The sequence below is a fragment of the Hypanus sabinus genome, chromosome 18 (assembly GCF_030144855.1).
Source record: "Hypanus sabinus isolate sHypSab1 chromosome 18, sHypSab1.hap1, whole genome shotgun sequence".
Classification (NCBI taxonomy): Eukaryota; Metazoa; Chordata; class Chondrichthyes; order Myliobatiformes; family Dasyatidae; genus Hypanus; species Hypanus sabinus.
This window is the reverse complement of record NC_082723.1, coordinates 8,210,939-8,331,508: the sequence shown is the minus strand read 5'-3', so window position 1 is coordinate 8,331,508 and position 120,570 is coordinate 8,210,939. Positions and strand designations below refer to the sequence as shown.

Here is a 120,570-nt window from a genome sequence, read left to right as displayed (position 1 = left end):
TTCACTCGCTAGTCTGCTGTCAGACTTTAGAGATGAATTGCAACAACCCAGCAGTCTGAGGCCCAGTCCTTTGAAATGAGTTTAAGGTGCTTGAAGTGGTAGAGGCAGATACAATAGGGTATGTTAAGAGAAACTTAGATGGGTTCATGGAACTTAGAAGATTAGAGGACTCTGCGGTAGGGTAATTCTAGGCAGTTTCTAGAGTAGGGTACATGGTCGGCACAACATTGTGGCCTGAAGGGCCTGTAATTTGCTGCAGGTTTCTATGATTCTATGAAATTCAAGGGAATTCTCTTCTCCCACGGAGTAGTGACTATTTAGGACAGGGAGTTTGAGAGATTGGCGGCAGAGATACACTTTAAAATACTGATATGGAACAGAAATACGGGCTAGGACCAGATGGATTGAGTGGCCTCTCTAGTGTACATTGTGATTGTAGTAGAGAGTGAACGTAATATTAAACACCAGTCTAGTTTAAGGCTAACATCAGCAGAACAGATTCCTCCAAAGGTCAGTGACCAGGGTTCACTCCTGGGTGCGATGAGCAGCCGCAGGAACTGTAGGATCTGACAGTAACAGTCCCTCATGAACCTGCAGCTGCCTTCAGTCACCGTGAAGGTTAAACATTTAACACAGAGCTGATTAGAACTTCCTCCCTGATGTGAAGTTGCTGGTGTTGCCGCAGCTGGGATGATTGAGTAAAACTCTTTGCTCACTCCGGACAGAAATGTGGCCTCGATTTATTGTGAACTCACCGGGAGCATCACAAGGTGCGTTAACTGAATGAGTCTCTTCGCACAGACGGTGCAGGTGAACGGCCGCTTCCCAGTGCGAAGCTGTTGGTGTATCTGTGATGGCCGACTGAATCCCTTCCAAAATGAGAGCCAGTGAATGACGTCACACTGCTATCAACGCCAGGGCATATATCAGGTCTTTTCACGTGTTGATTTCAGCGTGCTGTGTGTGTCGGAATGCCTATATCTATTGTAAATCAAATTTGCATGTTTATCCTGTGATATTATATCCGGACGGGATCATGTATCGCCCTATCTCTAATAACGGATCGGTAGTAATGCAATTGTTTGACTCCAACTCTAAAACTGGATCAGGCTTGTATTGATTGTCATCTATAGTATCTTTCATGATCGTCTCTTAAAGCAGGATTTTGGTGAATGACACTTGCCACTTGATGGCGCTGTGTAAGCATTCAAACGGCATATTCTGCTTTCGTGCCCCTAGAGAGGCACACTTCGTCTTGAGTTTCTTACTCTTTTAATGTGCATTTCTGTTATTTCTGTGTCAACCGCCTGGTCCTGTATTGACTCAAGGAACCACACAGTTTCTGGGAAAAGGTCTTCAGCTTTGAGCCTGACGTCCGACGCTTTCCCCCTTTGCTCACATCTTGGGGATCCCATCCATGGACGATTATGCTCATCTATTGGCTAACTCTTTCTTCTATAGCTGTGTTTCCCAGCCTATTTTAGCCCTAGTGCCGCGAGTCAAGGCGAAATGTCGAGCACCCTCGTTGCTAATCCTCAATCACGTCTGTTAGGTTGGTAAGGTCAGACGAGATCGCCAAGTGTCAGACCCTTTGTGACGACGAATGCTCAAGGCCTGCAGTGCAATGCTTCCTTTATTCCAGTGCCACAACCTTTTTGGAAGTACCTGCTCTACTAACGGTTGATCAGGTCTGATGCCACAAGTTAAAGGCAGCTTATTGCCCCACCAAGAATCTCGAATGCTCCCCCGGCGAGTGTTATTTGCTCCTAAAGCCATCTTAGGACACGTAACTGCCCCCAGAGGGAATCACTATTCCATTGTGATAATTTCTTCTTCTTTTTGGGTTGAGCTTTCATTTCAGTTCAGAACAGCACACGCTCACTGCGTGTTGAATCCTGCTTTTGTTGATGCAAATACATCCTTAGAAGAGTTACTGAGTGGGACAGAGGAAATGCAGCTCCATCAACATCTTGCTCCTTCCGCTCTCCATAGTGCGCTCACCAGATCTGTCACTCCCTTTCTCCTTACCCCTCACCCTCCTCTCAATCTTCAGCACACATTCCTCTCTGCTTCTCTCCTCCATCCACTCTCACTCTCCCTTTTCTCCTTTCCACTCTTATCTTAATAATATCTCTCCCACTTCCTCACTTCCCTCTCATACTCTGCTCACCCCAACCTCCTCTCACTCTCACTTCTCTACTCCACGTTCTGTCTACAAACCATGCCCCACCTTTACAGCGACCCGGAACCTCGGCCCATGTTCACTCCATAATAGCACCTTTCAATGTGCAACGGTGACATCGGAACTTACTGGCACTTGGAGTTGTATGAAGCAGAGGAGGGAAAGAAAGAGACAGAGAGATAGAGGAAGAGGGAGAAGGAGAAGGGAAAGTGGGAGAGGGGGAGTGAGAGATAGAGAGAGTGGGGGAGAGAGAGAGAAGAGAGAACAGGCTGAGTGGTGGTATTGAAAGAGAGGGAGAGAGAAACGAGAGACAGTAGGAGTGTTAGCGAGACAGACTGAGGAGAGATGAGAGGGAAGTGGCCCAGGCAAGAAACAGGGGAGAGATATGGTGGCGGCAACCAGTGAGGGGAGAGAATGGCAGGGAGATGGATGTGGGTGAGAAATAAACAGGGAGCGAGTGAGAGGGCAGAAGGAGGCGTGGGAGAGAATGACTGAGGAGAGAGATTGGAGGGAATAGTGGAAGGAAGAGAGATGGGGAGTTAAGCTGGGATAGAAACCAGGGATTGAGCCAGGGGAGATATATGAGGGAACGGGACGGGCCCTTTGATATCTCTGTTGATCAGTGAGAGAGAAACTGACAGGGATCGAAAAGGGCATCTCATTTTAAACGGTCACACATGGAATTTTCTAAAATTCTAAATCTTCCATGTAAATTCCTTTAGGATCAATGAAGTGTCTAACTATCTAAGTGTAGGTGGGTGGGTGGGTACATTTGAGCTGGAGATACAGGGGAATGGGCACAGAAGCAGTCACAGCCATGCTGTATAAACATGATATTGTAAGACTTCTTCCTCATCTTAATTGATTTCCCTGTAGTCTGAGGATGTACCCCTGGGCCTGGGCTCCACATTATGGGAAACATCCTCTCCATATCGGCTTTACAGTATTCGGGAAACACACCTCACCCCAACTCCACACCCCGCCCATATTTCTAAACTCCAGCAGGAACAGTCAGAGACATCAAATAACATGAGCTGTAGTCTTGTTCAGCAGCTTCAGGTGCAGCACCTTGTTCAAAACCATCTGAAAATCCAAACAAACAGCACCCACCGCCTTTCGTATTTCAACAAAGAATTCTGACCGCTCTGTCTGGGAAGATTTCCCCTGAGGCCAACTTTGGCCGTACAAGGGAGGATTTAAAAGGACTGTCATGGAACAGAATCACTGGCAGGGTCCAGCTGGCCAGAGTTAACTCTTTTCTGTACACTAGGTGTGTTTTAAATTCACTTAAGTACCAGAGACAGACTTTAAAATAAACTGATTTATTTGTCTCAGATCCAGAATATTAAACTCCAGTCCCATTAAAGGTGAATGTTCAGCAGAAGAAACGCCTCCCATGCCCAGTGACCAGGGTGCAGAACTGGGTGTGGTGAGCAGCAGCAATAATTGCAGAGTTCAGCACCAACAGTCACTCTTGAAATTGCATTCAGCAACAGTGATGGACAAATATCCAGCATGCAGCTCATTGAAACTTTCTTCCCAGTCTGAACTAGGTAGTGTGTCACAAGTGTAACATGCTGTAACGTTTCACTGCTAATGTAATGGTCTCTGTAACGTTTCACTGCTGAGGTAATGGTTTCTCTGTAGCATCAATGTTTAGGTTAAGACTAGAGATAACAGGGTTTTGGAGTGCGGGGCTATCCAATGAAAGAAACGTTCTTTCTTGTGAGTCTGGAAGAGAGAATTTGTGGTCTTTCACTAGGGATAGATAATTAGACACGAACGGAGAGAGCGGGCCATTTTTCTTTGTTTACTTTACTAACCCTAAAGTCAAAGTAAGAATTCTAAAACTTAATTGTTTAATCACACATTGTGTACTGTTTGTCATTTTGGAGAACGGATTTCTAACAGGGAAAACATCACACAGCGTCCACCCAAACGAGATTTCACACGTTTGGCCGGCCTGTGGGGCTATCACCACCTATATTAAGCTGCTAGCTGAAGCGAGAGTTACATAAGCCGAGATGAGTAAGTGAATCGCTTCCAACAATCACAGCAGGTGAACAGCTACTCTCCAGTGTGAACCCAATGATGCACGTTTGATGGAGATGGCTGAGAGAAACTCTTCCCAATGTCTGAGCAGGTCATCGGCCTCTACCCAGTGTGAACCAAGAACTTGAGATGACCAAGTGAATCCCTTCCCGCAGTCTGAGCAGGTGAACGGCCTCTCGCCAGTGTGAACTCGCTTGTGCGCCATTAGGGTGGATGACTCAGTGAATCCCTTCCCACAGTCTGAGCAGGTGAACGGCCTCTCGCCAGTGTGAACTCGCTGATGTACCTTCAGTACAGATGACCGAGTGAATCCCTTCCCACAGCCTGAGCAGGTGAATGGCCTCTCTCCAGTGTGAACTCGCTGATGTACCATCAGCTGAGATGCGCAAGGGAATCCCTTCCCACAGTCTGAGCAGGTGAACGGCCTCTTGCCGGTGTGAACTTGCTGATGTACCTTAAGGTTAGATGAACAAATGACTCCCTTCCCACAGTCTGAGCAGGTGAATGGCCTCTCGCCAGTGTGAACTTGCTGATGTGTCTTCAGGTTAGATAACTGAGAGAATCCCTTCCCACAGTCTGAGCAGGTGAACGGCCACTCCCCAGTGTGAACACGCTGGTGTTTCATTAGGGATGATGCCTGAGTGAATCCTGTCGTACAGTCTGAGCATGTGAATGGCCTCTCCCCAGTGTGAACTCGCTGGTGTACCTTCAGTTGAGATGACTGAGTGAATCCCTTCCCACAGTCAGAGCAGATGAATGGCCTCTCTCTAGTGTGAACTAGCTGGTGTACCATTAGGGCAGATGACCAAGTGAATCCCTTTCCACAGTCTGAGCAAGTGAATGGCCTCTCTCCAGTGTGAACTGACTTGTGTACCAGTAGTTTAGATGACTGAGTGAATCCCTTCCCACAGTCTGAACAGGTGAACAGCCTGGCCCCAGTGTGAACTCGATGATGTACCTTCAGTTGAGATGACCAAGTGAATCCCTTCCCACAGTCTGAGCAGCTGAACAGCCTCTCCCCAGTGTGAACTTGCAGATGAACCATTAGGTCAGATAAGCAAGTGAATGCCGTCCCACAGTCTGAGCAGTTGAACGGGCACTCCCCAGTGTGAATTCACTGGTGAGCCATTATGTCAGATGACCGAGTGAATTTTTCCCTACAAATTCAGCAGATGACTAACTTCTGCCCAGTGTGAACAGACTGGTTTGTCCACAGGTGGGAAGACTGACTGGATCCCTTCTCACCCACAGAACAGGTGAATGGCCTTGTCCCAGTGTGAACTTGCTGATGTGCCTTCAGTTGAGATGTCTGACTGAATCCATTCCCACTGTCTGAGCAGGTGAATGGGCTCCCCCATGTAAAATGACGGGTGTGCCAGTCAGTCAGATGATCGAGTGAATCCCTCCCCACAATCTCAGCAGTAAGGAAGATGAAGTGAATCCCTTGCTCCACTTCTTAAATATCTGGTCAGAGACAGCAAAACCGGCGTGATCAGTTTGAGATTCCCATAGACAAATTCCTCCTCATTTTCAACCTGTAAAAAGATTTACAACATCCATCATTGGGTGTAGGACAACATTGCAGATGAGATCACTTGACTTGTCAAGGTGTGATATGTCTTCACACTGTTACAGTGAAGTTCAACCCAAGTTGGAGAGAGAAGTCATCTTCTAACTGGGCACAGAGCTGGTATCTGGAATGACCATCATATTCTCTGATGCTCCTCCTGTCTCTATGAGAATGGGGCATTTCTGCCATCTCCAATCTGTGACCTGGCTCTGTTTGACTCTCTCCATTGGTATTATTCCCCTGTTCCCACTGAGCTGCATGGGTGCTTGGCCCCACAATAACTGAAACACTCTCACGCAAATAGCCAGTACTGCATTCCATGCACCCCACTCTCTGTGTAAAAAAACTAACACCTGACATCCCCTCGGTATCTATTTCCAAGCACCAGAAAACTATGCCCCTCATGTTAGCCACTTTAGACCTGGGGGATAAATCCTCTGGGTATCCACACGATCAATGCCCCTCATCATCTTTTCACCTAAAATATGCTCTAAACATAAACTAGGGAATCATACATTGCTTTGCGGTTTTGTAAGAAGTATACAAAGTTGTTAGGGTACAGATAGGGTAAATGCAAGCAGCATTTTCCACTGAGGTTGGATGCGATGATAACCAGAGGTCATGGGTAAGTGGGGAAGCTGAAAATTTAACGGGAGTGTGTGGAAAAGCTCTTCACTCAAATAGTTGTGAGACTGTGGAATGAGATGTCAGCACGAGTGGTGAATATGAGCTCAATTTCACCATTTCAAAGAAGTTTGGATGGGAGCCTGGATGGTAGGGGTATGGAGGGTGATGGCCCCGGTGCAGGTAGTTGCATTAGACAGCTTAAATGTTTTTTTCAGTTTTGACTAGATGGGCCAAATAGCCTGTTTCTGTACTGAACTTCTCCAGGTTTCTGTGACAGAGAAGCTGGCCAAACATGTTTGGAAGGGCAAAGGTAGGACTGTCAATGGAGCAGCAATGGCTGGAGTTTCTGGGATGAATTCAGGAGCTGAGTGATTGATACATCACAATGAAGTGGAAGCATTGGAAAGGCAGGAGGACACAACTGTGGCTGAAATGAGAAGGCAAAGCCAACATAAAAAGCCGAAGAGAGGGCTAACAAAAGAACAAAAACTATTGGGAAGCTTTTGGAAACCAACAGAAGACAACTAAAAAAAAAGTCAGATGAGCTCAGTGCGTGGAATCATGATATTGTAGTCATTAATGAGTCTTGGTAGCACCCAACAGTCTGAGGCATTTAGAGGAAAAACATATCCGGGGCTTCAATATCTCTTGAAAACCAAGGTTCCCTGCACCAGTTACCTTTCAACTTTTATTTTGACAGGCACATATAAACTCTACACCCTCAAAATTTCACTTCTGAAGGCCTCCCGCTTACAAGTATTCCTTTCCCAGAAAACAGCCTGTCCCAAACCACACTTGTCAGATCCTTTCTGATACCACAAAATTGACCTTTCTCCAATTCAGAATCTCATCCCATGGTCCAGACCTCTCTTTCTCCTTATTTACTTTGAAATTCATGGCATTATGATCACCAATTTCAATCACCAGCCCTGGATTATTTCCTAAAAGCTTACTGCACACTTATACATTGGGAATTCTATGTATTGATTAAGGCAGGCATGGGCAAACTACAGCCCGGGGGCCATATGCGGCCCATTAAGCTTTTTAATCTGGCCCGCAGAACTTGATGAAATTATATTAATAAACCTTGTTAACGTTTTTTCCCCGCAATTCTGGCGTTTTCCCAAAAGATGACGCACTCTATATACATTGACCTTTGTTGAGGTGCAGCGTATTACTCCACATTTGCACTTTACTCTTTGACTTCTCTCCCCTTCTGTAAAGATGAGTGGAGCTAAGAAAAGAAAAGTGGATAGAGAATGTCGGGTGTTTAATAAGGAGTGGACAACTAAATATCTTGTTACCGAACACCGATCAACTGTTGTATGCCTGATATGCCAAGAGACTGTGGCGGTTTTTAAAGAATATAATATCAGCCGTCACTTTGCCACAGAACATGCCAACTATGCTAGCAACCAGTCAAGGAATGAACGGGAAGCTAATGCTCAGAGGTTGGCAGCTAATTTACAGGCTCAACAAAATTTTTTTTCACCGTCAAACTGCCATTCATGAGTCAAGTACCAAGGCAAGTTTTATGCTGTCATTCAAATTAGCAAAGGCCAGCAAGCCTCTGTCTGAAGGCGAGTTTTTAAAAAAATGTATGGTGGAGACAGCAGGTGTATTGTGTCCAGAGAGCAAAGACAAATTTGAAAAAATCAGTTTATCACGCAGGACAGTGACTCGCCGTGTGGAACTGATAGATGAAGATATAACCAGCGACTTAAATAAAAAGGCTGAGTCATCCACGTTATATTCATTAGCACTGGATGAAAGCAACGATGTAAAAGACACTGCTCAGCTCCTCATTTTTATCCGAGGAATTAACAATACTTTTGAAATAACGGAGGAGTTTTTGACAATGGAGTCTCTGAAAGGAAAAACACAGGGAGAGGACTTGTATGACCGGGTGTCTGCTGTCATCGAAAATATGAAGCTCCCTTGGAGTAAACTTATCAACGTCACCACAGATGGATCTCCTAATTTGACGGGGAAAAATGTCGGCCTGCTGAGGAGAATATAGAATAAAGTGAAAGATGAAAATCCTGACCAGGAAGTTATTTTCCTTCACTGCATCATCCACCAGGAATTTCTATGTAAATCGGTATTACAGCTGAATCATGTTGTGAATCCTGTCGTAAAACTTGTCAACTTTATACGTGCAAGGGGACTTCAGCACCGTCAGTTCATCACGTTCCTGGAGGAAACTGATGCGGATCACCAGAACCTACTTTATCACTCCCGTGTCCGCTGGTTAAGTTTGGGCAAAGTGTTGCAACGAGTACGGGAGCTCAAAGAGGAGATCGGTGCATTTTTGGAGTTACTGAGGAAGTCCGGCGAATTTCCTGAGCTGAGCAACAAGAGCTGGCTTTGTGACTTTGCGTTTGCTGTGGATATATTTTCACACATGAATGAACTGAACGTGAAGCTACAGGGGAAGGATCGGTTTGTGCATGACATGTACACAAACATGAAAGCCTTTAAATCCAAGCTGGCTTTTTTCTCCAGGCAAATTTTGAATAAGTTATTCACTCATTTTCCCACACTAGCCACGCGGGAAGAGGCCAGCGCAAATGTGAAAAAACACAGCGAGTCACTGGATGCGCTGCACAGAGAATTCTGCCGTCGCTTTTCTGATTTTGAAAAAATTGACAAGTCACTTCAGTTGGTGGCCTGTCCCCTGTCACAAGATCCTGAAACAGCACCAAGGAGCTACAGCTCGAACTGATCGAACTTCAGTCTGACCCCGTCTTAAAAGAGAAGTTCAACTCTCTTAAACTGAAAGACTTTTATGCTTCACTTGATAAAGAGGTGTTTCCAAACCTCCGGAGGACGGCACAGAAGATGATGGCATTGTTCAGCTCGACCTATTTGTGTGAACAGGCATTCAGCATCATGAACATCAACAAAGCCAGCCACAGATCCAAGTTAACTGACCAAACCCTCAGATCCATCCTGGGAATCGCCACAACAAAACTAAATCCAGACTTTGTTGCGCTGGCTAAAAAGGGAGACCAACAACACTGTTCCCACTGAAATTAAAAAATAAGTTTCTTCGTTGTGTTATGTAAAATATTTGAAAATATTTTTTTTCAATAAGCCTTACATATTACATGTCATTTCTGTTAAGTGATGGACATGAGTAGTGCGCAGGTGCACGTACGTTCTCAAAATAAAAAATGCGCTCCAGATCAAATAACGCGCTCTGCATACTGGCGCGCTGTTACTGTTCTGTCCTTGTGCTGGTCGTTGTTGAGTTTTGGCACAGGGGACAATTGAGTAAGAAGGAGCAGGACAAATAGACCTGCATCTCCTACCGTTTTTGAAATAAAGAGAGTCAGGAGGAGAGTGATGATGATAATATCTTGAAGGATAACAGAATTTTCAGTGCTTTAAAATAATAACTGTTACTATTCAAAAAAGCTGTATTTTATTCATTTAATTTTCAGTGTTTTAAAAGTCATTTCAATAAATAGCTAAATACCATGGGACTTCAAGGACAGATATTTTGTTGTAATGCATTTGTTCATTTTCAATTGAAATTAAAGCACATGTTTTCTACATATCCCATGATATTTTATTTTCTCTGATGAGGTGTATTACCAAAACACTCCGTCCATCTGCACCTGGTCCGACCCACCTGTCAAATTTTAGAACCCTTTGTGGCCATCAAGTCAAAAAGTTTGCCCACCCCTGGATTAAGGGCACATTTGACAAACTCTACCCCATCTAGTCCTCTTACAGTAATCGAGTCCCTGTCAATATATGGAAAGTTAAAATCACTTACTGAATCAACCTTTGTTTTTTGGCATGGTCTGCGATCTCTGTATAAATTTGTTCTTCAAATCCCTCAGACTGTTGGGTGCAACCAAGTCACAATAATGGCTACAATATCGTAATTCCCTGCCCTGAGCTCATCTGGCTTTCCTACGATGCTTCTTGCATTGTGATATACACAGCTCAGCAGATTCGTCGCACCATGCTCAACCATTTGATTGCTGACTCTATCTGAGGTCTGAACAACACCTGACTGAACACCTCAAGAAAACAAACTCTCCCTCATTGTCACAAAAACAAAGGAGCTGATTGTGGATGACAGAAGGAATGGAGACAGGAATACACCTATTGGCATCAATGGATCTGGCGTTGAGAGGGTGAACAGCTTTAAGTTCCTTGGCATAAACGTCACCAATGATCTCACATGTTCTGTGAAAAAAACTCAACAGCACCTCTTTCACCTCAGAGGGTTGTTGTTTGGGATGGGGACCCAAATCCTAAGGACTTTCTACAGGAGCCTCCTGACTGGCTGAATCACTGCCTGGTAAACGGTACTTTGCTTAATTACAAGAACCTACAGAGACGGGTGTACACAGCCCAGCACATCTCTAGATGTGAATTCCCACTGTTCAGGACATTTGCAGAAACAGGTGTGAAAAAAGGGCCCGAAGGATATCAGGAACCCAATTCACCGCAACCAGAAACTGTTCCTGATGCTACCACCCAGGAAACAGTACCACAGCAAAAAGACCAACAGGCTCTGGGACATCATCTTCCACCAGGCCATCAGACTGATTAATTGATTTCTATGTCATATTGACTGTAATGTGTGCGAACTATATTGTCTACAAACTATTTATTATAAATTTCTATAAATTACATATTGCACATTTAGACGGAGACGTAACATAAAGATTTCTACTCCTCATGTAGATGCAGAATGTATGTAATAAATTCAATTCAATTCACCCTCTCCACCATCTGTTCTGTCAGTCTGGCTCCCATTCGCCCTACAACATATTTTAACTACATCACCCCTCCCTCCACACTAGCATTAGAAAGCCTTACCATGAGGATATTCATCCCTTCTGTTCCCCTAACTAATTAATCCCCTATCACCCCTTTGACTTTCCTCTGTCAGGTAATTCCCCCCAACAGATTCTAAAGTGGTCCACCTGTTGTTGTGTGGGATGGCCACATGAGTATTCTGTGAGGGCTGTTTAACCTTATCCTTTTCCTGACTCTCATCCAGTTTCCTGTGTCCTGCACCTTGGGTGTAACTCACCTCCATTCATGTCATATCTATCACTCCCTCCGACTCCCGGCTAATCCAGAATTCATCCATTTCAAGTTCCAATTTGTCAAAGTGCAGAGCTACAAGCTGCAGCTGGATGCACATCTTGTAGGTGAGGGCATCAGGGACACTGGAGGTCTCCCCACCTTCCCACTAATGTCCCCTCTAACTTGTAATGACCAGTGGGAAAATAAATCTTGTAATGTGCATTTTTTCCGAGTGACATGTGCACAGCGAATTTTATATAGAGCGGTATTTATTTTAACAGCTAGCAAAGCATTGCCCATAAGAACTTTGATCTCCTCTGAGTTCAACCGAGTTCATCTGCACTCTCACACAACCCATGTAGCAGGCTTGTAACAGGTAATGAAGGATTTTCTCACCAGAGATTTTGCACTTTGTCCATATGTGGTTATCTTGCTAAATTACACTTTAAAATGTCCAATTTCCAAATATCACTCCACCTCTTCCCACTTGTAAATTCTACAGCAACATCTGCATCGCCACAATACACACAGGTAACACCAGTTTCCATATTGGACAGACATATTTCCCTTGCACACTCCCAAGGAATTAAGGATATATAACAAAATCATTTTGAACTTCTGTAACATCTGGCTAAAAGAATAATTGGGACTGAATAGGAATTTTTGAACTTCAGTAAACTCTGTCTTCAGCGGTTTGCTAAGACAGGCTCATTACCAGTTCTCTGTGGCTTGCAAAGAGACACACTGAGTGCTGATAACATTATACATTGTACCCTCGTTAGTTGATAACATTATACATTGTACCCTCGTTTGAGTAAAGGGAGGAGGACTCGCTAATAAGGACAGGAATGAACATCTATCTGTAATTAAGTCAGGGCCTTGCAAAGGGAATAACTGATAAGGACTGGACAGAATGTACATCTGTAATTAAGACCTTGATTTAGTGAACACTCTTATCAAAGTAATTAAGTTTTACACCAAAAGACGGTGGGGATACCAGTTCAGATAACATCTTGCAAAAGTAATATATGGAGTTTACTATGTATAAATACATGGCTGTAACCTGACTAAGTCAGTCCACTTGTCAGATGGAGGCAGTGCTTACGTGCCTTCCCTTTGACAAATGGGTCTCAAACTCCTGCAGGAGAATGCACAATAAACTGTGGTGACGATAAGAAGCTGGTCTCCCAGATTTTATTCAGATTCAACTTTAACATTTGGCATCACGAACAGGATCCCAATATAGGGAGTGCGAAGCAGACGGGCTGAGTAAGCGGCTGAACCACTCTGGGGAATGCGGAGACCGACCAGACACCCAATAGGCGTCCTTTTGTCTCTCTCTGTTAGTTCATTTCGAGGTACGGTCCCTCGCCCAAGCTGATCGCATACCTTGACGGGATCGGGAATGAATCTGTTGGAAGACTCATATAAGGTAGGCAAAATTTTACTAAGGAAGCAGATGGGCCGGGAAAATTTTAGTAGATGGTCAGGAGGTGGTACCAGGTAAATTTATCAATTTAACAGGAGGTGCCAGCCATGTAAATTTATTTGATTGTTAATTGATCAGGAGGCTTTATGCCGGGTAAAGAACATGGGTCAACTGCAGTCAAGTGATATGAGTGGGACAAGAGCAGCCCAACACAAAATGTGTGAGAGTTTTCCAGACAAGGAAAAAGATTTGTGAATGTTGAGTGCAGCGCTGAATAAGAAATTGGGGAACAAAATCTGGCCACTGGGGGGGCAACCTGGGATATTACCTCATGAAAACAAGCAGTAAATTTGGTATGGAAAAAGAACTGTGGAAAGAAGTGGAAATTACTGAAAAGGGAATGGAAGGAAAAGGCAGATGTTCAGGGGAACAATGTATTATTAACAAGTTGGAGGAATAATGCATGTGACAAAGGGAGAGAGGTATGTACCGCAGAAGGAACGCTAAAGGTTGCGAGACGCTAAAAGCGGAGCGTGAATGGGTGGATGGGTGCCGAAAACAAGAGCAGGGAAAACAAGGTAAGCAAACCAAGGCCGACCTAGATAGGAGAGCAGGGCAGGAACATCAGTCTGAAGTTCTAACTGTTAGGGAAACAATGGATCCAGGACCCATGTCTGGCATACTGACCCTGCTTGAGGACAGTGATCATGATGAGGAGTGTATAGTGTGACCCCGCAAGATTTATTCGCTCTGCTGCATGTTTCTCTCAGCTAATGAGGGGCGGAAATGGAAGGCAGAATTGAGATACCAAACCTGTCAGGAGTTACAGGCGGGAAACCGTAATGAGAATGAACAAACAGACCAGATTATTCAAGCCTTGGAAAGGGCTCTGCAGCAACCTGTAAACATCACTGAAGTTCTTGAATGCAAACCTAAGCCTGGGGACCAGACTTCTGGGAGCGATTTATGGCCTGCTAGGGCACTTTCACAGGAGACTGAGAAATATATAATGAGAAAAAAATAATGGGAATCTGTCCCCCCAGTTTAAAGTCTTACTGCTCCAATGCTTACCAACTAAGTTAGCCAACATGATTAAAACAAATAATATGGATTGGCCTGACAATGACCAAAATGGAATGAGACGAGCTTTGACATATCATTGGGACCCGACTTTCAAATCCCGATCAACCCCGAAGGGAACTAATATTAAAGGTGAATATGTTCAGTGGGAAGAAGGACACGAGAGGGCTATATCTGGGGATCAGAAATGGGAACAAAAACCTACCAAGGGACAGGTGGGGACAACAACCTGTTAAGAAATTGACAAACAAGGATGCTTCCTACCGTGAGTACTACCTCTCAAGAAGATCCCAATGTAATATTGCAAGTTGCTGGAATTCCTGTTCCATTTATGATTGATATGGAGGCAACCACAACCACTCTCGATCAGGAAATATGATCAGAAAAGGGAAAGCAGCTATCAGACAATCATTCTGCCTAGGTTCAAAGGCACATGCCCTGGGTTAAAGCCAAACAGCCCAAACATCTATTCAAAAGGTTCAAAGGAATATCTAAACCGGGGGTCGGCAACCCGCGGCTCCGGAGCCACATGTGGCTCTTTTAGGTCTGTGCTGCGGCTCCCTGTTGCTTTGGGAAATAATTGGTTGTGGCGACCCTTTTCCTGGCACATCCGAACCGACTCACAATAAGATAGCCTACGGGGGTTTGCGAGCACAGAGCTTTGGAGCCTCTGCGCCATGGGTGGGGGGGGGGCAGGTTGAGGGAGGCTTAAAAGTGAGGCTGAAGATTTCGAATAAAGTTTTTTTCCTTCGACTGCAGTTACCGACTCCGTGTCGTAATTTTAGCGCTGCGTGTAGCACACCGCTACATGGTCAGTATTTAATTAATATGTTTTTTATGTTAGTTTGTTAGTTTTTGAAATGTAAATCTAAATTTGAAGATTATGGTGATCTTGTACAATCTAAATAAGACGTTGTGGCGGGCGACCCATTTCCTGACACATCCGAACCGGCTCACAATTAGCCAGCGTTCAGGCTAAGGGAGATAGCCTACGGGGGTTTGTGAGTACGTGTCTTTTGCAGCATCCGCGCCCATGGGGGGCGGGTTGAGGGAGGCTTAAAAGCAAGGCTGTTTAGTTCGAATAAAGCTATCTTTGACTGCAGTTTACGGACTGCGTGTAGCAACCGCTACAACGTGTTTTTATCGCTGGCTGTCCAGAGGGGAGGTGCTGAAACGCTTTGTCGCGCGTCTGGAAGAAGTGAAAACTTTCCTGGGCAGCAAAGGGCTCAACTTTCCTGAGCTGGAACAGCCAGAGTGGCTGGAAAAGCTACACTTCATGGTAGACATGACAGCGCACCTGAACACGCTGAACACAGCTCTTCAACGGGGTAAGGACGTACAGCCCTGCACATGTTGGGGGATGTTTTGCATTCGAGCGCAAGTTGACGTTGCTTGCCAGAGATTTACAGAAAGGCACATTGTCTCACTTCCCCAATTTGAGAGAGTTCAAACAATGTCACGACATGATAAATTCGGAGTATTTACATTCTGCAATCATCGCAATGCAAACATCGTTTGGGAAACGCTTCTGTGAGTTCAGAGAGGAAAAAAACACATTATCCTTCCCGGTCACTCCCCTAAGCATCGATCCATCCCTACTGAATACGACTGCATTGTCAGGTGTGAGTCAACCTGAAGAAGTATGATAAATATTTTAATTGCGTATTATTTTACGTATATTCATATGTTTTCATTGTTCAGTGAAATAGTCCTTTTATTTTTCAGGTTGACAGCTGGCTGACGTTATTTTTGGTTTGCTGCTGGCGGCAAATTTAAATTTGGCGTTTTTCATAAATACAAGAAGGACTCAAATAGACGTTGAGTATTTTACTTAAAAGTAACCTTCAACCCAACGTCTTTTTTTCGGAGTTCAAAATGTTTTTGTTGCATGCAGAAATGTAATTTCGTTTTCTCTGCAGGAGTTCATCAATTTCATAAATGCAACACATTATAGTTTATTTATACATAGCATAAAGGCAAAACAAAACGTTGTATGCAGTGTTATTTCATTTTAAATGTCAAACGGGTTTTGCGGCTCCCAGTGTTTTCTTTTCTGTGGGAAACGGGTCCAAGTGGCTCTTTCAGTGGTAAAGGTTGCTGACCCCTGATCTAAACAATCCTGATGCATTCTGGAAACAAGTCCTGTGGACTGATGAAATTTAAAATAGAACTTTTTGACTGCAATGAGCAAAGCTATGTTTGGAGAAAAAAGGGTGGAGAATTTCATGAGAAGAACCCCTCTCCAACTGTTAAGCACACAGTTGGATCAACCATGCTTTTGGCTTGTGTTGCAGCCAGTGGCACGGGGAACATTTACTGGTAGAGAGAAAAATGAATTCAATTAAATACCAGCAAATTCTGGAAGCAAACATCACACTGTCTGTAAAAAAAAAAGCGAAGATGAAAGTGTAAGGCTTCTACAACAAGATAATGATCCTAAACATAACTCAAAATCTACAATGGACTACCTGAAGAGGTGCAAGCTGAAGGTTTAGCCAAGGCCCTCACAGTCTCCCGACCAAAACATCATCCAGAGTCTGTGGATAGACCTCAAAAGAGCAGTGAATGGAAGACAGCTGAAGAATCTCACAGAACTAGAAACCAGTTGCAAGGAAGAATGGACAAAAATCCCACAAACATGAACTGAAAGGCTCTTAGCTGGCTACAAAAAGCGTTTACAAGCAGTGATGCCAAAGGGGGTGTTACTAAGTACTGACCATGCAGGGTGCCCAAACTTTTGTTTCAGGCCCTTTTCCTTTTTTGCTATTTTGAAACTGTAAAAGATGAAAATAAAAAGTTTTCTTGCTTAAAATATTACAGAAATGTGTCATCTTTAACTTTATGCCTTTTGGAAATCAGTTCAACTTTTACTCATTTAACTATTCACAGTAACAAAAAATTTTGACCAGCGGTGCCAAAACTTTTGCATGCCATTGTAATTGAGCAGGCCTCTTTTGAAGCAGCTGTCTCCACCCAGAAGGCTGAGCTGTTTGCTCTGATTCCTGCCTGTATCCTAGCAACAGACTAAAATGCGGACTTTTACACGGACTCCGGTTATGAACTGACTACGGGGCTTTGGGGATTCCTGACTTCCTCTGGCCACCCCATTAGTAATGCTACCATTGTGGACAACTTACTCACCGCTCTACAGCTACCTCGAGTTTTGACTATTAATAAATGTGCAACTCGTAGTGGGGAGTGTGATGACATATTTAAGGGTAATGCTAGGGCTGATACAGCTGCCAAACAGACAGCCTTGAATACCACACGTTTAAGTCCCCTCGGGAACCCAGCAAGCTCCTATTGGACAAAATCTGACGACAGATATACCAGACATGGGTGAAATATGTAACTACCTGGAGGATGGACGCCCCTGAAGGAGAGAGAAAAATATGGTCCTTGAACTTTGAACTTCAGACCGATTTATGGATGACCGCTGAGCGTCAGGTCTGTGTTCCCTGCGTGTTCTTATGTTCAGATTATGTACATAATTGTATACACTTGGGCAAGGAGGGAATGGTTAATACATTATTACAATCTTGACTTCCAGAAAGCAGCTGAAAAACGAGCCAAAGCATGCTTAATTTGTAAAAAAAAACAAATGCTGGAAAGTGGATGCCTTGTGGTTCCGGAACTACACCCTGGCCTGGTGGACCTTTTTCTTGTTTGCAACTTGAGTTTATAGAATTACCTGGAGTACATTGTTATAGGTATTGCTCAGTGATAGTAGATGGATTTAGCAGATGGATTGAAGCTGTTCCTACAACTAATGATACCACTACGACTGTTGTGAACATATTGCTAAATAACTCCTCGCTGTGGACTGCCAGAAATGATAAGCTAGGACAATGGGCCAAAATAAATGAGGAAATCTGTAAAGTGCTTGCTATAAAACAGCAGTTCCACTGAACTCATCATCTGAAAGCAGCAACATTGTGGTACTTTGAAAGATAACTTGGCCAAACTGACACAAGAAACTGGATTGACCTGGTTGAAGTTTTACCTTTAGTCCTATTCCATATGAGAATCATGCCATCAAGTAAGACGGGGCTATCACCTGCAGAAATTATCTACAGGAAGCCCATGGGGACCCCGACCTTGTTTGCCGCTCCTCCCTGACAGCTTACCTGCAACATTGGATATGCATACCTTGGGGGAGGAGATGGGAAAATACTTATGCAAATTAACTAAAACAATACAAAGCCTGCATTCACAGGTACAACAGGCCTATCGAGAGGACGAAACCCAAACTAAAAGTGACTACTACACCATCGAGCCTAGAGATTTTGTCCTGCTCAAGAACTGGGATGGTAAGAAGTTGGGACCGAGGTGGAAAGGACTGTACCAAGTGCTACTGACAACACCTCCTGCAGTGATGGTGGAAGGGCAGCTCTGGTGGATACATCAAACGGACTGTAAACACGTTACTGTTGGAAATGATCAAGACTGAATAATGTACTGGTTAATGCTGATTTTAATGATCCTAAGGGAACCTGCCCCTGTCTCGGGAGGCCCCCAGTTTTACACTCTGCCACACCTAGGCTAAGCAAGTAGAGCGGGGAGCATGTTGGTTATGTGCCCGAATTCTCCAATTCTCCAGGCTGGGGATGGTGTTGCTTTGAGGGTTGGAGTCGTAGATTTCCTCCACAGGACCCCTCCAAGCTATGGCCGGGGATAAGAGTTACATCTCCAGCATTGGCCAGTACTACTTGTTGGTGTAACCAGAACGAGAGTGCACCCTATCAAGTGGGAAGTAGTAACTGTACCAAGAGTCAAACTTATGATACCACTGGACCACTAAATGGAACGTATTGAGGTTGTGGAAATAGGGCCTATCCCTGGCTGCCGGGAGAAAGAACAGGGCAGCGCCATGGAACCACACCCTGCCAGATGGGTTCTCGAGGGGGGGGCGAGGGTCGGAGTGGTTGTTGCTACTTGGCCGACCTTGTGCCACACTTGAGGATCCTGTCTCAGCCTCAGGATAAACCCCATTGGAATAGGCAACGAAGGGTTGCCTGATGAATTTGTCAGAATGCTTTGAGAAATAATAAGCAGGGTAGACAAAGGAGAATTGGTAGATATTGTGTACGTGGAATTTCAGACCTTTGACAAGGTGCCACACATGAGGCTCCTTAACGAGCTCTGAGCCTGGTTGGGTGGCGATGAGGAAGGAGCTGATCTCGGGTTTGTGTAAATCGAAGGTCAGTTGCAGGGGGAAAGGGCCAGGACCGAGCCAGACGGCTGGATAGTCTGTGCCCAGGAATGTAGGATCAGATAGTTCTGGTTCCCCAAGATGTGAGAGTGAATGTCGGTGACGAGGATCTGTTTATGTGTATGGGTGTGGGGTAAATGATGGGAAACTTGTGGGGCTACCAAAAGGGTGGAGGGAGGTTGGGGATGTAGGTTATCGGACCCAGTGTGACCTGGGAGGATGGATCTGAGAGGAGATTAAGTTGTGAGCAAGGGAGGATCAGGTCCATTGCATCAGGCAGCTTTCAGGAAGCAACAAATCTCTCTTTATATTAATCACTGTCTAATCTTGCTGCTGACATTGTGTTTGTCTCAGAGCTCAGAGTCTGGGGACAGCTCGATGGTAGGAAATAGATGGTGATAATGGGAGCAAACACGAGGAAATCTGCAGATGCTGGAAATTCGAACAACAAACAACAAAGGCTGAGACCCTTCATCAGGACTAACTGAAAGGAAAGATAGTAAGAGATTTGAAAGTAGTGGGGGGAGGGGTAAATGTGAAATGATAGGAGAAGACCAGAAGGGGTGGGATGAAGCTGAGAGCTGGAAAGGTGATTGGCAAAATTGATACAGATTTGGAGAAGGGAAAGGATCATGGGACGGGAGGCCTCAGGAGAAAGTAAGGGGGAGGGGGGAAGCACCAGAGGTCAACAGTGCTTCTCCTTATAGATGCTGCCTGGCCTGCTGTGTTCCACCAGCATTTTCTGTGTGTTGGTGATGATGGGAGGCTGTTTATTAGAGTCAAGGCCCGTGCCTCCTGCAGCTGCCCAGGGTGACATCCATTGCTACATGTCATGAATGTCAATAATCTGGTTGTGAATGTACAGGGTATGGGTAGTGAGTCTGCAGCAAGTAATTGCAAATAACTGCTTCTTTTTGCAAGACAGTAAATATAAACACCCCTCTTTCCCTCTCCACACTCAGAACCAACCAAAAGCTACTTCAGAAGATGCAAGCTCTTCAAATGAGCAAACACTGAGGGAATGTGAGTGACTTTAAAGAGCTAGGACACTGACAGTACATTACCAGACCTGGAGTGATCGCAACTGGGTCTGACAGACTTAACTGACACATTCATTCTCACCTCAACTATTCCCTACTTTAGTTTGTACAGATACCATAAATTCCAGTGTATAAACCGAGAATTTGTCCCCAAATTTTGGTCCTAAAATAAGGGGTCGGCTTATACAGAGGGTGCCAAATTTGGATAAAGGAATACAGGGAAGACGGGTCGTATTTATTGGTGGTTTTTGAGTCAAATACATTCCACTCTCAACACATGAATTCTTTGGTTTGTTTAAACTCACATTTTGTGGCTGGAGCATGGAGATCAAACCATCGGGAATGATTGCAATGTCCATATTTTCAGCTTTCAATGCTGCTTTTGTCTCACCTGACAAGTGCGCTTTGAGCACGTCCCAGACAAGTAGCGACTTTTCCTTTCCAAAACCACTCCTCTTTAACCCACGTCAAGCAACCGGCTTCGTCCATCCAGCAGCTTTCTTGAACGTGAACAACACCACCCCGCGGGAATTTTCTGAACAATCTTTGTTTTTTCTCTCAACACAAGATCACGTCTATCCATAAATCAGGTGCACCAACCGCGTAGCTTTGAAATTTTCGCGGAGCTCACGGTGTTTTTCGGCTCATTTCAATGCTTGAACTTGAATCATTTCTCTGGTAACAATGTATCCGAACGATCACTGGTGATTCACTCAATCTAAAACTTTTTCTTCCAGTTCTGGCCACTGGCATGTTTTCCCACGATTTTCACATTTCGTCTTTGGTATTCCCCTCAGCGTGTCCTCTGCCTTTCTCCACTCTCTCTCATTTACACTAAACTTCTTAGCAGCTGCAGAATTATTCATTCCTTTTGCAAAATCAACAACCTTCAGCTTGAAGCCAGTATCACATCGCATTCATTTTAATCTTTTGGACATGGTGGTCGCAAACTCAATACTGAGTACACGTACTGATCCTGCCACCCCGTGTTATGTTTTAACGAGATTACGATGGGTGCTAAATGATTATGCGGGGGTTACATTTCAGAGGCTTCTTTACCATTGGAGACCTAATCCAAAATTTCCCTCACTGATTCATTTATTAACAACTTGCTTATAACGCTCTTCATTGTGTAAGCCTGTTTTCTTAGCAGGTACCGGTTCACCAAATTTCCAGATTCTGGATACTGCAAAGCAGAGTACAAGCACGTGAGATCTTGTGATTGTTTCTGGTTAAATCAAAAACCTCTACAAAAGGGGTCGGCTTATACAAAGGTAACAAGAAAAAGTCACTTTTTTAACCTTGAAAATGGGGGTCGGCTTATACTCCGGAATGTATGGCATGTAATATCTAAAGTACCAGTGTTTGAGTAAATGAGACTCACCAAACTTGCTCCTGACTGAATCAACGGAAACCCTGAGTCAGATGGGTTTCTCTCCAGTCGGTGCTCTCAATCCTCAGGCTGGTTCACTTGCTGCTGTTCCCTCATCTTCAGTCGTGGTTTGCTTCCAGTTGTGGGCTTTTCTTCCAATAAATCTCTCACCGCTGGTCTAACTTTAACACAAAAGATAATGAAGCATTTTAACAATACAAAGAACAAAATATTTCTGCTCACTGAAATCTAAACATTGAAGACAAATATAACGATCTCAGTGAACAAATCTGTAATTGTCCTTGACACGTCACAAAACCTGATATGGGATAGGAAGGAGTCATTTTTCAGTCATGGTAAAATATAAGATGTAGGGATAGAAATAGGTGATTCGATCCATCGAGCCTGCTCCACCACTCAACCATGGCTGAGATTTATTCTAACATCATATTCCTGCCTTCCTGCTGTAACCCTGAACCTACTTAGCTATTATCAATATATTAATCTCTGCCATAAATATACCCAAATAGCAGCCTCAACCAACCTCTGCAGCAACAAATTCCACAGATCAGTCATCTTTTGGCTGAATAAATTTTTCTCATCACAATTTTGAAGGGAAACATCTTTATTCTGAGACTGTGCTGTCAGATCACAGACTCTCCATCTAATGGAAACATCCTCTCGATGTCCATTGTATCCAGGCTTTTCAGCATTCGGTAGGTTTACTTAACCACCCCCTCCCCTTTCACCACCGTCTGAACTCCATTGAGCGCAGCCCCATGACCATCAAATGATCCGCAGACATAAAGCCGATCATTCCAGAGATTATTCACGTGAATCTCATTAGCAACAACTGCACTGAACACATTCCCAAGTATAACAATCAGGAAATTTAAACCATTCCAGAGTGAATGGAATACAAAGAAACTGGATTCACCAGAATCACTCAGAAGGTAAGGAACTGCTGTGGGGAGAGCAACAAATTTAACGATTCAGGTGCACAATCGTTTGTCAGAATGGATTCAAAATTTATCATTTTTAGTGCAGATCTCCAGCAACCTGAGTTTCTGTTTGATTTCCACTGTCTGACAGACAGGTGACAGTCAGGAGGAATTCCCAAACACAGTTCGAACACTGAACCCCCCACCCCAGGTCTACTTCTACTGGTTCAAACACAGAACAGCCCATTTACTCACAGCTTCTCCTTGAGAGGGATGGAATACAAACTCATTCTCTCCTCAGGTTAGCAGACATTGCTTCCAAAGGAACTCCAGAAACAAACATTTGATCCCAGACCAGAAATACTCGCTCAACACCTCATAAACCGGGGCAGCTTGATCCCCGGGTCCATTTTACTTGGATCTAAACAGGGGTGCAGTGCTGCCGGAGCTCACCGGAGCACCACTCCAGCACCTCTGTAAAGAATAAGTCAAAATAAACAAGCGGGGAATTTAACAGCAGCTGCAATTTAAATTGAGGGAATTTTATGGAAGCGGGGGTTGGGGATAGTGGTTGGTAGATGGGGGGAAATGCCACTAATAACATTAAGATAAGATATTTGATAGTTTTTATTGAAATCCAGGAGCCGTGACTGTGGTGGTCCGTGGATTACTCGCTAATACAAGAGTAAATTTTTTCTCACTAACAACCCTATGGCTACTAAGCAAACAACTTTCTTTACTCCACTTGCTTGACAATTATATTTTATGATTATTAGTGAATGCAACTGTGCAATTCTTTGTCGTATTATTAAATTAAGTGTTATATGTTTTATTGTACCAGTTATATACTGAAATGCAGTGATTGGCTATAATCTTGTTAATGTCTTAACTATCACCGTATTTCTGTGGAGCTCTGGAATTCATATATATTTATATCATATTTGTTTAATGTTTGACATTTATATAAAAAGACCTATTATATATATATATACATACCACAAACATACACCCAATTTGTGTACGTGCTCATCACATGAATGGGGCAAGGAAGTCAGGGAAGTTGCCCAGTACATGAAAGGAGCAGGTACACAAATTAGGTGTGACATACCAGGGGTGATTGACAAATTCGTGGCCTAAGTTGGAAGGCATCGATTCAGAAAAACTAGCAATTCTCCATTATCTGAAACAGAAATACCGCAGAAGTTACTAACTTCAAAATTTCTGCATAATCACTGCAAGTGCATGTACCGTGAGCTGTATAACTTTAGGCCTTCTAACATAGGCCACGAATTTATCAATCAACGCTCGTACAGCTCCGACAGCTAAAAGATTGGCATTGCACCCCTGCTCCAGCCGCCTGACAGAGCTAGGGCCCGGCCCTTTCCCAATGCAACAGGCCCCCAACTTACAGAAACCCGCCGGGATCAGACCCCACTCATGCCCACTCCAATCGGAGATCCCCCAACAACAGCTGCAGTCGGCACTGCGCATGCGTTTAACAGGAGGTTTTCCGCAGTACCACCGGTGGCCGGAAGTCTGCACATCGTCGCCGGTGGCCGGAAGTCCATACAGCAACACTAGCGGCCGGAGGTCTGCACATCGCCGCTACTAGCCAGCAGTCCCTGCAGCGCCTCCTATGATCGGAGGCGTGAGGGACAACGGAGAGGCAAATCACAAACGCGGCAAAGTCTGCAGATGCAGGAAATCCAGAGCAACACAAACAAAATGCTGGCGGAAATCAGCAGCATCTATCGAAAAGAGTCAACAGTCGTGAGAAGTCAGAGAGGAAGAGAGGGAGTGGGAGGGAGAGAGATTTGTCCACCGGAAGGAGAAATCGATATTCATGCCATCAGGTTATGGGGGGGGGGGGGGGGGGTTGGCTACCCAGATGGAATATAAGGTGCAGATCCTGGACCTAGAGGGTGGCGTTAACTTGGCACAAGAAGAGGGGATAGCTTGACACGTCGGATCGGGAATGGGAATCGGAATGAAAATGTTTGGACACTGGGAAGTCCCGCTGGGAGCCGATAGTTCAAAGGTCAGTTTATTATCAAAGCAGTTTTTTTCTCCAGAGAACCACAAAACAAAGAAAGAGCATGAAAGTCATTCAGAGAGAAAAATCAAACTCCCACCCCACCCCCGCATCAAAAAGAACGGCATCCAGATCATCAACCCCCAAAACCCAACCCTCCCGCAAAAAAGGGAACAATAACATCGATCCGCCCCCCAAAAATCAACTCTACCCCGCACGACTGCGGAGGAGCTGGTGTCCCCACTGTAGAGGCGGCTGCATCGGGAGCAGCGGACACAACGGGCGACCCCCGGAAGATTCACAGGTGAAGTGTCGCCTCACCTGTAATGATGTTTGGACAACGGAGAGAGTTCGGCCGTCGGCCCTTTCACTGTGAGACCCCAAAGTCAACATCAAATCCGTCAAAACAAATCTGGACGAACTTTAATGACCAATAAATATAATTTCTCTCAGCAATCAGCTGTCTGAATGAATAACTGACTTTAAAGAGGAAAGGGTATCTATGATCCACACTGTCAGGGTGTTGAGTTTACCAGGGGACAAAGACTGCAGGGACGAGAGGTTTTCTGTTGACTAATACATTGTGTGTGGACCCCGCCAGCAATTCTGTTGTTGTGACCCGAATCGAGACAAACACCACGCTGTCCACTCCACCAACAACACGGCACAGCCACACATAACAGGGGACCTTACACCTCACAACACTGGATTCAGTGATGAAACCCGTGATTAACGCAACGTTAATGTCCCACTGGAATCATCAGAAACGTCCATTAAGGTGTTTTCAAATGTGAGCTCTCCGCCACATTTGACGTCACACAGCTCCGCCCCCCCACGTGACTGATGTCACATATGGGCTCCCCACACCAGGATCTGCCCTTGTGTTCGAGCTTTATCGGTTTAACGGCTGAGCTATCAATCGCGTGACCATCCCCTCCCCCACAGCAGAAAAACAAAGCTTCAAGAGCTGCGCTTTTTCCATTGGTGCATAGGAATGTCAATCACTGGTTACACCCAATAGTGGAAGCGGACAAGCCGAGAGGGAGTTACCCCGCTGAGTTCGTCTCTCGCTGCGGTACAGGAGTCTCGACAGAGCGGAAACAAATCTCAAAGTAAATTTCCGCTTTCTGATTCTATTTCCTTCCAAGGGAAGTTGAGGCATTTGTAAAGTGTCTCCTGAGGCCGGAGTCTGATGTATTGCTAAGAGGTAGGATGAGACCACTCGGCCCGTCGGGTTGATGCCGGTTCCCCGGGGAGGGAGAGGACGGGAATTTTACTGAAAGGATGAAGATGTTGTGACGGGGGCGGACAGAATGTTTGTCTCGGAGGGGCTCATCTGTGGAAATGTCTTGAGGCCACGGTGGTGGCGAGCAGAGAGATTACCACATTGGGGGGCAAACACCGGCAGACTGTTGCCCCGCAAGCGGGGCCAGTGGTCCGGGTGAAGTGACAATTATTTGGGCTTTGTTGAGACTGTACCTGGAATATGGTGTAAAATCCGCTCCCCATACTCACACGGGTTACACAGACCAAAGAACAAACTGTTGGAGGAACTCAGTGAGTCGGGCAGCATTTGTGGAGGGAAATGGACCGTCAACATTTCGGGCCGAGACCCTCCCTCTGGACTGTGAGTGGATGGGAAATAGTCAGAGAAAAGAGGTGAGGGGTGGGGATGGGGCAAGAGCTGAGGAGCGAGAGGTGGATCCAGGTGAGGGGGTGGTGGGAAGGTGGAAATAGTGACAGAGGTGGGAGGTGAGTGATTGGGGCAACACGGGGCTGCAGAAGATGGAAATAAATTCCATAAAGGATAAGCAAAGAGGTTAGAGAGTATTTGTTATAGAGAGTGAAATGAAGATTCACCAGACTTCAGTATCCCTGGAGTGGTCGGGTCATCATATGAAGAAAAAGCAAATGTTTTAACCCTTTCATTCAGAGAATCGAAGACTGAGAGGGGAACACATTGAAATGCACAACATCATTACCGGTTGAACCAGGGATCCCAGTCTCTGAAAAATGGGGTGGACTGTCCGGGACTGCGATGAGGGGAAATGTCTCCACTCTGAGGGTGGCGAAAGTCTGTAAATCCCCACCACAGAGGGTGGTGAAGACTCAGTGACCATCCTCACATAAAACCGAGGCTAGCAGATGTGTGGAGACGAAAGTGATTGAGGAAATGAGGATCGGGCAGATACGTGTGGCTGAGATGGGAGAGCAGACACCATCTCATTGATAGTTAGAGGGGCTGAATGGCCTCTTCCTGCTGTTTCTCACTTGATGTCTCAGTGTTCCTGTCTAGTGATGCTGGAAAAATGTGAATAGACTGAATTAAATTAAACCTGCGCACTTCCTGTATGGGTCTGAATTGTGTGTTGTACTGGGATGTGAATCGAGCCCGTGACTTTGTGACCATGGAGGTGGAGGGAAAGGGACGGGGAAGACACGGAGGGAAAAACTAAACATGTATCTGGTGTAAATATGAAATAATGTGGGAAATGCGGCCAAAGGGTCGGGCAGCGTGTGAGGGTGAGGAGCAGAGTCACTGGTTCAGGTGGGAGACCATCCACCCGTCACCTGATCCTGTTTCCTGTTTACGTATTTCTGCAGATCTGCAGCATCTGCGGGTCACTGCTCTAAATGTACGTGTAGCTTCATCTTTCATCCATTCAGACAAGTCAGTGAGATCCGGATCTGTCACTTCCTCTCATAGTGAGTGGACAATGTTTATTTCTGCAATACATTCAGCATGTTTCATTCCACTGTTTTCCCTGCTGATGTGCAGCCAACGTTTCTGGATGTCTGATCTATTTATGTGAGAATTTAGCCTTTTGATTTATCTGAGCTTCTCATAAATGTGTACAGTTCAGGTAAGCTTCACTCCAGAATTTCCAAAGCAACAACCCAGTCAGTCAAATAGTTCCACACAATTAAAATAGTTTATTACATTTTTTGTTCTACTTATATAATTTAACTATTTAATATGTATATTCTTATTTTAAATCACAATTGTCAATATCTATTGTTATGAGTTGGGTTCTACTGCTGTCGCAGAGACAACAAATTTTATGACATATGCTGGTGCTACTAAACCTGATTCTGACATTGATATGGGAGACCCACCACCAGTCACTTGATCCCGGTTACCGCAGATCGTAATGTGAGATTGATGCCTTTTCTATTTATTTGCATTCCTCAGAAAAGGCAACAGTTAAGTTTCCTTCAGTGGTTCCTAAGCAGAAGCTCAGTCTGTCTAATATTTCCATACAATTAAAATGGGGATATTGTTTATTATCATCATTACTGAACTACAGAGAAAAACTTGCCTTACGTACCAGCCACACAGATCAATACATTATGACAGTTGATATACGACAAGACAATTACTGTAAATAAGAATTATGGCTGCAGAGAAAGTGCAGTGCAGATAGACATATGGTGCAGCGTCACGTCAAGTTACATTGTGAGGTCGATTACATTTTATCATTCATTTGGCTTATAACCACAGACAGGAAGCCGACCTTGAGCCTGGTGGTACGCGCTTTTAAGCTTTTGTCTAGCTTCCTTGAAGGGAGAGCAGGTTTGGAGCAAGAATGTCCAGGTTGTGAGGATCTTTGAGTACATGGCCTGCTTTTCCGAGGCTGGGGAAGTGTAGGAAGAGTCCATGGAGGGGAGACTTGTTTCTCTGATGTTCTCTGTTCTCCAAAGTTCTCTGCAGTTCCTTGCAATCATAGGCAGAACAGTAGCCATACCAAGGTGTGAAGTATCGACAAGAAGCTCAGAGACCTCGGCCTTCACCCTGTCTTGTGCAGCTGGATCCTGGTTTTCCTGTCAGATCGCCGGCAGGTGCTAAGTGTGGACTCCCTCACTTCTGTCTCTCTGACCCTCAGCACACATACCCCACAGGGTTGTCTCCCTGGCCCCCTCCTTTACTCTCTGTGCACCCATGACTTAAGTCGCCACTCACAGCTCCAATCTGCGAATTAAATTTGTTGACGACACTACATTGATTGGCCTAATCTCAAATAATAACTTTCAATCAATCTTCTGACAAGGCTCGATCCAAACAAACTTTTTGCCCTTCTCCAGGAGATTAGTCAGCGGAAGAGCGATACCAGCAAAGTTCTTACAGAACTTACGATAATATCCAACCATTCCCAGAAACCTTCCAAGAACCTTGTTACCAGTCGGAATAGAAACTTGAGAAAAATGCCTGGACTTTTGCCTGAACAGGAACCAATTTGCCTTGACCTACAACATTGCCAAGGTAGGTAACAGTGGCATGGCCAAATTCACTCTTAGGTAAGTTAACTGTAAGACTGGCCTGGGAAATCCTGTCAAACAGCTTTTCCACTGCAGAGATATGCTCTTCCCAAGTCTCACTCCCTGTGACTACGTCATCAGTATAGGTATTTGTGTGTTCCAAACCTCGAATTACAGGATCAATCATTCTCCGGAATGTTCCTAGAGCATTTTTCATTCCAAACGGCAAAATATTCTATTCGTGCAACCCAGGTGTCACAAACACAGAAATTTCTCTACCTCTGTCCGTCAATGGAACACACCTATACCTTTTGAACAGATCAATCTTTGTAAGAAATTTAGCTTTTCCAGCCTTATCAATGTAATCATCCAACCTAGGGATAGGATAGGCATCTGTTTTGTTACTGCATTTACCTTTGCATAATCAGTGCAAAATCTAGCAGTATTATGCATATAAAGGTGTAAATATATATTTCCCAAACTTAGGTGGTAAATGATGCAGTCTTACGCTGGTGTGGTAAGGATATTCAGTTCAGTTCACGGGATTGAAGTGAGTGAGAGATTTGGCATCCAAACAGGTGTCATTGACCGTCTTCCGATGTCCTCCAAATCCAACAATTTAGTCAACCGTGACCAACTTAAGAGCATCGTCTACAAGTGACAATCTACCAACCCAGGCAAGGGTTTCTAGCAGATTTCCCAGGGTCGCTCTTACATGCACTAATAGTCACAGACTGCTTCCTCTTAACTGATCCTCAACCCCACCCCCCGTGGGCATTTAAAACTTCAGTGACAACTCTTCCCACTAGCCTTCGTGTGTCTGCCTGTCCTATGAAACAAACAGCAACACTCCTTTAAATACCATTGAGCTGAACACCAGCTGTCCATCATGCAGGCCCTCATCTCTCTGTGTGTCTGTAACAAGCTGCTTGTGCTAGTGCTAGTCTCTCTCTCTCTCTCTCTCTCTCTCTCTCTCTCTTTTACAGACATGGTTCTTAAAGGCACAATCCATAATCACAGGTCTAATAATACCATTGTTCAGCATATATTCAATTTCTTGCTCAGCCAATTTACATTTTTCTACCTTAATGCAATATGGGTGTTGTTTAATCGGTTTGGCTAGACCGAAATCTACGTCGTGTACTGCGACCGTGGTTTGCTTGGGAACATTGGGAAATAAGTCTTTAAACTTCAGAATTAATTCCTTCAGCTGTTGTTGTTGCTTTGGCTGCAGATGAGCCAACTTGTTATCAATGTTTTCTTGAACAAGTTCATTAGCCTAACTGGGACCATGTTTGGCTTGTGAAAAGTCTCAGACGAGTCAATTGTTTCATTCTCATGGTTGCCAGATTCATATAATTTGACAACAACACCCACAGATGGTGCCTGCTTGTCAAAATAAGTCTGTATCATATTATGTGTACCATCTGTGTTGGTTTGCGTCAGTCGGATGTCTTAATAACATAATTCACATCATTAACTTGAGAGACTATTTCGTACGGTCCATTGAGTTTCGCCTTAAGTGGATTCATCCACATTGGAAATAAGGCAAGCACTTTACCCCCCACCTGGTATTTTCTTTCACAAGCCTGCTTATCAAACCAAAACTGCATTTTGCTTTGTGAAATCTATAAGTTTTGTCTTGCTAGGCTACAGGACTGGTTTGGTTTGTTTTTGAACTTTAAAACATAGTCTAAGAAGTTAACATGTACATCCCATCAATCCACTGTTCCTATAACAAGGTCAAAGGTCCCCTCACGCTGTGACCAAATACAAATTCAAATGGACTAAAGCCCAGTGATTCCTGTACTGACTCTCTTACTGTGAACAAAAACAAATATATTCTTTCATCCCTGTATTTTCCATTTTCAACACAGTATGTCTTATTCATTGTTTTGAGGGTGGAATGAAATCTATCTAAAGCCCCTTGTGTTTCCGGATGGTATGCAGATAATGTAATTCGTTTAGCTCCCAGTTCATAAACCACCTGCTGGAATAAACCAGATGTAAAATCTGAGAGATATTACCTCTGGGCATCTGGATGAGGTACTCATAATAGTTAGCAAATACCGATCGCCACCTTCAGTCTTTGGCAATGGGCCAACACAATCCACTATAACTTTGGAAAAGGGTTCACCGAATGCAGTTACAGGTCAGAGTGGGGCCACTGGTATGACCTGATTAGGTTTATCCACAAATTAACAAGTGTGACAGGTTCAGCAAAAGGTCACAACATCTTTCCTCAAATTAGGCCGTAAAATACCTTCATAATCCTGTTTACAGTTTTATTGACTCCAAAATGGCCACCTAAGGGCATACTGTGGGCCCTAAGTTAATACTTCTATCCTATAAACTTTAGGAACTACAACTTGGTGAACAACTGTCCGTTCCTCACTCGCAGGTATGGCAGGTGGCCTCCACTTCCTCATTAACACTCCATCCTTGAGATAATACCCTACTTGCATTTTCTTAATCTCATCATCAGAGAGAGCTGTTTCTTTTAAAATTTCTATCTTAGTGTCTCAGTTCTGTTCTGCTATAAACTCCTTCCTAGACAGGGATAAATCTTTCTCAACAGACTTACTACCTCAATCCCGTTGAAACAATGAAAGCAGAAAAGACCCTGACAAGTCAGCAGAACCTGAATCCCGATTTTGGCTGTCATGGGTATCAGAATCATGCTGCACAGAACCGTCTGCATTGGTAGACTTTTAGCCATACTTGGAGTTACTGCACAGAAAGGATAAATGTATAAATACATCTGTCGGTCATCAGTGGTCGGCTTAGTTGTCAACTGCACTGCAGGAACAACTTTACCATCTGCCAGATCATTCCCTAACAGCAAAGTAACATCTTCCACCAGTAAACTGGAGCATAATCCGATCTTAACAGGTCTGGAAACCAACCCTGACTGTAAAGTTGCCTTGTGGCACAGAAGCCCCAATGCCTTTAATAAGATTTACCTCACCAGTGTTAGTCTCATCACCAAACTTTAGAACACTGTCGAATATAAGTGACTGAGAAGCCCCAGTATCTCAAAGAATTTTCACTGGTACTGAGGTTGACCCTTCCTTTACTAATACAAACCCATCTGACATAAAATAATCAAATTCCTTCTTAACTCGGTCAGACATCTCAGTCCTTAACTGAGCCTCAACAGAATGTTCAGAACCCTGTGGGTTTATAGGTGCTTCAACATACTGAATTGAACACAGGCATTTGGGACTGCCTCCTTTTTTTTCTTATTCAGGATAGAACAGTTGGCCATCATATGAGCAGCTTCTTACAATAGTAACAAAACAAACCAGAATATATCACCTTGAACTGCTTCCCTTCATCTTGTCACTAGTCCCAGCTTTAATTTCTGGTTTACCCTGGTTATCCCTCCTCTTTTGGAAACTCTTATTCTGGGTAAATTTAACATTATGAGTTAAAGCAAACTCATCTGCTAATCTAGCAGACTCCTGCAATGTTGCAGCATCCTTTTCATCAAAATACGTCTTTATGTCATCAGGGATACACCTTTTGAATTCTTCAGTTACAACCAACTCTTTCATGCTGTTAAAATCATCATTTATATTTTTATACGTGCACCAGCGGTCAAAACACAAACTTCTCACAAGCAAATTCCATATAAGTCTGGTTCACAGATTTCCTTGAATTTCTAAACTTTTGCCTGTATGATTCTGGGACCAACTCATAAGCTTTGAGCACAGCCTGTTTCACTATGTCATAATCAGCTGCTTCATCAACTGTCAGAGCAGAATAGGATTGCTGAGCCTTCCCCTCAATTTGACATTGTAAGAGAATAGGCCAACCCTTTTTGGCCACTTTAAACTTGGAGCAACCTCTTCAAAATGCTGAAAGTATTTATCAACCTCTGCCTCGTCAAGTGGAGGTACCAATTTAACTTCCAACTGCCCTCAGACTTATCACCGAGTCTAACGCTAGACTCCTTTTCTGCAATCTCTCTATGTTTTCCAGCTCGAACAGCCTCTGTCTTTCTGCTTCTTCCCTCTGTTTTTCTGCCTCTCTAGCCTCAAACTGCCTCTGCTTTCCACAGCCTACATCTTTAATTTTTTCTAACTTGTGCTGGAGCTCAAGCTCACTAGGTTTATTTTCAGGAAACACCTCCAACTCCTCCATGTTAAACACACCCTCAAATACATAACATTCAGTTATAATCATCTGCATCTGTGCCTTCCTCATTGTCAATTTCACCTTAGCAAGTTTAAACCTTTTCGCAATACACAACAACACGATCCTTCTGGCGTCCTCTAATGCCTCACAGGTCACACAAAAAAAAATCAAAAGGGATTTCCCCAATGAAATCAATAATTAATTAATCAACACGCCCTCAAATTTGTTCACATCCCAGACACAGGCTCCAATTTTGTTATGAACAAAACCTTAGAAACAAAAGCTTTAGAAATGAACCAGCAGCAGTAGACTACTCCTGGAGTCTGGTTTTGATGTTAAAATCACTATCTTTATTAGTATCTACTTATAACAAAGTAAATTAAGCAAGATAAACAAAAGTTAACAGTTTTATGTGTATATATATGAGTGTAAATATAACTCCCAAACTTTTGAGCTCGGGGGAAACAAGGATTAGAGTCTTGAGATGCTAAAGTATGGAAGTTCAGTTCATCCACGGAATAGGTGATGAGAGAGAGATATTTGTAATCCAGGGTAAATGTCGAGAGAGGGCAATTACGTCGAATTCCAAAGGTTCCATAGTGGTAAAACGAGAGAACAGTCGCTGTAGATTTTATCCGTTGTCGTTTCAAATCCACATACGAATTATCATCGAAAGTGACTTGTCACAAGGGGTATCATCTTCAAGTGAATTATCACATCACACCCAGACAAGGGTTAGCACATAAGTGGTCTTCACAGGATATGCCAAATCCGATCCACACCTATGGATCAAACGAGGTGATAACCACACGTTCGATATATGGTGAATCGATACTTAACCCACGCTTGTGGGCATAGGAAAGCTCTAAGCAGTGACCGTTGGCCACTAGTTCCCTTGTTTTGATCCTTCCATTTTTCCTCCTTCATCTCCGTCTGACTCTACGTGTCTGTGTTCTCGGTTAAAACTAAACAAGCTGTGAGCGATGTAAACAAGCTGCAAGCCAGACTGATTTGCCTTCTTAATCACTCTCTCTCTCTTAAAATGAATGTCCATAGCAAACAAAAGCAAGGGATAAATAACAATGTGAACTGACTGGTGTTTCTGTAGGGTGGAGGACTGAGTGAATCCCTTCCCACAGCCTGAGCAGATGAACGGCCACTCCCCAGTGTGAACCACCTGATGTACCTTCAGCGTAGATGAGAAAGTGAATTCCCTTCCCACAGACAGAGCAGGTGAACGGTTTCTCAGCAGTGTGAACATGCTGATGACTCTGCAGTTTGGATAACGAAGTGAACTTCTTCCCGCAATCTGAGCAGGAGAATGGCTTCTACCCAGTGTGAACTCGCTGATGACTCTTCAGGTGAAATGACTGACTGAATCCCTTCCCACAGACTGAGCAGGTGAATAGCTTCTCCCCAGTGTGAACTTTCTGGTGTCTCTGTAGGGTGGATGAATCAGTGAATCTTTTCCCACATTCTGAGCAGGTGAATGGCTTCTCCCCAGTGTGAACTCGCTGATGTCTCTGTAGGTGGGATGACTGAGTGAATCCCTTCCCACATTCTGAGCAGGTGAATGGCTTCTCCCCAGTGTGAACTCGCTGATGACTCTGCAGGTTGGATGACTGAGTGAATCCCTTCCCACAGACTGAGCAGGTGAAAGGCTTCTCCCCAGTGTGAACTCGCTGATGACTCTGTAGGTGGGATGACAGTGTGAATCTCTGCCCACATTCTGAGCAGGTGAACGGCTTCTCCCCAGTGTGAACTCGCTGATGATTCTGTAGGTGGGATGACTGAGTAAATCCCTTCCCACAGACAGAGCAGGTGAATGGCTTCTCTCCGGTGTGAACTCGCTGGTGCCTCTGTAGGGTGGAAGAGTTGGTGAATCTCTTCTCACAGACTGAGCAGGTGAACGGCTTCTCCCCAGTGTGAACTCGCTGGTGTCTCACTAGTTTCGATGCCAAAGTGAATCCCTTCCCACAGTCCGAGCAGGTAAACGGCCGCTCCCCTGTGTGAACTCGCTGGTGAGCCATTAGGTCAAATGACCGAGTGAATCCCTTCCCACAGTCTGAGCAGGTGAATGGCTTCTCCCCAGTGTGAACTCGCTGGTGTATCTGCAGGTTGGATGACTGAATGAATCCCTTCCCACAGATTGAGCAGGTGAATGGCTTCTCCCCAGTGTGAACTCGCTGATGCACCTTCAGCGTAGATGAGCAAGTGAATCCCTTCCCACAGTCTGTGCAGGTGAACGGCCTGTCTCCAGTGTGAACTCGCTGATGTACCTTCAGTTCAGATGGCTGAGTGAATCTCTTCTCACAGACTGAGCAGGTGAACGGCTTCTCCCCAGTGTGAAACAGCTGATGACTCTGTAGGGTGGAAGCATGAGTGAATCTCTTCTCACAAACTGAGCAGATGAATGGCTTCTCCCCAGTGTGAACTCGCTGGTGTCTCAATAGTTGGGATGACAGAGCGAATCCCTTCCCACATTCTGAGCAGGTGAATGGCTTCTCCCCAGTGTGAACTCGCTGATGACTCTGCAGGTTGGCTGACTGAGTGAATCTCTTCCCACAGACTGAGCAGGTGAACGGCTTCTCCCCAGTGTGAACTCGCTGGTGTGTCAGTAGTGTGGAAGAGTGAGTGAATCTCTTCTCACAGACTGAGCAGGTGAATGGCTTCTCCCCGGTGTGAACTCGCTGGTGTGTCAGTAGGTGAGATGACAAAGTGAATCCCTTCCCACAGTCCGAGCAGGTGAACGGCCGCTCCCCGGTGTGAACTCGCTGGTGAGCCATTAGGTCAGATGACCGAGTGAATCCTTTCCCACAGTCTGAGCAGGTGAATGGCTTCTCCCCAGTATGAACTCGCTGATGACTCTTCAGGTTGGATGATTGAGTGAATCCCTTCCTACAGACTGAGCAGGTGAATGGCTTCTCCCCAGTGTGAACTCGCTGGTGACTCTGTAGGGTGGATGACCGAGTGAATCTCATCCCACAGTCCGAGCAAGTGAAAGGCCGCTCCCCGGTGTGAACTCGCTGGTGTGCCATTAGGTCAGATGACCGAGTAAATCCTTTCCCAGAAATTCAGCAGATGACCAGCTTCTGACTGGTGGGTCCACAGGTGGGATGACAGACTAAATCCTTTCTTACACAGAGAACAGGTGAATGACCTTGCCCAGTGTGAACTTGCTGATGTACCTTCAGTTGAGATGACTGACTGAATCCAATCCCACTGTCTGAGCAGAAGAATAGGCTGTCCCCTGTGTAAAATGACGGACGTGCCAGTTGGTCAAATGACTGAGTGAATCCTGCCCCGTCGTCTGATCAGGTAGGATGGTCGATTGAATCCCTTGCTTCATTTCTTAACTATCTAGACAGAGACAGCAAAACTGGTGTGCCATGTTTGAGCTTCTGGGAGGCAAATTCCTTCTCGTTTTTAACCTGTAAAAAGATTTACAAAATCCATCAATGGGTGTAGGACAACACTTCAGATGAGATTACTTGAGTTGCCAAGGTTTGATCCAGCATCATACTGTCACAGTGAGGTTCCACCCAAGTTGGACAGAGAAATCATTTTCTAACTGGGCAGAGTGCTGGTATCTGGAATGACCATCAATTCCCTGATGCTCTTCTTGTTTCTATAGGAATGGAGCATTTCTGCCATCTCCAATTTGTGCCTTGGCTCAGTTTGGCTCTCTCCATTGGAATTATTCACTGTTCCTGCTGAGCTGCATGGGTGCCTGGCCACAGAGTAACTGAAACATTCTCACACAAATAGTCTTTCTTGACGTGCAGCTGGGATTGTCTTATATGTATTAGTAGCTTAAAGTGCCACAGTTTTAATGCCTTATAAAAATTTCCTGCTGAGATGAATGGTTGGTCCGCACAGCCGTTAAATGGACTTAGAATGAATTTTTGTGTTATTTCAGGCTGTTGCAGAAAAGTACCAACACAGAAACAGGCCCTTTGGGCCATCTAGTTTGTGCTAATCTATTTAAACTGCCCTCTCCCACACTCCTACCTTTCAGGTACCTATACAAACCTCCTTAAATGTTGCCATCCAGCTTGCATTCATCACTTGTGTTGGCTGCTCATTCCACACCCAGATGATCATTTGTGTGAAGAAGTTTCCCCTCATGTTCCCCTTAACATTTCACCTTTCACCCTTAACACATGGCCTCTGGTTGTCATCCCACCCCATCTCAGTGGTAAAAGCCAGCTTGCATTTAGTCTATCTATGCCACTCTATCACAATCAAATCTCCCCTCGATCTTCTACATTCCAAGGAATAAAATCCTATCCTGTTCAATCTTTCGTTGTAACCCAAGTGCTCCAGACCTGGCAACATCCTTGTGAATTTTCTCTGAACTCTCGCAACCTCTTTTACACCTCTCCTGTAGGTAGGTGACCAAAACTGCACAACATATTCCAAATTAGGCCTCATCAATACGTTCTACAAGTCAACATAACATCTATCTGCTAAGGCCAATGGCTGAAATCTTTCTTTCCGTCTCTATCTAACTGTGATACCACTTTCCATGAATTACGGACTTGTATTCCCAGGTCCCTTTCTTCTACAACACTCCTCAGTACCCAACCAGTCACTGTGTAGGTCCTAGCAAATACAACACCTCACACTTGTCTGCATTAAATTTCATTTTCCATTTCTCAAACCATTTTCCCAGCTGGTCCAGATCGCACTGTAAACCATGACAGTCTTCCTCGCTGACCACTACACCACCAATCTTGGTGTCATCCATAAATTTACTGATGCAGTTAACCACACTATCATCCAGATTACTGATATTGATGACAAACAACAACAGATCCAGCATTGATCCCTATGACACACCACTCGTCAAAGGGTTCCAGTCAGAGAGGCAACCATCTGCTACCACACTCTGGCTTCTCCCAAAGCCAGTGTCTCATCCAATTTACTATATAATCTTGAATGTTGAGTGACCGAACCGTCTTGACCAACCTCCCATATGAGACATTGTCAAGTGCCTTGATGAAGTCCATGTAGACAACATCCACTGCCTTGGCCTTCACCCACTTTCCTGATAGCTTCCTCGAGAGACTCTATAAGATTGGTTAGACATGACCTACCATGCACAAAGCCATGTTGTTTATCCTTAATCAATTCACATCTATCCAAATACTTATATATCCGGTTCCTGCACATACATTCCAGTAACTTTCCCCCTTCTGATGTCAAGTTCACAACATACAATTTCTTAGTTTATTTTTAGAGCCTGTCGTAAATAGCGGATCAAAATCGGTTGTCTTCCAATTCTCCAGTCCCTCACCTGTCACTATGGATGATTGAAATATCTGTACTTGGGCTCCAACAACTGCACTTGTCTTCCACAGGGTCCGATCCATGGTAATTTGCCTTCGAACCGCAAACTCCTCCACATCTGTAATCTGTCCAGGGTCTATGAAGTTGATGCTACTTTGCCTCACTTCTATAGACTCTGTGTCCATCTCCTGAGTAAATACAAAGGCAGAAAAAATCTCCCCCATCTATTTTGTCTCCTCATATGGATTACCATTCTGATCCTGCAGAGGATTATTTTTTTCCCTTGCAATTTTTTTGCACTTAACATATCTGCAGAATCCATGAGGATTCTCCTTCACCTTGTCTGCTGGGGCAACCTCATGCCTTCTTTCATAAGTGTTCACTTGAATTTCCTGTATCTCATAAGTAGCCCATTTGTTCCTATCTGCCTGTACCTGGTATGCACCTCCTTTTTTTTGATCTGGGAGATGAAAACCAAAGGGGTGATAGAGCTGCATGGTGGGGGGTGGTGGTAAGGGGGGTTAAACTAAAGTTGAAGGGGGAATGGATGCCTGAATAACAGAACAGATAGTGGAGGGGTTTTGGAGACAGATGTTGTTCAGACCGCAGACAACGTCAGGAATGAAAAAGTTGAGCATGGTGCAGTGAATATGCTGAGCCCTGTATATTTCAATGCAAAGAGTTCATAGGACAGGTGGATGTGTTCAGGGCATGGATCAACACCTGGAATTAAGATACTAGGATCTGGCAACTGTGGACTGGGACAGGCTGCTTTTATGGCAAAGGTGTGCTTGGTAAATGGAAGGCCTTCGAAGCGAAATTTTGAAAGAACAAAGCAGGTATGTGCTTGTCAGAATAAAAGGTACTAAGATAGAAACTGTTGGGAACCTTGGATTTCAAGAGATATTGAGATCCTGGTGAAGCACAAAATGGAGTTGCATAACAGGGATAGGCAGGCAGGTTCTTATGAAGTATAAAAAAATGCAAGAGAACACATAAGAAATAAATCAGGATGGCTAAAAGAATGCATAAGGTTGCCATTACAGAACAGATGAATTCCAGAGATAGATTAAGAGCAAAAGGATTGTAAGGCAAAAAGTTGGTTCTCTGTAAGACCAGAATGATAATCCACGTATGGAACCAAAGCAGATGGGGGAGATCTTAAATATTTTTTTAATCTATTTACTCAGGAGATGGACAAAGGTTCTATTTGAGTGTGAAAAAGCAGCATTAAAATCGAGGACCCTGTACAGATTAAAGAAGAAATGTTATTTCACTGTTCAACATAAAACATTGAACATAGAAATCTACATCATATTCCAGGCCATTCAGCCTACAATGTTGTGCCAACCACGTAACTTACTCTAGAAACTGCCTAGAATTTCCCTAGCACATAGCCCTCTATTTTTCTAAGCTCCATGTGCCTATCTAAGAGGCTGTAAAAAAACCCTATTGTATCTGCCTCAACCACTGCTGCTGGCAGTGGGTTACACGCGCGCACTATTTTCTAGGTAAAAAACTTACCCTTGACATCCGCTCGGTAGCTATTTCCAAGCACCTTAAAACTATGCCCCCTCGTGTTAGCCATTTCAACCCTGGGGGAAAAAACCTCTGGCTATCCACACGATCAATGCCCCTCATCACTCTATACACCTAAAAAGGCCCTAAATATCAGAAAGTAAATTATACATTGCCTTGAGGATCTGTTAGAATTATGAGGGAATAGATAGGGTAAATGCAAACAGCTTTTTCCACTGAGGTTGGGTAGGATGACAACCAGATGTCATGGGTAAGTGGGGAAGGTGAAAATTTAACAGGAACATTTGGGAAAGCTCTTTACTGAGACTGAGACGCCAACAAAAGTGGTGAATATAAGCCCAGTTTCAACAATAAGAGAAGTTTGATAGGTACTTGGATGGTAGGGGCAGGAAGGGAGATTGTCCCTTCAGGTAGTGCAGGTGGTTGCATTAGACAACTTAAATGTGTTCTCGGCGTTGACTAGGTGGGCCAAATAGCCTGTTTCTGTACTGAACTTCTCCATGTTTCTATGACAGAGAAGCTGGCCAAACATGTAAGGGGAAATGTAGGAGTGACAATGGAGCAGCAATGGCTGGAGTTTCCGGGAGCAATTCGGGAGCTGAGTGATCGACACATCCCAAAGAAGTGGAAGCAACGGAAAGGTAGGAGGACACAACCTGAAATGATTGAAATGAGAAGCCAAAGCCATCATAAAAAAACAAAGAGAGGGCAAACAAAAGAGCAAAAACTATTGGGAAGCTTTTAGAAACCACCAGAAGATGACTAAAAAAAGTCAGATGAGCTTGCATGGAATTATGATTTGTAGTCATTAATGAGTCTTGGTAGCACCCAACAGTCTGAGGCATTTAGGAGAATCAAATACCTAGGGACTCAATTTCTCTAGAAAAGCAAGGATCCCTGCACTGGTTACCTTTCAACTTTTATTTTGACAGGCACATACAAACTCAACACCCTCAAAATTTCACTTCTGAAGGCCTCCCACTTACAAGTACTCTTTGGCCACAAAACAGCCTGTCGCAAACCACACTTGTCAGATCCTTTCTGATACCATCAAAATTGACCTTTCTCCAATTTAGAATATCAATCCATGGTCCAGACCTCTCTTTTTCCATATTTACTTTTGAATCTCATGGCATTATGATCACTAATTTCTGTCATCAGCCCTGGATCATTTCCTAACAACTTATTGCACACTTCTATGTCGGGAATCCTACGCACTGATTAAGCGCACATTTGACAAACTTTACCCCATCTAGTCCATTTACGGTATGGGAGTCCCAGTCAATATATGGAAAGTTAAAATCACTTACTGCATCAACCTTTGTTTCTTGTCATGGTCTGCGATCTCCTTAAAAATATGTTCCTCTAAATCCCTCAGACTACTGGGCACAATGTCCCAATAATGGCTACAATATCGTAATTCCCTGCCTTGAGCTCATCTGGTTTTCCTACGATGCTTCTTGCTTTGTAATATACACAGCTCAGCACATTCATCGCACCATGCTCAGCCATTTGATTGTTGACTCCATCTGAGGTCTGAACAACTTCTGACCAAGCCTTTAAAGATGGGAATCTGTCCCCCCAGTTTAACTCCCTGCTGCTCCAATACTTACCAACTAAGTTAGCCAACATGATTAAAACAAATAATATGGATTGGCCTGACAATGACCAAAATCAAATGTGACGAGCTTTGACATATTGTTGGGACCTGACTTTCAAATCCCAATCAACCCTGAAGGGAACTAATATTAAAGGTGAAGATGTTCAGTGGGAAGAAGGACGCGAGAGGGCTATATCTGGGGATCAGAAATGGGAACAAAAACCTACCAAGGGACAGGTGGGGACAACAACCCGTTTTCAAATTAACAAGCAAGAATGCTTCCTGCCGTGAGTACCACCCCTCAGGAAGAGCCCAACGGAACATTGCAAGTTGCTGGAATTCCAATTCCGTTTATGATTGATATGCCGGCAACCACAACCACTCTCAATCAGGAAGTAATATCAGAAAATGGATTCCAGCTATCAAACATGACAATCACTCTGTCTGGGTTCGAAGGCACGGAACGCACGTATTCACATACACAGCCACTACAGGTGGAATTTCAGGGGGATTGAGAAAAGCCAGAATTATGCACCCCTCTAGGGACAAAGTTCCCAGTCACATTAGAACGGTTAAAGGAAGAGAGTATTCGGCAATACTGGCCGAAGTTCCGGATTTCCTTTGGCGGCAGACAGGACAGGTGGTTCCCCATACCACCGTGAGGGTTTGCCCAGGGTTCATGCCAAAGGGCCTAGGGTTCCTTGCCTACACCCTGATGAAACAAGCCTCCAGCACCAAGGGAGGCTGGTCAGACTTGGCCGCATGCCAACTCTGATACTGGAAGGACTCAGGTGAAGACAGGACATCTGGTAAGACACTTTTTTAATATTGACCGAACGCAATTTCAGACCATGAAATTGGCCTTGCTTGTTAATTTCTAAAACTGCCCCCCATCTGGATTACCATGAAAGAAGGACAGACTCTCTCATCCACTCTGCAATATCCCCTCAAGCACAAGGCAACATTTTATGAGAATGGAAGCCCTTTTGTGGATCCAGCAGGGAAACAATATTCTGGCGATGCGATAGTAACCGACAGTGAAGTAATTGAGCAGGACTCTTTTGAAGCAGCCGTCTCGTCCAGAAGGTTGAGCTGTTTGCTCTGACTCGTGCCTGTATCCTAGCAACAGATAAAAGTGCAAACGTTTACACAGACTCCGGTTATGCATTTGGAGTTGTACGTGACTACGGGGCTCTCTGGGAACATGGGGATTCCTGACTTGCTCTGGCCACCCCATTAATAATGCCACCTTTGTAAACAACTTACTCACCGCTCTACAATACCTCGAGTTTTGGCTATTATTAAATGTGCGGCTCACACCCACATGTCCAACCAGGTCACTAAACTCAACGCTTTAGCAGATTAGACAGCGAAAAGTGCTGCACAATCCTCGATAGTTGTAGTCTCCTCGGGTTCCCATCAGTCAATCCTCCATGACTCAAGCAGAACGAGTTTGCCAGACATGTGGGAGGTAAGTACTTTTCAGGGGACGCCTGTGAGGAGGAGTGCAAGCTGTGGTTCCAGATGGGGTGCCAGAAAGACTCTGACCTAGGTTTTTGGATCACCCCAGCGGGACAGGTTTGTGTTCCTACACAGTTTTTACCTATATTGGCCAATTATGCACACACCTGGAAAAGGAGGGAATGGTTGTTAACCTGTACCCTGCACACCGGGTACGACTCCCTTGACCATTTTCGTGTCTACAAGTTGATGTTACTGAATTGCCTAGAGTACATTGCTATAGATACTGCTTAGTTATTATAGATGCATTTAATAGATGGATTGAAGCTATTCCAACTACTAATAATACTGTTGTTACTGTTGTGAAGGTATTACTATGGGATATAATTCCCAGGTATGGCCTGCCAGAGATGCTGAGCTCTGACAATGGCCCACACTTTGTGGCGAAAGCAAGTGAAGGGGTGTGTAACAAACAGCTATAAAGTATCAATTCCACTGTGTACACCACCCATGGGCCGCTGGCTTAGAGGAAAGTGTCAATGGCACTCTGAAGAGTAAATTGGCCAAACTAACAGCGGAGACTGGACTCACTTGGTTGAAGGACCTACTGTTAGACCTATTCTACATGACAGTCACCCCACAGGGGAAATCAGTGTTGTCACCAGCTGAAATAATTTATGGACGGCCCATGAGGACACCCTGTGGACCAAGACCTTGTGTACCATTGCTCCCACAAAGTCTACCAGGTAAATTGGATATGCATACCCTCAGGGAAGAGATGGGGAAATATATATGCCAACTATAAAGATTTTCCAAGCATTACATTCACAGGTATGACAGACTTACAAGAAAGAGAACTATCCCGCAGAGAGGAGTGACTATCCCACCCAAGAACATGGGAATTTTGTCCTGACCAAGAACTGGGATTGAGGGAAATTCAGACCTCGGTGGAGAGGACCATATTAAGTGTTATTGACCAGTCCACGGCTCTGAGACTGAAGGGGCAACCTCAGTGGATACATCGAACAGACTACAAACGTGTACTGAAGGAGCTGAGTAGAAGGATTCTCTCGGACTAAAAGAAAAAGTATTGGTTGATAGTGGTGTGACGAACCTCTAGGTTTCTTGCCATGGGCTGTCATTTTAAGAGGGAGTGCCTGAGTGACGTCAGCCGCAAGCTTTCTCGGCTCCTGTTTGATTCTTACTGACAGAGAGGGAGGGGCGGAACTATTTGACTATGCAGTGTGTTTACACTTGCTCAAAGCTTGTGTTTACATAGCTCGCAGTTGGATTTATTTAAGCAAGGACAGTCAGAGACAGTCAGTCAGACGGAGAGAAAGAAACAAGATGGAAGGTTTGAAACAAAGGACCTAGTGGCCGAAGTTCGCTGTTTGAACTCTCCTGTGCCCACAAGGGTGGGTTGATTATTGATCCAGCAAATACTGAATGTGTGATTGTCACTTTGTCTGATCCACTGGAGTGGATCTGTTGGTTTGGGACAGAGGTCGGCAACCTGCGGCTCCAGAGCCACATGCGGCTCTTTGATCTCTGTGATGCGGCTCCCCGTGGTTTGTTAGCTTTTGAAATGTAATTCGAAATTTGAAGATTATGGTGATCTTGTACAATCTGAAAACTTTGCGGAGACACCGTTTCCTGGCACATCCGAACCAGCTCACAATTAGCCAGCGTTCAGGCTAAGGGAGATAGCCTACGGGGGTTTGTGAGTACGTGTCTTTTGGAGCATCCGCGCCCACGGGGGGTGGGTTGAGGGAGGCTTTAAAGCAAGGCTGTTTAGTTCGAATAAAGTTACCTTTGACTGCAGTCTTTATTTTAGCGCTGCGTGTAGCGCTACACCGCTACAATGTGTTTTTTATCGCTATTAATATACATCACCACTGCCAATGCCTGACACCCGCCAGTGCGCGCTTTCTTTTAATTCTTCGATCCAAGGTAGGCTACCTATGTAGTAACCTTCAACACAACGTCTTTTTTTTCGGAGTTCAAAATGTTTTTGTTGCATGCAGAAATGTAATTTCGTTTTCTCTGCAGGAGTTCATCAATTTCATAAATGCAACACATTATAGTTTGTTTATACATAGCATAAAGGCAAAAAAAAAACCCGTTGTATGCAGTGTTATTTCATTTTGTGGCTCCCAGTGTTTTCTTTTCTGTGGGAAATGGGTCCATATTGGCTCTTTCAGTGGTAAACGTTGCCGACCCCTGGTTTGGGAGTATCCTGTGAAGACCACTTGTGCTAACCCTTGCCTGGGGGTGGTAATTCACTTGTACAGGGTACCCCGTGACAAATCACTGTTGGTGATAATTCGTATAATCCATATGGGGATTTTGATGGAGTATCCCGTGGCTACTGCTTTTGTTAACCCTTAACTGGATTTGGGTGCGTTATGTGGTAATCACTTGTGAGAAAGGTATTCTGTGGAAATCACTGTTGGTAATACTTTGTGTGTTGGATCTGGATTGGGAGTACATTGTGGAATCTACCTGTGTGCTAACCCTTGCCTGGGTGGTAGTTCCCTTTGAAGACGGTACCCCTGTTATCAGCTAGTTTTGGTGATAATTCATATGATCATCGGCGACTGTTATCCTGTTTTACCACTGTCAAACTTGTCAAATTGGAAGCAATTGCTTACTCTCGACATTTACCTTGGATTACAAATATCTCTCTCTCATCATTTATTCCGTGGATGAGCTGAACTTTCATACTTTACCATCTTCAGACTCTAAGGTTGGTATTCCCTGAGCTCAATGGTTTGGGAGTTATATTTACACATATGTATACACATAACACTGTTAACCATAGAACCATAGAACACTACAGCACAGTACAGGCCCTTCAGCCATCCATGTTGTTCCGACCCATATAACCCTTAAAAAAATGTACTAAATCCACACTACCATGTAACCCTCTATTTTTCTTTCATCCATGTGCCTGTCCAAGAGACTCTTAAATAGCCATAATGTTATAGCCTCCACCACCATCCCTGGCAAGTCATTCCAGGCACCCACAACCCTCTGTGTAAAAAAACTTACCACTGATATCTCCCCTAGACTTCCCTCCCTTAATTTTGTACATATGCCCTCTGGTATTTGCTATTGCTGCCCTGGGAAACAGATACCGACTATCCACCCTGTCTATGCTTCTCATAATCTTGTAGACCTCTATCAAGTCCCCTCTCATTCTTCTACTCTCCAAAGAGAAAAGTCCCAGCTCTGCTAACCTTGATTCATATGACTTGTTCTCCAAACCAGGCAACATCCTGGTAAATCTCCTCTGCACCCTCTCCATAGCGTCCACATCCTTCCTATAATGAGGTGACCAGAATTGAACATAATACTCTAAGTGCAGTCTCACCATTTGTAGAGATTTGTAGTGTTGCAACATGTCCTTTCTACTCTTGAACTCAATCCCCCTGTTAATGAAGCCTAGCATACCATAGGCCTTCTTAACCACCCTATCAACCTGTGCAGCAACATTGAGGGATGTACGGATTTGAACCCCAAGGTCCCTTTTGATTGTTTTGCTTAAGTTGTTATACTATAAGTAGGTACAAATAAAGATAGTGGTGTTAACATCAAAACCAGACTCCAAGTGTGGTCTATTGCTGCTGGTTCATTTAAATTGTTACAGGTATGTAACAGTGGTGTTCGTGTTTATGTCTTTGAGAGGGAACACCCCAGCATCCGGGGTCCCCATGTTAACACATTTCTGTGTCTCTGTCTAACCGATGCCACACAGGTAGAACTAGGGGCCTGCTGGGTTTGTGCCAAAATTCCACAGCATAGTAAAACTATGATTCCAATGTCAGTAATCCTGCTCAACCAGAGTGAGGAACTCTCCACCTGGGCATTCACAAATAACACCAGGGGAAGACTGATGAGGAACTGGGGTCCAGTCAGAGATGACTGCGGCAGTCAGTGTTTTGAGGGATGGTATCTCAGGCTCACACCAAACACAACTTCCTAGACTGGGAAACATGCATCCTGGCCATACTTGCAGGTGCCCGGCAGCGGAGAGGAACAACTGAGACTGAGCAATTTTGGATGATCACTTTTCTCTCCTAAGGTGTAGCCAGGAATCCACAAAAGATAATCAATTTGGCTACAGCACTTGAGCTGGCCACAATACTGCAGAGGCCCTGACAGAAATGCAGGCCCAAGTAACAGAAATATCCACTGAAATGATTGCAATCCAGCAAACAGTCGTACAGAATCTCATGGCTTTAGATTTTATCCTAGCTGAGAAAGGGGCAACCTGTGTTATTATTGACTCAGAATGTTGCACCTATATCCCTGATGAGTCTAACATTACATCCCTCTCCAAGCACACTGCCAAGGAAATTGACAGCATCAAGAAAGTAGGGCAGGATTTACACAGGTTCACTGAAGGGTCGAAATGGTATTATTTGAAGGCCTGTTTGGTAATATGTGAGGCATGATATTGCATTAAGGCTTATAATTACTGTTGTGCACTGTTTTTATCCATTGATAAGTCAATGGTGTACACGGTTGCTTTCTCTGTAAAAAAAAATACTTTGTTGATCATGTAATGATCAAAATGAGGGAGTAATAAAGTATGTAAAAGGATTAACACTTCCTTAAGCAATAGCCGCCTGTTTTTCTGAAAGAAATTGCTGATGATCAACCGATGTACTAAGTCATGCTGAGCCATATTTCTTCTTGAGGGAAGCTAGCTAGGGTTTCTGGATGTTTATCTCCTTGTGCACTCAAGGATAGAGATAGGACAGCTTCAGTCTGTTCTGTGTGTGCAAGCCATTATGACTATTTTGTAATTTATCTTAATGGGCTGTAATATAGTAAATAACTTTGGCTCCAGCCTGTCTAGTCTGGTGGGTACCTGGACAGATATATCTGTGGTGTAAGGGGAATTGTTACTTAGCGGATTGGGGAGGAACAGTCATAGACTGCTTCTGTTTGAACAACTAACTGAGTAAGCCCTTGGTGCTTGGAGTAAAGAGTTTTTATTTATATGGTCTCTGAGTGACTTTTTACTGATTTGACTTCCACAGAATGGGAGTGGTTTTAAAGGGCTGGGCTGTTGGAAGCACATTACCAGTCCTGGAGTGATTGCAACTGGATCCAACAGAGGCATAACTGGTTCCTCTGGGCACATTCAATCTCACTCCAACTATTTCCTACCTTCCTTTTACAGGTATGTAATGTCTAAAGGACCAGTGTTTCAGTAAATGAGACTCACCAAACTTTCTCCTGACTGAATCACTGGAATCTACAAGTCAGATGGTTTCTCTCCAGTTAATGCTCACAATCCTCGGGCTGGTTCACTTGTTGCAGTTCCCTCATCTTCAGTCGTGGTTTAGTTCCATTGAGGTTTTTTCTTCCAATAAATCTCTCACCCCAGGTCTAACTTTAACATGAAATATAATGAAGCACATTAACAATAGAAGGAGAAACAAACATTTCTGCTTAATGTTACTAAGAACAAAACTCACTGCAATTTAAACGTTGAAGGCAGATATAATGATCTCAGTGAACAATCTGTTATTGTCCCTCAGATGTCACAAAACGATATGGAATAAGGAGGAGCCATCATTCAGTCATGGTAAGATAAAAGACACAGGAACAAAATTAGGTGATTCGATCCATCTGGTCTGACCCACCACTCAACCATGGCTGATTTTTATTCCAACACCATATTCCTGCCTTTCTCCTGTAATCCCGCAACTGCTTAACAATCATGAATTTATTAATCTCTGTCATTAATATACTCAAATTGCAGCCTCAAACAACCTCCGTGACAACAAATTCTACAGATCAGACATCTTTTGGCCAAAAAGTTTTTCTCATCTCAGTTTTAAAGGGAAGCATCTTTAATCTGAGACTGTGCTGTCAGATCACCGGCTCTCCGTATAATGAAAACATCCTCTCCAGGCTTATCCAGGCTTTTGAGCATTCGGTAGGTTTACTTAACCATACATCCCTCCACCACCCCCACTTTGAACTCTATTGAACACAGGTCCAGAACCATCAAATACTTCTCATACATAAAGCCGATCATTCCTGAGATTATTCTTGTAAACATTGTTAGCAACACACCACGTGATCGTGCGTCACAAAGCGGGGGTCGGGGCAGATCTGCGGCTCAAAGTCTCACGTGACCTGCTGGCGGGACTCCCCTTTCAGTTCTGAGGAAATAGACAGCCTGGGCTCCTAGTTTGGATCATTCAATGCAGATTCAGTGAAGTCAACACATTTCTGTCGAGCCCAGATAACTGGGTACTAAATGAGTAATTGGCCCTCATTTCGGGGCTCAAGGCCAACATCGGATCTCGCGGCTCGGGATCGGTCTCAATACTCACCGGTGGGAAAGTGATATCTTCGGCCCGCAGACAGTGATCCCGAATCCGCGGAACGGCGCCCGCCTGGAGACTGTGAGCATGCGCAAAGTGATTGGCGCATCATCCGGAGGGCGGGGCCTCGGAAGCGACGCACAGATGCTGCTCATCGGCAGTTAAATGGGAGGGGCAAATTGTATCACGTGACCTCCCCCCCCCCGGGCTATCCTTATATATATCATTATATATATCATATATCCAGCTATCCATTACTTGCCACTCACATCTCCTCTCACCCTAAATGTATTAGACATTTGAACCACCAGGAAAAATATATCATCCGTCCACTCTATCTATTCCTCTGGTAACCTTATAAACGCCCCATCCAGTCTCACCCCAGCCTGCGCTGCTCTGGAGTAAACAACACGTTTGTTCATTCTCTCGTTATAGCTCATGCCTCTCATCCAGGCAGTATCCTGGTAAACCTCTTCTGCGCCCTCTCCAAAGCCCCGACATCCTTCCGAGAATGGGTGCGACCAGAACTGTATGAAATACTCCAGATGTCGCCTAACTAGTTTTATGAAGCTGTGTTACGATCTGTAACGTTTTAGAAACGAACCAGCAGCAATAGAGTGCACACTGGAGTCTAGTTTTGATGTTAAAACCACTTCTTTATTAGGATCTACTTATAATAACAACGAAATAAAGGAAACTTAACAGTGTTATGTGTGTATATATGTAAATATAACTCCCAAACTATCGAGCCTGAGGGAACACAGCTTAGAGTCTTGAGATGGTAAAGTAGGAAATTCAGTAATCATGGGAATAAATGATGGGGGAGAGATATTTGTAATCCAGTGTGAAACGTAGAGAAAAGGCCGTTACTTCAAAATAACCGTCGACGAAGTTCTTATCCGTTGAATCCGTCCATATACGAGTTATCAGCGAAAGTGACCTGTCACAGAAATACCTTCTTGCAGGAGTTACCGTACAACATACCCAGGCAAGGGTTAACACAAGATATTCCACAATCCATTCCAATGAAGTGACAGCCACACGCATTCGTTGTTGTACCATGTACCGAGGAGTGTTCCAAGCCTCAGCTGCGACAATCTCTCTCTCTCTCTCTCCTCTCTCCTCTCTCCTCTCTCCTCTCTCCTCTCTCCTCCCTCCTCCCTCCTCCCTCCTCCCTCCTCTCTCCTCTCTCCTCTCTCCCCTCTCTCTCTCTCTCCCCCCCCAAAATGTTAGCGGTCAGCCTGTGACTGACGTCATAGTCCCGCCTCCTCACGCCTGCGCTCTTAAAGAAACAGTCACAGTACGACCGCAAACTCGTAACAACCGCAACACAACATCCCGACTTTTGAACTCAAAGCTTCAACTAATAAAGACAACCATGTCATTTGCTTTCTTAACCACCCGGTCAATCTTTGCAGTCTCTTTCAGGGAGCGATGAACTTGGCGTCTAAGATCCCTCTGATCATCAACACTGTTCAGGGTTTTGCATTTAAAAGTGTAATGTCTCATACATTCGACCTACCGAGCTGCTAAGATGATCATCACTGATCAAATCTCACTGAGATTTCTCGGGTCCTGTTGAATTTGTTGCCAAGTGCACAAGTACGGGAAGGTACAGGTACAGAGTAACACTGACTTGTGGCAGCATCGCAGACGAGTACATTCAGATAACACACGGAACACAAATTATACGGTTCTCTGTCAGTAACAATCTAGAATCTATAAATATGTCATTAACTGTGAATAAAATACGGTGCATTCTGTCATGATCAATATTAAAATGTGCAATAACAGACTTGAAAGTGTTGAATTTGGTTCCTCTCTCCATTCCTCCTGTAATCCACAACCAGCTCCTTTGTTTTTGTCACAATGAGGGAGAGGTTGTTTACTTGACACGACTGTGTCGGGGTAATGACTTCTTCTCTGTCGGCTGTCTCGTTATTATTTGAGATTAGGCCAGTCAGTGTAGTGTCGTCAGCAAATTTAATTAGCAGATTGGAGCTGTGAGTGGCGACATAAGCCATTGGTGCACAGAGAGTAAAGGAGGAGGCCAGGGAGACTGAAGATCACAGAGAGAGAGGTGAGGGAGCGCACTTTTACCACCTGACAGGAAGTCCAGGGCAAGGTCTCTGACCTTCTTGTCGATACTTCACGCCTACGTATGGCTACTGCTCTGCCCATAACTGCAAGGAACTGCAGAGAACTTTGGAGAACAGAGAACATCAGAGAAACAAACCTCCCCTCCATGGACTCTTCCTACACTTCCCCAGCCTCGGAAAAGCAGGATATGAACTCAAAGATTCTCACAACCTGGATGTTCTTGCTGCAAACCCGCTCCCCCGTCGAGGAAGAGATACAAAGGCTTAAAATACGTACCACCCGTCTCATGGACGGTTTTCTGTTTGTAGTTATAAGCCAAATGAATGATAAAATGTACTCGACCTCACAACGTAACTCGACGTGACCCTGCACCATATATCTATCTGCACTGCACTTGCTCTGCAGCCATAATGCTTTGTTACAGTTATTGTTCTGTCGTATATCAGCTCAATGTACTGTCGTAATGTATTGATCCGTGTGGGTGGTCCGTCAGGCAAGCTATTCACTGTAACTCAGTAAGTGATAAGAATAAACAAATTCCCCATTTTAATTGTGTGGAAACTTAAGAAAGACTGAGCTTCTGCTCTGGAACCTCATAAGGAAACTTAACTGAACTGTTGTAATTACTGAGGAATGCAAATAAATGGAAAAGGCTTCAATCTCGCATTACGATCTGCGGTAACTGGGATCAGGTGACAGGTGGGGGGGGGGGGGTCTCCCATATCAATATCAGAATCAGGTTTAATAGCACCGGCATATGTCATGAAATCTGTTGTCTCTGCGGCAACAGGAGAACCTAATTCATAACAATAGATTTTAACAATTGTGAATTACAATAATATACACACTAAATCGTTAAATTATATAAGTAGAGCAACATAAAAATTAAAACTGTACTAACCTCTTTTAATTGTGTGGAAATTCTGGAGCAAAGCTTAACTGAACTGTACACATTGATGAGAAGCTCAGAAAAGTAGAAAAGGCTTTATTCTCATATGAATGGGTCGTATACCCAGAAATATTGGCTGCTCTTTGGCAGGGAGAAACAGTGGAATAGACCATAAGACCATAACATATTGGAGCAGAAGTTGGCCATTCGGCCCACCGAGTCTGCTCCGTCATTCAATCATGGGCTGATCCAATTCTTCCAGTCATCTCCACTCCCCTGACTTCACCCCAAACCCTTTGATGCGCTGGCTAAACAAGAAGCTATCTATCTCTGCCTTAAATACACCCAATGACTTGGCTCCACAGCCACTCATGGCAACAGATTCCACAGATTTACCACCCACTGACTTAAGTAATCTATCTGCATCTCTACTCTAAATGGACGTCCTTCAGATCTGAAGACATGCCCTCTTGTCCTAGTATCCCCTGCCATTGGAAATTTACTTTGCCATATCTAATCTGTAAAGGCCTTTTAACATTCAGAATGTTTCTATGAGATCCCTATTATTCTCCTGAACTCCAGGGGACACAGCCCAAGAGCTGTCAGACCTTCCTCATACAGTAAACGTTTAATTGTTGGAATAATTCTAGTGAATCTTCTCTAAACCCTCTACAATGCCAGTATATCACTTCTAGAATAAGGATCCCAAAACTGCACACAATAGTCTGTGTGATCTCACGAGTGCCTTACAGAGCCGCACCATCGCATCCCTGCTCTTAATACAACCCATACCTTCCAATCATATGTCATCTCCTTCCAATGATTTAATGTTGTACACAGGGCCACACCACTTCCTGTGCCTACTCACCTATCTTTCAGATACACCGTACATTGTTGGACTTTCAGCTCCCAATGGCCGCCACTCTTTAGCTAAGTCTCACAGATAGCTACAGTGTCATATTTGCCAATTTGTACCTGGATTTCAAGATTGTCCATTTTATTCCTGATGCTGCATGCATTCAAATATAACACTCAGTCCTGCATTTGCTGCTTTCTGTTTTAATTGCACGATGACTCTAATGCCCTGTAACTCATGCCATTGGTTTTGATTAAGCTTCATCTCCTGCCTGTTCTTTCTATAATCTCTGGTGCACGCCATCGTTGATTTATTTCTGTTTTCCCCTTCCTCTGCCCAATCACTCCGGTTCCCATCCCTCTGCCAAATTCGTTTGAACCCACACTAACAGCTTTATTCAATATTGCTGCTAGGATATTGTACCCTCTTTGTATTCAGGTGTAACCCGTCCTTTTCGTACTGGTCGTACCTGCCCCGGAAGCAGCCCAAGTTATCCAGGAATCTGAAGCCCTGCCCCCTACACAAGTCTCTCAGCCACACATTAATACCCCTGATCATACTATTCTTTCAGCGCTAACACTTGGCGCAGGCAGCAATCCTGAGATTACTACCCCAGAGGCCCACAAGGGTCTGAGTTGGCAACGTTTCTGTTTACGTTCTATGTCAATGCATCGGATGAAAATATTGATGGCCCTGTGGCCAATTTTACGAATGCAGTGGAATATTGAAAGGACTGGATAGAGAAGTTGTGGAGGGCTATAGTATCTGGTTATCACAATAACATAAATACAATATAAATGTACAAGCGGTAGTCTTGCTCCGTGGCTGGAGATTTTAACTTGGAGAATGGCGCTTTATTCACAAAATCCTCATAGTCCACAGTGACTGTACACAGATCCCAGCAATGGAACCCGCCACTGCAGCCCCACAGTGCACTATGTATTGATTGCAAAGCTACGAAATTTCATGTGAATAGCATCCCCTACCCCAACTCCACTCTTTCTGTGTCACCAGGAGACTGGGACATCTCACATCTCGCTGCCTCCGCCAGGCCATTAAACTGTGAACAACTGTGGTCAGGGACTGATCTCTGGAATTCTCCAAACGCTGCCCCCTTCCAGTCTAAAAATGACCCACTCATCCAGCCGCACGCTACCTGCAGTTTGTCGATCTCCAACGAAAAAGCCTAATCACCTACTCCTGAGGTTCAATACCATTGCTGACTCTGATTTTACCACCGACAGATACCAGGAGGGACATAATAATGTCAAAGTCTCTAGTCACAGCCGTGTAAATAAAATGTGATCTCACTATGTGTGTGGGGCATGCTCAGAATGCGAAGGATATAGACAAACTGAGCCAGGTCTCAGACTGACAAAGGGGAGCAATGATCCATTTTGATACAGAGGGAAGCAGAGAATTTAATATTGTGCCGGATGCCGGAACTGTGGCCAGTTAGAAGCTAAAGTCTTGTTCCTCCAAACTGTTTTGAGCTGTGACAGTGTTTTTTTATCAGAAGGCACCATGGGGCCTAAAATTACCTGAGTTGAAATGTTGCCCTTCACCCACTGATGTGCTTTTGTAAACTTCTAGCAGTGTAGAAAAGTCAAAGGATTTATGATTGGGAATCACAAACACAACAGGAATTAATTCTTACTCTCAATAATTTCTCCTTTGGCTCCTCCCACTTCCTCCAAACCAAAGGCGTAGCCATGGGCACCGGCATAGGTCCCAGTTATGCCTACCTTTTTGTTGGCTTTGTGGAACAGTTCATTTTCCAAGCCTATATGGACATCCATCACCCTCTTTTCCTTCGCTACGTAGACGAGTGCATTGGCGCTGCCTCCTGCACGCATGCTGAGCTCGCTGACTTCATTAACTTTGCCTCCAATTTTCACTCTGCCCTCAAATTTACCTGGACCATTTCTGACACCTCCCTCCCCTTTCTTGATCTTTTTGTCTCCATCTCTGGAGACGGCTTATCTACTAATATCTACTATAAGCCTACAGACTCTCACAGCTACCTGGACTGTAGCTTCCCATCTTCCCACCCTGTCTCTTACAAAAATGCTATCTCCTTCTCACAATTCCTCCCTCTCCGCCGCATCTGCTCTCAGGATGAAGCTTTTCGTTCCAGGACGAAAGAGATGTCTTCCTCTTTAGAACAAAGGGGTTTCTCTTCCTCCACCATCAACTATCAAGCTTGGGAAACAATGTTTAAAGTCTTAAGATGGTAAAGTAGAAAAGTTCAGTAATCCACGGAATAAGTGAGTGAGACGAGAGATTTGTAAATCCACACGAACATGTAGAGAGAAGGCAATTACGAAGAACTCCACACACATTCCACGCTGGATAAATGAAATAACTGTCGCCGAAGATCTTATCCGTCGATTAGTTCCGAAATCCCCTTCGAAATATCACCAGGTGACAGTGACAGGAATGTCGTCTTCAAGTGGTTACCACAGAACACCCCGATTCCAGGTAAGTGCCAACAGAAGTGATACCACGGGATACTCCAACAAATCCACACGTATGAATTATACAAAGTGACAGTCACACATCCGTTGTACACTGCGTGCCGATGATCAACCCGACCTTCTGGGCATGGAAGAGCTCCAACCCATAGCAGTGACAAGCTGAAGTTCCAACAGTCTCTGTCTCAGTCTCTCTTTCTCTCTCTCTCTCTCTCTCTCTCTCTCTCATGCTCTCTCTCTCTTGCAGGCTGCCGCAGCTTGTCTCTGACGTCTAGTCCCGCCTCTCACAGTGAAAGAACCTCAAACAACACACACAAAATGCTGGTGGAACACAGCAGGCCAGGCAGCAACTATAGGGAGAAGCACTGTCGACGTTTTGGGCCGAGACCCTTCGTCAGGACTCTGATCAGCCTCTGTCTTCAAACGAGCCTGCGGTCTTGTAACACAATGCACCTCTAAAGTCTGACAGAACACCAGGTACGATGGAGCAGAGTCAGAAACCAAAGAGTTGCCAGACTGAGTTAGGGCTTTGGGGCTCCAGAGAGAGATGCAGTCCACAGTTTACGAGGAGGAGGAGGAATCGGACCAGCAGGATGTGGCTAAAGTTTAAAGATTAGAAACTTTTGGAAACCGGTTGATCGAAAAAACGTGGTTAATTTCTGCAAAATACTGGTGGAAATCAACAAATCAGGCAGCAAATGTGGAGAGGAATAAATAGACAACGATTAGGCCGACTCACCAGCATGCCGAGTCTGTGTGCTCCTCTGCTTAGTTGCTGCCTGAACTGCAGAGCTCCTTCAACATTTTGCGTGTGTGCGTCTCTGTATTTCCAGCAACTGCAAAATCTCTTGTCTGCATTTCTGCATTTGTAAGAGGATTTAACTTTGCCATTAGATACACGTTGATATTGATTATCTTCTTATGGGAGCCGCTTTCTGCATTAAAACAGCTGCTGAGTTTTCTATACACACAGAAAAAAACTGAGGTATGGACAGTGAACCAGTATATGCAGAAACTTTTAACTGCAGCGTGATTAACCGTGAAGCACCGATCAAATGCGCAGGCGTCAGGGCTGCAGAGGTCTCCGGATATTACGCATGCGCGCAGTACGCAAAACGCCTCGGAAAATGTCGGAAGCAGGTAAGATCGATTCTCTGTGATTTTATCTTAAGCTCCGACCTCGGGACTATTGCTGTGGGTTCCGAACATTACACCCCGCAATCTAGGGACAGTCCTGCTCTCTTCCATCTCTCCAGCCCCACGACCCGTACCCCAGCCCCGGGGAGCTGATGAGGGAATGGGAGCCGATGGATCTCTCAGACAGAGCTGAGCTCCAGCTATCTGAATGCAAGGATTGGGAACTCGGAGAAAGGGATCAAAATCATTTCCATCACATGTTGAGAAAATCACCTTTGTTCTACCTCCAAATACAAACACTTATCCATTTGGCGCGTGGCCAAGTGATCTGAAGGTCACTGGTTCGAGCGTCAGCTGAGGCAGCGCGTTGTGTCCTTGAGCAATGCACTTAACAACACATTGCTCTGCGATGACTCCGGTGCCAAGCTGTATGGGTCCTAATGCCCTTCCAATGGACAACATCGGGGGCGTGGAGAGGGGAGACTTGCAGCATGGGCAACTGCCGGTCTCCCGTGCAACTCTGCCCAGACCTGCACCCTGGAAACCTTCCAAGGCGCAAATCCATGGTCTCATGAGAATAGCGGATGCCTATATAATCACAAACAAGAGAAGATCTGCAAATGCTGGATATCCAAGCAACACACACAAAATGCCGGAGGAACTCAGCATTAGTACTCTTTTACATAGATTTTGCCTGGCCTTCTGAGTTCCTCCAGCATTTTGTGTGTGTTGCTTGATCTATTTCCTCTTGCTCTGGACTTTACTACCTCTGAGAACATCTTTTGTCCCATTTTCTCTTGGTACAGAATGATATCAAACACCTTTGCCCTGGGCATCATGTAGCTTTCACATCACAAATGTCCCAGACTCCAGTGAGACAGACTACTGCCCTTCCCTTCACATTTATTTGCATTGCCATCAATGAATTCACCTGGGGGAGGGTTCAGAGGGAATATTTATGTACAATACAAAAACTGGTGTTACCTGCATGTATTGTAGTGATCCAAAAGTTGCTGGAAAATTTGCATGTGGGAAGAAGTGGAGTGATATTTGGAAATTTGACTTTTTAAACCGTTGCTTAGCAAGCAAATCACATATGGATGGTGTCCAAATGCTCTGATGAGAAAATCCTTAATTATCCACTATAGGCCTGCTACATAGGTTGTGTGAGAGTGCAGATGAAGTCGATCAAACCCAGAGGAGATAGAAGTTCTTATTGATATTGTTAATATGAATACCTCTCTATATAAAATTCAGTGTGCACATGCTGCTGTCACTGGGTCAAAATTGCACAGCATAAGATTTTTGCACACACTTTTCTTCACAAATCAGAAGGGACTGGTGGGAAGGTGGGGAGACCTTCAGTGTCCCTGACACCCTCACCTACAAGATGTGCACCCAGCTGCAGCTTGTAACCCTGCACTTTAAGGAGTTTGAACTGGAATAGATGAATTCCAGATCATCCAGGATTCAGAGGGGGTGACAGATATGACATGAAGAGAGGTGTAACACCCAGATTGCTGGACACAGGAAACTGGGTGAAAGTCAGGAAGGGGAACAAAGTTAAATAGCCATCATAGAGTACTTTTGTGGCCATCCCCCACAACAATAGGTGGACCACTTTAGAAAGTGTTGGAGGGAATTAGCTGGCAGTGAAATGTCAAAGTGGTGATACATGATATGTTAGTGAGGGGAACAGAAGGGGACTAATAGCCTAGGGGTGAGGCTTGCTACTGCTAGTGGGGGGGGGGGGGTTAGAGGTTAAACTAAAGTTTCAAGGGGTATGGGCCAGAATGCCAGAACAGATACTGGAGAGGGTGAATTGAATTGATTTTCTTACTTATATCCTTCATATACATGAGGAGTACAAATCTTTATGTTGCATCTCCATCTAAATGTGCAATGTGCAAATTATAGTAATTTACAATAAATTGTATGTACAACAGCACAGTCAATATTACACTGAAATACAATTATTTCAGCATTGAATTAAAGTCTGTTAGACTGGTGGAAGAAGCTGTCCCAGAGAGTTTGTTTTGACACCTGACAGATGTTGTTCAGACCTCAGACAAAGTCATCAATCGAAAGGTTGAGCATGGTGTGAAGACTATCCTGAGCTGTGTATCTCACAATGCAAGAATTATCATAGGAAAGTCTGATGAACTCAGGACAGGGAATTATGATATTGTAGCTATTACTGGGACTTGGTTGCACCCAACAGTCTGAGAGATTGAGAGGAACAAATCTGTAGAGAAATCACCGATTATGCCAAGAAACAAAGGTTGATTCAGTATGTGATTTTAACTTTCCAAATATTGACTAGGACTCCCATAATGTATAAGAACTAAATGGGGTAGAGTTTATCAAATATGCCCTTTAGTCAGCACATAGAATTCCAGACATAGAAGTATGCAAAAAGCTATTAGGAAATGACCCAGGGCTAGTGACAGAAATTCGTGTATGAGAACACTGTATCCAGTGATCATAAGGCCATGAGGTTCCAAGTAAATATGGAAAAAGAGAGGTCTGGACCATGGGTTGAGATTCTGTTGGAGAAAGGTCAATTTTGATGGTATCAGAAAGGATCTGACAAGTGTGGCTTGGGACAGGCTGTTTTCTGGCAAAGGAGTACTTGGTAAGAGTTGTTCAGGTGAAGTTTTGAGAATGTAAAATGCTTGTTGAAATAAATGTTGAAGTGTAACTGGTGCAGGCAACATCGGTTTTCAAGAGATATTGTGTTCCTCTAAATGCCTCGGACTGTTGGGTGCTACCAAGACTCATTGATGACTATAATATCATAATTTCATGCCCTGAGTTCATTTGACTTATTTTTTAGTCGTCTTCTGTTGGTTTCTAAAAGCTTCCCAATAGTTTTTGCTCTTTTGTTTGCCCTCTCATTTGCTTTTATGTTGGCTTTGGCTTCTCATTTTAGCCACTGTTGTGTCATCCTGCATTTCCAATGCTTCCACTTCTTTGGGATGTATCGATCACTCAGTTCCTGCATTGCTCCCAGAAACTACAGCCATTGCTGTTCCATTGTCAGTCCTAACTTTCCCTTTCCAAACAAGTTTGGCCAGCTTCTCTGTCATAGAATCATGGAGAAGTTCAGTTTGGAAACAGGCTACTTGGCTCATCGTGCCAATTCTGAAAAAAGATTTAAGCTGCCTTATGCAACTACCTGCACCAGGACCATCACCCTCCATACCTCTACCATCCAGGCTCCCATCCAAACTTCTTTTAAATGGTGAAATTAAGTTCATTTTCACCACTTATGCTGGCATCTCTTACCACTCTCTCATGGCCATTTCAGTAAAGAGCTTTTCCAAATGTTTCCATAAAATTTTCACCTTCCCTCTTACCCATGATCCTCTGGTTCTCATCCCACCCAACCTCAGCGGAAAACCTGCTTGCATTTATCCTCATAACCTCATAATTTTGTATACTTCCAATAAATCCTCAAAACAATGTATAATTTCCTTGTTTATGTTTAGAGTTATTTTTTGGTGTATAAGATGATGAGGGGCATTGATCATGTGAATAGCCAGAGTATTATTCCCAGAGTGTTTCAGTTACTGTGGGACCAGGCACCCATGCAGCTCAGTGGGAACAGGGAATACCAATGGACAGAGACAACCTGAGCCAGGTCACAGATTGGAGGTGGCAGAAATGCCCCATTCTTACAGTGACAGGAAGAGCATGAGAGATACCAGCATTGGGCCAAGTTAGAAGATGACTTCTCACTCCAACTTGGGATGAAACCCACTGTAACAGTGCGATGCCAGATCACACCTTCGCAAATCAAGTGATTTTATCTGAAATGTTGTCTGACACCCATTGATGGATTTTTATAAATCTTTTTACAGGTTAAAAATGAAAAGGAATTTGTCTGCAGGAAACTTGAACACAACACACCAGTTTTGCTGTCTCTGTCCAGATATTTAAGAAGTGGAGCAAGGGATTCACTCAATCATCCTTCCTGCTCAGACTATGTGGAGTGATATACTCCATCATCTGACCGACTGACATACCAGTCATTTTACACAGGGGGATCCTGTTCATCTGCTCAGATGGTGTGGATGGTGTTCACACTGGGCAAAGCCATTCAGCTGTTCTCTGTGTGAGAAGGGATTCAGTCACTCATCCCACCTGTGGACACACCAGTCAGTTCAAACTGCGCAGAGGCTGGTCATCTGCTGAATTTGTAGGGAAGGATTCACTCACTCATCTGACTAATGGCTCATCAGCGAGTTCACACAGGGGAGCGGCCGTACACCTGCACAGAATGTGGGAAGGGATTCATTCGGTTATCTAAACTGAAGGTACATCAGCGAGTTCACACTGGGGAGAGGCCATTCACCTGCTCGGACTGTGGGAAGGGATTCAATGAATCATCTCAACTGAAGGTGCATCAGAGAGTTCACACTGGCGAGCGGCCATTCACCTGCTCAGTCTGTGGGAAGGGATTCACTTGCTCATCTAAACTGATGGTACATCAGCGAGTTCACACTGGGGAGAGGCCATTCACCTGCTTGGACTGTGGGAAGACATTCACTTCCTCAACCCAACTGAAGGTACACCAGCGAGTTCACACTGGTGAGTGGCCTTTCACCTGCTCGGACTGTGGGAAGGGATTCACTCAGTCATCTAAACTGAAGGTACATCAGCGAGTTCACACTGGGGAGAGGCCGTTCACCTGCTTGGACTGTGGGAAGGGATTCACTTGCTCATCCCAACTGAAGGTACATCAGAGAGGTCACACAGGTGAGAGGCCGTTCACCTGCTCTGTCTGTGGGAAAGGATTCACTCGGTCATCCGAACTACTGGTACACCAGCGAGTTCACACTGGGGAGAGGCCGTTCACCTGCTCAGATTGTGGAAAGGGATTCACTCGGTCATCCGAACTACTGGTACATCAGCGAGTTCACAGCAGGGAGTGGCCTTTCACCTGTTTGGACTGTGGGAAAGAATTCACTTGCTCATCCCAACTGAAGGTACATCGACGAGTTCACACCGGGGAGAGACCATTCACCTGCTTGGACTGTGGGAAAGGATTCACTTGCTCATCCCAACTGAAGGTACATCAGAGAGTTCACACTGGGGAGCAGCTGTTCAATTGCTCGGACTGTGGGAAAGGATTCACTTGCTCATTTAAACTGAAGGTACATCAGAGAGTTCACACTGGAGAGAGGCCATTCACCTGCTCAGACTGTGGGAAGGGATTCACTTGCTCATCCCAACTGAAGGTACATCAGAGAGTTCACACTGGGGAGAGGCCATTCACCTGCTCAGACTGTGGGAAGGGATTCACTTTGTCATCGCAGCTACTGAGGCACCAGTCAGTTCACACTGGGGAGAGGCCTTTTACCTGCTCAGTCTGTGGGAAGCGATTCACTCAGTCATACACACTAAAGGCACACCAGTCAGTTCACACTGGGGAGAGACCGTTCACCTGCTTGGACTGTGGGAAGGGATTCACTTGTTCATCTAAACTGAAGTTGCATCAGCGAGTTCACACTGGAGAGAGGCCATTCACCTGCTCAGATTGTGGGAAGGGATTCACTTGTTCATCTAAGCTGAAGGTACATCAGCGAGTTCACACTGGGGAGAGGCCGTTCATATGCTGAGACTGTGGGAAAAGATTCATTCGGTCATCTTAACTACGGAGACACCAGCAATTTCACACTGGGTAGAGGCTGATCACCAGCTCAGACTTTCGGAAGAGATTCTTTCAGTCATATCAACCAAATGTGGATCATTGAGTTCACACTGGTGAGAGGCCATTCACCTGCTGTGAATGTGGGAAGCAATTTACTCAGTCATTAAACTCATGGAACTCTTGCTTTGGCTAGCAGATTTATATAGGGGGTGATAGACCCCTGGCCCAGCCAAATATTTGGAATCTCGTTTGGGTGGTTGCTATGTGATGACTCCTGTTACAAATCAGTCCCCTGAAATAACAAATGGTACACAACATACGATTAAACAATTGAGCTTTATAATTCTTACTTTGACTATATAGTTAGTGAAATAAACCAAAAGAAAAGAAAAAGGGCTCACTCTCACCATTCGAGTTTTCTCATCTCTCCCCATCAAAAGACCACGAAAATCTCTCTTTCAGACTCACAAGAAAGAACATTGCTGTCATTGGATAGTCTTGCACTCCAAACCCTTTTATCGCTTGTTGTAACCTAAACAATGCTGCTACATATAAACCTTTACCTCAGCAGTGAAAAATTACATAGAGGCCATTACATTAGCAGTGAAACCTTGCAGTATGTTACTCTTGTGACACACTACCGGGTTCACACTCGGGAGAAAGTTTCAATAAGCTACATGCTGGAGATTTGTCCATCACCGTTGCTGAATACAATTTCAAGAGTGACTGTTGGTGCTGAACTCTGCAATTATTGCTGCTGCTCACCACACCCAGTTCTGCACCCTGGTCATTGGGCATGGGAGGAGTTTCTTCTGCTGCACATTCACTTTTAATGGGACTGGAGTTTAATGTTCTGGATCTGAGACAAATAAATCAGTTAAACTCTGTCTCCAGTACTTAGTGAATTTATAACACACCTAGTGTGAATCAACTCAGGCCGGCAGGACACTGCCAGGGATTCTGTTCTTTTAACAGGATGACAGTCCTTTTAAATCCTCCCCTGTTGTACCCCTCTCGCTCTCTCTGTTGTGATGGGTTCCAAACAGTCACCACTCTGTGGGTGAAGAGGTTTCCCTTGAATTTTCTGCAGACTGAAGAAGTCGAGCTGACTGCAGTTCTGTCTGAGATGTCCCTCAACCCTCTAACTTCTGGGCTGAGGAAGAATGCCATTCGTAGTTAATCTCCTTATTCAGGGCTCATTTCCACATTATGTGTAATTTTCCCTTCTTCTTAAGGTAACACCACTGTCCTCTAAAGACTGAAAGCAGAATGGGAAACGAAGCAGGGTCAGAAGCCAGAGGCAGGTCTGCACAGGGCAGAGTTTGGGGCTCTGGACGATGGTTGGTGTAAGAATGTATGATAGGAGAAGGGAATCAGCAGGGTGTGGCAACGAATGACACAGTAGCAACATTTGGAAGCAGATTGACAGAGAAAATCTTTTGGTTGTCTGATAATACAAACAATAGCTGTGGTGAGGTGCTTCACTGGTCAAGGAACATTTGTGTGTTGGGAATGGTTTTATCTATTGAGCGAGTTGTTCCTGCTTATTTATCCTGTAATATTATATCCGGATAATTATTATGGATTGTCCTATCTGACATAATGTATTGATTATCATATAATTTCTTAGATTTTAACTCTAAAACTGGATCAGGCTTGAATTTATGCCTTGATGAAGTGATGGAGGTCATATTTTAAAGCAAGATGTTGGTGAATGATATATAGAACTTCTTTGTACCTGCACAAGTGATCAGATTGAGTTCAACTGGAATCTGGAATGTGTTGGATTGTGTCTGGTTTCTCTTGGCATTTTCTGCACTTACTGCTTTGTTTTTTTTTTGTATTTCATGTATTTTTGATTTTTGTTTCATTTTGTTAACCACCTTGTCCTGTATTTCTGCAAGGAACCCCTCTGTTTCTGGGAAGAAGTCTCCAACTCTCAGTGGAGTGCTTGATGCTTCTTTGTCAACATCTCATCTGCTCAGATTGTTGGGAAGTCTCCCATGGAGGGTCATACTTATTCCAGTGGTTAATGCTTTCTTCCATAGTGGTAATTCATTTTTCTGAGTTGGTCTTTCATTTAAGTTTTCTGGTCTGTATTGCTTATCACGATTGCATATACACACATGGAGTGCTGAATCCTGTTCATTTTTGATGAAAATATATACTTAGTTTTATCTGACTGTTGTGTGATTTTTTTATCATGTGTGTTATATTGCTTCCTACTTCTGTCCAAGCTAGTGTTAATCTAGGTGGGTTTGGGTGTAAATAGTCTTTTCTAAAGTTTTCTGAAGTTCTTATTTATCTTCATAAATTCTACTGATTGAAATGGGACCAAGATATTTTTATAAAAAATAATTCACTGTCAGTGTTGATGGAAGTGTTTAATGCCTTTGTTGTGTTTGTTAACTATTGAGCTCTGACAGGTTTTTTTTAAAGCCTTGAACTAAATTTTTCAAAGTTTTTCCCTATTTTGCACTACTTCCTATTTTCTTTGCTTCTTGATATTCTGGATACATGGGTATCAAGAGTCCTGATGAAGGGTCTTGGCCCAAAAAGTTGATTCCCATCCATTGATGCTGCCTGACATGCTGAGCCCCTCCAGCACTTTGTGTGTATTTCTCTAGATTTCTAGCATCTGCAGGTCCTCTGGTTTCCCAGATACTTACATGTTTCTTGAAAGAACATGCCAAGAACAAGCAGGCCATGTGGGTTGTGTGGCCCTGTTGTTAAAATATTCAATAAAATCATTAGAAAGAGATGGCATAGTGTTGGGAGTTGTAGAAACTGTGGGTAGAATTAAGAAACAGCAAATGTAAAAAAAAGAAATCCCTGATGGGAATTGTATAGACACCTCCAAACAGTAGTAAGTATGTGATCCACAAATCAGAATGCGAGATAGAAAATGCCTGTCAAAAGGGCAATATTTATGGGGGATTGTCATGTAGGTGATTTGGAAAATTAGGATGGTGTTGGTCTCAAGGGGAAGAACTCCTAGAATGCCTACGATGCTTTTTGGAGCAGCTCGTGGTTGAGGCCACTTGGGGATCAGCTATTCTGGATTGGGTGTTGTAGTGAACTGGAATTAATTAGGTCACTAAGGTTCAAAGAAACCTTAGGGGCAAGTGATCTTAATGTGATCAAATTTACCCCGACAATAGAGAAGGAGAAGCTAATGTCAGATGTGGAATACAGAGAATTAGAGATGCATGACAGAAACATTGGTCAAAATTGATTTAAAAAGAACACAGGCAGGGTTGAGAACAGAGCAGCAATGTCTGGAATTTCTGGAAGCAATTTGGAAGGCACAGGATATACACATGGCAAAGAGGACATAGTATTTTAAAGGTAAGGTGACAAAACCATGGCTGATAAGAGAAACCAAAGACAATAATAAAAACCAAAGAGATGGCTTAGAGCAAAAATTACTAGGAAGCTAGATGATTGGAAAGCTTTTAAGAACAAACAGAATGCAACTAAAATAATTAAGAAGAAAAAGATGGAATACATAGATGAGCTAGGCAGCAATATTACAGAGGATAACATTTTTTTCTTCAGGTAATAGTGTAAACGAGAGGCTGAAGTGGATATCAAACCTCTGAAAAATGATGCTGGAGAGGTAGTAATGGGGTGGGGGTGGAAAGTGATGGCAGAGGAACTGAATAAGTATTGTGCATCACTCTTATCTGTCGGACACTTGCAAAAATATGGAAGTCCCAAATGTTCATGGTCAGAATGTTTAAAGTTACGTTACCCGGGAGAAGGTTCTTGGGAAACAGATGGTCTGAAGGTAAATAGGTTACCTGGACCAGGTGGTACACCAACCGGAGATGGCTGAAGCGATATGAACGCATTAGCAATGATCTTTCGAGAATCGTTAAGGAAATTTTCAGAAGTTTTCTGATCACTCTGCCATAGTTGGGTGCATCAGCAAGGAAGATGAGGCTGAATACAGGGCTACGGTGGGAAACTTTATCACATGGTGTGAACAGAATCATCTGCAGCTTAATGTGAAAAAGACTAAGGAGTTGGTGGTGGACCTGAGGAGGGCTAAGGCACCGGTGACCCCTGTTTCCATCGAAGGGGTCAGTGACGACATGGTGGAGGATTACAAATACCTGGGGATATGAATTGAAAATAAACTGGACTGGTCAAAGAACACTGAGACTGTCTACAAGAAGGGTCAGAGCCGTCTCCATATCATGAGGAGACTGAGGTCCTTTAACATCTGCAGGACGATGCTGAGGATGTTCTACGAGTCTGTAGTGACCAGTGCTATCATGTTTGCTGTTGTGTGCTGGGGCAGCAGGCTGAGGGTAGCAGACACCAACAAAATTAACAAACTCATTTGTAAAGCCAGTGATGTGGGGATGGGACTGGACTCTCTGAAAGTGGTGTCTGAAGAGAGGATGCTGTCCAAGTTGCATGCCATCTTGGACAATATCTCCCATCCACTCCATAATGTACTGGTTAGGCACAGGAGTACAATCAGCCAGAGACTCATTCCACCGAAATGCAACACTGAGCGTCATAGGAAGTCATTCCTGCCTGTGGCCATCAAACTTTATAACTCCTCCCTCGGAGGGTCAGACACCCTGAGCCAATAGGCTGGTCCTGGACTAATTTGCACTTGGCATAATGTACTTCTTATTATTTAATTATTTATGATTTTATATTGCTATATTTCTACACTATTCTTGGTTGGTGCGACTGTAACAAAACCAAATTTCCCTCAGGATCAATAAAGTATCTCTGTCTGACTGTTATTATATCCCAAGAAGTTTCTTCCTTCACTACTCCCTCTCTCTCAGTTTTTGCCCATTCTTCAAATTTGTCTGTCCTGCTGCAGTTGCATTGCTTCCCCAGCACTAATAACGCTTCCATCTATCTTTGAATCATCCGCAAACCTTGCCACAAAGACAGCAGTTCCATTATCCAAATCATTGACAAATAATGTGAAAGCAGCGGACCGACTACCGCCCCATGAAGACCACCAGTCACTGCTAGCCAACCAGAAAAGGCTCCTTTAACTCCCACTCGTTCCCTCTTGGCTGTCAGCCATTCCTCCTATCTATGTCAGTATTTTTTTCTGATTTTTATCCTGTTAAACAGTCTCATGTGTGACACCTTGTCAGATGCCTTCTGAAAATCCAAGTAAATGATATCCACTGACTCTCGGTTGTCCATCCTGCTTATGACTTCCTCGAATTAACAGATTTTTCAGGCAAGATTTCCCTGTACAGAAGCTGTGCTGGCTTGGACATATTTTATCATTTGTCTCCGAGCACCTCGAAACCTCATCTGTTATAATAGACTCAAAAACTTCCCCAGCATGAGGTGAGGCTAACTGGACTATAATTTGCTTTCCTTTGCCTTCTTCCCTTCTCAAATAGTCGATTGTCATTTGCAATCTTCCTGTCCTCCGGGACCATGCCAGAAGCAAGTGATTCTTGACAGGTCATGAGCAATGCTGGGTAAATCTCCTCTGCACACTTTCTATCATATCCACATCCTTCCTGTAGTGAGGCAACCAGAATTTAGCAAATTACTCCAAGTGGGGTCTGTCCAGGGTCCTGTATACCTGCAGCATTACCAATCGGCTCTTAAACTAAATCCCACGGAAGGCCAATGCACCTTATGCCTTCTAAACCACAGAGTCAACCTGTTTAGCAGCTTTGAGTGTCCAATGGACTCGGACCCCAAGATTCCTCTGATCATCCACACTGCCAAGAGTCTGACGATTAATGCTATAATCTGCCATCATATTTGACCTCCCAAAATGAACTGCCTCACACTTTTCTGGGTTAAACTCCATTTGCCACTTCTCAGCCCAGTTTCGCATCCTATCAATATCCCGCTGTAACCTCTGACAACCCTCTACCCTATCCACAACACACCCAACATTTGTGTTACCAGCAAATTCACTATCCCATCCCTTCACTTCCACATCCATGTCATTTTTAAAAATCACGAAGAGTTTGGGTCCCAGAGCAGATCCCTGAGGCGCTCCACTAGTGACCGATCTCCATGCAGAATATGACCCAACTACAACCACTCTTTACCTTCTGTGGGCAAGCCACTTCTGGATCCACAAAGCACTGTTTTCTTGGATCCCATGCCTCCTTACTTTCCCAATAAGCCTTGCATGGGGGCACCTTGTTAAAGATATAACCATATAACAATTACAGCACGAAAACAGGCCTTCTCCGACCTCTAGTCCGTGCCGTACGCTTACTCTTACCTAGTCCCACCGACCTGCACTCAGCCCATAACCCTCCATTCCTTTCCTGTCCATATACCTATCCAATTTTTTAAAATGACAATATTAAACCTACCTCTACCACTTCTACTGAAAGCTCGTTCCTCACAGCTACCACTCTCTGAGTAAAGAAGTACCCCCTCGTGTTACTCCTAAACTTCTGCCCCTTAACTCTCAACTTATGAATCTGAACATTAACTCATCAACTCATCATCTGAAAATCCAAGCAAAATACATCCACTGCTTCTGCTTTATCTATCTTGCCTGTTGATTCCTCAAAGTATTGCAAGTGATTTGTCAGACACAATTTCCTTTAAAGGTATCCTGCTGACTTTGGCCTACTTCATCATGCGTCCCCAATTACAGTACCCAAAAACACACACCCTTAATACACTCCAACATATTCCTGACAACTGAGGTCAGACTATCTGTCCTATAATTTTCTTCTGCCCTCTCTCACATCTTAAAGTGTGGAGTGACATTTGCAACTTTCCAGCCTGCCAGAACCGTTCCAAAATCTAGGGATTCGTGATAGATCATTACTCATTACTTTAAGAGAAAACTTAAGGGGATCTTCTTCATTCAGAGTCGGGGAGAGTGTGCAACGAGCTGCCAGAGCAAATGGCAGGGACGATTTCAAACTTTAAGAGAAGTTTGCTTATGTTCATGGATGGGAAGTATATGGAGGGCTATGGTCCAGGTAGAATTTGTTGGCACTCGGCAGATTAATGCTTTAGCACGGACAAGATTTTTTCTGTGCTGTAGTATTCTATGACTCTAATGCCTTCATAATCTCTTCAGCTACCTCTTTCTGAACCCTGGTGTGTTCACCTTTAGGCTTTTCAGTTTCCAAAATATGTTCTCTCCTTTGTAAAAGCAGTGGGTGGCTTCATTCTGTAGCAGAATTGGGAAAGTCAGATTGGTGTGAGATCACAACAGAGGGAATGTATTGAATGCTTACGAAATGGATTTTTAGAGCAGCTGATGGTTGAGCCTACTCGGGGAACCGCTATCTTAGTTTGGTTGTTGTGTAATAACTCAGATCTTATTATGAAGGTTAATGTAAAGGAACCATCAGAAGGCAGTGATCATAATGATTGAATTCCTACTGCAATCTGTGAGGGAGAAGTATAGGTCACATGCATAGTATCACAATGGAATGAAGGGAATTACAGAGGCATGAGAGAGGTGATTCCCCGGGTGGATTTGAGAAGGATACTGATGGGGATGACGTCAAAGCAGAAGTGGCTGACGTTTCTGGGAATAGTTCATAATGTACAGAATAGGTCATAATGTCCCATAGTAGTAGTTCGCAAACATCGGGTCTAGGCTACCGTGGCTGACAAATGAAGTTATGAACTTCAGTTGGAAGTCAGATAATTGGGTAGCTTTGAAAATCCAACAACGGGCAACTGTAAAAAGCTATATGAAGGGGAAAGGTGAAATATCAGAGCAAACTAGACAATAATATACACCATTATAAAAATGCGAATGGGAGGAGATAGTTTATTTCGGACCTCTGGAAAATGATACTCATGGGGTAGAAATAAGGACGAGATGGTAGATGAACTTAATAGGTACTTGGCACCCGTCTTCCCTGTGGAAGACACAGCAGTGTGCCAGAGATCCGTGATAGTCAGGGAGCAGGAGTGAATGTCAGTGTTATTACAAAAGAAAACATGCGAGGCAAACTCAGGTTCTTAAAGTGGATAAGTCACCTGAACTAGATGGAGCACATCCCAGAGTCCTATGTATTGTTTTAGAAACAAACCAGCAGCAATACAGTACACACCGGAGTCTGGTTTTGATGTTAAAACCATTATCTTTATTAGTAACTATTTAAAATATTGTAAGTTAAACAAATTAAACAAAAGTTAACAGTGTTATGCGTATAAATATGGGTAAATATATCTCCTAAACTATTGAGCCTGGGGAATCAAGGCTTAGAGTCTTGAGATGGTAACGTAGGAAAGTTCAGTAATCGGAGGAATAAATGATCAGAGAGAGTAATTTGTAGTCCAGGGTAATTGTAGAGAGAAGGCAATTACGTCGAATTCCACAGGTAAACGCAAACCGTCGTTCAAGATCTTGTCCGTTGAATCGATTCAAAATCCAGTTCGATACATCAGACGGATGTCGCCTTCAAGTGACTACCACATAACATATGCAGGTAAGGGTTAACTTCAAGTGGTCCCACATTGCATTCCTAAATCTACTCCTTTGGATTATACGAAGTGTCAGACACATTCTGGAGCAAACCTTGCCCTGGCAGTTCTGAATTAAAAGTCTTACTCAGACTACGAGAGTAGCTGATCTGTCTCCCTCGTTCCGACTCTGTGTGTGTGTGTGTGTCATATCTATCTATCCATATATATCGGTCTCTCTGAATCTCTATTTCACTCTCTCTCTCTCTCTCTCTGAGCTGAGAAAGCTGCCGGCTGACGTCACTGTTAGTCCCGCCTCACTCAGGAACTTTCTTAAAGTGACAGTCCACAGCAAACGAAACCTCGGGATTCGTAACACCTGAGGTTGCTGAAGAGATAACAGATGCAATGGTCATGACCTGTCAAAAATCACTTGACAAGGGGTCCCTTGCAGAAGTACACATCAATGTGGTTAACAAAAGGAAAGAAAAATCGAAAGTACATGAAATACAAACAATAAGGCAGTAATTCTTGGTTGGTGTGACTGTACCAAAACCCAATTTCCCTCGGGATCAATAAAGTGTGTCTGTCTGTCTGTCTCTGCAGAAAATGCCAAGAGAAATCAGACACAATCCAATACATTTCAGGACCCTACAGCAGTATAACTCAATCTAATTACTTACAAAGGTACAATCAGTGGCAAATATGATTCACCAAAATCCTGCTTTAAAATACGAACGCATGAACGCCCTCCATCCCTTCATCGAGGCACCGTAAGTTCAAGCCTGATCCACTTTTAGAGTCAAAATCTTACAAATTACATGATAATCAATACATTATATCAGGTAGGACAATCTATAATAAGCATCTGGATATAATATTACAGGATAAAAAAGCAGGAATAACTCCCTCAATAGACAAAACCATTCCCAACACATTCACGTTCCTCCACCAGTGCAGCACCTCACAACAGGCATTGTTTGTATCAGCAGTCAGATAACTGAATTATTTTCTCTGTCATCTTCCAAATGTTGCTACTCTGTCATTTGTTGCCACAACCTGTTCCTGATTCCCTTCTCCTCATCATACGTTCTTACCCCGACCATCGTTCAGCGCCTCAAACACTGCCCTATGTGGACCCCCCTCTGGTTTCTGACCCTGCTCCATTGAACATCAAACTAATGGTTTCCCATTCTGCTTTCAGTGTTTAGAGGACAGTGGTGTTTTCTGATAACCCTTTAGAAGCAGGGAAAATGACCCATAATGTGGAAATGAGCACTGAATAGGGAGGTTAACAACCAATGCCATTCTTCCTCAGCCCAGAGATTTGAGGGGCGAAGAACATTTCAGACAGAACTGCAGTCAGCTCGACTTCTTCAGTCTGCAGAAAATTCAAGGGAAGCCTCTTCACCCACAGAGTGGTGACAGGAACCCCTCCCACAGGGAGAGTGAGAGATGAACAGCAGAGGAAGATGTAAAAGGACTGTTGCAAACAGTATCACCGTCTGGGTCCAGCCGCCATGAGCTAACTCTCTACTGTACACTAGGTGTGTTATAAATTCACTAAATATCGGAGACAATTTATTTGTCACAGATCCAGTCCCATTAAAGGTGACTATACAGCAGAAGGAACTGCTCCCATGCCCAGTGGCAAGGGTGCAGAACTGAGTGTGGTGAATAGCAGCAATAATTGTAGAGTTCAGCACCGACAGTCACTCTCGAACTTGCATTCAGCAACGGTGATGGACAAATATCCAGCATGCACCTTATTGAAACTTTCTCTCCAGTGTGAACCCGGTAGTGTGTCACAAGTGTAACATGCTGCAATGTTTCACTGCTAATGTAATGGCCTCTCTGTAATGTTTCACTGCTGAGGTAATGGTTTCTCTGTGGCAGAGATAAAAGGGTTTTGGAGTGCGGTGCTATCCAATGAGAGAAATGTTCTGTCTTTGAGTTTGGAAGAGAGATTTTCACGGTCGCTTGTCGGGACAGATGAGAAGACACAATTGGAGAAAATGGGCCCTTATTTTTTCTTTACTAACCCTTGAGTGAAAGTAAGAATTATAGAGCTCAGTCCATTAATGATATATTGTGTACTGTTTGTTATTTCGGGGTACTGATCTGTAACAGGGGACACATCGTGCAGCATCCACCCAAACAAGATTTCTTAAGTTTGGCCAGGCTTGGGGGGGGGGGTATGAACACCCCCGATATTAACTTGCTAGGTGAAGTGAGAGTTACGTAAGGTTAGATGACTGAGTGAATCCCTTTCCACATTCACAGCAGGAGAAAGGCCTCTACCCAGTGTGAACTCGCTGGTGTCCCTGTAGTTGAGATGATGAAGCGAATCCCTTCCCACAGTCTAAGCAGGTGTATGGTCTCTCCCCATTTTGAACTGACCGGTGCGCTTGCAGGTGGGGTGACTGAGTGAATCCTTTCCCACACTCTAAGCAGGTGAATGGCTTCTCCCCAGTGTGAACTCGATGATGTTCCTTCAGTTGAGATGATGAAGTGAATCCCTTCCCACAGTCCGAGCAGGTGAACAGCCACTCCCTGTTGTGAACTCGCTGGTGAGCAATTAAGATGGATGACTGAGTGAATCCCTTGCCACAGTCTGAGAAAGTGAATGGCCTCTCTCCAGTATGAACTCTCTGATGTACCTTCACTTGAGATGACCGAGCGAATCCATTCCCACAGTCTGAGCAGGTGAACGGCCTCTCTCCAGTGTGAACTGTCTGATGTACCTTCAGTTGAGATGAGCAAGTGAATCCCTTCCCACAGTCTGAGTAGGTAAATGGCCTCTCTCCAGTGTGAACTCACTGATGTACCTTCAGTTTAGATGCTTTAGTGAATCCCTTCCCACAGTCTGAGCAGGTGAACGGCCGCTCCCTGGTGTGAATTTGCTGGTGAGCCATTGGGTCAGATGACCAAGTGAATCCTTCCCTATAATTTCAGCAGATGACCATCCGCTGCCAAGTGTGAACTGACTGGTGTGTCCACAGGTGGGAAGACCAGCTGAATCACTTCTCACACGCCGAACAGGTGAATGGACTTGTCCGAGTGTGAACTTGCTGATGCACCTTCAGTTGTGACGACCGAGTGAATCCATTCCCACTGACTGAGCTGAGGAATGAGTTCCTCCCTGTGTAAGATGATGGGCATGCCAGTCGCTCAGATGATTGAGCAAATCCCTTCCCACAGTCTGAGCAGGAAGGATGATCGAGTGCATCCCTTGCTCCACTTCTTAAATATCTGGACAGAGACAACAAAACTGGTGTGTTGTGTTCGAGATTCCCGTAGACAAGTTCCTTGTCATTTTTAGCCTGTAAAAAAATTTACAAATCCATCAACGGGTGTAGGGCATCATTGCACATGAGAACACTTGAGTTATCAAGGTGTCATCTGGCATTACGCTGTTACAATGAAGTTCAACCCAAGTTGGAAGAGAGAAATCATTTCTAACTGGGCACAGAGCTGGTATCTGGAATGACCCTCAAATTCTCTGATGCGTATAAGAACGGGACATTTATGCCATGTAAAATCTGTGACCTGGCTCAGTTTGACTGTCTCCATTCCCTGTTCCCACTGAGCTGCATGGATTCCTGGCCCCACAGCAATTGAAACACTCTCCCACAAATAGCCAGCAGTGCATTCCACACACTCACCACTTTCTGTGTAAAAAGCTTACCTCTGACATCCCCTCGGAATCTATTTCAAAACAGCTTTAAACTATAGTCCCTCGCATTAGCCATTTCAGCCCTGGGAATAAAACTCTGGATAACCACATAATCAATGCCCTTCATCATCTTATACATGTAAAAAAAGGCTCTGAATATAATCTAATTATAAGGAACGTATACATTGTTTTGAGGATTTGTTGGAAGTAAACAAAATTACGAGGGTGTAGATAGGGTAAATGCAAGCAGCTTTTTCCACTGAGGTTGGGTGCGATGACAACCAGAGGATCATGGGTAAGTGGGAAAAGTGAAAATTGAACAGAAGCATGTGAGAAAAACTCTTTACTGAAATGGTTGTGAGACTGTGGAATGAGATGGCTGCACAAGAGGTGAATATGACCTCAGTTTCACCATATAAAAGAAGTTTGGAGGGCAGCCTAGATAGTAGGGTTATGGAAGGCAATGGTGCCAGTGCAGGTAGTTGCATTAGACAGCTCAAATGTTTTTTCAGCATTGACTAGATGGGCCAAATAGCCTGTTACAATACTAAACTTTTTCATGTTTCTATGTCAGAGAAGCTGGCCAAACTTGTTTGGAAGGGAAAGGTCGGAATGATAACAGAGCAGCAATGACTGGTGTTTCTGGGAGCAATTCGGGATCTGAGTGATCCACACATCCCAATGAAATGGAGGCATTGTGCAGGCAGGAGGACAAAACCGTAGCTAAACTGAGAAGCCAAAGCCAACATAAAAGCCAAAGAGAGGACAAAATATAGAAGAAAAGCTACTTGGAAGCTCTTATTATCCAATAGAAGATGACTAAAAAAAAAAGCCGGATGAGCTCAGGGCTTGGGATTATGATATAGTATTCATTAATGAGTCTTGGTAGCACCCAAAAGTCTGTGGCATTTAGAGGACCAAAGTATCCTGGACCTCAGTATCTCCTGAAAACCAAAGTTCTCTGAACCAGTTACCTTTCAACTTTTATTTTGGCAGTCACATACAAACTCTAAACCCTCAAAATTTCACTTCTGAATGCCTCCCACTTACCAAGTACTCCTTTGTCAGAAAACAGCCTGTCCCATACCACACTTGTCAAATCCCCTGTGATAGAATCAAAATTGACGTTTCTCCAATTCAGAATCTCAATCCGTGGTCCAGACCTCTCTTTTTCCACCTTTACTTTGAATTTCATGGATTATGATCACTAATTTCTGTCTGGATCACTTCCTAACGGTTTATTGCACACTTCTACACCGGGAATTCTACGTACTGATTAAGGGCACATTTGACAAACTCTACTCCATCTAGTCCTTTTACAGTATGGGAGTCCCAGTCAATATATGGAAAGTTAAAATCACTTACTAAATCAACCTTTGTTTCTTGGCATGGTCTGCCATCTCTCTACAAGTTTGTTCCTCTAAATCCCTGAGACTTTTGGGTGTAAGCAAGGCCCAGTAATGGCTACAATATCATAATTCCCTGTCCTGCGCTCATCTGGCTTTCCTACGATTCTTCTTGCATTGTGATATACACAGCTCAGCACATTCATCACACCATGCTCAACCATTTGACTGCTGACTCTGTCCGAGGTCTGAACAACATCTGACTGGTGTCAAGAAAACAAACTCTCCCTTATTGTCAGAAAAGCAAAGGAGCTGATTGTAGATGACAGGAGGATTGGAGACAGGCTAACCCATATTGACATCAAGATATCAATGGATCTGGGGTTGAGAGGGTGAACAGCTTTAAGTTCCTTGGCAGAAACATCACCAAAGATATCACATGGTCTGTACATACCACTGTGCAGCAATTCTTTCACCTGCGATGGTCGCAGAATTTTGGGATGCAGCCCCAACTTCTCCGAACATTCTATAGGGACACAATTGAGAGTATCCTGACTGACCGCATCAATGCCTGGTACAGGAACTGTACTTCCCTTAATCGCAGGAACCTGCAAAGAGTGGTGCGGATAGCACAGCCCATCTGTAGCTGTGAACTTCCCACTATTTAGGATATTTACAGAGACTGGTGCATAAAAGGAGCCTAAAGGATATTGGGGAGTCAACTAACTACAACCTCAAATTGTTCCTGCTGTTACCATCCAGGAAACGGTAACACAGCAAAAGAATCAACAGGCTCCATGACTTCATATTCTACCAGGGCATCAGACTGATTAATTGATTTTGATGTTACATTGACAGTTCTAAGTATAAGCTATTTATTATAAATTACCATAAATTACACATTGCACATTTAGACAGAGACGTAACATAAAGATTTCTACTCCTCATCTATATGAAGGATGTATGTAATAAAGCGAATTCAATTCAAATCACCCTCTCAACTCTCTGTTCTGTCATTTAGTTCCCATTCCCCGTACAACTTATTTTAACCCCATCACACCCCCCCCCCCACACACTAGCTCTAGCAAGCCTTACCACTAGGATATTAGTCCCTTCTTGTACTGTTCCCCCAACTAACAAATCCCCTATCAGCCCTTTGACTTTTCTCTGCCAGGTAGTACAGCCCAACCGTTTCTGAAGTGGTCCACCTGCTGTTGTGTTTGATTTCCACAAGAGTACTCTGCAATGGCTATTTCACCTCTATCCCCTTCCTGACTCTCCCTTACTTTCCTGTATCCTGCACCATGGGTGTAACTCACCTCTCTTCATGTCGTATCTATCACCCGCTCCAACTCCTGGATGTTCTGGAACTCATCAATTTGATGTTCCAACTCCTTAAAGTGCAGGGTTACAAGCTGCACCTGGATGTACATCTTGTAGGTGAGGGCATCAGGGACACTGGAGGTCTCCCCACCTTCCCACCAATGTCCCCTCTAATTTGGATTGACCAGTGTGCACATAAATCATGTACTGTCCATATTTTACCCAGTGACAACATGTGCGCAGTGAATTTTTTATAGAGAGGAATTCATTTTAACAGCTAGCAAATCACTGTTTATAGGAACATTGATCTCCTTTTGGTTCAGTCCAGTTCATCAGCACTCTCACACAACCTATGTAACAGGCTTGTAAAGGGTAATGAAGGATTTTCTCACCAGAGCTTTTGCACATTGTCCATATGTGATTTGCTTGCTAAATGACACTTTAAAGAGTCATATTTACAAATATCACTCTGCTTATTCCTACCTGCAAATTCTCCAGCAAAATTTCTACACACAGGTAACACTACTTTCAATATGGTACATAAATATTTCCCCTGAACTGTCCCCCAATGACTGACGGTGGTTAACTCAGTGATGGTAATGCCAATGAATATGAAGGGAAGGGCAGTAGTCTGGCACATGTGTGATGTGAAATCTACTTGTTGCCCAGCAACAAGGTGTTTGATATCATTATGTACCCAGAGAGAATGGATCAAAACTTGTCCTTACTGGTAGAAAAGTCCAGAACAAGTGGAGGTAGCACAAGCAACAAACACAAAATGCTGGAGGAACTCAGCAAGCCAGGCAGCATCTATGGAAAAGAGTACTAATGCTGAGTTCCTCCAGCATTTTGTGTGCGCTGCTTGCATTTCCAGCATCTGCAGATTTTCTCTTGGTTGTGATTGGAGGTAGAACAAAGGTGATTTTCTCAACAGCAGATGGAAACGATTTTGTTTCCTTTCTCCGAGTTCCCAATTCTCGCATTTAGATAGCTGGAGCTCAGTTCTGTCTGAGAGATCCATTCCCTCATCAGCCGAAAGCCCCCCCCCCCCCCCCCGGAGGTCTGTGAACACGGGGAACACGGAGCTGTGAGAGAAGGAAGAGAGCAGGACTCTCCCGTGATTGTGGGTCACGATGTGCTGAGTTCACAGAAATAGCCGCTCAGTCGGTAGTGATGATGTTAACCCGGATAAACACTTACCTTTTTATCAACCCTCCCAAGGCCTTTTGTGTACCGCGCGCATGCGCGAAATTCGGGAACACCCGTAACCCTGACGCCTGCGCATTCGATCGTGCATAAGCGACAATGAAAATTGTTCCGCAGAGCTTTCAGGGAATCACGGTGCCATTAAAAGTCTCTGCAAGCACCGTTTCCATATCCAGACCTCAGTTTTGTTTTTGTGTAGAAAACTCAGCAGCTCTTTTATCGCAGGAAGCAGCTTCTAAGAAACAATGCTCTTAATATCCGCGTTTCTAATGCCAAAGTAGAACATTCTTACAAATGCAGATATAAAACATAAGAGATTCTGCTGTTGCTAGAAATGTAGACACGTACACACAAATCTGCAGTTCAGGTGGCAACTAAGCGGAGGAGTGCACAGACTAGGCATGCTGAACGGGCTCAGACTAAACGTTGTCTATTTGTTCCTCTCCTCATTTTCTGCCTGATCTGTTGATTACCAGTATTTTGCAGAAATTAACCACTTTATTTTTCGATCAAACAGTTTCCAAATGTTGTTGATCATTCATTTTTAGCCACATTCTACTGGTCTGATTCCTCTTCCTCCTCCTTGTAAACTAGAGACCCCATCACTTTCTGGAGCCCCAAAGCCCTGACTCAGGCGGGCAACTCTTTTGTTTCTGAGTCTGCTCCATCGAAGATTCACTCGCTAGTCTGCTGTCAGACTTTAGAGGTACATTGCAGCAACTCAGCTGTCTGTGGCACAGTCCTTTGAAATGAGTGAAAATGGCTGAAAAAGTTGAAAAGAGCAGGGAAGAAGGAGTTTAACCACCTCAGTTCGGAGACCTGGAGAATTTCGAAACCGTAGCGTGTTTATTATCTTATTCATCCTGAAGAAAATCATGCGGGAAATTCATGCACGTGTATGAGATGAGGAGAAGCAATGATTGTGTGGATATGCAGAGGCTTTTCCCAAAGACTGAAATGGATAACACAAAGGGGCAAAAGTTTAATCTGCTTGGGAGTAGGTACGGAGGAGATGTCAGGGTTACGTTTATTGAACAATGTGTGTGGAATGCACTGTCCGCGACAGTGGTAGAGGCGGATACAATAGGTTCTTTTAAGAGACTCTTAGATAGGTACATGGAACTTAGGATAATAGAGGGCAATTGAAAAATCGAGGGAAATAATAGAGGAAAAAATAGAGGGAAATTGGCAGAGTATTGTGTGTAGTTTTGGGATCCTAATTTTAGAAATGATATAGTGATATTGGAGAGGGTTTAGAGAAGATTCAGAGAATGATTCCAGGAATGAAAGGTTTACCGTATGAGAATCGTCTGATATCTCTTGAGCTGTATTCCATGGAGTTCAGGAGATTAAGGGAGATCGCATATTGAATGTTAAAAGGCCAGAACAGATTAGATATGGCAAAGTTAATTTCCCATGGTAGGGGATTCTAGGACAAGATGGCACGATTTTGTTTTTCAAGGACGTGCATTTAGAACTCTGATGCAGGGAAATCTCTGTAGTCAGAGGGTGGTAAATCTGTGTAATTTGTGGAGGCCAAGTTATTTGGTGTATTTAAGACCGAGATAGATAGGTTCTTGATTAGACAGTGCATCAAAGGGTATGGGGTGAAAGCAGGGGAGTGCAGATGTCTGGAATAATTAGATCAGCCCGTGATTTATTGGCGGAGCAGACCTTTTGGGACGAATGGCCTACATCAGCTCGTATATCTAATGGTCTTACGGATTCACTTCTCCGTGCGTCTCCATCCATCTGAAATTTTCAAAAAAAAAGTGTACATTTCTGCAGCCACTACAGTCGCTGGCGTACAGGCATCAGCGCTGGACTTCGAGGCGGGAGGTCCTGAGTTCGAATCCAGCCTGATGCTGGATTCCGGATGCGACATACCTGAAAAAAAATGTTCATCTCAATATGTTAAACACGTGGATTTCAGCAGATGCTGTCAAGCCAAAGCAACACACACGAAGTACTGAAGGAACTCAGTAGGTCGGGTAGCACTTATGAAGACACTGGAGCAATAGCTACAGAGTTCCTCTTGTCCTGCCCTACCACACATTGACCCTCTGCAATCAACATATTCTGCTCATGCAAGCGGGCAGTTTGCTCCACTTTGTCCATGGAGTTTCACAGCATCGATGTGTGTAGTGAGGTCGACGATGTCCATGCCGGCGTTCCTGCCCACGCCAATCTCTCTAATTGTGTTACAGCAAAACGATTTACCTGCGATGGGGACATATCTATCTATCTATCTCTCTCTCTCTCTCTCTCTCTCTCTCTCTCTCTCTCTCTCTCTCTCTCTCTCTCTCTCTCTCTCTCTCTCTCTCTCTCTCTCTCTCTCTCTCTCTCCCTCCCTCCCTCCCTCCCTCCCTCCCTCCCTCCCTCTCTCTCTCTCTCTCCCTCTCTCCCCTCTCTCCCTCTCTCCCTCTCTCTCTCTCTCTCTCTCTCTCTCTCTCTCTCTCTCTCTCTCTCTCTCTCTCTCTCTCTCTCTCTCTCTCTCTCCTTCTGTCCATCTATTTTTCTATCTTCCATCTATCTTTCTGTTCATTTCTCCCTTACAAAAATGCACACTTTCACAGGATAATACACACAGAGACACACACACAATGGAACTTCATTTTTTTCGGTCTTTTTCAATTTTATGTATTCTGCACTTATCCTTTCACTGTTCACTACACTTCAGGTATTTGGGAGTATTTATTAAAATTCACGAAGAAGCGCCAAATGGATTTTAGAGAGAATTTTAACAACGTTCCTGAAATTAGGCCGGGTTAGGGTGGTAGGAAGCATAGATCCAGGAGAACTTGGCTTTGTGGATACCGAAATGACTTGACCACAGAGGTAGAGGGTGGTGGTAGAGTGAGAAGCCTATTCACTCTGGAAGTCGGTACATTGGAGTGTTCTGAACCGATCTGTTCCGACAACCCTGTTCGTTGTGATTTTTACTTCAATGCTGCAGGTTCAATTGCAGCATTGAAGATAAGTTTCTGTGGGTACATGGATGAGGCAGGCATTGACATCTAGAGTCTGGGTGCACGTGGATGGGTCCAGGCAGAAATTGGCGCAGGCTAGATGGGCCGAAAAACCTGTTTATGTGCTGTAAGATAGTGAATTATGTTGTATGTCCGATACAAGTCCATTTCCTAGGAGACTTAAATCATTCCAACCAAATGTTCTAAAAAACTGCAAATTCAAGTAACACTCAACAGACGAAGAATATCTGTGGAGACGAACAAAGTTAGTGTTTCAGCTTCAACAGCTTGTGTCGGAATGGCTTCAAACAATTTCTGACGTGATTTCAGGTCTCCAGCATCTTGAGTGTTTCTTTAACTTCCAGCTGCTCACGGACAGATGACAGTGAGTGGGAATTCCCAAACACAGTGAGGATACCGAAACCGAGGTAGATAACCAACGATGCAAACACTGAACAGCTCATTCCAGGTACTCACTGCCTCTGTGTATTGAGATTACCTCGCAGGTCTATTCGATCTGTCTGCTCTTTTCGAGCTGTGGCCATTCAGCCCCTCTAACCATCAACACGATGATAGCTGCTCTCCCATCTCAGCCACATGCTTCTGCCCAATCCTCATTTAATCGATACCTTCGGTCTCCACACATCTTTGGTTCTCTGTTTTATGTGAGGATGATCATTGAGACTTCACCGCCCTCTGTGGTGGGGATTTACAGACATTCACCACCCTCGGAGTAGAGACATTTCCCTTTATCTCAGTCCAGGACAGTCCGTCCCCTTTTTCAGAGACTGGGGTCCCCGGTTCAACCGGTAATGATGTTGTGCATTTCAATCTGTTCACCTCTCAGTCCTCGATTCTCTAAATGAAAGGGTTATCACATTTGATCTTTCTCTATATGATGATCCCACCACTCCAGGGATCAGTCTGGTTAATCTTCATTGCACTCTCTATAACAAATATTCTCTAACCTCTTTGTAAATCCTCTATGTAATTAATTTCCATCTTCTGCAGCCCCGTGTTGCCCCACTCACCTTCCACCCCTGTCACTATTTCCACCTTCCCACCTCCCCCCTCACCTGGATCTACCTCTCACTCCCCAGCTCTTGTCCCATCCCCACCCCTCACCTATTTTCTCTGACTATTTCCCGTCCACTCTCAGTCCAGAGGGATTGGTCTATATAACCCATGTGATTATGGGGAGCGGGATTTTACACCATATTCCAGGTACAGTCTCAACAAATCTCAAATAACTGTCTCTTTTCCCGGACCATTGGCCCCGCTTGCAGGGCAACAGTCTGCCGTTGTTTGCCCCCCAATGTCGTGAATCCCTCTGCTCGACACCACCATGGGCTCAGACATTTCCATAGATGAGCCCCTCCTGCTCCACAGGGACAAACATCCTTTCCGCCCCCTCTCACACCATCTTCATCCTTTCAATAAAATACCCCTCCCCAAACCCCACTACGGGGTACCGGCATCAAAACGACGGGCCGAGCGTTCTCCTCCAACCTCTCAGCGATACATCAGTCTCCGGCCGCAAGAGACGCTTCACAAACGCCCTAACTTCCCTCGAAGGGAAATGGAAATCAATCAAAGCTGACATTTAATTTGAGATTTTCTCAGCAGCGGTGCAGACTCGAAGGGCCGAATGGTCTACTTCTGCACCTATTGTCTATTGTCTATTGTCTCTGATGAGGCGGTCGACGCATGAGCAGGAGACTAACGAACCGGTGGTAACGCCCACTCCGCTTGTCCGCCACCGAGACTGGTTTTAACCAGTGATTGACATCACTTCGCACCAATAGGAATAGCGCAGCTCCCGAAACCTCCGTTGACAGTGATGGGCGAGGTGATGGTTACGTGGTCAGTAGTCCAGCCGTTAAACCGATAAAGCTCGAGATCTCCAGCTTGTGGGTGACGTAAGACACTGCTCACGTGAGGGCAGTTCCCGGTGTGGGAAGCCCATGTGTGACGTCAGGCGCGTGGGGGTGTGTCTGACGTCACCTGTGGGAGAGCGCTCACATATAAAAACACTTTAATTGACGTTTCTGATGATTTCAGTAGGCCAACAACTTTAATCACGGGTTTCATCACTAAATCCAGTGTTCTGAGATGTAAAGTCCCCTGTTATGTGTCCGGCTGTGCCGTGTTGTTGGTAGTGTGGACAGCGTGGTGTTTGTGTCGATTTGTGTCTGTCTACTGGTAAACTTAACACCCTGACAATGTGAACCATAGTTACCCCTTCCTCACCCGCCCCGTTTTTATTCCGATACGTTTCCCCTTCCTTCTCAGTCCTGAAGAAGGGTCTCAACGGGAGACGTCAACTGTTGACCGTTTACGATAGATTCTGCCCTGCCTGCTGAGTTCCGCCAGCATTTTGTTTGTGTTGCTCTCGACTTCCAGCATCTGCAGACTTAGTCGTGTTTGTGATTTACCTCTCCGTTGTCCCTCCGGCCTCCGGTATCTCTGTAGCGATCTCCGGTTCCGTGACCCGGGTCAAATACAGTTGTAAACAGGGGAGGATCTGCTCCGTTGTATTGGACGCTCGGGTATCCTTTCAGGAAGCAACAACACTCTCTGCAAATTAATTATTGTCTAATCTTGATGTTAACATTCTGTTTGTTACAAAACCCCAAAGTCTGGGAACAGTTGTCACAGTCACGGGCTGCGAATGCAGAATGGGAAAGGGGGAGGGGTGTCAGTGACCTTGCATCAGAGAAAGACACGGCTTTGTGCAGCCTCTTGTGAGATGTAAATGTCCCTACAGTGGATTCGGATCTGCTGGCATATCTGGGGCTGAGGAAAGAGAGTTTTAACCAGCGAACTATCTTCTGGGGTGGAGGGGTACAGGAGCTGCCTGATAGATGGTTTTAATTGTGTTTATGTATATGTAATCTCACAGATGGTGACAGAAGAGGAAGATTGTTGAGGGAGGATACCCGGAGGTAAGCAGGTCATGCACAGTATCAGGAGAGTGACAGAGATGTGATTTCCTGTGTCACGGGTACAGACTGTCGTCTCAAGTGAGGAGTTTGTGTGGAGATGCAGCTTCCCTGGAGGTGGAGCAAAGAGGACTCACCAACAGGTGGACCTGCTGTGGGAAGACATCGTTTATCAGGTCTGACGACGGGCTGAATATAATGTAACCTTCAAACTGAATCAGAAAACCATTCTGAGGGCATTTGAAATGTCAGAAGCAGGGGAGATGCGATCACATGTGCAGAGGGCAGGGTTTGTGTCTCCATCAGACCCTCAGTGAGATGGTTCAAGTTACAATGTGCAGGGATGAAAGCACAATGTTTGGGGCCGGATTTAGTCACTGATTCTGACACAGTGAGAGGGTTAGGTTTGCTGAGGGTTAGGAAGAAACATTAATGAAAGAAGACACCGGAACTTCATCAATTGCCAGTTGTTTAGTAGAAGTGACAAACTTGTATGTTATCTTAACGGAAACAGATATTCGTACTGGCGATAAAGGGGTGCAGGTTGGGGGAGGGGGTGGAGTTTTGAAATTAATGCCTTGTAGTGCCACCATCGTTAACTTAGCATGTCCGGAGTTGCGGATCACACAGCACGGAAACAGGCCTTTGGCCGGCCATACCTGTTATGACCGTCCACTCACTGTCTTCACTGGTCCCATTTATCAGCACTTGGTTCATAGCCGACTGTATCTCGGCAGTTCCAATGCTCACCCACTTCGTTAATGTTGTGAAGGGACCTGCCTCCTCCACCACATCAGGCAGTGTGTTGCAGATTTCAACTATCTTCTGAATGAAAAATCTCTTCCTCAGATCCCCTAAACCACTTTGCCCTCTGCTTCAGTCTCTGCCTTCTACTTGTAATATTTGTCACTGTTCCACACAGTGAGATCCCACACTTCGCCATGTCCTGATAAGCTGTGAGACCCTACACACACCGAAGGTTCCTGAGACACAGTGAGACCCACATTCCCCTGGTAGTGTCCTGACACACTGAGAGACCCCACGGATCCCTGGAAGGGGTCTAACGCACTGTGAGACTTCAGACACCCCTGGAAGCATCCTGATACACTGTGAGACCACACACACCCCGGGAGGGTCCTGACACACTGAAACACCACAAACCCCAGGCACCGTCCTGAAAAACTGTGACACCCCACAAACCTGTGTCAGTACTCACTACAGAAAAGGACCTTGGCGACTGGAGGGATGACTTACAGCGGACTGAAAAGCTTGAGCATATAGACGTTAAGAAAGAGGATGTGCTGGAGCTTTTCAAAAGAATCAAGTTAATTAAGTCACTGGGACCAGACAAGATACACCCCAGGTTACTGTGGCAAGCGAGGGAGGAGGTTGTTGCGCCTCTGGCAATGATCTCTGCGTCATCAATGGGGATGGGAGAGGTTCCAGAGGATTGTAGGTTTGCAGATGTTGTTTCCTTATTCCAAAAAAAGGGAGCTGAGATAGCACAGGAAATTATAGACCAGTGAGTCTTACTTCAGTGGTTGTTAAGTTGATGGAGAAGATCCTGTGAGGCAGGATTGATGAACGTTTGGAGGGGTATAATATGATAATGAATAGTCACAATGGCTTTGTCAAAGGAAGGTCGTGCCTTACGAGCCAGATTGAATGTTTTGAGGATGTGTACATGGATTTCAGAAAGTCGTTTGATAAGGTACCCCATGCTAGAGTTATTGAGAAAGTAAGGAGGCATGGGATCCAATAGGACCTTGCTTTGTGGATCGAAATTTGGCTTGCAAAGTGTGGTTGTAGACGGGTCATATTCTGAATGGAGTTTGGTGACCAGTAGTGTACCTCAGGGATCTGTTCTGGGATCCCTTCTCTTCATGATTTTTTTAAAGACCTGGATGAGGAAGGGGAGTTATGGGTTAGTAAGTTTGCTGATGACACAAAGGTTGGAGGTGTTGTGGATAGTGTGGAGGGCTGTCAGAGGTTACAGCAGGACATCAATAAGATGCAAAACTGGGCTGAGAGATGGCAGATGGAGTTCAACGAAGATCAGTGTGAGGTGGTCGACTTTCGTAGTTCAAATATGATGGCAGAATAAAGTATTAATAGTAACACTTTTGGCAATGTGAAGTATCAGAGGGATCTCGGTTACGAGTCCATTGGACACTCAAAGCTGCTATGCAAGTTAGCCGTGTGGTTAAGAATGCATACAATGCATTGGCCTTAATCAACTGTGGGATTGGTTTCAAGAGCCAAGTGATAATGTTACAACTATAAAGGGCCCTGCTGAGACCCTACTCGGAATACTCTGCTCAGTTCCGGTCAACTCACTACAGGAAGGATGTGGAACCTATAAAGCAGATGCAGAGGAGATTTACAAGGATGTTGCCACATGACCTCGTAGCTCCTGTACTGAATTCCCTAACAAATGTGGCTGACACCCAATTTGTATTCTTAAAAGCGTGAAGAAACATTGCAGAAACTGTGGATGTGGTTCCTAACATCCCTCTTTTCTACGAACCTGCTAACAATCATGTCAAAACGTGGAGGGGCAAGTCTGCTGGAGGAGGACCCAAATGTAGGACACAAACACGTTTCGTAAGGTTAACTAAATAGAGTTTTTTACTGTTTACAATGTGAGCCGTGACGCAAGGATAGAACTGAGAGAAATCAAGGACAGCAAAGAGGAGGCGGAAAAAGGCGATATGGCTGAGGACTCAGGAATGGGACTTGGCTGGGACAGTGTCTGGGGTTAGGACTAGGAGCTCGAAGGTAAGAGCCAGGACTTGAGACACGGACCTTGGATTTGATACTTGGAACGGCCGAGCCAGGTCTTGATCCTTGAAACACCAGAGCCAGGACTTATTACTTGGAACGCCAGAGCCAGGACTTGTTACCTGGAACGCCAGAGCCAGGGCTTGACTCTTGGAACGCCAGTGCCAGCACTTGACTCTTGGAACGCCAGAGCCAGGGCTTGACTCTTGGAACGCCAGAGCCAGGGCTTGACTCTTGGAACGCCAGAGCCAGGACTTTACTCTTGGGTCGCCAGAGCCAGGGCTTGACTCTTGGAACGCCAGAGCCAGGACTTGACTCTTGGAACGCCAGAGCCAGGGTTTGACTCTTGGAACGCCAGAGCCAGGACTTGACTCTTGGAACACCAGAGCCAGGTTTTGACTCTTGGAACGCCAGAGCCAGGGTTTGACTCTTGGAACGCCAGAGCCAGGGCTTGACTCTTGGAACGCCAGAGCCAGGGTTTGACTCTTGGAACGCCAGAGCCAGGGCTTGACTCTTGGAACGCCAGAGCCAGGGTTTGACTCTTGGAACGCCAGAGCCAGGACCTGATACTTGGAACGCCAGAGCCAGGACCTGATACTTGGAACACCAGAGCCTTGGTCGAGGGAGAGACAGGAACGCAGAACATTGAGCCTGGGTCGAGGGAGGATAGGAACATGGAACACCGAGCCGGGACCCCTCCTTGGGTACAGGTCGTAGGGCCGGGAGTCGTCACACAGAACGCAGACACGATGAGACAGTTCCGAACGCTAAGTAGCGGCAAAATGGCCGGACATGCCTATCGAAGATGCGGACACCGACAGACAGTTGCAAACAGGGCGAGACTGAGACACAGGCAAGGCGAAGCAAGGCAAGACAAAGCTCCAGGCAGAGGCAGGGCGATGCAGGGATCCTGCTAGATGACTTTTGCTGTCACTGACCTCGGTGACTTCGTTAATGTTCTCATGCCGAATGGCTGAACCCAGAGACTTATAAACTGCCAGTTCGGTCGAGAGTAACATGCCTTTAATTACCAAGCCCAAGGGACACGGGAAAAAAGGGAATTAAAGGTAAACAAGGAGTCAACGGTCCGGATCGTAACACAAACTAGGTAAACTAAAGGGAAACCAATCCGGACCATGACCAATCATGCTGTTAACCATGTACTTTGCCTTCAAACTCGTCTTTCCAAAGTGAATGGCGGGTCTAGGCTATCGTGGCTGACAAAGGAAGTTAAGGACTGCATAAAAGCCAAGGGAAGTGCATATAAGGTAGCAAAAGTGAGTAGGAAGTTAGATAATTGGGTATCTTTTAAAATTCAACACCAGGCAATTAAAAAATATATATATAGTTAGCCTAACCTCAGTGTCTGTGAAAGCGTTTGAGTCTAACATAACAGATGAGGTTTTGAGGTACTAGGAGACTAATGATAAAATAAGTCAAAGCCATCATAGTTTCTTTACAGGGAAATTTTGCCTGACAAGTCTGTTAGAGTTCTTCGAGGAAGTCATAAGCAGGATGGACAAACGAGAGGCAGTGGATATAATTTAATTAATCTTTCAAAATGCTTCTGATAAGGTGTCAAACATGAGACTGCTGAACAGGATAAAAATCAGAAGAAATACTGGCATGGATAGTGGAATGGCTGACAGCCAAGAGGCAGCGAGTGGGAATAAAAGGAACCTTTTCTGTTTGGCTAGCAGTGACTTGTGGTCTACAAGGGTCAGTATTCGGTCCGCTACTTTTCACAATGTTTGTCAATGAGTTGCATAATGGAACTGATGGCTTTGTGGCAAGGTTTACGGGTGATACAAAGATAGGTGGAGGTGTTGGTCCGGCTCAGGAAGCAATACGATTGCAGCAAGTCACAGACAAATTGGAAGACCGGGCAAAAAAGTGGCAGATAGCATTAAATATTAGGAAATGTATGATAATGCATTTTGGCAAAAGAAACAATAGTGAACTATTATCTGATTGGGGAGAAGTTTCAAACATTAGAAGTACAGCGGGTAATATGAGTCCTCGGGCGAGACTCCCAGAAGGTTAATTTACAGGTTGAGCCTATGGTAAAGAAGGCAAATGCAATACTGGCATTTATTTAAAGTGAATCAGAATATGTAAGCAAGGAGATAATGTGGATATTTTAGAATACACTACTTATGCTGCACAGAGGATGTGGGACCCATATCTCAGAAAAGGTGTGTTGTCGTTGGAGAGAGTCCAGAGGATGTTCAAGATGATGTTTCCTGGAATGAAGGGTTAAGGTATGAGGAGCGTTTGCCAGCCTTGGGCCTCTACTCCTGCACTTACCTATGTTTAATAAATGCAGGTGGTGGGGGGTATATCTCACTGAAACCTACCGAATGTGGAAAGCTCTAGATAGGGTGGATCAGGAGAGGACAGTTTGTATAATGGGGGTAGCCATAACAGAGGGCACAGCCTCAAAACTGAGGAGCGACCTTTTAGAGCAGTTAAGGAGGATTTTAATTAGTCAGAGAGCGGTGAATCTGCGGAATTCTCTGACACAGACGGCGGTGGGGTCCAAGTCTGTGGGTACATTTAAGGCAGAAGCTAATAGTTTGTTGATCACTCAGGGCATTACAGGATATGTCGAGGAGGCAGGTGCGTGGGGTTGAGTGAGAACTGGGATCAGCCATGATAGAACAGCGCAGCAGACTTGATGGGCTGAATGGCCTAATTCTGCTCCTATGTCTTATGGTCTTATACTGCTAGCGTCTTACGCAGTGAAGATTGACACACAATACTTATTACATTCGGCTGCTGTTTCTTTCCTCTATTATTAACTCACCAGCATCATCTTCCAGTGGTGCAATATCATCTCTTGCCTCAATTTTACTCTTTATATATCCGAAAAACTTTTGATACTTTATATTATTGGCTCACTTACCTTAATTTTTCGTCTTGTCTATCCTGTGTTTTTTATTTGTCTTCTGTTGGTTATGTCAAAGCTTTCCAATCCTCTAACTTCTTACTATTTTCTTGCTATATTATATAACCCAACTTTTGCTCTTATCAAAAACAGGAGAAGATCTGTGGATTCTACAAATCCAAGCAACACATACACAAAATGCTGGGGAACCTTGGAGGCCATTATTAATATTACAGGATAACAAGCAGGAACAACTCCCTGAATAGATAAAACCATTCCCAACATGCACATCTTCCTCAACCAGTGGAGCACCTCACCACAGGTATTGTTTATGTTATCAGTCAGACAACCGAAAGATTTTCTCTGTCAATCAGCTTCTAAATGTTGATACTCTGTCATTCGTTGCCACACCCCGCTGCTCATTCCCTTCTCCTCATCATACGATCTTACCCCGACCATCGTTCAGAGCCCCAAACTCTGCCCTGTGCAGACCTGCATCTGGTTTCTGTCCCTGCTTCGTTGGAACATCCAACTGATGGTTTCCCATTCTGCTTTCAGTCTTCAGAGGACAGGAGTTCTTTCTCAGGAGAGAAAATGACCCATAATATGAAAATGAGTCGAGGTTAAGGAGGTTAACTACCAATGTCATTCTTCCTCAGCCCAGAGATTAGAAGGGCGAAGGACATCTCAGACAGAATTTCAGTCAGATTGACTTCTTCAGTCTGGAGAAGAAACGTACCGTGCCAAAGGTATAAAAAGGAGAGGAAGTTTTCAATGGTTATTTAAATCACGGCAAGAGGCGGAGAGGGAAGAGGTAAAAGAAGCTCGGAGAGAAGCTGTTTATTTTAAATGATTTGGGCAAAGATGTTAGACTGCACAGGCGCGTGACGCAGTGCGCCAAAGTTTTAAAAAGAAAGACCGCCATATACAGTGGCCGGCGTCGGAGTGGACTGAGGCAGAGTAGGCCGGCTTTGGCGAGGTTTGCTACCAGTGCCACGTGCAGGTGGGTTTAGAAATAGTAAGATACTGCAGATCAACACGTGGCCGAAGACATGGTGCAGGAGGAAGGGCAGATTTGTAGATAATTGGGCAGTTTTCCAGGGAAGGTGGGACCTGTTCCAGCGGGACGTTTCACATCTGAACTGGAGGGGGACAAATATTCTTGCAGGCAGGTTTGCTAGAGAGGCTCCAGTGGATTTAAGCTAGGTACGGAGGTGGGGGGGGGGGGGGAGGAGGAGGGGAACCAGAGAGTAGGAACAGATGCATGGGAGAAGGAAGAAAAATAAGACAGTAATGTTCTTTGTACTGTTAGAGATAAACAGAGAAGAAGAGGTGGAGAATTTCTTTAATGCATTTATTTTAATGCTAGGGGCATGGTAAGAAAGGTGGATGAGCTAAGAGCATGGATTGATACCTGGAAATATGATGTTGTTGCTATCAGTGAAACATGGTTGCAGGAGGGGCGTGATTGAAAAGTAAATATTCCTGGATTTCGTTGCTTCAGATGTGATTGAATCAAAAGGACAAGAGGGGGAGGTGTTGCGTTGCTTGTCAGAGAAAATAATACAGTGGTGCTCTGGCAGGATAGATTAGAGGGCTCATCTAGGGAGCCTATTTGTGTGGAATTGAGGAAATGGAAAGGTGTAGTAACATTTATAAGGGTGCATTATAGACCACCTAATAGTTAGTCAGAATTGGAGGAACAAATTTGCAAGGAGATAGCAGATATTTGTAGTAAGCACAGGGTTGTGATTGTGGGAGATTTTACTTCTCCACATAGACTGGGAAGACCATATGGTAAAAGGGATGGATGGTTTGGAGTTTGTAAAATGTGTGCAGGATAGTTGTTTGCAGCAATACATAGAGGTACCGACTAGAGAGGGGGAAGTGTTGGATCTTCTTTTAGGGAATGAAATAGGCCTGGTGACGGAGGTATATGTTGGGGAGTACTTCAGGTCCAGTGACCATACTGCCATTAGTTTGAATATAATTATGGAGAAGGATAGGACTAGACCCAGGGTTGAGATTTTTGATTGGAGAAAGGCCCTACTTTCAGGAGATGTTAAAGGATTTAGAAAGAATAGATTGGGACAATTTGTTTTATGGGAAGAATGTAATAGAGAAATGGAGGTCATTTAAAGGTGAAATTTTGAGGGTACAGAATTTTTATGTTCCTGTTACGTTGAAAGGAAAGGTTAAAAGTTTGAGAGAGCCATAGTTTTTGAAGGATATTGGAAACTTGGTTAGGAAAAAGAGAGATATCTACAATAAATATAGGCAGCATGGAGTAAATAAGGTGCTCGAGGAATATAAAGAATGTAAGAAAAATCTTAAGAAAGAAATTAGAAAAGCTAAAAGAAGATACAAGGTTGCTTTGGTAAGTAAGGTGAAAATAAATCCAAAGGGTTTCTACAGTTAAATTAATAGCAAAACGATAGTAAGGGATAAAATTGGTCCCTTAGAGAATCAGAGTGGAGCCAAAAGAGATGGGGAAGATTTTGAACAATTTCTTTTCTTCGCTATTCACTAAGGAGAAGGATATTGAATTGTGTAAGGTAAGGGGAACAAGTAGGGAATTTATGGAAACTATGACGATTAGAGGATGAACCACTGGTGCTTTTAATGAATCTATAAGTGTATACATTTCTGGGTCCTGACAGGATATTCCCTAGGAACCTGAGGGAAGGTAGTGTAGAAATAGCAGGGGCTCTGACAAAAGTATTTCAAATGTCATTAGAAATGGGGATCGTGCCGGAGGATTGGCATATTGCTCATGTTGTTTCATTGTTTACAAAGGGTTCTAAGAGTAAACCTAGCAATTATAGGCCTGTCAGTTTGACGTCAGTGGTGGGTAAATTAATGGAAGTATTCTTAGGTATGGTATATATATAATTATCTAGATAGACAGGGTCTAATTAGGAACAGTCAACATGGATTTGTGCATGGAAGGTTACGTTTGACAAATCTTATTGAATTTTTTGAAGAGGTTACGAGGAAAGTTGACGAGGGTAAAGCAGTTGATGTTGTCTATGTGGACTTCAGTAAGAGGTTCCACACGGAAGGTTATTTAGGAAGGTTCAATTGTTAGGTATTAATTGAAGTAGTAAAATGAATTCAACAGTGGCTGGATGGGAGATGCCAGTGAGTAGTGTGAGGTTGGAGGCCGGTGACTAGTGCTGTGCCTCAGGGATTTGTACTGGGTCCAATGTTGTTTGTCATATACATTAATGATCTGGATGATGGGGTGGTAAATTGGATTAGTATGTATGCAGATGATACTAAGGTAGGTGATGTTCTGGATAATAAAGTAGGTTTTCAAAGCTTGCAGAGAGATGTAGTTCAGTTAGAAGAGTGGGCTGAACGATGGCAGATGGTGTTTAATGCTGAGAAGTGTGAAGTGCTACATTTTCGTATGAATAATCCAAATAGGGCATACAAGGTAAATGGTAGGGCATTGAAGAATGCAGTAGAATAGCGTGATCTGGGAATAATGGTGCATAGTTCCCTGATTGTGGAATTTCTTATGGATAGGGTGGTGAAGAAAGCTTTTGGTATGCTGGGATTTATAAATCAGAGCATTGGTATAGGAGTTGGGATGTAAAGTTAAAATTGTACAGGGAATTGGTTAGGCCAAATTTGGAGTATTGTGTACAGCCCTGGTCACAGAATTATGGGAAAGATGTCAACAAAATAATGAGAGTAGAGAGAAGATTTACTATAACGTTACCTGGGTTTCAGCATCTAAGTTACAGGGAAAGGTTGAACAAGTTAGGTCTTTATTCTTTGTGCAGAGAAGGTTGAGGAGGGACTTGATAGAGATATTTAAAATTATGAAGGGGATAGATAGAGTTGACGTGGATAAGCTATTGCCATTGAGAGCAGGGGAGATTCAAACAAGAGGACACGAGTTGAGTTAGCGGGCAAAAATTTAAGGGTAACACGAGGGGGAATTTCTTTACTCAGAGAGTAGTAGCTGTGTGGAACGAGCTTCCTGTAGAAGTGGTAGAAACTAGTTAGGTATTGTCATTTAAAGTAAAATTGGATAGGTATATGGACAGGACAGGAATGGAGGGTTATGGGCTGAGTGTGTGCCAGTGGAACGAGGTGAGTGTAAGTGTTCAGCACGAATTAGAAGGGCTGAGATGGCCTGTTTCTGTGCTGTAATTGTTATATGGTTATATGAAACTCCTCCCGTGCCCAGTGACCAGTGTGCAGAACTGGCTGTGGTGAGCAGCAGCAATAATTGCAGAGTTCAGCACCGACAGTCACTCTTGAGATTGCACTCAGCAACGGTGATGGACAAATCTCTAGCATGAAGCTTACTGAAACTTTCTTCCCAGTGTCAACCCAGCAGTGTGTCACAAGGTTAGATTACTGAATGAATCCCTTCCCACATTCACAGCAGGTGAACAGCCTCTCCCCAGTGTGAATTCACACTGGCTGAGGGAATCTCTTTCCAATCTTTTAGTGGGTGATTGGCCGCTACCCAGAGTGAACTCTCTGGTGTTTCAGTAGATGAGATGACCGAGTGAATCCCTTCCCACATTCACAGCAGGTGAATGGCCACTCCCCAGTGTGAACTGACTGTGCCAATAGGGTGGATGATCTAGTGAATCCCTTTCCACAGTCTGAGCAGGTGAATGGCTTCTCCCTAGTGTGAACTCGTTGGTGACTCTGTAGTTCGGATAACTGACTGAATCCTTTCCCACAGTCTGAGCAGGAGAACGGCCTCTCCCCGGTGTGAAATCGCTGGTGACTCTGTAGGTGGGATGACTGAGTAAATGCCTTCCCACAGACTGAGCATGTGAACGGCCTCTTTCCAGTGTGTACTGACTGGTGTCTCTGTAGGTGAGACAATAAAGTGAATTGTTTCCCACAGACTGGGCAGGTGAATGGTTTCTCCCCAGTGTGAAATCGCTGGTGTCTCAGTAGATCAGATGACCAAGTGAATCCTTTCCCACAGTCTGAGCAGGTGAACAGCTTCTCACCAGTGTGAACTCATTGGTGACTCTGTAGGTAGGATGACTGAGTGAATGTTTTCCCACAGACTGAGCAAGAGAATGGCCTCTTTCCAGTGTGTACTGATTGGTGTCTCTGTAGGTGAGATAATAAAGTGAATTCCTTCCCACAGTCTGGGCAGATGAATAGTTTCTCCCAAGTGTGAACTCGTTGATGACTCTGTAGAGTGGATGACTGAGTGAATCCCTTCCCACAGTCTGAGCAGGTGAATGGCTTCTCCCCAGTGTGAACTTGTTGGTGACTCTGTAGGGTAGATGACTGAGTGAATCCATTCCCACAGTCCGAGCAGGTGTACGGCCTCTCGCTAGTGTGATCTCGCTGATGTACCTTCAGCTTAGATGAGTAACTGAATCCTTTCCCACAGTCTGAGCAGGTGAACGACCGCTCCCTGTTGTGAACTCGCTGGTGAGACATTAGGTCAGATGACCAACTGAATCCTTCCCCACAAATTCAGCAAATGACCAGACTCAGCCCAGAGTGAACTGACTGATGTGTCCACAGGTGGGATGACTGACTGCATCCCTTCTCATACACAGAACAGGTGAATGGCCTTGCCCAGTGTGAACTTGCTGATGTACCGTCAGTTGAAATGACAGACTGAATTAATTCCCACTTTCTGAGCAGATGAATGGGATCCCTCGTGTAAAATGAAAGACGTGCCAGTTAGTCAGATGATCGAGTGAATCGCACCCCACAGTCTGAGCAGGAAGGATGATCGAGCGAATCCCTTGCTCCACTTCATAAATATCTGGACAGAGACAGCAAAACTTGTGTGTTTTGTTGGAATTCCCATGGACAAACCCCTTGTCATTTTTAACCTGCAAAAAAATTTACAAAATCCATCAATGAATGAAGGACACCATTTCAGATGAGATCACTATAGTTGTCAAGGTGTAATCTGACATCACACTGTTACAGCGAGGTTCAACCCAAGTTGGAGAGAGAAATTATCTTCTAACTGGGCACAGTGCTGGTATCTGGAATCAAACTCACTGATGCTCTTCCTGTCTCTGTAAGAACCGGGCATTTTTTCCATCTTCAAACTGTTACTTGGATCAGTTTGACTCTCTCCATTGGTATTATTCTCTGTTCCCATTCAGCTGCATGGGTGCCTTGCCCCACGTTAACTGAAACACTGTTACACAAATAGCCTTTGTTGATGTGCAGCTGGGGTTTTCTTTTGTGTACTGTTAAAGTGCCACAGTTTTAACACCATGTAAATATCTCCAATTCAGATGTATGGTTGGTCTGCACAGCTGTTAAAAGGAATTCAAGTGAATGTTAGTATTATTTAAGGTTCTTGTCAGTCATGGAAAAGTATAACACAGACACAGGCCCTTTGGCCCATCTAGTTTGTGTTGAAATATTTAAACTGTCTACTCCCATACACCTACCATCCAGGTACCTATACAAACCTCTTAGATGTTGAAATTGAGCTCACATGCACCACTTGTGCTGTCTGCTCATTCCACACCCGGATGTCCATCTGTATGAAGAAGTTTCCCCTCATGTTCCCCTTAACACTTCACTTTTCACCCTTAACCCATGGCCTCTGTTTGTAGTCCCACCCCATCTCAGTGGTAACAGCCAGCTTGCATTTACCCCATCTATAACTGCCATAATTGTGGTACACCTCCATCAAAATGTCCCCTTAATCTTCTATATTCCAAGGATTAAAGCCCTGACCTGTTCAATCTCTCCTTCTAACACAAGTCCTCCAGACCTGACAACATCCTTGTGAATTTTCTCTGAACTCTTTCAAGCTCTTTTACATCTTTCCTGCAGGTTGGTGTCCAAAACTGCACACAATATTCCAAATAAGGCCTCACCAGTGTTTTGTACAAAGTCAACATGACATCCATCTCCTGTGCTCAGTATTTTGGTTTATGAAGGCAAATGTGCCAAAATCTTCGTTTCTGTCCCCATCGAACTGTGACACCACTTGCAATGAAATATAGACCTGTATTCCCAAATCCATTTCCTCTACAACACTGCTCCATGCCTGACCAGTCTCTGTGTAAGACCTATCAAAGTGCAACACCTCACACTTGTCTGCATTAAATTCCATTTTCCATTTCTCAAACCATCTTTCCACCTGGTCCAGTTCGCACTGCAAGCCATGACAGTCTTCCGTGGCACACCACTAGTCACAGGCCTCCGGACAGAGAGGCAACCTTCTGCTACCACACTCTAGCTTCTCCCAAAGACAGTGTCTCATCCAATTTACTATCTTATCTTGAATGCTGAGTGACTGAACCTTCCGGACTCACTTCCCATATGAGAATTTGCCAACTGAACTTGGTAAAGTTCATGTATAGAAAATCCATGGGCTGGCCTTCATCCACTTTCCTGATAACTTCCCCGAGAGCCTCTATAAGATTGGTTAGACATGACCTACCATGCACAAAGCCATGCAGTCTATCCTTAATCAGTCCACAACCATCCAAATATTTATATATCCGGATCCTGCACATACGTTCCAATAACTTTCACCCTACTGATGTTAAGGTCACCAATATACAATTTCCTCGTTTATTTTTAGAGTTTTTCTTGACCGGCGGAACAACATTGGTTGTCCTCCAATCCTCCAGTTCCTTACCTGTCACTAAGGATGATTTAAATATCTGTGCTTGGGCCCCGAAAATTTCTGCACTTGTCTTCCACAGGGTCCGAGGGAACAACTTGTCAGGCCCTGGAGATTGATCCACGCTAATTTGCCTTAAGACAGCAAACACCGCCACCTCTGTAATCTGTACAGGGTCCATGAAGTTGATGCTTTGCTTCACTTCTATAGACTCTGTGTCTGTCTCCTATGTAAATATGGATGAACAAAAAACTCTCCCCCATCTATTTTGTTACCACATGTGGATAACCATTCTGATCTTCCAGAGGATTAATGTTTTCCCTTGCAATCTTTTTGCTCTTAACATATCTGCAGAATCCCTGAGGATTCTCCTTCACCGTGTCTGTTGGGGAAACCTCATGCCTTCTTTTATTTCTTTCACTTGAATTTCTTGTACTTCATAAGTACCACATTTGTTCCTAACTGCCTGCACCTGGTATGCAGGTCCTGTTTATTGATCTGGGATATGAAAGCCAAGGGGGTAATAGAGCTGCACGGTTGGAGGTGAGCATTGGTGGTGGGGGGGGGTGTTAAACTAAAGTTGCAGTGGGCCTGAATAATGGAACAGAGAGTGGAGGGGTTTTGAAGGGGTTGTTCTGTCCTCAGACAGTCAGGGATGGTGCAGTGAATATGCTGACCCCTGTATATTTCAATAAAAGGATCATCAGAGGAAAGGTGGATGTGTTCAGGGATGGATCAACACCTGGAATCATGACACCAGAATCTGGCAACTGAGAACTGGGACAGGCTGCTTTATGGCAAAGTTGTGCTTGGTAAATCAAATCAAAATTTTGTTAGTACAAAGCGGGTATGTGCTTCTCAGAATAAAAGTTAAAGATAGAAACTGTAGGGAATTTTGGTTTGCAAGAGATCTTGAGACCCTGGTGAAGCACAAAATGGAGTTGCATAACAGGGATAGGCCGGCAGGTTCTTATGGAGTATAAGAAATGCAAGAGAACATATAAGAAATAAATCAGGATGGCTAAAAGAAGGCACGAGGTTGCCATTGCAGAAAAGATTAAGGATAATCAGGGATTCTAGAGATAGATTAAGAGCAAAAGGATTGCAAGGCACAAAGTTGGTCCCCAATCCAGATGGGGAGATCTGAAATATTTTTTCATCTCTATTTACTCAGGAGATGGACAAAGGGTCTATGGGAGTGTGGACAAGTGGCATTAAAATCGTGGACCCTGTACAGATTAAAGACGAGAAGTTATTTGCTATTCTGTGGCAGATTAGGGTGGATAAATCTCCAGGGATGACAAAGTAGAAACTGCATAGAACATTCCTAGCGCATAGCTCTCTAATTTTCTAAGTTCCATGTACCTATCTAAGATGCTGTTAAAACACCCCATTGTACCTGCCTGGACCACTGCTACCGGCAGTGCATTCCACTCACCCACCACTCTCTGTATAAAGTACTTTCCCCATGACATCCCCTCGGTATCTATTTCCAAGCACCTTAAAACTATGCCCCTTCGTGTTAACTATTTCAACCCTGAGGAAAAAACCTCTGGCCACCCACACGCTCAATACACCTCATCGTTTTATACACCTAAAAAAGGTTCTAAATATAAACAAGGAAATTATACATTGCACAATCTACTTTCCACAATTCAGTACATTTACACAGACAGATGTGTAAAAAGGGTCCGAAGGGTATCGGGGAACAACAGGCCAAATTCACCACAACCACAAACTGTTCCTGCTGCTGCCATCCATGTAACAGTACCACAGCAAAAGGAGCAACAACTTCCGGGACATCATCTTCTACCAGGCCATCAGACTGATTAATGCATGCTGATACAATTGCATTTTGATGTTATATTGACTGTCCTATGTAGAAGTTATCCATTATAAACTACTAAAATTGTACATTGCACATTTAGATGGAGACGTAACCTAAAGATTTCTACTCCTCATGTTTATGAAGTATGTATGTAATAAAGTCAATTCAATTCACATTGTCCACTATCTGTTCTGTCATTTTCCCACACCCCCTACAGCTTATCGTAACCACATGAACTCTCCCCCCACCCTCCACTAGCAAGCCTTACCACTAGGATATTCATCCCCTGTTGTTCTGTTCCCCTAACAAATCCCCTATCAGCCATTTGACTTTCCATTGCCAGGTAATTCCCCTCAATAGTTTCTAAAGTGGTCTACTGTTGTTGTGTGGGATAGCAACAAGAGTACTCTGCGATGGGTATTTAACCTCATCTCCCTTCCTGGCTCTCACCCAGTTTCCTGTGTCCTGCACCTTGGGTGTAACTTACCCATCTTCATGTCATATCTATCACCCCCTCCAACTCCTGGATGTCCTGGAATTCATCCATTTCAATTGCAGCTGGATGCACATCTTGTCGGTGAGGGCATCAGGGACACTGGAGGTCTCCCCACCTTCCCACCAATGTCCCCTCTAATTTGTGATGACTGGTGTGCACATAAATCTTGTACTGTGCATTTTTTTACCCAGTGACAACATGCGCACAGTGAATTTTATATAGAGAGATATTCATTTTCACAGCTGGTAAATCACTGTTGATAGGAAATTTGATCTCTTCTGTGTTCGATCAAGTTCATCTGCACTCTCACACAACCTATGTAGCAGGTTTGTAATGGGTAATGAAGGATTTTCTCACCAAAGATTTTGCATATTGTCAATATGTGGTTGGCTTGCTAAATTATGCTTTAAAAAGTCCTATTTCCAATATCAAGCCACTTCTTCTCACTCGCAAATTCTCCAGCAAATTTTGCATCACCACAATGCACATAGATATCACTGGTTTCTGTACTGTACATAAATATTTCTCCTGAACCCTCCTCCAGGTGACTGATGGTGGTGAATTCTTTGCTGGCAATGCCAATGAATATCAAGGGAAGGGCAGTAGTCTGTCTCATTGTAGACTGGCACATCTGTGATGTGAAAGCTATTTGTTGCCCTTGACAAAGGTGTTTGATATCATTATGTACCCAGAGAAAATGGGACAAAATATGTTTTCACCGGTAGAAAAGTCCAGAACAAGAGGAGGTAAAACAAGCAACTCACACAAAATGCTGGAGGAACTCAGTAGGCCAGGCAGCAACTGTAGAAATGTGTACTAATGATGCATTCCGCCGGAATTTTGTGTCTGTTGTTTGGATTTCCAGCATCTGCAGATTTTCTCTTATTAATGATTGGAGGTAGAACAAAGGTGATTTTCTCAACTGGTGATGTAAAAGATTTTGTTCCCTTTCTCCGAGTTCCGGAGCTCAGCTCTGTCTGAGAGATCCATCGGCTCCCATTCCCTCGTCAGCTGGAAGCTCCCCGGGGCCCGTGTACAGATCGCGGGGATGAAAGAGAGGGAAAAAAATTAGGACTGCCACGGGATAGCAGGGCACATTGGCCGCACCTCACGGACATTGTCCCGAAGTCGGAGTTGAATTAGCTGAATGGAGAATAACTCTTACTTGCACTGGAATTTCCCAAGGCCTTTTCTGTACTGCGCGAATACGTGATACACAGTGACGTCAACAGCACTGACGCCTGCGCATTCGATCGGTGCTTCAGCGCCGCCGAAATATCTAACGCACAGCCTTATGGGTAATCACGGCGCCATTAAACATTTCTGTAAGCACCGTTTCAATGTCCATACCTCATTTTATTTCGTGTGTATAGAAAAATCAGCAGCTGTTTTAAAGCAGAAAGCGGTTCCTATAAACAATATACTCAATATCTACGTGTATCTCATGCCAGAGTAAAATGCAGATGTGAAACACAAGAGTTTCTGCAGTTACTGGGAATACAGAGATGTACATGCACGAAATGCTGGAGGAACTCTGCAGTTCAGGCAGGAACTAAGCAGAGGAGTACACAGACTAGGCATTATGAAGGGGCTCGGCCTAAATGTAGCCTGTTTATTCCTCTTCACATTTGCGGCCTCATCTGTTGATTTCCACCAGTATTTTGCAGAAATAACCACCTTCTTTTTCGATCAGCCTGTTTCCAAATGTTACGGATCTTTCTTTTGCAGCCGCATCCTATTAGTCTGATTCCTCCTCCTCTTCGTAAACTTTGGACTGCATCTCTCTCTGGAGCCCCAAAGCCCTAACTCAGTCTGGCAACTCTTTGGTTTCTGACTCTGCACCGTGGAAGTCTGTTGCCTGAATTTGGAGGTGCATTGTTTTAGGAAACCGCAGGATCGTTTACCTGAGTGTCGCTTTAAGTGCCTGATAAGGCGGGGCTGTGACGTCAGAGACAGAGAGAGAAAGAGTGAGAGAGCAGCTGTTGGAACTTCAACTTCTCACTGCTACGAGTTGGAACTCTTCCATGCCCCAAAGATTGTGTTGATCATCGGCACTCGGTGCACAACGGATGTATGACTGTCACTTCGTATAATCCATACCTGTGGATTTCCTGGAGTATCCTGCGGTATCACTTTTGTTGGCCCTTACCTGGAATCAAGATGTTCTGTGGTAACCACTTGAAGACGATATTCCTGTCACTGTCACCTGGCGATATTTCGAAGTGGATTTCGGAACTAATCGACGGATAAGATCTTCGGCGACGGTTATTTCATTTATCTAGCGTGGAATGTGTGTGAAGTTCCTCGTAAATGCCTCCTCTCTACATGTTCGTGTGGATTGACAAATCTCTCGTCTCACTCACTTATTCCGTGTATTACTTTTCTATTTTACCATCTTAAGACTTTAAGCATTGTTTCCCAAGCTTGATAGTTTGGGAGCTATATATACACACATATATATGATAACACTATTAACCTGTTTATTTCGTTTGATCCTTTATATCTGGAGTAGATACTAATAAAGGTAGTGGTTTTAACATCGAAACCAGATTCCATTAGTGATCTGTTGCTGCTAGTACGTAACAATGGCAACAACCCAGCTGTCTGAGGCACAGTTCTTTAGAATTGGTGAAAATGACTCAAAACGGTGAAAAGAGCAGGGAGTAGGTATTTCACCAACTTCGTCCGGAGCCCTGAAGAACGTCAAAACCACAGTGTGATCATTGTCTTATTCAGCCTGGAGAAAATCATGCAGGAAATTCATGCAGGTGTATAAGATGAGAGGCATTGGTCGTGTAGATAGCTAGAGGCTTTTTCCCAGGGCTGGAACGGCTAACACGAGGTGGCATAGGTTTAAGTTGCTTGGAGGTAGCTACAGAGGAGATGTCAGATCTAAGTTTTTTTTTTAAACAGAGAGATGTGTGTGTGTGTGGAATGCACTGCCAGCGACGGTGGTAGAAACGGATAGGTATATGCCACTTTGGAAAATTGAGGGCTACGCGGTAGATTAATAATAGGCAGTTTCCAGGGTAAGATACGTGGTCAGCACAACATTCTGGGCCAAAGCGATTGTACTGTGTTGTAGATTTCTAAGATTCTATGAAATTCAACGGCAATCTCCTGTCCCACAGCGTGGTGACTAGTTGCAACCTGTCATCTCAGGGAGAGTGAGAGGGGAACAGCAGGGATAGATATTGAGATACTGATATGGAACAGAAGCATACGTGGAAACATGGGTCGAATGGCCTCCCTAGCATACATTGTGAGTGTGATAGAGACAGTAAGTATCTGAGACCCGGGATTTGATACAGAACTGATTTATCGTTCACAGATCCAAAATGTTAAACGCCAGTCAAGCTTAGGGCAAATATTAGCAGAACAGACTCGTTCAATGCTCAGTGACCAGGGTTCAGTCCTTGGTGCGATGAGCAGCCTCAAGAAATGCAGAATCTGACAATAACAGTCCTTCATGAACCTGCAGCTGTCTTCAGTCACCGTGATGGTTGTAACACTTAACACAAAGCTGATTTGAACTTCCTCCCTGATGTGAAGTTGTTGGTGTTGCAGCAGCTGGGATGATTGAGTAAAAGTCTTTGCTCACTCCGGACAGAAATGTGGCCTCCATTTATTTTGAACTCACTGGAGCGTCACAAGGTGGGTTAACTGAATGAGTCTCTTCGCACACACGGAGTAGGTGAACGGCCGTTTTCCAGTGCGAGGCTGTTGGTGCATCTGCGATGGCAGAATGAATCCCTTCCAAACTGAGAGTCAGTGAATGACATCACACTGCTATCAACGTCATAGCAATGTATCCAATCAGATCACGGACATGGACACGTATTCGGGCTTTCCTTGTAGTGAGTTGGGCGCTGTCTTGTCCAGCATCTCCGCCTCCATATTCAAGGATCGGTGGCGTTGGTGAACTGACAGATACAGCGGAACTAACGTGCTGCTGTGTTTGTAATTCTCATACACAAATCCTTTGACTTTTCTACACTGCTAAAAGTTTACAAAAGTCAGTGGGTGAAGGACAACATTTCAAATCAGATACTTTTCTCCATGGTGCCTTCTGATAAAAACACTGCCACTGCTCAAAACAATTTGGAGGAACAAGACTTCATCTTCTAAATTTACAGTTCCGGCACCATGCACAAGATCAAACTCCCTGCTTCCCTCTGAATCAAAATGAGCATTCCTCCCCTTCATTAGTCTATGACTGGCTCAGTTTGTCTGTCTCCTTCGCATTCTGAGCATGCGCCACACACCGACTGAGATCACATTTTATTTACACGGCCGCGACTAGAGACTTTCTGATGATTATGGCCCCCCTGGCATGTGACGGTGGTAAACTCAGCGTCAGCAATGCTATTGATACTCAGGAGTAGGTGATCAGGCTCTTTCATTGGAGATCGATAAACTGCCGGTAGTGTGTGGCTGGATGAGTGGCTCGTTTTCAGACTGGAAGGAGGCAGCGTTTGGAGTTCCCCAGAGATCAGACCCTGACCACATTTGTTCACAGTTTAATGGCCTGGCGGAGGCAGCGAAATGTGAGATGTCCCAGTCTGTTGGTGACGTAGAAAGTGTGGAGTTGGGGGAGGAGAGGCTATTCACATGCAATTTCGTAGCTTTGCAATCAGTCCATAGTGCACTGTGGGGCTGCAGTGATGGGTTCCATTGCTGGGATCAGTGCACAGTCACTGTGGGTTATGACGATCTTCTGAATAAAGCGCCATTCTCCAATTTAGAATCTCAAGCCGCAGAGCCGGCCTATTGTTTGTATATATGCAGGTCTGTCGTTTCTATATTTACGTTGTAATTTATGGCATTGTGACAACTAGATGTAGCCCTCCACGAGAACTCGATCCATGCCTTTCAATATTCTTCGTAAATTCTTTGTAGATTTGGCCAAACGGCCATCAGTACTGTCATCCGATGCACTGACACGTTGTCTGGGAGATCACAGGAGTACCGCTTGCCCCACGGACCGCGATGCTGCGGAAGCTCCGTGAGAGGGAGTGTGTTGTGCAGTAGGCGGGGCCGTGTAATAGCGCAGAGAGCGATGGGGAGTCTGCAGGATGAGTGGATAGGAACGGGAAACGTGTCTGCTCTGCCAGACCGTGTTGCCCAGCAACCGTTCGATTTCCCAGTCACTGCTGGGGTCCAGAATTCACACTGAAAACGGGATATAAATACATAATTAGTGCAAAATTAATGTTATGCACGGCAAACTAAAAGCTTACATGTGCCTTCGCAAGCACCCATGCGATTGGTTTCCTCCAAATCAGTTGTCACCGATGCTCTTGTGAACAGAGAAATGTGCATTCGTAAGTCAGCGAGCCCCTCAAAACGGCTACTTCAGGCAGTAATCTGAATTGAACCCGAGGGCCAATAAGAATAATTCAAGTGTAAGCGGAGAGACTGTTCTTTTTGCGTGTGCCACTGTTTAGAATGACTTTAGCACATCAGATTTAGGCGAGATCAGGTTTGCGTGAGGTACGTTGTCTGATACTTTACTCTCTCTGTGCCCTCAGTTGTTCATTCCTCATTTGTTATGGCAGTGCATATTAGAGCGAATGGCTCCTGGGAAGGGTTCTGTACTATGTGTGGAATGTGGGAAGTCTGGGAGACCTCCAGTCCCCCAGATAAACTCATCTGTAGCAGGTGCACAGAGTAGCGCCTCCTGAGAGAAGGTACTAAAGAACTGGAGCAGTAGCTCGATGTCCTTCGACTCACACGGGATAATGAGCGGGTGATAGACTGGAGCTAAAGGGAGGTAGTGACCCCTAGGTTGCAGGACACAGGCAACTGGAAGGCTGTCAGGAGAAGGAGGGAAATTGCTCGGCCACTGTGGCCGTCCCTCTTATTAATAATACACAACTCTTGATACTATTGAGGGCGACGACCTACACGGGAGGAGCCATAGTGACCGGCTCTCTGGCACTGAATCTTTTACTGAGGCTCAGAAGAGCAGAGAGATGAAGCTAATTGCAGTGTTGATAGGAGATTCCTTAGTCGGAGGGACAGAGACAATGTTCTGTTGGAGCGATAGTGAGATCCACGTGGTATGTTGCCACCCTGTTGCCAAGATCAGGGGTGCCTCGGATCAGGTCATGTTATTCTCAAGGGTGAGGGTGTTCAATACTCGCTTTATATAATCAGTGATGTGTGAGCAAACTGTGTTCACTACTCCAATTATATAATCAGAGACATGTGACCGGATTGTGCTCACTACTCCCAGTATATAATCAGTGACGTGTGATCGGATTGTGTCCCCTACTCCCATTATATAATCAGTGACATGTGATCGGATTGTGTTCACTACTCCCATTAAATAATCAGTGACGTGTGACAGGATTGTGTTCCCTACTCCCATTATATAATTAGTGACTTTTGACCGGATTGTGTTCCCTACTCCCATTATATAATCCGTGAAGTGTGGCCGCATTGGTATTGACATTGGTAGACAAGCCGATAAGATCCTGAAGAGATACTTTCAGGGAGCTGGTCAAAAAGCTGAGAAAGGGGACACCCAGTGTAGTAATCTCTGGATTGCTGCCTACGCCACGTGACGGAGTATTGTGGGAAGTGATAGCGAGGCCTCACTTCTAGATTTTTGTTTAGATTAGATTATGAGGACACTCAGTCCTCGTTTATTGTCATTTAGTAATGCATGCATTAAGAAATGATACAATGTTCCTCCAGAGTGATATCACAGAAACACAAGACAACCCATATAATTATAACATACGGTTACAACAGTGTAAATCAATACCGCAATTTGATAAGAACAGACCACGGGCACCGTAAAAAAAAAGACTCAAAGTCCCCGATAGCCCATCATTTCACGCAGACGGCAGAAGGAAGAAAAACTCTTCCTGCCATGAACCTCCAGCGACGCAAAACTTCCCGATGCAGCCTCTGGAAGCACCCGACGCCGGACCCGGCCGCCAACCACCAGGCAAAGCCGAGGATTCGGGGCCTTCCCCTCCGGAGATCTTTCAATCGCCCAGTAGCAGCGGCAGCGAAACAAGCATGTCAGAAATTTCACCAGATGTTCCTCCGTGCTTCTCACGTCCGTCTCCAGCAAATCAGGATTGTGCACGGCATCCTATTTAACAGATAACACATATTCATTCTGGAGTGGCCGCTGCGCCCTGCAGTCGCGCCGCCATCTTCTCGTGAAATTCTCACTTGGAGCATTGTCAGCAATTCTTGTCCCTGATCGTTGAAAGGATGCGCTGAAACTGGAGAACGTTCAAAGGAGTTTGTCGAAAATTATTCTAGGTTTGAAAGTCTTGTTATATGAAGCGCGTTTTGTGGCCCTGGGCATGTATTCAACAGAATTCAGAAGAATAAGGGGTGACCTAATCGAATGGTGAAATAGAGTGGATGTGGGGAGCATGTTTCCTATGGTGAGAGTTTCTAAGACCAGAGGACACAGCCTCAGAATAGAGGGTCGTCCTTCCAGTACGAAGATGCAGAGGAATTTCTTTAGCTAGTGAGTGGTAACTGTGCAGTTCAAGTCTGTATGTATTTTTAAGGCAGGGGTTTATAGATTCTTGATAGGTCAGGGCATGAAGGGATACGGGAAGAAGACGGGTGTTTGGGGCTGAGATGCAAATATCATTGAGCAATGAGGAAACGTCGGAACATTCTCGACGGGTTGTTTGCAAATAAAGATACAAAATACATATCAGGAAATGAATTGTTCTCATCTTAATTCCCCAGGAACATTCTAAGCGGATGGGCGTTTTGAAGTTGTTTCTTTCAGCTAGCTACGCCCACGGCCACCGTACGCCCCCTCTCGCCGATCTTTCGTAACCAGGGCAACACACGCAATGTTGGAGAAACGCTGCAGGCCAGGCAGCATCTATGGATGTGAAGACAGAGAGGACGTTTCAATCCAGGACTGGAATGGAAGGAGAAGAGGCCAGATCACTGATTGATTGGGAAGGTACGAGTTGTTGTTCTGTGAAACTCGTAGTCCAGGGTCTGTGTATGAGAAGCTGCCTGTCCGGTCAGATTCCTGAGAACAGGGAGCCGCCTTGGGGCTGAAATCAGATCGAGCCGGTTCCGCAAACCTCTCTCATTCGGGTGTGGCTTTAATATTGTATTTAACCCTTTCTGCAGCAGGCGAGAACGATAGAATCTATATCTACATTCTGAGGGAAATGCGGGGAAACGTTTTCACTCACTGGATGGTGAGAATGTGGAACTAGCTGCGACCGCTGTTGGTGCCTGTGAGCCCGTTTTCAGCGTTTCAGTGAAGGTTGGATAGACACATGGATGGCAGGGGCATGGACGGCTATGGACCGAGGGCAGGTCAAGGCGAATAGGCAGTCCTTTTCACGGAATAGATGGGCCGAATACTCTTTCTGTGTTGTACGCATCTATGACTCTGTGAACCTATGTCTCGTTATTGGAAATCAAACCCACATCCAACTTCCATTAGTTCCCACTATCACCGCCCTCTGAGTGAAGAAGTTTCCCCTGATGTTCCCCTTAAATATTTCACCATTCACGTCACACTTAACCCAGGACCTATAGGTCCAATCACAACCAACCTAACTGGAAAAAGCCTGTTTTCATTAACCCTATCTATACCCCTCAGAATTTTATGTACCTCTGCACTGTTCCCTAGGCCACAACGGGGATTTCCTAAGCCCAGTACACGTCTCTGTATACCACGCTGTGAACTCTTTCCTTCAAGCTAACTGTTTCGCAATCTCTCGCTCTCTCTCTCTCTCTCTCTTCAGCGTTCTCTCCCTCCCTCTGCTTTTCTATTTCATCTACTCCCTCTCTCGTTTTCTGTCATATATTTCTGTCCCTAATCCGGGTGTTTCTCACTCTCCGTCGTATTCAGACTTTCTCTCTGTCTCTCTGTCATTCCTTTTTGACTCTTACCCTCTCACTCTTTCCCCTTCTCCTTTCCACCGTCTCCATCTGCCTCACTCTCTCTCTCCTATCTCTCTTCCTCTCTGCCTCCACCTATAACCACTCTCTCCCACTTTCACTGACCACATCCCCTTCAATGCTTTCCCTCTCACTCTCTCACCGTCTTTTCCTCCTTCCCTCCACGCTCTCCCACTTCCACTCATCAATCTCACTACCTATTTTTCTTACTTCTCTTCCTTTCCAAATCTCTCTCCTCTCTCTCTTTAACTCCGATCCCTTTATCTCTCCTTCCCCTAATTTCTCCATTCACTGCAGCCTCTGTCTTCTCCACTGACTCTCTCCGCGCTCTTTCTGCAGTTTGCCAAAGTGCTGAGTTTTGGCCTGCACTCCCGTGAACATTTTAAAAATAGGGAATCATTCCTTTCCTGGCTACCATTATGAATACTACATAACTCCCGGACTTGTTATAAGTTTCAATCTATACGTCATTCCCTTCCAGTCAGCCGGATTAACTGCGGTGAAGATTATCAGTTTCTCCGACTCTCCCTCCCCGACGGCCATTCCAATAACAGTGAGGACGCCCATCGCAAGTTCGTGCGTCACTCCTTCAATGGCACCCATTTCTGAACATCCTATAATTCCCTTTTAGAACTGGCATCTTTTAAGAAAGATAAATTTCTCAAATCTTTCTGGCGCAGTGTTTAGCGAGGGCGAAGGTGTTTCTTGCAGAATTTGCCAGGATGGATATACAATAATCGGTTGATGCTGGTGTCAGTAAATGAATGGTCATAAACATCCCTGAATCGTACATCGGCGAACGGGTTTGGTTTGTTTCCAGAAGAAAGGGTGAAATTACGTGTCCCGGAACATAGAGTCATATAAAACGACAGCACAGAAACAGGCCATTCGACCCGTCGATGCATTACCGAAGCCAGTTAAACTGCCTACCCCCACCTACCTACACCGGGAACATAACCCTCCATATCCCTACTGTCCATGTATCCATACAAACTTCGACTGAACATTGAAATCAAGCTCGCCGGCACCACTTGTTTCACGATGCTGTCACGACCCTCTGAGTGAAGACGAATTACTTAAATGCAACCCTAGGCAATTTCTAAAGTAAGTACTTGTTCGGTACAGCATTGTGGACCGAACGGCATGTATTCTGTTGTAGGTTATATAAGTTTCTATGTTTCCCCTCACCTTCCCCATAAACTTCTCACATTTCACCCCGATTGTAGCCGTACCCAACCTCAGTAGAAAAAGCCTGCTTGCATTAACTCCATCTATACCCCTTGTAATTGTGTGTACCTCTATTAAATCCCCTCTCAATATTCCACTTTCTGAGGAATCCATTCTTACTCTGCTCTATTTTTCCTTTTAACTGAGGTCCCCCAGACCGGCAACATCCTGGTATCTTTTTTCTGTCCTCCTCCAACCTTGTTTACACCTTTCCTGCAGGTTGGTGACCAAAACTGCACATAATTCCTCAAATTTGACTTCACCGCTGTATGACCGTGGTTGGACCGACAGAAGAGTGAAACCTTGCTCTTTTCTGCATTAAATTCCATCGGCCATTCTCAGCCCATCTGTACACTTGATGCAAGCTACGATACCGTCCTCATTGTCCACTACAGCCCCAAACCTGGTGCTATCCGCATGTGTGCTCATCAGTGAACCAGATTATATTATACCTCATTAAAGTGGACAAACAGCAAACGACAAAGCACCGATCCCTGTGGTTCTCCATCCTGAAGTCTTTTTGTCCTGGACCCTCTCACGTTCTTTCCACATCTACTCTGTCTAGGCCTTTCAGCATTCGAAAGGATTCAATGAGATCCCCCTCCCCCAACTTATACTTCTGAATTCCAGCGAGTGCTGACCCAGAATCATCACACCTTTCTCGTGTGATATCCCTTTCTTTCCTTGAATCGTCTCTCCTCTCGACCCTTTTAAATGCCAGCACATCCTTTCTAAGCTGAGGGAAAGAAACTGTTCACAATACTCAAGGTGATGCCTCTCCCGGGCCTAGTTAAGCCTCAGCATCACATCTTTGTTCTTGTATTCTAGACCTCTTGAAATAAATGCAAACATTGGATTTGCCTTCCTCACCACCGACTGAACATGCAAGATGAACTTCTTGCCCATCTGCAAAGAGTACGAACATTTATTTCTACTACCAAAGCGCATCACCATGCATTTTCGAACATTTGCCACTTTCTTGCCCATTCTCCTAATCTGTCTAGGTCCTTCTACATCTTACCTGTTTCCTGAACTCTACTTACCTCTCCACCAATCTCCGTATTATCTGCAACCTTGGCGACAAACCCAACGATTCTACCATCTAAATTTTTAATATACAGCTGGAAAAGAAATGCTCCCAACACCGACCCTGCGGAACACCACTAGTCACTGTCGGCCGACCATAAAAAGGACACTTTTATTCCCACTTGCAGCCGCCTACCAATCTGCCAAGGCTCTAACCACTTTAGAAACTTTTCTGTACTACCATGTACTATCTTGGTGAGCAGCCTCATGTGTGGTACCTTGTTAAAGGCCTTCTGAAAGTCCAAATATGAAATATCCACAGCATCCCCTTTATCTATCCTACTTGTCATCTCCTCAAAGATTTCCAACAATTCCGTCGGGCAAGATTATCTTGTCCTGTGTCACCAGCTATGCTATCATTTCTCTTTTATTTTTGATATACTTGACAAAGAGCTTTTATTATCAACTTTGATATTATTTGCGAGCTTTCTTTCATATTTCTTACCCTAATGATTTATTTTTAGTTGCTCTCTGTAGGTTTTTTAAAACTTCCCAATCCTCTATCTTCCCATTATTTTTTGCTTTGTTGTATGCCCTTTCTTTTGCGTTAACAATGGCTTTTTACTTCCCTTATCAGCCACGGCTGTACTATTTTGACTTATGCATATTTCTTCATTTTTGAAGTACTGTAAAAATGCCTAATATTTTTTTCCAGAAACGCACGCCATTGCTCCTCTGCTGATATCCCTGCCAGCAGCTCCTTCCAATTTACTTTGGCCAACTCCTCTCTTATAGCACAGTAATTTTCCTGACTCCACTGAAATACTGCTATCTCAGACTTCCACAGATTATCGTTTGGTCTTCCAGAGGTCCAACTTTATACAGTGCAATCTTTTTGCTCGAATCATGTTTGTGGAATCCTCAGTAATTCCCTTCACCTTGTCTATTAGAGGAACTACATGCCTCTTTTAGCCTCTCGGATTTCCTTCCTGAGCGTTTTGTTGCACACATTACATTCCGTAAGGGCCTCATCTGATCCTACTTGCCACTATCTGCTATGCAGCTCCTTTCTTCTTTTAACCGGCGCCTCGATATCCCTTGGTTATGAAGGTTCCTACAATTGCTAATCTTACCTTTCATTCTGCGAGGCACTTGCAAGCTTGTAGTCTCATTGGGATTTCTGCCTACCGATGAAGAAAACGTTTGAAAAACTCTATCCCACCGAGTCCATTTACAATACGGGATTCCCAGTCATTATGTGGAAAATTAAAATCACCTACTATAGCAACTACGAGGTTCTTGCAACAGTCTGCGGTCTTTCAAATGTGTTCCGTTAAATCTCTAGGACTGTTGGGCTGTCTTTAATATAGTCCAATTAACGTGGCCATACAGTTCTTAATTCTCATTTCCACACAGAACGCCTCACTTGTCGAGTTCTAAGATTTCTCCTGACGGAACACTGCCGTAACATTTTCTCTGACTGGTAATGCCACTCCTTTATTCATCCTCCCCGCTGTCACGCCTTAAATAATTTGACCCTGAAATAGCTGTGACGGGTGTGGAGTGTTTGAGCTGAAATTCGCCCTGCAGCGGACACCTCCGTTCACACAGAAGGTGGAACCTCATCCTGCTGGATCAAATTGACAGCCTTGCACTGGCTGAATAAAACGGAGAATCTCTGCCTTGCTGGTTGCGTCACAAGAATAAGGAGGAAAAGAGAGCTCTACACGGAAATCCAGACAGAATCTACTTGCGACGGCGAGGGAAGATTCTCACATCCTCTGTAATTCTGTCTGTGTTGGCTACATTTTTCCTAGTCCCCTGTCCTCCCGCTGACAGACCTGTACCAGACCGGTGAGGAGGTGTGGAAGCAGAACTGCGGACTGCCTCATTAACCCCTGCTCATCCTGACCTGTCGAACTGTGATCAGCGACTGACTCTCTATAACCGAATAACGTCGGGAGCAGCAGCGCAGAAGGAATTCTTGATGAGTGGTCGGCACATTCATGATCCCAGACAGCATTGAACACCGTCCGGTTTCAAAATCAGAGGTAAATGATGTTTCCGATTTTGCAAATCAGTATGCTTTTACAGCGGGGCTCGGCTTCGGACGCGATCGCTGGTTGGGGGGGGGGGATACAAGAGGAGTTGGGAGCTCTGACACGTTTAACGAAGTAATTATTGATCAAATGCAGTGAAAGCAACGACGTCGTTACCTTCAGTCATACCCATTTTCTGCGGCAGGTTCTACTGAGTCAGTGAAGATGAAACTTACGCACGGATAGTGATATTTGAAATGTCCCCCGGGGCAGGGCAGGGTCCCTACTCCAATCTCTCTCTCACAGTCAGGCACAGGGACCGACACACACAGACACACACACACACACACACACACACACACACACACACACACACACACACACACACACACACACACACACACACACACACACACACACACAAAATAAAAACTAACTACTCAGAATAACAGAGCGACCGTGAGATTCTATTGATTTTTCGTTCGGAACGTCGCAGTAGAGAATGCCAAAGATCAATTTATTGAGTTAAATCGCAAAAAAAAACAATGAGATTAAAACTACAAATGATGGGAGTGGGGGTAAAATTAAATACAGAACTCTCACAAAGTCTGGTAGCAATTGTAACAAGTAGTCATTCAGATTGCAGACACTTGGGATCTTTCTTTTCTATATCGACTTGTGTTAATTGTTTTATTTTTCTGTAACAGAAATACTTAAATACAACATTAAGCTACCTTTGTGCACAGATAAAGTGGAGTATCGAACTGGTTTGTTCGGTTTCAGCAGAGAATCCGCCCTGTGGACAGGCAGCAGCTTGTACACGGAAAATCGCGCTGTGAGTCTCACAGAACAACACCGGCCCCTCCCCCGCAGCTACTAAATATCTGTCGCTGGACTGGTTGCAATGAAGTTAGCAGAAAACGAATTGAAAACATATTGACACGGAAACAGAACATTCTTGGTGAACTGAGGTGAGAATAATTCAGCTTCTGAGATTTATTTCGAAACTTTATTACCAATCATCACGTTATCTGTGTTTTGAAGCAGTAATCAAGAAGTCATCATTTGTATTGTAACCCGCCTCAGGCGGTGGTGCTGTTAGTCATCCTGCAGTTTTCTGTCTGCATGTGTGAGATTTTCCACAATTTATGTCCAGATTAAAAACAGTTCTCAAACCAAAGATGAAGGGTTACGATTTCAAAGCCAGCCTGCGATAAACTGCTTCGCTAACACGGGTTTGTCACTGCAGATTTGTCACTCCAAATTTGTCACTGCAGATCAATGCATGTTGTTCCTCTTTGTGACTGTGTTGATTGTCGGTGTTTCGAGCTGGGGGTGGGGGTGGGGAAATAGTTACAAAAAGCTGCAGGTGGTATTTCAAAACGAAAACCATGATTTTACTGTGTGGGGCAGAAAGCTCGATGGGCTGAATGGTCAATTTCAGCGTGGTATGTTCACAAGAAACGATATGACTACAATTACCGTAAATCAATTTAATGCGAACGGGGCATCAAACGTGTAAATTACCTCTCGATAAAACGAAGCCAAACATTGCTGCAATTATATCATCCAGGCCGTTAACATAGATGATACGCAACAATGGATCCAGTATCGATCCCTGGGGCATCCCACTACCCACTGGTCTCCAGTCAGAGGTTTAAACTATCTTTTAGCATTTGTTGGCTTCTGTCGCAAAGCCGATGGCGAAGCCAATTTATAACCACATCCAGCATTTCTCAGACAATAAGACCATAAGACAGAGGAGCAGCATTAGGCCATTCAGCCCATTGAGTCCTGCTCCACCATTCCATCATGGCTGATCCCAGATCCCACTCAATTCCATACACCTGCCTTCTCGCCATATGATTTCATGCCCAGAACGATCTGGAAACGGACAACTTCCCCCTTAAATATACACACGGACTTGGCCTTCTCTGCAGTCTATGGCAGAGCATACCACAGGTTCACTACTCTCTGGAAAAAAAATCCTCCTTACCTCTGTTCTAAAGGATTGCCCCTCAATTTTGAGGCTGTGTCCTCTAGTTCAGAATACCGCCACCATCGGAAACATCTGCTCCACATCCATCCTATCTTGTCCTTACAGAATTCAGAAGGTTGTAGTCAGATCCCAACACATGCTTCTAAATTCTACTAAGTACAGGCTCAAAGCTGCCAAACGCTCCTCATATGTTAACCCGTTCTCCAATGACAGCACATCCATTCTGAGAGATGGAGTCCAACCCTGTTGGCAATACTGCTAGTACGGCCTAACTAGTGTCTTATAAAGTCTCAGCACAATCTCCTTGCTTTTATATTCTATACGTACAAACAAGCTGGATGAACTCAGCAGGTCGGGCAGCATCCATTGAAACGAGGAGTCAATGTTTCGGACCGAGACCCTTCGTTGGGACTGAAGGAGGAGCTGGCAGGAGCCCTATAAAGAAGGTGGGGGGAGGGTGGAAAACCAATCAGAGGAAAGATCAAGGGGTGGGGGAGGGGACGCAGGGAGGGGATAGGCAGGAAAGGTGAAGAAGGAATGTAAGGGGAAAGCACTATGGGTAGTAGAAGAGGGCAGAATCATGAGAGGTGATAGGCAGCTAGAAGAGGAGTGTTACGTATTCAGGCAACAATAAATATATGAGATCGGCAAGGGTTTCTTATAACAAACAACACGTTTATGAAACACCGAAAACAAAACCCCCAAAAGTAAACAAACACTACCATAACCGGAAACAGCTGCTGAGCGGCTGTTCAAACAGTTCGTAAAGTGATATTCCAAAACAGTTCTTTAAAGTGGTATTGCCAAAAGTTCGATATGCTCACAGTCCATTTAAAAGGAGAGACTTTAAAAGACGATTTAGGTTCTCTCTCACGTCGCTTGCTTCGATCCCCGACGTCGAACTTCCCACGAAGAATTTACGAAACAGAACGGCTTAAAGGCACTGACCTTTCCTTCTCCACTACCTTCAATCCTTTCTAGTTAAACCTAGGGATTAACACGAAGATAGTCAACGAAATCCTTCCAAATAAGGATCAAACAAAGGTCGCCCCTGTTTCACCGTAGAAAGCGATTCTCCTCGATCTTTAACTTCCGAACTTCGAATCTTCACTCTCCTCTAATTCTCAAACTAACAGAATCATAAAGAACCTGCTGGCAATAACCTTTTAAACTTTAGGCATTAAATAAAAACTTCATCCTTCAACTAAACTGTGTCATCACTTCAAACACGCAGTGGCATGAAGTCAACTTGGCAAATCCAGCCAGGAACTGCCCCTCCTCACAGGGTGGGGTCTACCTTTTATAACCTGTTAAAAAAAACCTGTCACATGATCTCTACTGGCGGGAAAATGACGTCACTCCACCATCACAAGACCATCACCTCAAGTCCAGTACAGCTTCAACCCCAGTCACATGACAAGGGCACCACTGTCATGTGTCACGAGTACGTAACAGGAGGCAGAGTGAAAGTGTGATAGTGGAAGGGAGAGGGAGGGAATTACCAGGTTGGAGAATTCGGTGTTCACACTAAGGGGCTGGAGACTACCCAGACGGTCTATGAGATGTTGCTCCTCCAACCTTATGATGGCCACATCATGGCAGTAGAGGAGGCCATGTATGGACATATCCGAATGAGAATGTGAAGGAGAGTTGAAGTGGGTGGCCACCGGGAGATCCTTTCTGTTGTGGCGGACGGAGCAGAGGTGCTCGACAAAGCGGTCCCCCAATCTGTCTCGGGTCTCGCCGATGTAGAGGAGGCCGCACTGTGAGAAATGCCTGAGAAATTAGACTGTCGAGTCAACTGACTCTGTTTGGCCTAGCGTTTATTGTTTTATGTTACCCTTTAGCGGCGTTTGTATTAGAGTCTGTGAAATATCGATCCATTTGAGTGTCTCTCATTCCGCAGTTGGGCCATCTCCCCACCGTTGTGACAGACGCTGCTTGAGCCAGCAGGCTTTCTCAGTGGATGTTGGAAGGACAGGTGCTTGGAGGTGGATAGATAGATGAAGCCTTTCTTTTCCAATCTGTATTAACAACTTCTCTGAAGGAACAAATACAACATTTAGAAGTCCCTTGGAGATACAAAACATTGAAATGTATACTATAGTTTGTTTATGAAACACAAATTGTCAAATTTATGTTCAATTTGAAGTTTAATTGTCATTCAACCGGGCAGGAAACATCCAAAAGAAACATCCTTACTCCGGGGTCAAGATGGAAGACATAGTACCAGTAGTCGCACACAGCACAACGCATATATCGCACATTGAAGAGAGCAAACACATATGCGATGTCACTAAAAAACGGTCACAGAAAACACGTATAGTCGTACACCATGAGCTCCAGAAGGCTGCAGGAGCATACAGTCGAATACAATAGATGTTGCCTTCTACCGAGCGAACACCGGGGGTGGGGGTGATGGTGGCTTCACCGGCTACAGCGTGGAAGTAACGCCACGTTGCCTCAGGTGGAGTGCAACGAATCTGACGCCTCTCACTGGGTGTCTACAAACAGGCGATGCCGCAGCTTGAGCCCTGGTCCTTGCCACGACGAAGCCACGCAGCTACCCTGCCGTTTGCTGATAGATCATTGATTCAGAGTTAGACCACTACGCACTGACAGCGTCCAAGAGGGTCATGTTATCGCAATAAACGGGTTTAAGACGATTCCGCGCTGTTAGTCTGCACACAACCTTGCACAGCGACACCTCCAATACCTCTCTGACGCAGGTAGCAGCACGATGCACACCAATTTCAGCTCCTTCCCTTTCTTCGCCAACGGGAAACTCACCGATGCGGTAAGCCAGCAATATTTAAAGTTCGTAATGTTCAGGAGGAACATTATTACAAACCCTTACAAAGAACAATAACACCCAAGGGGAGGGAGGTGGTGCAAAAGTGTTGGAAAGTAGCAAGTGTATCCAGGTGAGTTGGTGTGATAGTCAGATGGACGCTGGCGTGGTCTGGCTCTCGGTGTTGGGACGTTTCTTTTCTGTTACTTATATCACAGATTTGGATGCGAGTGCACAGGTCTTGATCAATTCGTCTGCTAGTGAAACATTATTGGCAAGACTCGTTCATACTCAAGAAGATTAGCTTATATAATGGGGGATCTAGATCAGTTAGGAAAGAGGACGGAGGCGTGCCAAATAGACTTCAATACAATTGAGTGCGAAATGGTGCATTTCGGAAAACAAACCTACACAGAATTTGTTCTGGGTCGCCAGCGAGTGTCATAGAGCAGAGGGACCGAGGACTGTAATGAATTGTTCGCAGGGTCACAGGCTGGTGAAGACGGCGTTTATTCCCCCGGCTTTCATCAAGACACTATGAGTGCAGGAGTTGGGATATTATATTGCAGTTGTATATGTCGTAGGTGAGTCTATGTTTGCAGTACAAACGATAGTATTGGACGTTGCATTCTTGAAATTCCATCTCTTAACTTCAAATAATTCAAAGAAGATTTCCGATGATGTTTTCAGTATCAAAAGGCTTGAGTTGGGAGGAGACGATGATCACGCTTTGTCTTTACTCCTTGAATGTAGGAGAATGAACAACGACATTACCGAAGTGTTTTAAATTTTGAATGGCAGAATCTAGTGGACATTAACAGCCATTGTCCGAAGTCAAGGCAAACCAAACGACATAGATTAAGTAGGAGAGGTAAAGATTTAAAAGGGGCATGAACAGCAAATAACTCACGCAGGGCTATGTAGCAACATGGGCCTTACGCAGGAAATCAGGATAAGCTACCTTGATACACCAGTCGGTATGGATTTGTTGGGCCGAAGAGTCTTTATACATGGTGCATTTATCTCTGAGTCTCTCGGCGAGATGGACAGATGTTACTGGACAAGCAATATGTAGAATTTACTAGTAATTGGTCATACTTGGGTCTGAAGCTCTGATGCACTATTCCATTTCCCTCACACCCGATCCTCCCGCAGCAATACCAGAGATAGGCTTCTTCTTGTCCTCACCTACCACCCCATTAGCTTTCGCATCCAGCACATAAATTTCCATGACTTCCGCCATCTCCAATGGGGTCTCACATTCTCCCCCTCCAATCCCCGCCTCTTTCGGCTTCGCAGCGATTCCGACGCGAATCCCATATCCATTCGTCCCTCCCCACTGATGTCCCTGCTTGTACTCATTCTTGCCAGGTACACCTGCCCGTACACCTCCTCCTTTTCTGCCAATCGGGACCTCAAGCAGTGCTTCCAGGTGATGCGACACTTCAGCTGAGAATTCCTTGTGGTCTTCTACGGCGTTGGTGTTCCAGGTGTGGCGTCCTGTATATTGGTGAGACTCAAAGTAGATTGGGAGACCATTTCACCTCTCCAGAAAAAGCGGGATCTCCGTGCAGTCACCGATTTTAATACAACTTCCCATTTATATTCCGACATGTCAATCCATGGCCTCCTCGACTGGCACGATGATTTCACACTCAGCTTAGAGGAACAACACCTTATATTCCATCGGGGTAGCCCCCAATCTGATGGTATGAACATCGATTTCTCGAAGTTCTGGAAATACGATTCTTCCATATTCTTCGACCGTCTCCAATCAGATTCACATTTCCCCAGCCCATTACCCTTTCACCAATCAAATTCTTAGCCTTCGTCCCCTACTTATTCTGACCTCGTTTTCTTTCAGGTCTCGAAGCGTCTCGATCTGAAACGTCGACTGTTTATTCCTTTCCATAGAGCTGCTTGACCACCAGAGTTGCTCCAGTATTTTGTGTTTAAATCCCTGCTATTTATTCGCTCTGTTTTATTTGTGTTATTCAGAGCATTGCCAGCAATTGTGGCGTTCTTCCACCGAGACCAAATTCAAGAAGACGGCGATCAACCATCATTAGTCAGAGTCAGAATGGACGCAGGTATGTTCCGTGTTTCTTTCTTGTCCTTTGAACCTCCGTCCGTATGGTGCACATATAACATTGAACTTAGACTATAGAACATAGAAATCTACATCACATTGCAGGCCCCTGGCCCAATGTTGTTCCGACCATGTAACCTACTCTAGAAACTGAAACTCTAGAAATTTCCCGAGCGCATAGCCCTGTATTTTTCCAAGCTCCACGTACCTACCTAACAGTCTCTTAAAAGATCCTATTGTATCTGATTCCACCACCGACGCCAGCAGATCATTCCACTCACCAACCACTCTCTGTGTGAAAAAAATTACACCTGACATCCCCTCGGTAGCGATTTCGTCTGGAGACAAATGATCAGAGGAATAACCTTACGGAGACACTAACGGGGCATACAAAAATGTGATTATACGGGGTCATTTTTCTCCCTGGTAAAACGGCCTTGAATACAGGCACAGTTCCTAAGTTACAGCGCAGGATCCTAATACCAGGCATGTCGAATCACTCAGCCGCTCACAGTGCAAATCTTCACCTGAGTGAACGGAGCAGGATTCCTGAATCAGATGAATGCGGGTGAAACACAGATAGGATTCCATCGGCGATTGTGTGGGCAATGTAACACTCAAGGGAAAAGGCAGAGTTTCTTTCAGCCCTTGGCACACCCTGATGTGAGAAATGTGTCAGCGGGAGG

The 120,570-nt window shown here is 44.5% G+C and overlaps 2 protein-coding genes, 1 long non-coding RNA gene and 1 pseudogene across 12 annotated transcripts; 1 reads left to right on the top strand and 3 right to left on the bottom strand.

The window, feature by feature from the left end:
• Positions 1–3,485: 3,485 nt before the first annotated feature.
• On the bottom strand, positions 3,486–36,063 carry LOC132377460 (zinc finger protein 271-like; annotated as a pseudogene).
• On the top strand, positions 25,650–64,025 carry LOC132407308 (zinc finger protein 229-like). Of its 10 annotated transcripts, XM_059993624.1 has the most exons (5): positions 25,650–25,799; positions 27,197–27,298; positions 28,676–28,853; positions 40,336–40,461; positions 60,548–64,025. In XM_059993624.1, the coding sequence occupies exon 5, from the start codon at positions 60,917–60,919 to the stop codon at positions 62,306–62,308; it is 1,392 nt and encodes a 463-aa protein (XP_059849607.1). In that variant the 5' UTR covers positions 25,650–25,799; positions 27,197–27,298; positions 28,676–28,853; positions 40,336–40,461; positions 60,548–60,916; the 3' UTR covers positions 62,309–64,025. The 10 variants fall into 10 exon arrangements, with proteins under 10 accessions (XP_059849607.1, XP_059849606.1, XP_059849605.1 ...); XM_059993623.1 differs by lacking the exon at positions 27,197–27,298 and having other exon boundaries at positions 25,652–25,799; XM_059993622.1 differs by lacking the exons at positions 27,197–27,298; positions 28,676–28,853; positions 40,336–40,461 and adding an exon at positions 56,521–56,687 and having other exon boundaries at positions 25,653–25,799.
• On the bottom strand, positions 40,444–50,352 carry LOC132407310 (uncharacterized). Its single transcript, XR_009516445.1, has 3 exons — positions 49,238–50,352; positions 48,118–48,285; positions 40,444–42,539 (listed from the first exon to the last, which is right to left on the bottom strand). It is a non-coding gene; the product is annotated as an uncharacterized LOC132407310 (long non-coding RNA).
• A 23,545-nt stretch (positions 64,026–87,570) lies between the features above and the next one.
• LOC132407307 (zinc finger protein 664-like) lies at positions 87,571–101,006 on the bottom strand. Its single transcript, XM_059993617.1, has 2 exons — positions 100,565–101,006; positions 87,571–95,710 (listed from the first exon to the last, which is right to left on the bottom strand). Exon 2 carries the CDS (start codon positions 95,304–95,306, stop codon positions 94,872–94,874), a length of 435 nt encoding a protein of 144 aa, XP_059849600.1. The 5' UTR covers positions 95,307–95,710; positions 100,565–101,006; the 3' UTR covers positions 87,571–94,871.
• Positions 101,007–120,570: the final 19,564 nt, after the last annotated feature.

Bases quoted from the DNA above. Each gene is read 5' to 3' on its own strand.
- LOC132407308 (XM_059993624.1), top strand. From the start codon at position 60,917: ATGGCTCATCAGCGAGTTCACACAGGGGAGCGGCCGTACACCTGCACA.
- LOC132407307 (XM_059993617.1), bottom strand. From the start codon at position 95,306: ATGTCTCACCAGCGAGTTCACAACAGGGAGCGGTCGTTCACCTGCTCA.